We start from the raw sequence: 102,279 nt of genomic DNA, 5'->3' as shown, positions 1-102,279 counted from the left end.
TGAATGGCAGAGTAAATGTTCAGTGGTTGGAGGTGCATGGTCTCCCTACTATTCAGGACACCTGGTTGACAATGTGAATAAAGTAATTTCAAGCAGACTGATGGGCTGCCATCTTTATCGTATAGTTAGGAAGGACATCGTTGTATTTAGACGGAGACAATGACATTAAAACCTAGGGATTGCAGCTTTAATAATGTGGAACACAGAGATCTGGAAGGTTAACAGGGTCTTCTTTGGGGTTTGATATCATCCTCCACATTGAAGTTATGATCTCTAACACAGCTATTTGGAATGTGATCAGTGCAGCTGCCTCTCATTAGCATAAATCACCAGCATCCCCCCCGTTCCTCTCCTCCTCGTTCACTGAGGGTGAAGCCTGTTTGGACCATTGGGGGAACTGTTTCAAAGAGTTGGATGTGCGACATCACATCAGACCTACATCAACTTGAGGGAGGGAGATTCCTGTGGATTTATTGCAGCCCATGTCTTGAGTTTATCACATAAATGCTACTTTATCCATGGCAACCTAGGTGGCCTGTTGAAATAAACACAGGCAAATATCTTCATTATGTCTGTTTAGACAATCTACTGCCTACATTTGTGAACGGACTCTGAAGTCACCTCCTCAACGTTTGTTGGTGCCGTCTTCCCGTCTCTTGAAGTTTGATTTAGACGTGTACGTTCCTTTATGAACAATGCACAGCATGATGTCATGTATGATAAATGCCACTGGAGCACATTCAAAGGGCGGGTCATGCTGGCAGCCAATTAAGGCAAATAAGATTCTGCCATAACTTTCCCGAAAGTATACATTTTCCAGTGCAAAGAGGCCTTTCGTTCATTAGCCTGACTTGCCCTGAAACATTCAAATTCACATGGACTCATGACACCGCGTAAATCAGCAGAGAGCTGGCAGTAACTGGTAAATAAGGAGGCGTGGGGGGGAGGAGATGGTGCCCTCTGACTGCAACATGCCTTCTTGTGAAGTCTGAACACTTAATTTATGCTTCGTCGTATCACGGTGTCGCATAATGCCTAATATATGCTCTGTCATACGACATAGTATAAATCGGGCTTCGGTGACAGTCATCATGTTTTCATTGGCTGCAGCCTAAATGCTCACTGGAGGAAAGCCGGGGTGGGATGGATGAAAGCAAGTGATAAATGATCCCGGTCTTTTTTTCCCAGAGCGCTCTTCCTTGTCCCCACTTCTAGTACCCACACTGCACTCTTCCTCTTCCTCTCCCCTCCCTCCATTCTGCTCAGTCCCTGAGCTGCTGCTCTGCATGCTTACTCTAGAAAGGGACTGTGTAACTTAAGTCTTGGGTTGTAACTGTCTGGATGTGAGGAAGTTGCAGGGTAAATTGTGTTTATATATCATACTTTACGACATAACGTTTCACATTTGTGGCACGCCCCTATGGACAGAAGTGAAAGTGCTTTTGGGTGGGTGCTCTATAGAGGCCCACACACACACGCACGCACGCACGCACGCACGAACGCACGCACGCACGCAAAAATATAATCTCTCTCCCCCTCCCCCCTACACACACACATATAATCTCCGCCTCCAGGCTTTCCAACCTGGTGGTGGTGGGAAGTGGCCCTGGCCTACAGCATGTGCCGTGATATGGTCTCCTCTGTGCTACCTCTGGCTGTGACTTGGTTGCCTGCTCATATGAACCACAGCTCCTTGTCACAGTACGTCTCTTGTCTTGCTTGCACGTACTATGAACCACTTTCAAGTTGCTCGGCCCTTGTAGAATGTAGATTGATAATGTTTTGCGCGGCACGGCACGTCGAACGACAAAGTATAACATAGGGCTTAAGGGGCTAAGTGTGTTCTGTTGCTGTCCATTTGTCTGAGAGGGTGAGTCTGAGAGGTTGTCTGAGAGGGTGAGTCTTGGGCTTCACAACATCACTCTCCGTTCACGTTGTTCCATGGCGTCTCCATCAACCAACCGTGGAAAATCAGGGTCAAGCATTTTCCACATTAGCCGCTTTACAACCCAGGAGAATCAAAATGGATATTAACGTGCGCACGCACGCACGCACGCACGCACGCACGCACGCACGCACGCACGCACGCACGCACGCACACACACACACACACACACACACACACACACACACACACACACCCACACACACACACACACACTCTTATCTCCCAACAAAGCAGCGTCTGCTAATAGTAAACGCTGGCTTTATTCTGCATTGTTTCATAAACACTTTACTTCACAACTGTCAGCATGAATGACACAAACAACGAGGGATGGAATCCTTTAAAATGGGGGGGAAATGTGAGACAGACATTGTACAGTTCATGCCAACTGTGTGGCAGCGTAATTGAAAGGACTTTCCTTTAGTTTACGACGTTCTGGTGTGTGCATTGTCTAAACAAGCAACTATGTTAGTGAATGGCAAAAGGATGTAATTAAATTAGTTTTAAATCTGTTCTCCAGTGTTTTGTCATCAACCAAAACTATGCGCTCTTAATTCCATTCCTGGGGTTTGAGCTATTTTCCTCTTTTTTCCATTTTTAAGAATGTCAGGCAGACCAAAAGAGATCTTATGCTAGGCAGTGAGTTATATTCTCTTCATTTAATTACTTGATCATCTCCAGAAGGGCCCTCTATATGGCCCTCTATATTTCACGCAGCCCTCCTTATGGAAGAGAAAACATGGATGTCAAAGTGTTGTAAACAACCCCCCTGGAATCTCAACATACTATCTATAACACTGTCGGCCATAAATCACCCCTATGGAAGCATTGTTTTATTGGAACCCTCTGTAATAATTTCTTGGTTTCGAGAACAAACAGTTGTGGCGCTGTGGCAAAAAAGGCACAAACACAAATTATAGTTTACTCTTCCGACTCGGACCCCGGCTGTCAGCAATTCTGTCAGTAATTGTGATCTACTGAGGCTGAAAACATGTGCTTTATAATCAATCATAGTCTGTTCGTTCCCGCTGCTCTTTTCACTCTCTCAGGCCTAATTTATCCTCTGTCGTTAGTGTCGTATGGTGGTACCAGTTGCCTTGCCTGAGCCTGACTGAGAGTGTAGTGTACAGGCCTCTGGACATGGGAAAAGGGGAGGGGGCGGGGAGGGGATTTGCCAAAAATGTCAGTTGTTTTGATATTAGACTGCAGCCGGCTGAGTAATGCACGTTAAGGTCTGTTTACCTTTGCTGCTGGGAATGGATGAGGCACAAACCACATATGGGTGGTTGACTCATTGATGACAAGTGCCTTCCTCACAGCCTCCGACAGCACATCAATTAGGTATGGTGTTGGGGCCTGGTCATGCTAACTAGTAGCTCTGTTTTTACAACAGCGTTCTCTCCACTCACGCCGTTAATCTTTCATGTAGTGATCGTGTTTGATGCATCATTTGCCAATGATTTAAAAGAGGCTGCACAGCATGTTTTCCATGTTATTTTTTATATGCACTTGATGTTTCTATTGGACGAGCATCATGCTTGGTCAGCTGGGTTTAGATAATCACGGGCTCTCTTCAGTAACAATTATGTCAATGAGAAATCTTCTTCACTGCCTCCAATTAACAATGAAGGTCAAGTGCCAAAAAGGTATGATACGATTCAGCCCCCCTGCATGAGGTCTATTTCAACTGAATAGTTTCCTATTAAGCATGATAAATTTGTTATTTTTCCTTTTCATAGCCCATTTAGTCAGAGCTAGCTGTTGACCCGCTGTACCTAAGTTCAGAGCTTTTTAGCCGGGCAAAATGGGATGACAAAACAATTAGCCAAGATAACATCAAAGTGTTTTCTGTCACAAGCCCCCAGTAATTATCAGTCAGCAGAGCAGCAGAAGGGCTGACCCCTCTAGCATTGAGGTCAATAGGGTGAACATCAACGACGGCATCACAAAGGCAGAGCCTCTGTCGAGTGTTGACGACAATCAATGAAACGTTGTTCTGGTGGAGGTCCATAGAGTAGACCGCCATAGAAGTAAAAGAATGGATGTATGAGGGCTGGGGAGGAAGCCTCACTTGCTGGGATGACCTGAACGCACAGAGGCCCCGCGGGCAGACAGACGACAAGACCTCCAACAGATGTCAGAGAGAGAGAAAAAAGAAAAAACGTTCCATTCATGATGGCACATTTATGGAATCTCTTTGAACCTCATCCCAGTCTACAGTCTGATGCTACAGGCTTTTAAGATGTTGAGAAGACCCCACAATGTTGTTTACAGCTCGCCCTGACATTGCGTGTTGTATGTCAAGGTAAATAAAACGAATGATGTGCGATTTCTGTGATGGAAGTGACAAAGTCCTCTAGGGACTTCTGTGTCAGCTAAATGGACTTACCTTCCAGTTCAGTGTGGTTTGATTTGTTAATTTTACTGGACGTTCTGGAACTGCAACAACAGTTAAACACATAAACAATGTATTATTAGGACACGTTTCTGTCCAGCCTGCATCATTCACAATTCAGGATGTATTGGCTTCCTCGTTGACTGACAGACAAATACTATAACTGGATATAAACAGGATAATAACATATCACATAAACACAAATTCCTTTTATACAAAATAACAAAAATACATGACACTAAATAGTTCTGTTGGTTCTAATAGTACTATTACAGTGGGTTGGGATTATTCCATTAATAACGTCATAGAGTCACACAGTAAGACCTGGGGCCTCTGCAGTCACTATTAGCTTTAGCTGCTAAGCTAAACTGCGAAGCTATTGCATTACTACACCAAAACAAACATTGTGGAGACAAACGGACAACCTTTCCACCATCAAAATACCCCCTGGTTATATGCTACATCATGTTGTCTAAGTTTACCCACTTTATGATATCTCACCTGCAACAAGACAATTAAACACAAACAACAATGTATTAGGACACTCTCTGCATCATTCACAATACAGGTACAGGATGACTTGGCTTCCTTACTGACAGAATCCTGTAACACTCACTGTGTAATGAGTGTAATGCCCCCTTCTGGCGCAGTGGCGCTATAGCTCTAGTATGTGTTGTCTTTGGCAGGCAAGGAACACAGCAATTTTAGTAGAAAAAACTAACATTACATAGAACAAATAATATGATAAAATTTAATTTGTCTTTTTAAAGGAGCATTCAGTGATTTGCTGGATTTGGAAACCCCCCTGGTCCGCCCCGGTAACAAGATGTGCACATGCATGCACTACAGTGGGGGGGACACGCGACAGGCCAACAGTACGCAGTACACACCTAGGCCCGCCCCCGCTCCATCATGATTGGCGGAATGCCCTTCTCTGTCCTGATTGGATGAAGGCTGGGCCACCTAGCCAAAAACGAAACCTATGGGTTTTTTTACCCCAGGGGCTAACTGGGGACAGGGAGGAACTCCTTATGGTCAGCACACTCTATGGTAGGGAGGATTATCACAACAAAACAAAAAAATAAGTGATATTTGAATTAAGTGAAATCACTGAATATACCTTTAACTATTTAACTATTGTAATCACATGAATTCTACTATGAACTTCAGTAGAAATGAATTATAATGAAATAATATATTTCATTATATCCTGTCATGTACGTGTGCGCACGCACGCACGCACACACGCACACACACACACACACACACACACACACACACACACACACACACACACACACACACACACACACACACACACACACACACACACACACACACACACACAGCCTGAGTCTGTGTACATCCAATGGGCTGAAGTCATGGCATCAGGAATCTTGTGAGCCCATTAGGGAGTTGTCCCTCCCATTCTCCCCGGGACACAGCAGTGAGGGATTAAATCATAATTCGAGGGAAAGGAAATGTGGATGACAATGACAAACCACAAATAAAAACACCCCCTCGACCCATTACAACTTTCCTGTTTCCATCAGCTCACAGATTTCTCTATAAAAGAAAGCCGACCGCAATATTTACACTGTGGACGTCTTGTTAACATTCCAGTTGACCGTGATGTAAAAGCATTCATATGACTCTGACCGGCCTCCGCCTTGTACAGCTACAGTTGTGTACTCCAGCGCGCCGTAGGGAGCAGGAAGAGGGGCCCCCATGCGCCCAGGGCCCGTCTCCTGTGCAGCACCGAACACTCAGCAGGCTTCAAGGGCGAACGGTCATTAGAGAGTCGAGTTTTAATAAGCCTGCAGACTGACATGCCGCTACGCCGCCCTCAAGTGCCAAAAGATGTGAGTTTACTTATGCCACTGATGCAGCATGACATCACATCATGAGTGAAAGACGCCACACGGCCCCTCGGTCACCCAAACTAAAGTAGCAGATCTCTGAGGTCAAGGAATAGAGTTGTTTCCCTAAAATACTTCATCAATGACTATGGTGTCATCACATTTATGGATGGACCCCAGTGGTCATGTGATTAGTAGATTCCAGGTGGTGGGGTGGGGGAAGGGGATCTAATGGAGCCTTTGCACTGCAGCTCAAACCAATACTTGCCTTTTTTGTTTTGGGGAACAGTACCTACCTTTTTGTATCACCTCTGTTAAAAATTCAAGTAAGTTGTGGCAATACTGCAGACTATTGATTGGTCAGAGTCTCAGAGAGAACTAGAAAAAGTGCCTTTCTGGGCACAGGTCTCCACCAGGAGGATAGGAGTGTGTGTGATGTTTGGCCAAATGTTTAGGAGTAATATAAACATGTTTTGTGTGTGTGTGTGTGTGTGTGTGTGTGTGTGTGTGTGTGTGTGACGCGACTTGGTCTGTTGTAGCGCCACCATGAGGCTGATTTGAACTGTCAAGTGGCATTTCTTCCTCAGCCTAGAGGGAATATGCATGCAGTTTCACCGCAATCGGACGCTGCATTGAGGAGTTGTGGCGATTTGTCCAGCACGGGTACAAAGCGGGCTACTACTGAAAAGTTTATAAGCCAATCGTAGCCAATCAGGATGGATTATGAGAAATCCAACAAACATGTCTTGATCACATGACTATGGAGAGCATGTGTACCGATTTGCGTGAAATTTGGATAAAATCTGAAGGAGTAATATTAGAAAATGTGTTTTACATATGTCGGCCTCCTGGTAGCGCTATAAAGAGCAGATGTGATAAATTCCAGGCAGAGGTGTTTCCTTGGCCTCTAGGGAGTTGGCATACAAAGTTTTACACAGATCGTGCAGTTAGAGGTAAAAACAGTAATCGGCCAGTTATAGCGCCACCATGAGGCTGAGTTGAAAATGTTCAAGTGGCATTTCTTCCTCAGCCTAGTGGGAATGTGCGTGCACAATTTCACGGAAATCACATGTGTTCATGATTTGTGGCATTTTGTGTGAAACTGAGCACTCCTTCGAACTTTGGAAGCCAATCTTAGCCAATCAGGATGGAGTCTGAAAAATCTGAAAGACCCATTTCGTTGAATGGCTCTGTGTACCAATTTGCGTGATGTTTGAAGAAAATCTGTAGGTGTACTGTCCAAATTTGTTTTTTTGCACAAAGCGGCTTCCTGGTGGCGCTATAAGAGGCCAATGTGAAAACCTTGGGGCAGAGGTTCAGCTGTGGCATTCAGGGGGTGTGTGCAGAGTATGACTGCGATCAAGCCAACGGTGCCGGAGATTAGCTGTCCACACACACACACACACACACACACACACACACACACACACACACACACACACACACACACACACACGGAGTGCAAAACATACTCTCTCCCCATGCCTTCGGCCTGGTGAAGACAATAATTATGTATTGCATTCCAAGGGACTCCCTTATATACTATACTGCATGCACAGTCTGCGAGCTACTATTATTGTAAATGTGAAATGAATCAATATTGAGCAACTGCATGGACCATTTCGCTGATAATATATAATCAAAAACAGTTTTGTTGGACTGTAGAGGTGAAATAGATAATGTTTTCTGAAAGCATTTATCTTTGGCATTGATTAGGTCTCTAGGGCTGGACATCGCTATGACGAAGTTAAGCGAGTAGAGTCGAGTAGAGTCAAGCTGGTATCAATACCATGCAGTCGAAAAGGGACGTAAATAGAGAAGTACCTTTACCCCGTCTCACACATTCACACCAGATGTGTCCCTGCACCATAACCTCCACCCTACTGAAGGAATACTTTGAATAGCTTTGAAAACTGTACAACACATTATGCTATGGGGGAATGAATGCTGTATATATTCAAGCAATTTCATCATGCAATACAGTGTAATGTATGACTGCTTGCTACTGTTGCTGACATGAAACTGTAGTTTTGTTGCATTTCCAATCTTGAACTTCCATTGCTATTTTTAACCATGAATCTTCTATATATCATGCACCTTTTATATATTTTATACTGCTCATATTGACATATCTGACCTGTTTTTCTGTTGTTTTTTCCTCTATTAACAGTAATGTGTTTATGTGACGTGTGACGTGACAATAAAGTTCAATTGAGTTGAATTATTGATTGTAAGTTACAAAGTCTGTGAAACGATCCACTCAAATCACAATGGAGGTTATACTAGGAACTTTAGGAATGTTAACAATTTTACTTTACTTGGATACTGAAACTTATGGCTGCCGGTGTGCATGTCCTATAGTGTGGTGACATGTCTACCCCTCATTTGGCCTACGGGAATAGGGGTCTTTATAAATACTTATCCAATAACAGTTTCACAAGAATATTGTTGGTGTAACTAAGAAATGCTTAATATGTTCCAGACCATTTCTTTTCTTTTTTTACATTTTTTAAACTATGACCCAACTTTCCAGATCAAACGTTTGACTTTCACTTCACCAGGCCGGAGGTGCTTCTGTTTCACGACATCATGCACAGCAGCATTAACTGTGATATTGAGTGGACAGACATTAAGTACATACAGTACACATAAAATACAGACAAACCCCATTCTAGACAACTTGGTCTGCAGCCACGCCATGAAAATCTACTCAATGGGCGAGTACCCAGCTTCAGTCTCTTCAGTGTCTTCACGTTTTGCACAGTCTGGGTCATTGTTTTCATTCGTAAGGGAAGATAAAAACAGGCAGACAGCCAAGGAGCAAAACATGATGATGGACACAACAAATACCAAGAGCTGCAGCCAAAGAGAAAAGGAGATTGTCATAAGATCTTGAAACATCTTTCAACATTTTGGACTAGAAACATGACCAGTGAGGGCACTGAGGGGAATCAATCACGCTTGTTTATTAAGACCACCTTCCCCTGATATGATAGACCTTGAGATTTACCCATTCTGCACCGCCTGTAAACTGTATAGATTTCAGAACAGTGTCCAAATTTGGCTCAAACTTACATTCCATTCTGTAGCAGGCTTTTGTGTGGCTGAATGCCTTGTTTGGACACTGACTATAACTGGATCTGATTTCATATTGAATGAATGGATGGAACATGGTCACTATTCACAAACAAAACAGTCTCTGTTTGTTTACCACCGTAGATTGATCCAGGATAGTCTAAGCCTCCCATCTGAAAATAAACACAGACTCTGTGGCGTTTGGAACTGTGACAGTACACAGTCTAACAACACAGACAGATACAATGTGCAGATAAAACATAGTGCAGATCAAAACATACTGGAGAATGTGGGTGATATTATCCATAAGGCCTGTATACGTTTGAGGCTGAAGCTGTCATAGTTGTATTAGCCCTACTACCTACTACCGTTTCCCACCGCCTTATTGTTTTCATTAATCATTGATTTATCAGATACGAGAGGCCAGCTATAATCATCGGCTGTGATTGTTTCGCACGGGGCCCGACCATCTGTCCACCATATAGGATGAGCAATAGCTCCGTGTTTCAGCAAGGAGTCTGGTCCACTCCACTCCACATCTTAGTAGTAGAGCCAGAGCGATATAGGTTTTGCAAACATATTGGCCATTATTTGACTTTTTGCCAACATCTATCGGCCTATTGGCAATTTTACTTCCTATGTTTCCCGACCTGATTCATTATAGGTGAGATGTTTTCAATAATGTGCAATGTGAGTTTGTAGATCAGCTATTTTTGAGACAGGGCTTACAGTAAGTGGATTGATAAAATAATGTAAATCACATTTATTTTTTAGGTATTTAAGTTTTTAAGTTTATTTAAGTTAAATGTTCGAACTCTCCGGAATCTGAACTCAGGATTGGACGCAAAACTCTACTTGTTAACCCGCAGTGTGATTGAATGTGATGATAGATATTTATGACCACTATTTTATCAGTGAATTGATCAGGAATTTATTCGTGGCACATCTCAGACCAGACCACATCTGGAGACAACCTGGGAGCAGTTAAATCCAAACTGAAAATAGTTCAATAGCCATGACAGAAACATCCAGGAACTGCATACGTTGCATAACCGTTCTTATTTTGTCATTTTCAATCTCACAAATAACGGATAATGTACAATAAAATCATATTTTGGTAATAAACATCCCTGTGACTGTGAATAGTGAGTGACTTGCACGTTTCCTCTTGGAAGTTTATTTCCATGAAAAACCCTCATTGGGGAAGTCTTCCTGGTCAAATACTTTGCTGACATAATGTTTGCTTTGCCACAAAAAGGTCTACGATTGCCAGAGTTCTATAATGACAGATTAGAGATTGATGCAGGAGATGGAAAATAGCTAAACCCTGATCCAGGGACAATGTAACATACAGTATCTGACTAAATTGTTGTGCATTTGGTCTGTCATACCAGCACTTCCCAAACCTTTCCATGCCTAGGACCTACAAATTCCCATAGCCTCTGGCTGGCAAAATGCCTTAAAAAATGAAACCGAAAACAGCCGATCTTCAAGCTCACACAACTCATCATGGCACATAGGTCTATTATTTTTGAAAATGTTTATAAAGACATAGTCTCCAGCTTTTGGCTGGAGACAAACTTAAGAGTTGGGAACGCTAGTTATGTCATCAAAATTTGAATGGCCCAACAGACTGATTACGATGATAGGGTAATGGTAGAGTGCACTCTGAATATCACAAATGTGTTGGCCTGGTGTGCATTTGAGCATCTGTTCAGTGTGTGTGTGTGTGTGTGTGTGTGTGTGTGTGTGTGTGTGTGTGTGTGTGTGTGTGTGTGTGCATTAGGGCTCCAACTATCTACTATCTTCTTAGCAATAATTCTAACGATTAGTTTTTCCATTAATCGATATATTTTTAAATATCAATGAATCAAACGTTAAACATGTGAATTTGTCGTACAATGGTGTGTCACGCAAAAATAGCATCTGTAATATATTTTTCTGAAGCCTTATTCATACTTCGCTGTACGGCCATGTCATTTGCCGGAAAAACAAAACAAAATGGGCCCAATAATTCACTAAGCTGTTTACACCCATGCACCCGAGCAGACTTGAGAAAGAGCGTCCCTCCGCAAAATTCACATACAAAAATAGATTACTGAATCAGACTACTAACGTGGGAAGTTTGGAAAATTCCTTTTCACCCAAAATATGGGTGTAAACAGCTTAGTGAATCGGGCCCAAAAATGAATTTCAAGCGAAATACACAATGTATAGAGTTTTACAGTATCACCGGTGGGCCTCCTTCCCTTTTCTTCAGTCTTGTCCAAACGAAACAAACAAATAAGAGTCATGTCAGCCTTTCCTCTGTCCATCAGCCCAGAGCAGGAATATGTTTTTAAATTGCATGACCTCATGCAGACATTTCACGAGCACACAGCCATGTCAAGGCAACATGTCTTTCGCTTTTGGACTTCACAATCAGGGTTACCTTTCACTGCTCTCGTGTGTTCTTCTCCTCACTTTGATGTCTCTCCGACTGCTAATTATTCCGTAAAAATACATCTATCTTAAGTTAAGTCATCCCCAGATGGTTCATATCTTGGCGGTCTGGTTCGTTTACAGTACAGCTTCAAATCAAACAAAATGCATCAAACGTCGTCCACCTTTCTGTGTAAAAACACAGTCGACTCTTTCCTTTGAAATTGCTCACGGAGTCTGTCACCTCTAGTTGTTATCCAAATGAGACTGAGAAGTGGTCATATGTTCAAAGACTTTGAAGCAAGCCACAAGGTCACTTGACTGACTGCTAGTTAAAAAAGACAAATTTCTTTGCATGTTTCCGTCCGATATTCCAGCGTGATGAACCCTCTGCAGAGTTCCCCCGGTGAGCCTCGATCACACTGAGTCGCTGTAAAAGTTGTATAAATATACAACCATGTCCCTGCATGGCCGACACCCAGAACAAAGTCAACACTCTCTGCCATGTCCATGGCCCTTCTCATGTCTTCACATGTATCTGGTCTTTAATGTCCTCCCTGGAGTGCCCTGGATGTTATACTCATCATCCCGTTGGGTGGTTGACACTCTTGAGCAGGAAAGGACTGCTGCCATGACCCACAACACTAACACAGAAAGCAGAGAGAACCCTGGATGTGTTGCATCATATCCTATTCAAGCTGTCCTGCACCTGGGCCCTGATAATAACTTTATGACGAAGGGGACCTGTGGCATCGCTGTATTGGGAGACACAGTGGCTCTTTGGGGTGATAAATCTGTGACGGGAATGAATTTCGCGAAATGCTGGACTTTCTCAAATGAACCAGGTTAAGCTGCCAAGTGGACCCATGTCAATCCATTATTTGCGAAGACGTGGCCGAAGCCATCGTAAATCAGACAACTGTACACACATACACACACGAGCGCTCTTGTTTTTAACAGGTAAGGCTGCCATCTTCTGCACCTAGTGGTGGGCACGGGTGGAAGCAGCAGCTACTAGGATGCGGTCGATCATCCTGTCATTCTGTCAGAACCTCACCCAGTTCCCCTCTCTTGCACTGGGGTGGTCCTCACTGTGCCTACTGTCTATCTGCGGGTGTTAAGAGATAGCTTGGCAGTGGATGCCACGCCAGACAGGAAAACACTTGCCCTCAATCAGCAGTTTCCAGCAGGTGTGCTGTATGCCTTCCCTTTTCCCCCCGTCTCTGGGGCTCCTTCATGCAGTTCTCCAATTCTCTCGTCTCCTAGCAAAGGCATATCCCACTGTTCCTCTTGTGTAGGTCTACTGGCAAGATGCCAGTGCAGACACACGCACTGGCATCCCTGGGCCCAGTTAAACGCCAGGCGAGCCAGTATCCTTATTTGGCTCAGTTTCAAATCTGGTATTTTACTCTACTGTACAGTGGAGACTGGCGGAGGCTATATGTGGCTCTCAGTACACTGAAAACATACAGTAAAACTAGTCACTCACTGCCGACCTTCACACAAAGACGAGGTGCTACATGTGGCCACCAGATGTTACTACTATTGTTGTGGTTGTTCAGTTGTGGTCACTGCTACCCATTTAAAACCTCATCCCATAATTGGAGAAAGTAGAATGAATGAATTACCCACTGACTGAGTAAACTTTATAATAACTATTATCCCAACAGAGGCATGCAAGCTGCAAAAGCAACCGTGCCTCGGGACATTAGCCCAATAGGCCATACTATGGTACATCACAGTAGGGTGCGTTATTCACAGACGCTGAGCTTCAGACTCTGTGGTCTGGTGCTGTGGAGTACTTAAGGACCAGCCACTTCATGAGGAACAGGAGGAGTGACATAACCCAGGCAGAAACTAGGCTGTTACAAGACTAAATGTATAACTTGTAAATGTATGTGAGTAGACAGCATTTCACATGGCTTTGAATTTCAGTCAAATTCAAGTTTCTGTTTGAGCCAGTATTCAGTGGCATCTATTGTTTTGCTGCATTATAAGGGATTTACTGAACATTCTAAAAAACTCATAAATTAAGCAGTGTGTCACTAGTGGGACTACACAGACGTTGTAAATTTACTACTGCACCACAATATAGTATGTGGTCTCTCCCGAGAGACAAACGGCTGAATGCAACCACTCCAATGGGACAGTGTGTGCGCAGGCAGGCAGACCATGTCCTGGTGGTGATGAGGAACAGCGCTCAGGGGTTCAGCCCAATCTGAGTCTGGATCTCTCCACAGACAGGCCCTCTGTAGCTGTGGTTGGAAAGGGGGCCAATGCCAAGCTCATTTCTGGGCAGTGCCAAGCAGACACTGGCACACGTCAGAGCTCTCAGCGTGTTAAGCATCCCGTCAAGTCTCGTTCTACTTTCCATCCCGTGAGTTTTGCAATACCGTACCAGACAGGCTCTCATTGTGTAGTCTGGATTCACGAGATTGACTTTGACACTGACCTCGACTGCGACCCCATTTCAGAGCCGTGCGGCCGGGTCCCCTGTCGAACACGCACAGAGCCGGAGCGTGTCGTAAACTGCTCCTTGTCCTCCTACACGAGTCAGGACCTGTATGAAGTGTTTTTACATGCGTTTGCAGTTAAAGGGACGACTTGACCCGGGTGATGTTTACGAGCAGGCAGGTGAAAAAACAGTGCTGCACTGCATTGTTTGTTTTATGTACTTTTACTGTATGTAGGGTCCAATTGATGAAGAGCAGAACAGGCTCTGCTCACGTTAAAGCTCATTCATGCTCTGACATCGGGGGAGACCCTACTGACATACCATACTGACAACACAAGTGGAAGTGTGTGGAGGAGTGTTTGTCAAACAACTGAAGGGTCCGTATCAGAGGCACGCTCCGTGCCGAGGAAATATAAGGTCTGTACTGTAAATGTTTCCCGACACGCAGAAAATAATACGACTGCTGCACATCCCTCCAGGACAGCTAACCCCATGAATCAATTTGCCTCTCTCCAACATCATATATAACACAGACAGCCGTCGGCTGGGGGACACTTCATCTCCACGCAAACAGCTTTTCAAGGCCATTCTCTCTGCTTTTCTCCCCCTTTTACAGGGGGCGAAAGCTTCTGCTTGTGTCTGACCTCACCCCCCAAACTGTACAAGTTTGGAAGTTTTATAAAATAGTTCACAACATGCTGGGAGTCGGATGGGGGGGACCGCACACCTCTTCATCTGTGCATGGCCGACTTGTGATTCTCCGCTGTGTGCCGTAAACATGGGCCCACAGGTCCAGCAAGAACAGGCGCCGAGTTTTAAACGCAGTTTCCCAACATGGGTGATGAGCTCCAGGTCTTAGCACTTATATCACAGAGATTTAATAGGCGCAGCAGTGATACTGAGAAATAACAAGAGAGAAGAGGGGGTGGGTGGGGGAATCTCTTTAATCAGCAGCATCATCTCCTCCACACATTCCTTTACAGCCATGGCTTGCCAGATAGTTGTCATCACCAGGGTACACATCTCCCTCGTGCGTGACAGTCATTTCCCTCTTAATCCCCTGCAACGTCAATTGCAGAACCACACTGTCACCATGACAGAGAGGAGGCCAGTGATGGCCCTGAGGAACTGCGAGCGACAGAAACCACCAATAAAGAAAATCCACTTATAAACCATGACCATGCTCTCTCTGTCGTCGTCGACAGTCACGACAGTCAAAGCTGTCGAGGTGACACGGTGTTTGGGCGTGAGCGGAAGCGTTTATTCCTGAAGGGGGACGCTCCATGCATTCACACGCAGAGGAGCTGATGTTCGCCAGAGTTTGGACACGGGCCTAAGGGATTGGTCGCACGTAACATGAAGTCAGTCCTCGATACTGTGAGGAGAACGCGTCCGGGGGAGAAATGTCTCGCCAACGTGGCTCCTGGTGAGCCGCTGTCCTGTCCTTCAACAACCCTGATTGAGATTGGCCTCTAAATCGTCCCAATCAGCACAGATGATGAATACCTGCAGCCAATCCAGTTGGCAGTTAATCAGCAGCGTCCAATCAGGTAATGAGGAGCCGCATGTTGGAATGTGAATCGGGGAGCCCCGAGGCCATTAAAGCAGGAAGGGAGATCAGTCATCTACAGACACTACGAGGTCTGCCACACTTGTGTTCTCTTACCCTGTAAAGAGCACTGTCTGCGGACAATTATCTTGGATCGGGGGAGGAAGGCCAAGCTGATAGACATCTCCTCGGAGGCAGGGTGGCTGACTAAGAGGGGGGAAACGAGGCCCTGCACATTGAAGGAAATTCACTGGTCGAGAAGAACCGCCCATGAATTGACATCCTAAGAACTTGGCAATCACGCCCCCCAAAAAAATCCAAAATGCAGTCATGTCTGGAGATGTTTATGAAATAGTACATGGAAAATTAGTCAGAGAAACATGTTTTCCCAGGGAATTACTATCATCAGATGGATATACAAAAATGCACAATATTGTTGCTGAGAGATCCCCCGCTGTATCTCGTGGGAGGGGGAAAACAATCCAACATGGTACAGTGCTCTATGTTAGCGCCAGAGGATGACTTTCTGATTTGTGGTCCCTCTTTAGCAAGCATTCCTAAGGGAAATTTGAGAGAGACCATTATGCAAATCCACAGGTGCATGCCAAGACCGAATAACTACTCCAACGGCCTCCAAGTACTTCAAGATGCCGTCCTGCCTGCTTCTGATAGTGTTCAGACCACAGAATGAGGAGACAAAGCCAGGAACGTGTGTGTGTGTGTGTGTGTGTGTGGATGCGATGGAGAGGCTACGGAGGTACACCATGTCCACAACTAGCCATCAACGAAAATGATTAAAGAAGGGTCCTGGAGTTAAATTCGTAGAAACTTATCAGATATGACACAGAAACACAAGCATCTAGCCCTCGGAGAGTGTGTTCAGTCACATCACATCACACCCACCGTTAACTTAATAACTAACAAATAACTAAATAAGGCTGATTTATAATTTGTGAGCTTGTAGATATGATTTTCAGTGTGCGACACCGTCGTACAACAAAGCATCCACCACCACATGTTGAGAGGGTAGAGGCCACATTGTTGTTTTCCATTGCACTTTCAACAGTTACGTATTATGGCATTCCAGTGCACCAACAGTAGAATAACCAAATGGCTGATTTCATTAAACCTTTAGCTGACATGAAAGCAGCATGTTTGAATGAAACATTTATTTTGAGACGCTAATGAGGTGAAGAGGGGGGTTCACAGAAACATCTGAACTGACAAGGTCAATAAATCAGTCCAGAGATATATCTGTATTGGATTGATCCCCTTTTGGCCTGTTTTCTCACTCCAGATTTGTGTGGAAGGGGAGGGTAGATGTGAGGTGTGGTGGTTCAGCTGGAGACAGGAAACCCCCCTCATCAGTCACTGCTGATGAACTGTCCCAGAGCAAGACTACAAGCTGACAGCAAGCTAATGTCACACGCAGAGGCACTGCCCCCTTGTGCTGTAAATGGAGAAGTGTTTTAGATGAGATGAGGACAACAGTTTATCAAGATTTGAGAGAATTCAATTGAAAATAAATAATTATTGTAATTTACGGTCTCAAAATGACCAAGGGTTGTTAAAAGTCAACGGTTTCACTGCAGACTGAGTGAGCCATGAGATCCAACCATGCTCACACAGACACACAGCAGCATGTGGCATGCAGCAGCATCTGGTTAGACTGCTCATGTAATGTTAATGGCATGCTAATCATGTTATACATGTCGGCCTTTCCATTTCAGCACCTGGGAAGTACCGAGTACTGAGTGGCTGTCCAGTCCTGTCTGTCCCAGTTCGGAAGCAGAAAGGATAATTGAGACCAGGCTGCAGTCAGACAGACAGACATTCCTTTCCCATCCCTTTGATGGTGGGATGTCACCTCAGATAATAATCGTAGACAGAGCAAGCTCTTGTTCTTCAGCAATCCTGTCAGGTCCTCGGCTTGTGCAACATTCTGGTCTGCAGAGGAGGAAGATGTGGTCAATGGGCAAGATTCTTTGTGCTATTAGTGTGAATGCTGCGTACCGTTCCCCAGAGCGGATCACCCAACCATTCCCGGGACCGCATGGAGGTAGTGTCGGGATCGATTGAAGTGTACTCGGATACGTATCAATGCAATGTGAAAGCATTGAATACAAATGAAGTGTACTCGGGTGCGGAAGAATCAAGGCCAATTTGAATCACGGCCAGTGGGGACCAGGCAATTGTATTCGGGAACAGTTTGAATCAAATAGACTCAGTGTGATTCTGCCCTAAAGCCAAAGCTAAGCCAAGCAAGCCTTGTCCTTGCTATAGTTAATTGTTAATTAAAAACAGCACCCCCTGTTGGTACTCTAAAGATAGGGATATTAGGGACATAGGGACATAGCTGTTCCTTGGAGTGGTTGCACCACTCAAAAAGGTCCTTGTCACTAGGACTGCAATTATTTGCTAACCTGTGAATAGTGTGTAAACATGTCCTTACACCAATATCGATATTAGTGGTGCTAGCTTTTGTCAAGGGTAAATCAATAGTAATATATTATTATAATACTTAAGTAATAAGTCGTCATTTCACTTTCCTCCAATTAAGCTCCTAGCAACAGAAAGAAGACAATCATGCATTATGCCTATATTTATGCTCATCTCTACTGAACAACCAAAGGTTGTACTAAATTCAACATAGCCTTTCAGTGGTTTTTAAACTTTTGTGCCCAAGACACAAATCAAAATCTCAAGGCACACCTGTATGATATCCATGCAAAATAGCCTCTATAACACGTGTTATAACTCTTTCACTCTGTGAAAGTTATTTACTATTGCCAAATTTGTGTGTGTGTGTGTGTATATATATATATATATATATATATATATATATATATAAATATATGTGTGTGTGTGTGAGACAAAACCCAGAGGCATACCTGGATGTGTGCCTCTGCAAACTGCTGCTATAAATAATGACGCAAAAACATATGAATTTGAACTCAGTCCTTTACTTTTTTATTCCCATAAACAACAAAAGGATCTGCAATGCAGAGAATTCCAGACATTCTTCAGCAATGGCAACAGACAGCTTGCCATTTCACAAATTAAAAAAACACCCGACCTTTAAAGTCATATGCAGCTATTTAACAATATTTACACTGGTAAAAAATAATTGCAAATCAAACCCAGACGGCTCTAATTCAGAAACCATCTCAGCATGAACCACTGAGAGCAGTAGGACGCTCATGAAAAGTGAAACACTACCAAAACAGACACTTAAAACATGAGACGGAGGCCACGGAGCTCTCTTATACGACCAAATCTATTCCATTTCAACTAATGCATGTCAATCTTCTGTTCCCATTAATACATATTTGCCATTGATATTTGTGCTTGAAAGACACTTTCCACAAAACATTGTTCCACGACCCCACCCAATAAGACTTTACACATTCTCTTTGTATATCCAGTCAACATTGCACAACCCTAATACCATTACGCTCCATAAACCATATTACAAATACCATTTTGGACACTGAAAGAGGTAACCTGACATAAACACCGGTGACAGAAATAAGATCACCCCATCTTAACCGCTTTATACCTATTTTGGGCATATCACTGTAGGCAAAGAATGTCACCTTCAACTATAATGATTTTCACCTCCAACATGCCCAAAATAGCGTTAGTTGTTAAGAGATCTATGCAAGTGAATGGTGAGCTCCAAGAACTTAATCTCACCTGCAGTGACAAGACACCAAATGTTATATATTTAGTAACTAGTAACATATTTTGTGTCTTGTTCAATTAATGAGTTCCTGTTGTGATGAATCTCTTTGTGGCTGTGGCTCCTTTTTACTGCAAACTGTGTGAATGTTGTGAGTAAAAAGGACTTGCATTCAGAGTACTCTGTCAGGACTGTCCAAATATTAAGCACAGCCTTGCATAACAATGTTTGATTTATGGTGTTTTTTAAGTTATATAGGGGCTTTTCCTAAAATGCTCTATGCATATTGTGACTGGCAGAACAAAACAGTACATGGATGAATGAGTTTTTGAAGTCTACACTGGTATTTCGGAATGGCTAGGCTACATAACTGTACAAAAATGAGTTGTGCTGGGTTAGAATACTGTCATTACTAACAAAGATGGTCTTTAAAATAAATACTTTAACATGAATACAAAGACAAAATAGTATATTCTCCGCTGACATCCTGTTTTTAGCATAAAGCATCATCAAGATGGGACATGATTACGGTGTGGAGAAAGGGTAGGATGGAGCGTGCACACCTTGTTGGGACATGATTACGGTGTGGAGAAAGGGTAGGATGGAGCGTGCACACCTTGTACTACTATTATGCTATGAAGTCGACTAGGCCATTCACTCCAGAAACAATCAGAGGCAAAGGGTGTGAATAAGGCAGGTTATAAAAACAGAACATAAATGTCTACCACTCTGGACAACACAACACCAGCAGTATGGGTCAACATAAACCTTAAAGACACAATAAGTTAAAACTCACATAAACAATAGGGAATCACTTGGCTCCTTTTAAAACCCACCCGTCAGTCAAAAATAAACAAAGAAGAGGAAAAAGAAGTTTGTAGTTCTTAGAAATTAGAATATAAACTCACAGTCCGTCAAGAGTGTAACAGTGAAGAAATCCAAAATTCCCTTCTCTTTAAATATCAAATCAAAAAACTCAATGAAAATGTATATACACAATTATGTACAAGTAGTGAAATAAAAGAAAGATATATTTACATACATCAGTCCCTGATCGATTAAGGCGAAAGTGCTATATGTGTGCAGCTTGTGCACATTACATGTAGGCTGCTTTTGCACTTGAATATTCCTCAGCTTGCAAAATGCAAAAAAAGAAAAGAAAAAAGCTGTTATACACAAACACTCAAGGCCCCTGCACTCACTGGCGTAGCGGAAACCCCTGTGTTGCACTATGATAGGCTGCTACATGGTGATAGTCAATGCCCCCCTGTAGTAAAATACCGCACTACGATTTTGCTCACTATTGAAATAGTGATTGATGATGTTTAATTATCAGTATCTCGGTTCATGTAGGGTTGAAGCAGCTGCTTGACGATGTCTACGTGTTCGATGGAGATGCTAATAATGGCACCGGTGTGCAGAGACTCTCCTCGCACTAGAGATGGACAGGCAGGGTTCAGAGCCACTGGACGTAGAGGAGACGAAACGGGCATATTATAGACAGGACTGATATCGATATCGAGACCTGGATTTATACTTAGTTGCGTGTGGTATAGCACACCGAATAGATCTACATGTCTACATGTCGATACCATAACTTAACACCAGAGAAGTGAGCAGCGAGCAGATCTAGATCTCTACAGATCCAGCTACTAGTTATTTTTTGGTTTCTTGTTGTTGCAGGTAGTTGCTGTGGTAGATTCATATAAGACAGACTATGATAAAAATGGGTGCCATCTTGTACATATGATGTGGATAGTGGATACGACTATTCTTCCAAAGCAAATAGCTCACAATAGTAAGCTATTGTGTGAACAAATCGTGTGTGCAAGTTGTGTGAATCACTCATCTGTGTGTGGGTGTACTGTGTGATGGCAAAGAAGTTGATAGTAGTGGTGTGTATTGTGCACATATAGGGGGCGGGACCTGCCGAATTGCACTATGCCAGTGCTTGCACTACTGTCCTTTTGTATTCTAACATAAAACTAAGACGTTTTAGCATCTAGAATAAAACTAGCCTTTTATTAAGCAATTTCTCGCTTTTGTTTGTTTTTGTCTTTTGTTTTAAATATATAAAAGCAAGTGTAGTATATACATAGTAGTAGAGCTCCTCTGAGCCTGTCCAAAACCTAAATGACGTGGCATCGTACGACGGGAAAGGCAGACCTACAAGTTCACGATGCGTTGCCTCCGCGATATGTTGTCAGCTTGTAGGTCGGCTATTTGCGGCGTGCAACCATGTATGGGCTTATGCTTCTTCAAAAGCCCTCCTGGGACTTTCTGTAATGCCCGCTTACCCCGAACGTGGATTTAGGGTAGTCTCTCAGGTGCCCAGTGTCCAGACCAGATGCCAGGTCACCAGACCAGACCAGTGTGACGGTAAGAGTGGAACCACAGTGTTTCAGAACTCAGAGCATGCCAAAGCCCTCGCTGCCCTCACTGATGGCCAGCTTCAGCATCTTGTGCAGTTCTTCATAGGAGTCGTAGGTAGGGAGGCACAGCTGGTTAAAACTACAAAGAAATAAGAATATAACAGACTGGTTAAAACTACAAAGAAATTGGAAGACAACAGACACTATGGACATTTAATTTACAATTATCCATTGTGACTTACAAAGTGCAAAGATAGTTCAAATACACTCCCGTTAGTATGACTTCTTCACCATTTCGCAACATTGCACATGCAAAGTATGTAATTACGAGATATTGGGTGCCATTTGGATCTGAAGAGAAGATGTGATAAAGTCAGCCTACATGTAAGATGGATTTGTAGACCAATATTGGTCTAGCTTGTTTTTCTTTATTGCATTTCACGACCCTGTGTACAATCTGGTAACAAATAAACTCACTCCCAGGGCAGGCTGAAGTAACCTTTACCCTCATAATTTATGCGTTGGACTCTGAGCTGCGAGCTCGTACATCTGCTATTGAACATTTTTGAAAAATCTTTTTTGAATTATCTTTATTTTACACAAATCTTTTATTCTGGGGAGGGGGGGGGGGGGGTCCCTGGCACAACATTTTCAGATGGGGGGGGGGGGGGGGGGTGTAGGCTATCATTTTGGAGGTCATTGGCATGAAAAGGTTTGAGAACTATTGATTTACAGTAGAAGGCATAGAATCGGCCACATGTCTTAATGGGTTAATGTCATTTGAGCTGTGTATCAATTAATCTTACTGCACAAACTATGTGAGATAACCTCGCCCGCAGTGAGCTTGCTTATGCATCCCAGCTCACCAGGTGTGTGCGGTGGGCAAGGTGCTGTGTGTGGGGGCGGCGATGATTTGGAAGGAGGGGCAGAGGGTGTTGAAGCCCCCCGGGGGGAGCTGGGAAGAGCCTGTGGTGAACTGCAGCAGACGAGCCAGCTCCTCCTGTGTGAAGCTGGACACCACGGCCCAGAACCACTTCATCACCTGCGACAAGACAACAACACACTTTAGTACTCACACACCCATACGAACTGGGATGCACGATTTAAATTGGTCATATCATCAGTATCAGGAAATACCGGCAATACTGGAGTTGAAAGTGATATCAAACTTAACTATGGTAATGTTTATGTTTGAATGTGATGCTGAAAAAGATTTGTGTGATGGTGAAGGCTGCAGATTCAGGGCAGTATTATGCGTGTCTTAAGTACCAGGTCTTATTACTTAACTTAAGACCTGGAGGCGTGATCAAGGCCATTTGGCTATTCTGAGTGGCCAAACAGCATTGACCACGCCTCCAGGTCTTAAGTTAAGTAATAAGACCTGGTACTTAAGACACGCATAATACTGCCCTCAGTGTTTTCTGGAGAAGCTTTAAAAAGGGTCAACAAGTTGGAAAAATTGTTAATCAAAAACACTACATTATAGTTGTTTGAACCAATGTGTGCATTGGTAGGCCTAATAAATGAGGTAATAAGAATGCACAGGTTTTTTTATAAGTCAGCATCTGCACATGGAATCACAGTTAATGTACAACATGTGCAAGTACATCAATTGCAATATCCGTATTAGTCAGTTTGACCATGCAATTAATCAATAGTGCTTCCATGGATATGAGATCATGGCAGAGGAGACATTTGTAAAACCCCATTTAAAAAAATAATTCATAGTGGTTTAGCAAAGGATTATATTGAAAAAGAGTACAGAACATGTTCTAGACACTGGAAGGCAAACCGGAGCTGGAACTTTGATGTAATGCATTCAAGAAATTCAGAGTAATAAACAAGCTTATTTTGTAATTATTGCCAGTTGCCACCATGGTCAAATAATGGGTTCAGGAAAATAAAAGAAGACATGTGGTTTTATGATCTCGTTTTTCAATCTGCAAACTATATAATTGTATTTAGATACTAAAAGGGTACAGTTGACTGTGTATACTCTCTTCTTCACCCATACTTCCCAGGCAGAAACTTCTACCACCATAAAATGATAGTGTACTGTGTGAATCTTGAAAAACAAAAACAAAAATAATAGTGCTTGTATTTTCGTGAACTTATTTGAACTGATAATTCAAAGATAGTGTTTCTGCATAGGTTTGTCAACCAGGAACTTGGTCTTCAATGCAATCAATCAAACGTTCAGCTGTAGTTTGCCTCCAGTGCTTTGGATATGACTATGACTGATCTGAGCGCCTCTTCAATAAATTCCTTGATTTTAACCAGGAAATGAAAAGATTTTACCTTCTCTCTGAAGTGCCATGATCCTCCTACAATTACAGCATGAGCTTTGAAGTCCTGTACATTGATGTCTCCAGTGCCACACATCAACAGCTAGAGACAGAGACAGTACAGTAACTTAGGATATCCTCACCATATAGTGTTTGAGAGTAAAATGACTTTCACTGACAATCATCAGACATGAAACCTACCTCCAACTCATTTTCATCAAATATGGCTAGAAGATTTTCCGGCACCAGTTCATTCAAGCCTGCAATTGACCAGGAGGTTAGTCTAGTAAGGTCATTCCAAGACATCTTAACCACCTTAGATCTGGTGTCCCTATTTTGGGTATGTCATTATAGGTGTAAATTGTCAAAAACTTGCGAAAATAGCATTTGTGACACACTGTGAGCTTGTATACCGTTGGGTGCCACCGATATTGTCCCTTATCATTTGACCCATTTAGGCCTGACCTCAAAATTTTAAAAAATACTTCTAAATCCTCCAGTTTTCTGAAATAAATATTTTCACGATTTTTCAAAAATAGCAGACCTACAAGCTCGTAGCGCGCCACTCGGTGGCGCGCTATGAGCTTGTAGATCTGCTATATTTCAATAGCTAAATTATAACAATGTTTAAAACACCAAAAGGGGTTCCCGCCCAAAATGGGTTAATCACGCAAACCTCAGCAAAAAGAAAAGGACAATATCGATGGCCTCCAACTGTATAGGCTGTTTTTGCTGCGTAACACCATCATGCGACAAATAATAAAATACAAATAGTGCTTAAAGCTGCTATAAGCAATAATGTCAACATTTTAATGACCTTTTATTTTTTGGGTATTCAGACAGCCAGCAATGAGTAAAACGCTCCCCAAAAATGTCTTCTCTGAGACACATATAAGGGCCACAATCTGCATTCAAAGATGTTCTAGAAGCTTTGTCATTGGTCGAAAAGTAGACAGGCAAATCGACCAATCGACAAAGTTTCTAGGAAAATCTTTGAATGCAGATTGCGGCCCCTAGATGTGTCACAGAGACTACTTTTTTTTGGGAGCGCTTTACCCATTGCTGGCTGTCTGAATACAAAAAATAAAAATAAAGGTCATTACAATTTTGACATAATTATTGCTTATAGCAGCTTTAAGTGGTTACATTAAAACACAGGGTTAACAGCTGTACCTTACCTTTTAGGAAGTGTTCCACCTCATCTCTCACTTGGCTAGCTAGTCTGTACTGGGCCAGCAGGTTCAGATAATGCATCTTGTTTTCGTTGGTGACGGGGATCTGGGCTCCTCCTGATATCAACTCCACAACCTACGGTTAAAGATGACTTTGGTTACGACTGACAATGGAAAGCTACATACCATATCATACCAGAGAAAAAGGCACCATCAGCATTAAGTTATTGAAAAGACTTTTAGCTACATTTCAGAGCCGATACATTTCAGAGTTTAAATAAAAGCACAGCATGGGGACATACTACCTGAACTAGGTGGATTTAGATAGGACTGTAGCCTAAAAATGAAGCCCTGCATTTCCTTAAACTCAAACATGAAATCTCATAGATGTGTGGTCTACTTATCATAGATCTATGGTGCATAGATGTGTGGTCTCTTCAACAAACAGTAGATGTGTGGCTTGCCAGATAAGCAATATAATTACACTGATTTGTTTGGTTTGTTGGGTCTATTATCTCTGCTCTTGGGAGGGGTGGGGGGGGTCATTTGTGGGGGATTCCGTCACCTTCTCCAGCTGTCCTGACTTGCTGTACTTCTCCTCAGCAAACACCAGGTCCATTTCACTCACGTCATTGTTTAGGATGAAGCAGACTTTAGTTTTGTAAAACTCCTGGTCGTCCGTCTCAAAGTACTGCGCATGGAAAATGAAATGAAAACATGGCAAAATGACGTTTTCCAAATAAACACGACGTTCCTTCTTCTCCGCGGAACAATAAAAAGATGATTTAGGCGGCTTTAGAGCTCATCTTTGAAATATTAGTGTGCTTGGATGCACGGCAAAACATATTGGCGAGGTCTCCCGTGAAATAAACAATGCCAAGAAACCTGATTTGTTTCTTGGCATTGTGGAGAATATTGCTATACTGATGATACACACCAGCTGACACCACAAGGTAAACAGTGGAAGAAAGACGCCTCATTCCATCCGTGGAGGATGCACTGGATTCTGTACCTTGTAGTTCATCCTGAGGCCAATGATCTGGGCCAGAAATGAGCGGGTAAATCGTGCCCGGACCAGCTGCTTGTAGGACCCACCCAGGGCAGACTCGTAGAGACACTTCCCAACGACACGGCCAGCGAACTCGTACATTTTCAGACGCTGGTGGGGTGGCCGGTCAGCGTTTGGGTGAACCTGGAGAAATGGGATGTGACATTATAGTAAGTAGCCTTGCCGAGCCATGAGGCCCATAGGGCAGGAGCCTATCTCCTGTTTCTGTAGCGTGAGGCAGCTTGATGTACAAGTACACCCCCTGGTGACATTATCCATCCCATTAACCACTTTCAACTTGGCACCGGTATTTTGGGCATGCCATTATAGGCGTAATTTGTCAAAACATTTCCAATATAGGGAAAAAGAAATTACTACAATCTCAATACACCGCATTGTGGCATGTTGTGATGCTCTATTTTTGCTATTTAGCGTTCAACAAAGTATATAGGGCTTGCAGGACAATTGGAGATCAACCATTAATTCAAGTTATTTTAATGATGTTAAGAGGATTAACTTACCAGACCCTGGTTGTTGTCGCTGAAGCGTGTGAACAGCTGGTTGGTGGTGTCAAACAGGGTTTTACAGATGAGTTCGAACCACTCCCTACGAGGACCACCCCAGTCAAGAGCTATGGAGGAATGCCACAGGATTGAACCATTTGGGTGTAGTTGTTCAGTTAATACCGTATAATCCACAAAACTTGGCTGTGCTGTGATGTTTACTAACCTTCCTCATCCTGAAACACCACCTCAAAATTCTTACTCCAGTCGGACACAGAGAAGTTCCTGGTAGCCTTCAGGGACTGAACCGAGAATTGTATTTGATAAGAAAATGGAAATGGTGAAGGTATAAAAAGTAAGGGACAAGTGATGACATTAGGAGGCATGTAAACAATTTGTAGTTTAACAGAAGGAAAAGCTTCATTGTAATGCTGAATTCACACAGACAGCAGCATTCCGTGTTCTAAGAAAGCAGCGAGGTTCAATGCACTGTCTATGACGAAGAGCAACTGCCACTTTCACCGCTGCAGCAGGAGGCAGCAAAAAGCAGAGCAGCAAAGTTGAGAAAAGTTCTAAATTTTCAGCCCTGCAATGCAGCCAAACAGTGTCAGCCAACCGTGCTGTGGTCTGAAATAGGTATGGAGTAGGTGTTACACAGACTACAGCATGGAAAGTACCAAAAGCAGCCTGGAGGGTGTCACTCAAACCTCAGATACATCCATTTAGCAGAATTCTGCACTGTGTAAATTGAATTTACACAGTGCAGAATTCTGCTAAATGGATAATTCACTTGCTGGTGTGTGAATTCAGTTTAACCAAGCAGTGCTGTTCAAAATGGGAAGAACCGACTTACCGAATCCAGAATGGAGTGGCGTGTGATCTTCAGGCAGGTCTTGGTGCGAGGTCTCTTCGAGTGGATGTGCCTGAGTTCACGCTGGAAAAAGTTCACCTTGTCCTGGAAAGTTTCAGAGCCACCTACGGATGACATCATCAAAACACTGTTACATTCTCCGGTACAGTGAAGCAACCTTTACAGCGACTCAGGGAAGCTGAATTCATTAAGAGTGACACAAACCAATGTTCTTGTGCAGGAAGCGGATGAAGGTAGCAGCCATGATGTTCCTGTCTTTGCAGCTGAGCTCCACTGGAGGCTGAATCCCATCATCCACCACAAGGGTCAGGTACTTATGAATGGGGTCAGGACCATGGTAAGTGAACTGAGAAGAGAGCAGATGACTTATCAAGCGATGACTATTTAAATACTTTCTGTCTTCTGTAACACTCACTCTGTGCTCTGTTGCGGCGACGCTCTCATCCAACTAATCCATTTGCCGTTTTTGTTTCTCTAAAAGAGTCACTATTCTCATGTCGAAGCTTCCCTAGCTCCGTTAACAATTCAGACTCTGCATCACCACCACTAGCCATAGCTTGCGACATACAGTATCAGTTAGCCTTTAGATGCTTTGGACCCGATCCTGTCTCTTCAGTCTTTTCTCAATTTCTGAGATTTCCCCAATCTTTTAAAAACTTTTTCATTTGATAGATGCGATTTGTTTTCGGGCTATTTTGATTATGGGTCTAGTCTAACAGAGCTAGTTGCTCAAGCATCTGACTTGGCCATGACGTAGCTGGAAGTCCTATTGACATCTTTTAGGAAGTTGTTGCTGTAGTTGTGGTTAGTAGTGGTAGACAGAAAACTGATTGCAGAGAAGGGGAATGGCACGTTGAAATTACATGAAATTACATACTATGCTCTTACTTTTTATTTTATTTTTCTTCCCATTATAACAAGAACCACCACTGAAGAGGAGGTGGGGGGGATCTCATGGAAAAAATGGAGAAGAGCAGATCTACAAACCCAGAAGGCATTGCGAGCTTGAACATAACATTTGGGATTAAGTGGTTCAAAATGTTGTTGTGTTGCACTGGTTCCAGTGTCGTCCTGTCAGCAGCCCTTGCTCCTCCCATGAGCTCCCAGAACTAACAGGTAAGTAGTACTAGGGCCCAAATTAGGTTCTAAGAACTTCATGTGTAAAACTGAGCCGTAGCAGATGGAAGCAAATACTGAACCTGTGAAATACATTACAGGGTATGGCCCAGTTCACGTAGTTCTTGTAGTCAAAAAGAGCCACTATTGATCCACTAATTATATGCAGGGTTTTACTTCAGAGCTGCTCTACTCACCTTGGTCCCTGGACACACTCGAAAGGTGAAAAGGCGCCATGGAATAATTTTCAGGTAGAACTCCTTCACGGATAGTTGCTGTGTGACAGATATGGATTAGTCAGTACCATATGCTTTTAAATAGAACTGAATTCAATGTACAGTAGTTGTGTTTTCCGTGCAAACAGATCTCTGACTTTCCTCAAAAAACGTAGGGTACCAATTGTACCCTACTGGCTCACCTGCCAGTGGTAACACAGAAATGTGTGGGGAGGGTTAATTGGCATACAGACTAAATTGGGAGAAAAAAGGGGCAAAGATATTGGCTACTCTAAAATTAGAAAAGAAAAAAAGAAACGTACAAAGTCACATATTGCACCTACCTTTGGTGATATGTAGCAATAGACCTTTTTTGGTTTCTTGACCTTCTCGGGCTGTCCCTCCACAGGGGAGTCGTGCTCCTCCTCCTCGTCCGCCATGGAGGGCCTCCTCTGGGGGGCCAGCAGGGCGGAGGCAGGTGGTTCCCAGGAGGAGCTGCTGTAGTTCCCACTGCTGTAGAGGTATGCTTCAAAGTAGATGCTGATGCCTGGAGTGGACACGTTCTTCTCCACACAGTTCTTCTCATTCTCTGTCAACAGTGTTATACAGCGCATACAGGATTAAGTGGACATACTTAGTCTGGGTCAAAGTCTTTAACTATTATGTATTTTATATTTAACTCAGAAGTCGCCTCAGACCCATTTTGGCATTTTCAGTATGAGGATAACATATTTATTTTAAAGATTATTAATTCAAGTGTTTGGGTAACTGACACTACCAAGGATCGCAACCATCCGTCCAGTTACACAAAGTACACTGCAGCATCACATAATCATTAAGGCAACATTATTCACAGACTTTGAACCATATTGATCATTACCGATTAAGTGGGACATAGAACAATAGTGGAGTATGCCTTTAACCAAACTCAAAAATGGCCTGCATCTCAACCCTTGGGCTGCTCACCACTGAGAACGATGATGTCAAACTCTCCATTGCTCAGTGGTTGGTCCTGGTAGGAGATGCGGGCCCTGAAACAGCCCCTCTTCCTCAGGGTCAGTTTCAGCAGAACCTGACACTGCGGTTTGTTGGAGGAAACAGCCTTGCTGTAGTACTCCTCCACGCTGTCATCATCCACTGTGCCCAGCTGGAAGTAACAAGTTTAATTGAGAACATCATGGAAAACGAAGGGAGCTTGGAACAAATACAAAGAAATAACACTGATTTCCACCAAATTAAAGTTAATCTATACTTCATTGATACCCCCACAGCTTTTTCCCCTGGTTTATTCCCCCATTTTTTTTCTTTTCACTGTATGTAAAGCACTTGGTGAGATCTCTCTGTGAGAGGTGCTATATAAATAAAATGCTTAATTCATCCTCTGCATTTGACCGTTCCTAACTATGTGGAGCAGTGTGGAACCACTGAGCAGTGCTTGGGGACAGGAGTAACCTAATAACCTACTTGTTTTATAACCTTATTACCTACTTATATTATAACCCAATTACCAACTTGTATTATAACCATATTACCCAACTGTAATACCTTGTTTTGTTTTGATTATTTTGAGCAGAATCTGGTGGAGTCTGCCAATGCCACACCAACTTTCCACTGAACAAGTGAACATACTGTAGTACTTGTACGAGTATGCAGAAACTAAACATTAAGATTACGTGCCTGACACGCATGTTGTTTTGGTGTGGGAGGAATTCTTAAATACTGTAAGAAGCCAGCGTTCAATCATGCAACTATGTAATCTCTCAAGAACAGATTCCGAGCTATGCTGCTGAATCTGTCAGCAGGGCCATTCAGAATGTGTATACATTGTTCATAGTGGGAATGAAAACACAGGCGCCCCACAGGAAGTGGAGCGCTGAGGGCGGGCCAAACGAGCCTGTTGGGGCCTGCCCCCAGAGGCAAATTCAAGGAAACAGCAGAGGGCACCGTTTTTCCTTCTACGTTCAGAGCTCGTTGGGTCAGCCTTTTCTTTTGGGTCCCAGCTCATGTAATGACATCCAGCTTTTTTGAAAATGTAAAAAAAACATTTTGAAAATGTATGTTCTGCCTTAATTTGTATTTTAGTTAAAGTTGGACGGGAAAGAAAATAAATCAACCAGGTGCTCAGTGGAGGTTTTAATCTGTCTGTGCGTTTCTATGTGCAGGGTGTTGCTGAAAATGAGCACTCGTGCTCATCTACTACCCTGGATAAAGTAAAAATAAAATAAAAAAGTTTTGTTTTATACATTTGTTTTATCTTTCATTAAAAACAAATATATTTAAATTGTTCCGTTATCTATGATGATGCTAATTTGTGTTTTTATGTGTCTCATGTGAATTTTAGTCTACTATTTTCAAGTTTAAATAAAGGTTTGAACTGCAGTACGGTGGTCAAGTATGGGAAGACAAAGCCCTAGGTTTCTTACAGAGTGTACATGGACGCTGTAGTTGGCCTCGTCTGCCAGAGACATGGAGTTACTGGTGGGGTTTCCATACTCGTCCCTGGGCTCAATCTGCAAGGTGTGCTGCTGCCCATTGGTCAGGACCAGTGTGGAGAAGTGATACGCTATCTTTGTCTTGGATGGAACCACTGTACCTGAGATGGGTAAAGTCAAATACATTACATCAAATCAGTTTGTATCTTCTATCATGAGCTTTTAATGTTTTAATTACATTTTAAGAATGAAGACAGAATAGTGATAGAAAGTGATGAGAATAGTGATAGGAGTCCCTATTTTGGGTATGCCATTATAGGCAGAACATGACAATGTTTTTTAAATAGCCGATTTACAAGCTCACATCATGTCATGTTTGCAACACGTTGAGCTTGTAGATCGGCTATATTCTCTATTCGTTGTACAATGAAGAACATACTGTAGAGCTTAAGTGGTTAACTGATCAAATTTGTGAATGTGATACAAATTAATCATATACAATTAAAAACACAATAACTTTCCTCAAACATTCCTCAAGTATTGGGCAAGCCTAGCAAACAATGCCATTCACAAGTAACCACTAGCAAATGTATAACTAATCAGCAAGGGAAACAGCCAAATGACAATATGAGTAATAAAAATCAATGATTAGAGAGACTGCCCATATTGAGAGATACGGGCTTGGATTGGATAGAAAAATACATTCACCATGCAAATATACCTGGCTGAAATATCTTGTAGTAGGGGCTGTATGCCACGTTGAGTCCGCCCAGTTTGACCGCTACTTCATAGCGTCCAGCCTTGCGTACAGTAAATGCCACTTTGACTATGTTGGACTCTGGGTCTTGAAGAACCTCCTGGGTGACGGGGATATCCAAAGCTAGCTCGATATGGGTGATGTTGACCCTCAGTCCCACTGGCCGATGTGCAGGGAAGGGCTGGCCATTCTTATAGAACAGCTGGAAGGACAGAGGCAGAAAAAGTTGGATGTAAAAATTACAATACAGTACACTTTAACATTATTATTTAGACATAAATGTCCTTTGTGACACACGCCAAGTTATTGGAAAAGGCTGTCACCTGTACTCTGAAGCTCATAGTCTGGCCCACTTCCTGTGGGTCCTTCCAATCCCATGACACCTTGCATGAACGTGGGTCGAGGTAGTTGCCCCGGACATAGTCGTAGATGCTGCGGTCGCCACGTCTCCCTGGGTCCTCATTCTGAAGGAAGCTGACCACCCGCGCTGCAAGCTCACAGAGGAACTTGATGGTAAAGACGAATGCTATGATGGAAACAGTAATTCCACCTGCCAAAGAGAGAGAGAGAACTAGAGTGTCCTTATTTTAGCAATCACTGCATCCAGTTACATACATAAATTCATTGATGAGGGATAGTGCGATAATGTTCAATCAAAGAAAATACTGAATTGGACAAATTTGTACCAAAGTTCAAATCTGTAAAACCAATTGTGCCTTTGCTCAACAGAGGTAATGCCTGCAGGGAGAGTGATTATTATTCTTGACACACCCTGATCAGACTTATCCCTGTATCCAAACAGCAATCCACAAACTAACTTACCAATCACGTAAAACATCAGGTCCCTTATCAAGAAGCACAGCGCCACAGTACAGCCAAATATTAGAGCTCCCGCTGAAAGACATGTGCGACATGCAAATGAGTCATGAGAATACAGCAGGTTTTACTTCAAACAAACTATTTGTCACTCTTCCTTGTCTGAGGCTGCAGTTCTTTTGCGTTTCCACTTTTGTTCTTACGACATTTCAACTATGATGCAAAACACGCTGCAGCAAACTACTGTATGCTATTGCTATCTTGACAAAGGGAACTGTGACAAGGTGTGGCCCATGGTGCTTCAGTTACTTGTAAATGTTGATAGGCTGTCTTTCTAACGTGGGTGTGTAAGTGACGTGGAATCAGAAAAGAGAAAAAAGGAAGCTTAAGAAAAGCACACTCATGCTCAATACATTTTATTGACAACGATTTCAAGCTGGGCTCTTCGTCAGGTCAAACTCCTGTCAATAAAACGTATTGGAGCATGCAAATGTTCTATTCTTCTTCCTGATCCAATCTTAATACCCAGCAAGTGATGTTCTGATTCTGAGTGATACCGATTCTATCAGCTTTTTATAGGAATGTGGCAATGCAAGAACTTAATGCGAAAAAGACAAAGAACACGCACATCCCATAAGCCGCTAGACTGGGTGCTGGAACATACAGTAACTTGACACAGTAGAAAAATAAAATCTGCACACCAGTAGTTATGCTCCCATGTTGTGAAAGTTTCAAGCTGGGAGGCTCTTCCTCAGACCTTACACTTTTATACAGAGATCCGCTATAACAAAGAGGCTAAGAGCCACCATTATTAATGCAGCTTCCCATTTTACAGTTACAGAATTAAAGAAAGCAGTGTGTGCTTTTACATAGCATATCAGCATGAAATGTAACACAACAGTGTCAGCATCTAGTCTTATAATGCTGTTTAAAATAATGGCTGATGATATCAGTAGAATCTAATCAATCTATACATATACAACTATAGCCTGGCCATCATGGCCTATTATTCATTATTTCACAAAATACCAACATAAAATGATGATGAAGCCGACATGGAAGCTCTGGTAATGAAGCATTGAGTTGTAAAAAGATAATAATAACTGTCTCTCTCCCTTTATTTCATTCGTTCACTCACTCTTTTTCTTACACACACGTCGGTAGACTTTAGGCTATATCCTACATTTATGGCATTAGCCAAAGACTGAAAAGATGTATGTATTTGTATTGATTTTAGGGTAACTGATATCAATCTGTTGTTGCCACTGACTGTACAGCCAGGACTGACTCGTGTTTCCCACATTTTAAGCTTTGTATTCTTCCATCGAAAATTTGTCTTTAATGAATGACAGTGGGTCAGATTGTGAAAATATATGTACTGATTACTGAAGCTGTGTGATCTCACACACACACACACACACACACACACACACACACACACACACACACACACACACACACACACACACACACACACACACACACACACACACACACACACACACACACACACACACACACACACACACACACGTAGGATAAATCCGATAGAAGTAGGGAGCGGTTCAATGCAGAAAGGTGCCGTGCCCGTGGACTTTAGACATGATCACATCCGATCTCAGTCCCGCCCTGCCGACTGTCACCTATACACAAATGTCGATTCAGCTCTGTGACTCTCTCCGCTGCTGGCTCAAAGAGGCGACACAACAATGAGACCCCCCCATTCTGTGTCTATACCCTTTATGTAGAACAGCGAGGCAGAATGATCCTGTGACATGGCCTCAGGCCTGAGTTGATCGGTCTATGTAAAAGTGGCTATTTTGTGAGCAGGCAAACTACATTTAGTATTTCCACCAAAAGAAAGACAATACTCTAAGTGCAAGAGAGTCAAAGTCAATATTATAAAAGGAAGGGAGGAAGCAATAGTCAACTTATCCATTAGAACCCTGGGGTGGTTTGAAGGAAAATGCTCCTTTTTCAGCAGCAACATTTGTGGCAAGCAGATAATCATCATTTGGGATACATACATAGTATAATTTCCATTTAATTTACTATGCAAATCCCTTGATTATATGAAAATGCAGCCCTGCCAAATATCTACTAACCAAGTAGGGAAAATGATCACAGACTCACCAATCGTCCACTTCTCATTCAGACGCCTCTCAGCGAGGCTGTGCACCAGCTGGATTTCGTAGTCCTGGTCACGGCTCCCCCTGGAGGCCTGGAGGACCTTAACACCAGTGGACAACTTGATGTAATCTTCGTAGTAATAGCCCCACGCTGCCAGTGACAGCTGCAGCTGACTGTCAAACTGGGCTAGATCATCCAAATTCACGCAACCCAGGGTGTTCAGTCTGCATTGGATATACCGAGGAGAAAAAGTATAGAACAAGTACTTATCTGAATGGCATTGAAATCGACCTATCTAACGTACAGCCCAATAACTGACTGTGAGACAAATGCTCCACATGAGCAAGGCAGCTTGCTTTAACTGGGCGGTGGTCTACTGCATACAATGGACTGTCCCATAGGCATGCATGCATGGCTGCACAAACATTAACACACACAATGCAAACATTAGTTTTTCACTAACTGTGAACACTAGTAACCTTGATGTTATCAGTTTAACACAGAGGCTATGTCAACAGCAAGCAGAAGAATGAGATTGTGTGACCCGTTGCACTAACCTCTATTAAAATGACATACGATTAAGCCTGTGTGCCGCTTGACAGTGATTATGTAAGCAGGTCTAAGTAAGCTACTGGCATGATGAATACAATGTCAAGGTTTAATGGTTGTGACTAGTATAAACACAACCATAACCTACTATTCAATTTAGCAAAAGCTGAACATTTAAGCACAACACAGGTGTAGAATAAAGACAATGGCGCTTGTGGTATTCTGAATCTGTCAGACGGGGGAATGCTGTTACTGAACACTACACTACTGATTGAATGAATCAATGATTGCTATAAGAATATAAAGCTTTAACAAAAGACTTGTTTTAACCAAAGACCTCAACGTGTATGAAAATAAGCTTTCACATGAATATTTACTAAGATTATCAAAGTTGCTGCTTTCTGCCTAAAAATACACATATGTGTGTGTGAAATCTAATTTGAAATAAAACATGAAGTTAGTCATGAAATGGTGACACTGTCCTTCCAGGATCTTTGAGATTTTACTTAAAATACAGTAATTTGTTTTAATACTGTTTACCTACAGCAGCAGCAGCAGTAATACACAGAAGAGACAACTCTGACCTTTAGAAACTTCCGTTTCCTTTTCTCAAAATTACTGAATGGGCAGTATTTCTATAAAGGGCTGACTCCTAGAGGGCATCCCCCACATCTGCAATGTTGCAGGGTGTCCACTGTGTAGCAGCCTGTGTATTATGAAAGGAATAGTCTTTACTGCAGTGACCCTCTGAAACACTGCAGCCTAGAGCTCAATGTCAGCAAGCTCATTCAGCTATCAATGGGGATGCTGCCCTCTAGTGGACAATTGTAAGCACATACAACATATTCTTGATGAGGCCATAACCAAACCAAATTATGGCAGGATAGCATCATGGTAGTTCCTTGTTAAGCAGCAGGTTTTACATCATAGTTGAAACGTCATAAGAGCAAAAATCATACTACCAAAATATTTCTGTAAAGTATGATGTTTGTGATTATGTTGTTTTTTTTTGTTAGCACCTTTGTCCATGAGAAACGACATTTCGTTCGGCCGTATACCTGTATGTGGATGAATGACAATAAACTTGAACCTTGATTTTGTTAAAAGAAATATAATAATAATTAAAACTGAGAGGAAGAAAATGCACACGACTGAATTATCAGTCTACAGTTTTCAATAATAATACAGTATTACTGTCATAAAGACAAATGCTTGACTATTTTATCCCTGGAATCCCAATTGAAAATAAAATGGAAAAAAGTTAAAACAAAATGTGTCAAGTGGTCTACTTACGTATGGTAGTAGTGCTCCAAGCTCTGGGAGCAGAGCCACTCCTGGAAGGCAAAGTCTCGGAGCAGATGGATGTGGGCCTCTGCGATTTCCTTCCAGCGTCGCTGTTCCTGCACCACCTCTTCTAGGCGACTCAGAACATTCAGGCTCAGCTCTTCCAATGTCTGTACATCTGGAGGACGCACACATACAGCCATCACTCAGGGAGACAGACACATATGCATCTGCATCTAGGGTTGTCACAATTATTACATAATCCCAATTATTTTGTTATAATTGTGTCCATGTTGAAAGAATTATAATTCCGCTATCTTATAAAGTATAACATTTATTTTAAAAAAAAATGCATGTAGGTGTAGATATTCGTGAATTGCTTCCAGGCAGGCAATAATCAGAGCTAACCCGGCTTGGCCATACTAATAGGCATGCCACCGGCAGATTCACGTCTGGCGGCTCTGGCCACTGCAAGGCTAATTCAGCACTAGCATATTGGTCTGAAATTGACAGGACAAACCCCAGTACCACAAATGAAGAGGTCTCATCAACTGACCTTCAAATAAATGCCTGTATTCAGAGAGGCGTTGTCCTTGGAGCCATTCCTCAATTTGACTGTCTTTGCCTTTCTTCCAACGCACCTCCCAGAAGAGGATCCACGAGACTGAGCAGAATAAGAAGGTCAACAAAAAACGGCGGTCCATCAGACCATCTTCTCAGCCTTCGATCAGACCCCTCCGTGCTCACATGAAATGTTGCCGTACAGAACGGCTTGGTGAGACTCCCAACGACCCCACCATAGAAGACAGTATTGTCTGGAAGGGAAACAAATGCAAAGTACAAGGAGAACAATTTACCACTCAAATCCCATTTTGGTAATCATGGCTCAATTCTAGTATATCGTCTATTATTGTGGGGAATGCTTCACGGCGTGAGCTTGTCGATCTGCTATATTGAGCAAAAGCACAATACGGATGCTTGGGTTTAAGTGTTTAAAAATGTTTTAGTCATAGATTTACTGAGGAAATCTAAACATGTCTTAGATAGTAGATAGGCAAAGTGAATGAGAAAGATCAGCAATTGGTCCAGGAATCTAAAATGAACTGATCTGCCAAGAAAGCATTAATATTTAAATTTTACTCGGGCAGAAGTGTTGGGTGAGAGAGGAGAATAACATTACCTGCAATCCATAGCAATGAAATATGCATGAATGAACTGCCAAAAAACCTCACACAACAGGCCAGACTATGAAAGACAAGCAAATAGTGTGTGTGTGTTTCTTTTTCTCTCTTGACAGGAAGGTGTGTGTGTGTGTGTACCCTAAGCTTTCCTCCAAAATAACAATGCCGGGTGATGTGCAGGTGTTGACAACATCAAAAGTAGCTAGACACACACACACACACACCGTTTTACTTAAAATAGCTTACGGCGTTGTTAGCCGAGGCTCGCTAGTTTTGCTGCAACCTGGCTTAGTATCAACGACAAAACGGAGACATTGGTGTGAAGTGAACTATGAGGCGACAAGATATCGGTGCTAGCATCACAGTCTCTGATTATAATTACACTGCAATGGTCGGTAGCCAGTGTTAGCACTGTGCTAACAATTAGCTCCATACATGGCTGTCAACAGTCAATGTCAGCATAATATAACATAGGGGCGGTGCACGCCACAGTGACATAATAATAACTATGTGCACGACTGAATATGCAGTGTGTATTACTGTGCACAACAGAACGTCGTCCTGTGAATGTCGAGAAATGATTTACATCAATGTTGTTAAATGTATTGCATCTTACCTTCGTACAAAAGCTTTAGCTTTTTACACCGGAAGTGATGACATGCATACGTAACGTGTCGCCTGTTGATGACGCCAGCGACAGCGTCTATGATGCGCCAGTGCTCGCATGGTTGCTTATTTGGGGCTTATTTTTCTGTAAAGTTGCGTGTAAATATTGGCAGTTTTTTGGGCTTTAAACCCATAGATATATAAACCAGTGTTTCATTTTCAATTGTATTTGTCTGCGGACCCCCATCTGAAAACATTCTGCCAAGAGACCACCATACAAATGTTGTTAAAATGTTTGAAAATATTCCACATTTTCCACAAATAGCCAATCTACAAACTCGTAGAGCGTGCTTCTCTGCAGATCGGCTATTTTCAAAAGGCCTACGTATGTAACTATGTATGTACGTGTTGGTAAAGGGCGAAGGGCTTGCTTTTTGGGGGGCTTGTTTTCATCAGAGCCATTGGAAAGCATCTGAGGCGAGGTTAGGTTTTCATATACCTGGTTGCTTGTTTCTCTCTCAAGACATGGCAACACTGATTAGTTGTCGCACGGCAGTGACGGCACTACTACAACCGTACAACTACTTGTTTGCTGCTAGCACGAGGTTCTGTATACATAGGTTGGAGCCATTTGTTTTGGATTAAAACATGGTAATGTGCTCTCTAAATATGTCATCTGTGTACTGTAAATGTCACTGTATGTGTTGGTTATGTGTTATTCAACGTTGGTGGTTGTTTTGGGACGTTTAACGTTTGGATGGGTCTGTGACTCGGTGTGTGCCGCTGCCCATACCAGCAGCCTAGCCTAGCATCGCTCACAGTGTGTCGCCTCCTGTGAGCTAGGCTTTAGTTTAAGTGATCTGTGTGAGTTACATTATATTTAAACAATGGTGGAACAAAGAATTAGCAATGTAGAAATGCTCTGTTACAGGTATACTTCCTGCATACAAAACTTCACGTGGTCTCAGTGAAAACTGTCTGTGGCTTGTACATTTATCAGATAATTAACTTTTGTATAAATCTATGTCTGGAATGTAACTGGTAGCTGTTTCTGTGGTGTGTGTGTGTGTGTGTGTGTGTGTGTGTGTATATATATATATATATATATATAGGGGATATGCGCATGCATAAAATGAATGAAACATTTAGTTTAATGTTGTTTAAAGCAATCAGATCACTCAGTAGGCGTTTCCGCATTACTTCCGGGGCGGGTAAGATGATGAGCTCACTACTCAAGTACTGTAAAAGTACCTAAAATTGTACTTGGTTTAGTTAACTTGACTACAGTTAAGTACTTACTACTTAGGTCGCATTCACACCAGCATGCTAGCCCCTTTCGGGACCCTCGGTTACCTTTTCTGTATTTGGGACGGCGGTATCCCATAGGGTCCCTTAAAAGTTAATCCACTCTCCAACAGACGCAGCTGTACCACTGGTCTGGTCACGGACACCTGCGGCGTCGCTTGAGTGTTGATGAGATGTTTCAAAGATACATAACATAGAGTAGCAGTAGGAGACAGCGGAAACTTGTGCAAAGCTGCGTTAAACTGCGTTTCCGTTTATTTACTTTTTATATATATTTTTGTTTTGCTTTTTGTCTCCACCAGGCCGAAGGCATGGGGAGAGAGTATGTTTTGCAGTCCGTCCGTCCGTGTGTGTGTGTGTGTGTGTCCGTCCGTCCTTCCGTCTGTGAACAGCTAATCTCTGGCACCGTTAACCCGGTCGATGCCAAATTTTGCACACACACTCCCTGGATGCCAACGATGAACCTCTGCCCCAAAATTTCCAGAACGGCCTGTTATAGCACCACCAGGAGGCCGCTTTGTGCAAAACAAGTTTTTGGACAGTACACCTACAGATTTTGTCCAAACATCACGCAAATTGGTACACAGTCTCTCTAGAGCCATTCAACGAAACGGGTCTTTCAGATTTCTCTGACTCCATCCTGATTGGCTAAGATTGGATTCCAAAGTTCGCAGGAGTGCTCAGTTTCAAACAAAATGCTGCAAATCATGAACACATTGTGTGATTTCCGTTAAATTGTGCACGCACATTCCCACTAGGCCGAGGAAGAAATGCCACATGAACATTTTCAACTCAGCCTCATGGTGGCGCTATAACTGGCCGAAAAGTGTTTTTACCTCCAACTGCACGGATCTGTGGATAACTTTGTATGCCAACTCCCTAGAGGCCAAGGAAAAACCTTTGCCTGGAATTTTTCACATCTGCTCTTTATAGCGCCACCAGGAGGCCGACCTATGTAAAACACATTTTCTAATATTACCCCTTCAGATTTTATCCTAATTTCACGCAAATCGGTACGCTCTTCATAGTCAAGACGGGTTTGTTTGATTTCTCATAATCCACCCTCATTGGCTACGATTGGCTTCTAAACTTTTCAGGAGTAGCCCGCTTTGTACCCGCTTTGTACAAATCGCCACAACTACTCAACGCAGCGTCCGATTGTGGTGAAACTGTGCATGCATATTCCCACTAGGCTTTGGAAGAAATGCCACTTGACAGTTTTCAAATCAGCCTCATGGTGGCGCTACAACAGGCCAAGCCGCGTCACACACACACACACACTCACGTTTATATTGCTCCTAAACATTTTGCCAAACATCACACACACACTCCCATCCTCCTGGTGGAGACCTGTGCCCAGAAGGGCACTTTTTCCTAGTTTGCCCTTTTTTTGCCTTATTTGACAGGTAACAGTAGGTAGATACTAGGAAAGGGGGAGAGAGATGCGGGGAGGACACACAGCAAAGTTCGTCGGGATCGTGACTCGAACCCGCGACACGCTGTAAAGCTGGCTTACCAGCCAAGGTGCCTGGACCGCTGAGCCACGGCACAGGCCTGCTGTTTATTTTTTAATCTATTTTTGAAGTTTTGGCTTCTCTGAAAATCTCTTCCTCACTTCCCATGTCCCGCCTCCCGCACCGCGATTGGCTAGCTGCATGTTCATGCTGGGCTCAGATATTTTAGACACAGTTTTAAAAAGGAAACATGTCTTCTTATTTTCAAATTAACCAAAGCTAAGATTGGGCCATAACAGGAGTTAGAATTAATTAGACCCATGACAGAACAGCATTAAAAACATCCAGCATGTGTACGCGGTCAGCCAATCAGAAGCAGTAACTAGGACGTGCAGCTAGCCAGTCGCTGTGCGGGAGGCGGGACATTGGGAAGTGAGGAAGAGAGAATTTCAGAGAAGCCAAAACTTCTAAAATAGATTTAAAAAAATAGTTAATGGCAACGCAGATTAACGCAGCTCACACAAGTTTCCGCGGTCTCCTACTGCTACTCTATGCGTCTCAACAACTCAAGCGACGCCACAGGTGTCTGTGACCAGACAGTGGTAGTCTATTGGAGAGTAGCCTTGGAAACCCAGACGTTTTTATTTAATTTAAATTAATTATTAACTTTCAAGGGACCCTAGGGTACTGCCGTCAAAAATACAGAAAAGGTAACCGAAAGGGGCTAACCATGAATCCTGTGCTGCGTATTGTCGGAAAGTGCACTTCGTTTGGCAGGTGTGAAGGCTCATTCGAAATCGAATCCTGATTTGCATCAAAGAAGCGCATTCTAGTACTAAAAACGTGGGTTTCACTTCGCTTCAAAGCGCAGCACACTGACCACAGGTGTGAATGCAATCGCATTAAATATAGGGGATGAATGTGTCATTGTGGGATGAAGAAGTTGGTATTTGGCACACGAGAAGGAAGGAGAAGGCATTATTACGCAGCGACGCGTAACTATGTCCCGTGGACAAACATGGTCTAATGAAGAGATGGAAGCACTTATTGCAATATGACCAGACGTTCATATGCCTATATCGAATATGCTGAAGGTTACACACAAGAACAATGCAGTGTACAGGTCAGGATATATAGCGAGAGAATGGAGGCGATTGGGTTCCATCGCACATTTGCACAATGTTGCATGTCGCATAAAGAGTTTGCACTCGTAGTACAGACCTGGACCGGGAATCTGGAGTCAGATAAAAGTGGTATGTGTGTTGGTGTAGAGTCTGCCCATTCGCATCGAGTATACCGAAGTAGAGGTGTGAATGCGACCTTAGTTACTTTTCAATTTGACTGTCACTAGATTAGACAAGACTTAACATGAAAGAACGATATATTGCTTTCTATCCTATGCAAGGTTTTTTTTTTTATTACAAAAGGGATTCAAGTTTGAAGTTAACTGATGTTTTTGCATGTGTACATTCCAGGGGAAGGGGAAGACAAAGCAGTTTGCTGCAATGAAAAGAATGATAAGTCTTAAAGACGGGAGAATGTGAGTATCGTTGTTATGGCAACTGTTTTATACCATTATTAAACCTTCAAAAGTACAATATATTCTCAATGACCATTAACTACAGTAGGCTGGTGGCTATAGAGCGTCGCAGTCCTGCCCCCTCGAGAGACCCGGAAAAGAAATCCCTGTTCATTTTCCTCATAGACTTTTCAGAAAGTATTTATTTGAAGACGTTTACACCGCGGACAAAGCCAACTCTTGTCGTGACAAATCATGACAATAAACACAATGTTTTGGGCCAAACAAAGGCAGGTTACAACATTTTTGTTGTTTTTCTTCTTTGTAATTATTTGTTTGGTCCAAAATATTGTGTTTGTTGTCATGATTTGTCACGACTCGAGTTGGCTTCGTACGACGCTTAAAAGGTCTTTAAATAAATACTTTTTGAAATGTCTATGGGAAAATTTCCTGGGCCTGGCGTCGTCATGAAAGGGGGCGGGACTGCAACGCTCTATAGTGCTCATGAATTATAGATATAATATAGATGTATGCAACGAAAATGTGTGGCCCACAAAACTATGAACACCCCTTTCTTTTTCTAGAAAAGAGAAGGACCGTGCCAAGGCAAAAGAAAAGAGGAAAAAGGATCCCTCAGAGCTCAAGCAGGTTGAAGTGTACGTACGTTGAGCAGAGCAGAACATGATTCAGGTAATGAAGTGTGGTCAATGGCCTTCACTGATTTTTGTCTACTCTCCATGCAGGCCAAAGTATCCCTCATGTCTCTTCTTCCAGTACAACACTCAGCTTGGTCCACCGTACCACGTTCTGGTTGATACAAATTTCATCAACTTCTCCATCAAGGCCAAATTAGACATTGTGCAGTCTATGATGGATTGCCTGTATGCCAAATGTGAGTACTTGCCAGTTGTTTGGGGAATAGAATGCAGAAGATTAACCAGAGCTTTGTAAGTGATACCATTTCCGTCTACTCTGTATGTGTCTGTCAGGAGGGTTGTGGAGTGTGGATAGTTTGTAAAATTGCCTACAAATTACAGCATTGGTAGGGATCCCAAGATAATGGAAACTACTGCCTTTATCTTCCTAGAAAGTTTATGCCAACCACTGATTAGGTTATTGGTATATGCAAAGTGTTACGCTCCACAATCCACCTCTGAAACACAGAGTATGTATAGAGGAATACTATGCTAAACATAGGTTTTCGCCTTCAACATGCCCAAAATAGGGACGCTAAGTTGAAAGTGATTAACTTAATGATTTGATACAATATGGCATTATTTCCCATCAAGGTATTCCATGCATCACAGACTGTGTTATGGCTGAGATTGAAAAGCTGGGAATGAAGTACAGAGTTGCACTCAGGTATATATTGGTTGAGTTAACCTAATGTGTGGACTTTCCACATTAACATTTTTAGGATTGTACCTAGATGATGGGGCCATGCTATCAATTTATTTGTTATTACAGGATTTCCAAGGATCCTCGGTTTGAGCGCCTGCCATGCACACACAAAGGAACATATGCTGATGACTGTTTAGTCCAAAGAGTGTCACAGGTAATATATTTTACTTTACAGATGCATTGTGAATGGAGTAACGGTACAAAATGAAAAGGTTCTACACACTTTTATCCATGCAAGTGTCTTTGTTAAAAAGGCACAGCTTGGAGTGCCTGGTTGTGCAGCCAGTTACCAACCACAGTATGCTTCTTGTGAGCAGTGTTTTCGTCAGGCATGATGACGGAATAAACAAAAAAGTTTCAGGACGAGACTGACGCTGACGAGCTAAACAGCTCAATTGGTTGACTAAAATATGACGAAGACGTGTGTGAGTTTTCGTGGTCGAGACTAGACGAACATTTTAGTGGTTTGACTAACAAAGTTGTGTGTGTGTGGTGTGTGCACTAATTAAATCTTTATGCAGAGATTAAATTTTGTATTGTAAACTAAACTTTTTTTTCTTTCTTTTTTCTGTTGACACATTCTAAGCCCTGGCCCCTCCCCTCTCTTCCCTGCAAGTGCTCTGATGCATGTGTGTGTGAGTGCATGCCATAGGGTGCATTCTTTTCCCTTGAGTATAATAATGATGAGGCATTTTTATTTTTCATTACTAATGAATGATGCATAGGCTAGTTGTATTATTATTATTATCCATAATTTGAATCTTCAAACTGAGATATACTTTATGATAATAGCCTACTGCAGTGGTTCCCAAACCTTTTCATGTCAGGGACCCCCAAATTGACACTCATCAGCCCCGTGGACCCCCATTTGAAAATATATGCCAGGGAAGATATTTTCGGTTCTAGCAGTGATTCCCAACCCATTGAATTTCAAGGACCCCCAGTTTGACATGAATTAGGCTATGGACCCCCATTTAATGGCATTTTATCTCTGAGACCCCATTGTATATTGTAAAATCAATAACTCCGAGTGTACAAATGGAACCAAATGGAAATGGTTCCATTTGTACACTCTCTGAGTTACAGACCCATAAGGGTCCATTTGGTTACAAACTATAATTTAGCTGGGGACCCCTGGGGATCCCCGGACCCCACTTTGGGAACCAATGGCCTACTGTTCAGTCATAAAATACAGCCATCATAAAATATATATTTTAAGATATGATTGTAATACGGACGGTCAAAAATTAAATACAATAAAACCTTTTAAGTTTTCGTTGACTAAAACTGACTAAAACCCTTAGGAGTTTTCGTCGACTAAAACTAGACTACAACTACCAAGGATAGAAATGACAAAATGTGACTAAGACTAATTAAGCATTTTGTCCAAATGACTAAGAGTGACTAAATCTAATAAGCATTTCGTCCAAAAGACTAAGACTGACTAAATCTAAAAAATGCCTGACAAAAACAACACTGGTCGTGAGGAGTCGAGACACAAATCTCTCGAGTCTGACTAGCTTCTGTTCTCGCTCCTTTCTGTGCCCTTGCTTTCTTGTCTATCTACAACACACATGTCTATCTACACACTCCGTAAGGAAAAGAAAAACAAACCAAAAAGCGTCTTGTGTCATACAGGGTGCATGGCAATATATACTCAGAAGTTCTGGCAGTGAGAGAAATCTTGGGCCATGTGACTGGTGGCACAATGATTGTCAATGCGAGACCATTGCATAACAGCTACTAACATGTTAAAAATAATAGTACGTTATTACTCGTGTTAACAGAAACTTCTACTTTTTACTAGAAAAACGACTGTGGCAAATGTACAGATTTCATGGCTTCAAGCGTGGGGAATCAGTTACCATCTGCTAGTCCACGATATGTGCAGATCGTTTTGTGTAAAATGTCTGGAGATGCATGCTACCAGTTCATTTAGGAGAAATATCAATTTTGCCCCTTTCAATGCATTGATGGCATCCGAATCCGCTAGTACATTTTGTCACTGAAGCATGAACATTAATAGTTTAAAAACTCTTCCACAGCACAAGTGTTACATCCTGGCCACTGTGGATCGAGACCTAAAACGAAGAGTCAGGAAGATTCCTGGAGTCCCCATCATGTACATCTCCAGCCACAGGTACATACAATCAAGTTTTCACTACTGAACATATATCTATAAATGCAAATGTCTCTGCATGTCTGTGTGTACGTCTGTAATCCACGCAACTCGAGAACCGTTCGCCCCACCGACTTCAAATTCGACACACGCGTTCCATACCCCCACAGGGAGTGCAGTGCCCGGTGTCGAGTTGGTCGGACCCACGGTTGTCCAGAACCAGAACCGCCACAAAAGGCCTCTGCGCGGGCTCTGGACAAGGCCCCTGCCCAGGGTCCATATACACATATGGAGCTGACCTGTTTTGACATCACAACACGCCATATTTGGTCATGCCTGATTAAAGGGACACAGAGAGAAAGATACAGAAATCTCCATATGGGCATAAAAGCGATACAGACAGATGGGTGGAACGGGTACTCTGACACGGGTATTGCATAGCCGGGTTCCAACTTCCATTGTTACCGACTCTGTGCTCTACAGCCGGGCACCGGTCTAGTAAAGATTATTAACCACTAGAGCCCTATATTACAGTTTACACTTTTATGTACGACATCAAAGTACATAAAAATCCTCCAGTTTTCTGAAATATTTTCACGATTTTTCAAAAATAGCAGACCTACAAGCTCGTAGTGCGCCACTTGGTGGCGCGCTATGAGCTTGTAGATCTGCTATTTTTCAATGGCTAAATTATAACATAATGCTTAAAACACCAAAAGGGGTTCCCGCCCAGAATGGGATAATGACCCAAAATGGAAACACTGTTAAGTGTTTTTTGTTAGATTTATACAAAATGGCTCTGTATTTAAGAATTCAGAATATATTCATGCGTTTACCACTGATTGTTTTGTTTTTCTGTTACAGATATAATATTGAAAGGATGCCTGATGACTACGGTGCTCCAAGAATGTAACATCCATTGAAGTTGTCTGTTTGTTTTTTTTTTTGTTTTTTTTGTATTATAAAATATCCGTACATTTTACCAGCTGCTTATGGCGGATGTAATACAATTGCAAATTGCTTTAAGTTTTCTTTAAAAAAAATAAAAATACATTTGTCATTTTGTATTTGCAAATTAATACATTCCCCACTTTGAAAACTGAATAAAATATTGCCGTGCAGGTTGTCTTGGTAAATTGTTCCATATACCATCAGCCATATTTAAATTACTGTACATGCAACAATGATTTTAGTTGGCTATTCAAAAATAGCAGATATACAAGTTTACATTGCGTCTCTTGGTGCCGGCGTGCTTGTACATGTACATCTATTTTTGAACATTGATAAATCTTGAAAGTGTACGAACTACTGATTTAGAAGGCAAGCTGTGTATTCACTTAGTAATTGCTTGTTCAGTATGTGTCTGTCTCCAATCCATCTCCTCAATAAACAGAAAATACATTTCAGGGGGGTTGCCAATTTCACCCAACTAGGAGAGAGTATATATCACTTAAATGTATAGTGTTACAGTTTCAAATTTGTCTGCTCATTTCTTTGTGTCGTCACTTACATTTTACTTAACATATCTTGTATGGGTTCTCTGTTCTCTCCTGATTGGATAACATTGGTATGATGGTATCCCAACCTAATGCATTTCTTTTTATATAAAGGGTTGGAGAGGGAAGATCCCTGTTACTGATCAAACTAGTAATGATTACAATCACAATATAGAGCTAATATAGATATATTTACTGAACTATAATATATATAGGCCTATGCGCACACACACCACGATTTTCTTCTTCCTGTGGTCGGTCTGTCTGGGAATCTGCATAGCTGCTTGCCAAAAGATCTTGTCTTTGGCAAGCGCCACCGTCGTACGACGGAGCATAAATCCGCTCAAAGAGCATGCGCAGTCCAAACGTTACAGCTGAGCTCTGGGAGTGTCTTTGGTTGGACCGGACCTGGGCTCAACCCAGTATCCAGTTCGGACTGAAGGAACCGGTCTACGTTAAGATGAACAATGGCTAGCTGTCCTAGAAGGATAGGATTTGGAAATAAAGGAGCATAAATGAATAATAGTCTTTAAAAAGAAAAGTGATTACATCCAACTTGATCGGACTGCTGGATGTATAGCCTGAATGACCTCTGGGATTATAACGGTACAGGTGATTTGTAATCCTCTTTTAGAGTCGTTATTAGACTATAAACATTTTTTTTCCTGTTGTGTTTTGATACTTTGATACAGGTTCACGCGGGAGGATATTTTCGCGTTATGTTTTAGAACAATAGGCTGTAGCTATCCGTGTACCATTCCACGCGTTTATCTTAAATCGCCTTAGTGTCTTCTTAGATTATCTGTTACAACTTGAATAGGATGAAACATATAATAGTTAAGTGCCATGCGACGTTCTGCAAGATTGTGCCTAATCACCTAATCAACATTACATGTTGAAAGAACGTTTTCAGCTGAAACGTCCCGTCGATTCACTACAAAAATCGTAGCCTTGTTCATGAAAGAATCCAACCAATTTGTATAAATAATAATCCTTTGGATAACCTCCTGGAGGTGATGAGTTGGTCATATGTCGTGGTGGGAGTCGTTTTAGCTGTAAACCTTCAATCAGATTAACAGTGAAAGGACACAAAGCACCTGCAGGAGGCATTTCTGTGCCAGGACTCCTGTTGGCATCCGGTGTGGCAGAGAGATGCTGAGGACCACGGTAGACTCGGTGGAGGAGAGAGATGACGAACAGGAGGATGAGGGCGAGGACGACTTGAGGGATGGAGAGGTGCCCTTCTTTGTGAACAGAGGAGGCCTACCGGTGGATGAAGAGACTTGGGAGAGGATGTGGCGCCATGTGGTCAGAATTCACCCCCACAGTGAGGCTTTGGCCAAAGGGATCCGTGGTGCCACTGATCTACCTAAGGTGAGGCATTGCCCCCTTGAGTATGTAACAATGTCCCAAGTTTTAGATTAAAAGTTAAGTTTATTGTTGGTCACCTATAAGGACAAGTCAAGTGCACAGAACCAATTATGTTGCATCCATCTGACTGATAAATGTAGGCCAATTAATACAAATAAAAACTGTCAATAGCCTGAATATAACCTATAAAATACTCTTGTGGAGTGAAAGCACATTTTGTGGACTTATGTGCAACTGTGCAGTGCATGTGACAAAAGAGCACTACATGAACTATCTTTAAGTATGGACATTTGTCACATCTCAGATGTTTGTGTGTGTGTGTGTGTGTGTGTGTGTGTGTGTGTGTGTGCGTGTGCGTGCACGCTTGTGCACGTGTCATCTCTGTGTTTCTGTTTGCCAGCATGAAGTTGACTACAGACATCCATCCATGCTGACACACTATTCCACCCACTATTAGCTGATTTTACCTATCAAAATGACTGCTATGAAAAGAGTCTATTGATTGACAGATATCAAATCACAGTATTAAATCTGCTTCAGGATTAATCAGCACCTGGTAAATGTCTCAGAAACTACACTTCACACTTGCAGAAGACATTAACGCCACAGTGTTCTGAGTCACACCATAGTGTTTTGGGTCATAGTTGAATTTAGTCAAGTCATTGGCACACAATTGCCATACAGACTAAGAGCCATCTGCATGTCACAATATGTGCAAAAGGCAGTGTACCTGATTCAATTTTTTTATTAAGTTTATTTGCTCTGCTGTCTGCTCTGTCTCGGAAACAAAAGATGCAATGACGTGCAAATCTGCAGCTTTTTAGACCACATGTATCAGCCAACATGCTCGTTCATACTATGTGTCATTAGTCATAGTGCAGTAATGTCTATGCCTGCCGGCGCCAGACAAGGAATCGTATCATAGATTCAGTGACTGCAACTCATGGGAGAGAGTTTCCACAGAGGAATTACGATTCTTGTCATTAATTACACAGAAGAGAATGGAGCCTGTAGACTGAACAAGAGGACATTCTCATGCTGTAGTGAATATAGGGATTGTATAATGTTAATGCAGTTGTTTGTGTCCTCTGCTCTGCAGATTCCAATGCCGAGTGTGCCTACATATCAACCTACCACCAGTATCCCACAGCGCCTGGAAGCCATACAGAAATACATCAGGGATTTGCAGTATCCTTTCATCGTCCGCATAGCCAAGTAGTGGTCACTGGTCAGCTTCAAAAAGCTGGGAGTGAAGCTTAAAAAATATATATATGTATGTATGTATGTATAATATTTTTATATATTTTTATATATTCTTTCAAATAAAGACAGACATAAAGGAATTAAAAAAGAAAAAGAAGAGAGCGTAAACAAAGACAAAAAAAGAAGAAAAAACAGGGCATGATTTCAGTCAGAACGAGTCATTACATTACAATAAGTTACACTGCTAGACAGTATATGAAAAGTGGAGGGTAAAACAAATTGTTAAAGAAAAATCAAAAAGCTGATTTTCATATGACAAAATATATAGAGCTTAAGTGGTTAATATGCATGTTACACGCTGCTGCTTCCACTGTAAATGAGACAAATTATCACAATTTCTGTCAGGATATTTCATATTTTATCCCATCAAAGTGCAGAGAGCGAGAGGATGTATTTCTGTTATATTTCTAAATCAGCTTGATTACACAGTCAGTATTGTGGAGTTAAGACCTAGTAAAATAATATGTACAATATCTACAAGACAAGGGCTGTAGACAAAGCACTCTCTGGAATTTGTCACAGCATTTGCAGAATTAGTTTCACTTCCCACTGGCCGTAGGCTCCAGACCTACAGTCTATAAGAAAAACAGAACTAAACAGTCCTTCATCCCCCTAGTTACTGTATAAACGAAACAAACTCAATGAAATTCCAGCTGGTATGTAATACTGCTATGCCATTTCCATGAAACAGCCTCTACGATGTACCGTATGTTATTGGATGTTTTGTTATTTTTTGCCTATTTCATTTTGTATTGTTCTAACAGTTTTATACCTCAAATGTGGTTCACTGCAAAATTCCCAATAGGAAAAATAAAGTTACAATACTATACTATATTAACTCCATAAAACGTGGTAATTCCTCCACTGAAAGAACCACAATGGAAATAAGCACTTAAATCAATCAATACTAACACAAATTATATTCATAGTTTTCCTATATAGATATCTTAGATATCTGAAAGTAAATTATTTAGCACTTTGCTATTAGCTAAGACAGCTTTTCTTTTATACTGTATGATTGTACATGCTTGGTAATACATAATACATAACTGATCTTAAACAAAAGGACATTTTACCACATAGCAGTAATTGAACAAAATAGCGTAGCAGAAAATACTACTCTATCCCTTCCTTTTACGCCCTGAGGGCGAGAAGCATGGTATATATAGGGCGGACGTCACAAAGTGGGTCACTCGCATGTGTATATGCTATAAAAAGAAAAGTCACAGGAACTCATTCATAATTAAGTCACAATATATGAATATCACAAACATTGTCTTTCCTCCCCAAAGTAATGTTGCTGCGTGTTCTACCAAATAACTCTAAACCACTTTTATTGCCTATTAACTTGGTCATGTGATTATTATGTTATGAACTTAACATTTTCCTACAGGTACAATCACACTGGGACACAATTTTTTGAAATCAAGAAGAGCCGGCCTCTTACTGCGTAAGAAACCATTGTTTTTACATCTTTGACTGACTGTCATTGGTTATTCTTAGCTTGTGATGTTTGTGGCCGGATGGCCTTGGAACAGTACAGTAGGAGTTTTGTAAATGTCAAACACAATTCCCAAGGGTTGTGGCAGACATAGGACATCAAATCAATCAGGATGATTTCCTCCGGTCTGGTTTGTGCTAGTGATGTCCAGTGATGACAGATGTTGAGAAGCAACAGTATATGTGTATGTGGATGAGCAATATTTCTAGTTACCCTCAGGGCATTTGAAACCAAACCACCAACTAGTGCTTATGCTTAACAGGACATGTCTTGCCAGCATGAGGCTCAGGGTGCATTTTTCAATGACCGCAGGTCATCTAATATGGACTCTTTAGAGGTTTGTGGAAAACATTTAACTTTAAAGCCCATTTTGGGCGCACACATGGCAACAAAAAAATCCAATTGGTCGAAACAGTGCACCTTACATTTATCAGGTGTCTGTATTTGTGTATGTATGGGTGCACCTAAATTATATGGTGGTGCACCAAAAAATAGGCACACCAGTTCAACCAACTAAAACGTTAATCAGTTTTAGTCTTGGACTCCACCTGGCTGTGCACTACTAACCACCATTAAAATGCCTGAAAATTATTATTTTTGCTCATCTGTATGAATTAAAATCATTAGCAAATGTGATCGTTTTAATTTAAGTGATTCATTTGTCATTGCACAAGATTATACAACCAGTGGCCGGCATATTATTCCTCACATACGACTAAGCCTTTCTCAAAGGTTGGATAACAAGGGCAATGACAAATGCTGGGTGATAATTTGTCTAATACAATCTAATACAATTAATCTAATACAATGTTTCTGTTCAGGTTGATGGACATTGCTAAGGAGATGACCCGAGAAGCTCTACCAATCAAGTGTCTGGAGGCAGTGGTCCTTGGAATGTATCTTTTCACGTGCATTACATATTGTCTATGACACTTAATATGCTGAGAAGGTTACAATTTGTAACTTGTCATCATCATTGCTTGTTATCATCTTGAAATCTTTGTCAAAATGTTGTCAGAATTCCTGCAGAAATGGCAAAAATGGGGTGAGAAATGTGTTTTATGTAGCCACTCTGTATTGGACTTCCAAACTGCTCTCAAGAAAATCATCCAGTGTAATCCGTGATAACATCACAGCCTCGTGGGTTGCTCATCACATCATGTGAAAAGATCCATATCTGTATGTCAACAATACTGGCATGATGGCCAACCACACATTCAGTGATTCAAGTCGATTCGTGTCAACAGTGTTGCAAACATAACAAGTGCTTGTTCTTTGCTCAGTACTCCCAAAACACATAATTGTTGCTCAAACATAATTTTTTGAAACACTTTTGATTTAAACGAGGATCACGCCTGGGTGAGTGCACTCGGCTCCTGTTTGAAACCCACGCAACAAAATCAAAAATTCAACACATCACGGCTGAAAGAGTAATTTCCTTGACCAAACATGTTGCAGTTACCTCACCAACAGCATGCCTGGTGTGGAGCGCTTCCCCCTCAGCTTTAAGACTCAGTTCTCAGGGAACCACTTCAACCACATTGTGCTAGGGGTGCACAGTGGGGGTCGCTTCGGGGCACTGGGCATCAGCCGGAGGGAGGACCTCATGTTCAAGCCCCTTGAGTTCCGAACGCTGGCAGACCTGGTGCATGAATTTGAGGGTGCCTACAGGGGCTACTGGCATACCCTGCGCAAGGTGAAGATTGGACAGTATGTATCCCACGACCTTCACAGCGTCGAGCAGATAGAGTGGAAACACTCCATTCTGGATGTAGATAAACTGTCCAAGGAGGAACTCAGGAGAGACCTGGAGCGACATACGCGAGACATGAGACTTAAGGTACAGTATATTACCATCTAGGGCCTGAGGTACTAGAAGTATTCACTTAGAATCAAAGTCCCAGTCTGTGCAGGCTGAAAACAGCACAAACTGCAAAAGCTTTTAACAGCATGAAATTGAAACAGCATGCATCTGACCCCCATTTTATATGAATCATGGGAGGGAGGATGGTGTTTGTAAAATACGATATGTCCTCAGCAGATGCAAAGTTCCTTTTTAATATAAGACCTTTATTGATCCCGCAATGGAAATTCAGTTGCCAAAGACAGCACAGCAGTCAAGATACAGATTAAAGGGCAAGAAAGAAAGTACTGTAGAATAGATACAACATGATAGAAAGACAAATCAATGCAACACCCACAATAATATTGGCAAACAAAATACAGTATACAACAATATACAACACTAGGAGTGCTTATCCAGTATCCATACTGTGCTGAACTGTTTCAGAGCGATTAGTCTATTGAACAAACCTCATAATTATATATCTTTTTGTTTTTATTCAGTTCTTAAGACGTTTGACTTCTTCTGAACCGCTGTGCCATCATGCATGGCAACATGACCCCGTTTGCAGAACTATCTTTCTCCTCTGATGATCTCTCATCGTCTATCGTCTCTCACAGTAATGAAAGCAGCCATGATGCTGAGCACTGTGTGCAATAAAACTAATGCAATGGCTCTGCTCTGCTTTATGCATGGCTGGCTCCATCCTTCAATGGGCGACAGTTTATAGAGACGCCTTGCCACTTTCCACTGACACAGTGAAGGATTTGACCATCTGCTTAACATTGTTTCCCCTATATCCATAGTTAAACTAACTCACCTTTGTGATGCATTTAAATAGTTGAAACCTAGATTAGGGTCTTGTTTTTGTTTTGTTTTAGTTCCTGATTAAATACCTGTGTGTATTTATATCACAAATGTGAATTCAGCCAAAGATTTTCCACTGAGAAGTTAATGTGAACCTACTGTATGTCTATTTTTTTTGAAGATCGGAAAGCCTGCTCCTCCCTCTCCCACCAAAGACAGAAGGAACAGCATGGGTTCCCCCCTTCGGGGGCAAGGAAGCCCCATGCGCAGGATCAGTCGCATAGAGAGACGGTAGGACACATGTGGGATCTACATCATCTCATTTTTGACAGAATATACAGTTGCTACTGTACCTAGTGACAAGTGTTTATGTTCAAGGGAAGAAATCTAGGATTTAGGAATATACCGTATTGTATATCCTAGTGTGATGTGTCCTGACATTATTCACAATTTCATTCTAGTATTAATTAAACAGTGTGTCTCATACTTGCTTATGTATGTTTGTTATAGGCCATCCGGAGAAAAGAAAGCTTTGGATCAGAAACCGCCCTCAGACATGAATGGATACCAAATTCGAGTGTGAAGAGGATTTCATGAGACTTAAGAATGCTACCTAAAACCTGTTTTAATTTTTGTATGGCTTCTGATTCACCATGACATTCAGGCCTAATTCAGTTTCACCACTTCCCATGACGCAGGCTAGCACATGAAGACCTTATGTCAAAGTGGTCATTCAGATTCCTTGTGGCTACTGGCTAGTTTGGTTAGTGATTGGTCCTGCCAATATTCCAAAATTCTAAAATGGAGAAAAACACATATTTAGGAATCTACTCATTTATACACATTTTTAAACAATTCTGAAGAATTTTAATATAAATATAATTTGGTTAATCTCCAAAGCTATACAAGACAAGACGACATGGAAAATCAGCTATTTTTGAACTTTTGAATAGGGCTTCAGTACTTTCCCCAAAACACATCTATATGGAGGCTTGTGTGCAGTTTGTCACATTTGTAATGTAGGTAATGCATTTTTTTTATTTTGACCTCTGCTGGACAGTAACTGCTTTTTGTAGTGACTAGTTGACAAACCACAACCCTTGTGCCTTATACAATCTTTCCAAGACGAGGCGAAAATGTTCTTCAGTTGTACAAGTTTCATGTCCAATTTATATCCAATGCCCACATAAATACAGTACAAGCTCTTCTCGCTCAAATAGCCATGAAATATGTATGAAACCTTTTTGTTATATCATACACATACGCCTTCCTGTTCACCATTGTTGTACTTGTCATCACACTACGGTGACCCATACTGGTGTGAGAGGCAGAGCTCAGATTTACCATTGCACTGCTCTCCTCTGGAACAGGTGCAAGAACTGCTCCTCCAAGTGGAGGCTGAATGTCAAGAAGACAGAGATTGTCACAGACAATACACCTACTGTAAGTATGCACCCCCGAAAACACTGGAAACTGGAGGAGCAGGACTGGATCTGAGCAGGACATCGAAATATGGAAGGTCAAAGCCGGGTTCTCAATGACCTGAATGTCTGGGGCTCCGCCATGACCAGAGTCTCCTTTTTTCATGCCACCATGGAGCTCCTGCTCTATGGCTGCGAGTCATGGACCCCCATCCCCACCCTTAAGAAGTCCCTTGTTGACTGGTACACTTGTATATTGCGCTTGGTATCTCCTGGGTAGAATATGTGAATAGAACCGTCCTTTGTGGTGAGCTCCCAAGGGTTGGTGACAAGATAGCAGCACGCAGAATGCAGCTGGGGTGCAGCTCAGGGCCCATCAAGTTCTCCTGTGGGACCCAACTCGTGGCAAGAAGAAACGCAACAGGCATAAGTGTGTCAGGGACCAGGGTACTGAAAAACGACATCGGAGTGGAGAAAACTAGCACGCTGGTCAGCCTCATGGCAGTGTGGAGCAACCTTTTGAAAGTCAGGCTGATGCTCACCAAGTAGTGTATATACACACATGGTTAGCATGCATTTAACAGGGCAATGTACAATATACGCAAGTATATTTTATGAGCATGAGAAGAGTTTTATAAGAAGCCGGATGCTTTTCATAGTTGACAGTGGAGCTAGTGACTGCATTGATTGGTAAAGTCCCTAAGCCATATAGGGCTTACTTTAAAGTCAGTTTTTTATATAATATAACCTTGTTTTGTACTTTTATTTGTAGCAACAACTATTCACTTTTCTGTAGCCTTAACCTTCCTTTTAAGTCAAAGTTCAAAGAATTTTGTTTACAGCATTTTGTATTTTTCAATGCTTTGATATTTTATATTGTATTCAGTGTTGATCACCAGTCGACCACGTATTATTCACCATGCGCTGTTCTTCTGAATATATTATCACAACATTTTCACTGTCAAATAGATGTGGTTTCCTTTCAATGTTATGAAGCTGTCTTGCACCAAACTACAGTATTATGCATTTATAGCATCACAATAAAACCACTATCTGGCAATAAAGTGTATCTGCTACATTATATTGTATGATCTTCATATATTTTGTATTTCACGTGACTGCTACAGTATGAGCTCTTTTATCCTAAGAATCCTAGAAAACGGCATGATGTAAAAATCAATAGAAGTTGTGTAATTAAATGTTCTGGCAACAGCCAGGGCACAGTGCCAGTCTACTTGCCACCCAAGTATTAAGACTGAGCCCAACGTGCACTGACCTGAGACAGCTGCTGGCTCACAGAAAACAGAGTAGTGGATCAGGACCATCTCCAAACATTGCTATGTGTATACAAAGTAACCTTAGCTCCAACAACACTATAAAAGGACACCAGCAGTGTGTGCTGCCACGAATCAAAAGTAAAACATTGAACATTGAAGTCAGAGAGGCAGATTGCAATGTATGGTCTTAAAATCAATTGTGTAAGAAACGTCATCTAACAATATCACTGAATGGAGTATAAATTAGAAAATACTATCAAATCTGTGTTACACCAAAGGTGAGCCTCGTCTTCTTGCACATATCACTCGGTTTTGTTGGTATGTCAGGACTTGCTGCAGTGGTACTTAATAAAATAGGAGGATTGGCAGGATTAACTGCATCAAAATGAATATATTTACCAGGCTGATGTCACTTTCAACAAAAAAAAAATATATATATATGCTACCTTTGGTCGTTTGAGAAACCTAGCCCGAATATGTGCAGTGAATCTGAAAAAGGTTACTTAACACTTAAATGACCCCACTCACTTGTGGTCCTTTTTTCCCTCAAATGAGTTGTTCTACAAGCTGACAACGCATTGCTATACAAAGCGTTATGAGCTTGTAGATCAGCGATTCTCACTGAACGTTCACCCCAGAATAGGGATGCTAGGGTTCATGAACATTTTTGTTAGAGGAGAGAGCAGGTTTCATTGCTTTGTATTGTATTGGCTGTGTAATACTAGAAACACTAGTATAGGCTAAAGAGACAGTCTACTGACCTATTTTGAAAACCTACTGACCTGAATTTTATACAGTACGTGCATGACTTTGGCACCACTGAGGGGATAAAGCTATACACAATTATATAGCTTGATTCTAACATCTGTGTTTATATTTTAATTATATCATCAGCTATGAAATGAAGAGGAAATGTTAATGCATGCTTAACTACCCACAACAAAAATACCACGTCTAGGTTCACTCCCAGTGAAATTAAATCCTCACTGAGGATGAATCTGTTTTGCCCGCATTATACTGTACTCTGTATTGTTCTCACAGTGATCCTTGCCTGAGCCCCATCATGCATGAACTGAAATGAATTATTAATTCATGGCTACTGTACCGTACACGCACATATATACACACACACACACACGCACACACACACACACACACCTTCCTGTCAACCTGCAGTGCAGTGAGGTGGGAGGGGTAGTGCCAGTAAGGAGGCTCACACAGCCAATCGTAATCGGGAAGTCTGATAGTAGTATTAAAATAAATTATCTGATACCATAGTGGTTCTAAAAAATAGCAGATATACAAGCTCACAGTGCATTAAAAATCTTGAAAATATGTTTGACATTTTTTAAATAAATGTACATTTGATGGATTTCTTTTACACAAATCTTCTCTTCTGGGGGTCCGTGGTACAAAACATTTTCACATGGGGGGGTCCGCAGCCAAATCCATACTATTTTGGGGGGTCCTATGCATGGACATTTGAGAACTACTGATATACAGTAGAAGGCATTTGTAGAATCAGCCGCTGGTCTTCTTAATGGTTTATACCATCTCCTGAGCTGAGATCTCATCACATAACGCACGCACGGACACGCGCGCACACACACACGCCTTCATGTACATGAGGCCGTGCCCCTCAATTGTACTCCCAGTATAAATAAAGGCTATGACGACGACTGGTGTGCACTGCTTCTGTAACCTCAGTTGGACTATCAGCTTTATGATAAACTGATGTTCATGATGATTATGTAACCATGGTACTATTGCAACAAGTGATCATTAGGAAAGTGTGTAAGGAGGATGATGTTCTCAAAATATGTACAGTATTTGTAATCAAGGCTGACGATTACATGATGTTGCAAGTTGGATGCTATAAATGTATGATGAGCCTGAGGACCGGTAGCTAATAGCCTAGGATCCTCCGGAGTTAACATCTCTGATTTGCCTGGCTGAATAAACTTAAGATCATTTACAACACTGGGCAGAACTTTACGCTACAGTTAGACTTGGAGGATTCATCCTGCAGCTTTTCTACATCAGCATGGAGAAGATCAGAGGTTTCACCCTCTTGCTTCTGTGTGGCTCTGCTCACTGTCTGCAATGTAAGAGATGATGATAATAACTGAGGTCTCCAAGGCTTCATGTTTCCCGCTAGAAACTGTTAATTGTAACTTGTTGATCATGTACTCATCACTCTTTTCTTTGACTGACGAAGGGCCAAAAGGACCAGGGACAGGCAGAGCCAAAAGGGGTCTGGCAGGGTAAGACATTTCAAATTAGTAGGACAAAGGTTCTAAACACAAAATGTGTGATTTGTTGGTGGTAGGTGTCAGGATTAACAAGTGAATGACAGCAATATTTCTATCTCTTTCTAGGTCATGTGTGGCATAGATGACGAGTGCAATGGAGGACAGTGCATTTGCCCCCCCTCCAAGAGATGCACGCTATTTATAGGCTTCGATACCTACGCATACATCTGCTTATAGATAGCAATAGTGGGTTGAGTTGTATATATATACACACAACCTAAGCTTTTACCACATAAGCCTCCAACCACACCAGATAGAGCTGCCTTTCCCCTCAGACCTGGAGTACTGCATGTTTTGAAGGTACCTACCCTAGGGGAGAACAAGCAAACTCCATACAGAACTACTTTTGCCAACCCAGGGTAGGATTTTAGTTTTTGATTAGGATTACCCTGAGGTAATTCACCCATGTCTGTTAAAATTAGCCTAAAAACTACTATATTGCCCATTAACCCATTAAGACCAACCCGAACAGTTTCGCTGCAATCAAGTAGTAGTCTTTGCCATGCCTGTCATCCTGGCGGAGACAATATGATGACTCAACCTGAGATTCTGACTCCCTTTTCTGTGGAATTTCTTGACCTCCGACTTTCCAGTAACTGACATTGACATGGGTCAATGTTCAGGTCACCAGGTCATTTAGTGCACTGTTCCGTGGAACAAGAAGAACCTGACATGCATGCTTTATCTTTGAAGGAGAAATTGTGGGAAAACAAAGCAATCACACTTTAACTGAAAAATATTTATTCTCCATTTTTCAAGGAGCAGGACGGAGAATTAATCTAAAAATCTTCAACCAAAATTTTACCATGCACTTTTTTTCTGGGCACTTTTTAACTAAAATAGTAAACTAAACCATTTAAAAACTGTACTTCTTATGAGTCCAAAGAAACTAGCAAATATAACTATACCTAAACAGTGTCCAGGGCAAGGCCAGCATCAAACAAACATAATTATGCATATCTTCTGACTTCAGTGTATTGAGACCTCCCAGTCCACACACAGTCTTTTCCGTTAAGCAGGGAGTAACTCCATCTGGAATTTAGCCAGAAGACTAAGATGGTCAGAAGGGAATACTTCATTGGGTAGACCTTTCATTGACCAGAGAACATCCTCTGATAGGAGGGGGAGATAACCAATCATATCCAGACCTGCACCGGTCAGGTGGCTGTCACCTGAGGAAAACAAAAACATACAAACAGTGATATCAAATTTAATCAGGCTCTTCACATTTGAAAGGGGAAATCAGACCAAACCTGACTGTACCTCATTATCTACTTCTGAATATTTCAAATAGCCACAATTTTATTTAGAGAGCACATTTACATTTTGTTTATTGGTATGCCAATAGAAAAGTGGACAGAAGTACTTTGTCCTCCATTGATTTGAAATGTTGGATGTGCTACCTTTTTGGGATTTATTTAAAATTCCTACTTTGATATGTACTGTATACTGGATTTTGGGTCTAGCACTCCACTGAGAAAACCCATTGTTGATTCGCAACCTGTTTTTCTTCTTATTTAGAGCACATTTACTGTTTGGACTGTTGTTTGTTAGGTAAATTACACAATGCATTTGAGGGGTAAAAATCATTACGGGTGAGATAAAGTAAGTAACAGTAACTCTTTCCCAGTTGTGTTATGTCTCGCAACAGCCTTTGTCTCTACCTCCCTCTTCCATCCTCTGACATGATCAAGGCAGATGGCCTCCCAACCTAGAGCCTGGTTCTGCTCAAGGCTTCTTCTTATTAAAAGGGGAGATTTTCCTTGGCACTGTGGCCAAATGCTCGCTCAGATGGGAATATAGCGGGTCTCTGCTCTATACGTATGTAAAAGTGTCTTGAGACAACGCAGTTTAATTGAGGCCTATAATACAAAGAATGATTCCTGTCCTTTGGCCTGATTTGTTTGGTAATATGTCCAACCAAGAGCAATATACTGTAGGCTTATATCAGGATAGCGAATGGGGTCATAAGGGTGTGAACAGATGTCGGCTGCATAGCTGTGCAAAGACCTCATTCTGAGAAATGCTTAATTTATGGTCCGTCGTACGATGGCGTCCCGCACCGGAAATAGCAAAGCATAGAAACTCATAACACGTCGCAGGTTGAGAGCTTGTAGATCGGCCATTTTCAGCATGCAGTACAACAAAGAATAAATCAGGCTTAAGGCTTTGTGCACTACTGTGTTTGTTGTTCAAGAATCAAGGTGTATTTTCCACTACTCATACAGGTACAAGCAGTGAAATACTAGTGTGGCAAGTAGCCTGACCACCTGAATTTTCCAACCCTGGATAATACAATTTAGATGACTAAAAACCCATAATGTTTTATACGTGTGACGTGACTTGCATACCTGTGTGACCACCAGCAGTGTCAGTGCATTTAGGACTGTAGAAGATATAGTCGACTGTATCTCCCACGTCAGAGTGCAGGGTGGTGATCTCAGGCCGACCAGAACCAGGGAGAATGTGTTTGTAGGCTGAGTGGAGGTTCAGCCCATGATAGATACTGTGTCCCAATCTGTGACAAAGAAAAGTAATAAATATAACGCATCGCAATTCCCCATTTTATAGAGCGAGATATATATATATATATATATATATATATCGTCCATTTGGACCCCTGGTGCTCCCTGAACGCAACGTTGAGAAACAACTATACAGTATTGTCAGACAACAAGATAACAGGCAATATGTGATTGTGACCCTTTAACAGGTAAGGAAACATAAAAAGGCAATATTTGAACTGACCTCTCAATGCAAACACATTGTTGTTGATTTTCCCTGGAAGCATCTGTCAAAAGCAAGGATGGAAAGAGGAAAATCATGATTCTAGAACCAGCAATAATAGAGGAGGCTGTTTAATGTGAATGACCAGAACATGAGCCGTTACTGTACTGTACCGAGTGCGTTGTCCGTCACACAGTCGATCAGATCCAGATCCAGGGGTCGAACACAAGCAGCTGCACAGAAGCGCAGCTGCAGGAGGAAGTCATGGTCGTACCGGAGTTTCCCTACATAGGGAGGATAAATATAAAAATGAGAAAATGGGCTAGCAGTTATTATGACATCACAGACCTTCTTTCTGCAATGTGACACAGTGCCAGCCAAAATGAGTAGCCAGCCTTCTGCCCAGAGGAGACACACATACCAAGACCCCAAGTTCACTGATGGCACACACAACTCTTTTGCTTTGAGTAGGCATGCATCACTCTTTCAGTTCGAGTAGGCATGAATCACTCTTTCAGTTCGAGTAGGCATGAATCACTCTTTCAGTTTGAGTAGGCATGCATCACTCTTTCAGTTCGAGTAGGCATGAATCACTCTTTCAGTTTGAGTAGGCATGCATCACTCTTTCAGTTCGAGTAGGCATGAATCACTCTTTCAGTTTGAGTAGGCATGCATCACTCTTTCAGTTTGAGTAGGTACGCATCACTCTTTCAGTTTGAGTAGGTACGCATCACTCTTTCAGTTTGAGTAGGTACGCATCACTCTTTCAGTTTGAGTAGGTACGCATCACTCTTTCAGTTTGAGTAGGTACACATCACTCTTTGACTTTGAGTAGACAATAGACAAGCGTCACTTAGTACACACGTATCAGTATGTTACTTTGGGTTATCTTTTTCAGAGGATTTCACTAAATTAAGCATTAAAGAAGAGTCTGAGCGGCACCAAAGAGACCCAAAATGATTTCAGAAAGAAAGAAAAATCACACTGTAAATACACAGCACAGCACTGACCCGATTCCTGAGTTCCCCTTTTAAACTTGTCTTTGTCTGTTGTGTACTGACAGTTGTCTGTGATTCCCAGCGAGCTGGGCAACAGGGGTGCGAACACTCTGTGTGTTTGGGCTCTGTAGGACAGGTCCTCTTGGCCCGATATCTGACATAAACAAAAGGATAGACAGAAAATTACTGCAAACATGGTGGCTTCTTGAAACAACTCAGTTTGTAGTTGTAATCCATGTTTGGTAGAAGACGCTTCTGTAAGTGTCAGTCAGTTAACCTACTCAGTATAATGGTTCATGATGGAAAAAAGGGGTTTCAATTCATGTATAAGTGTTATGGTTAATATAAGCCTAAGAGTGTGTGATTGAAAAGTTTCTAAAAAACATTTCTGAACATTATCTTGTTGAACTTACAACTTAGAATATCATAAGCCTTTGTTTGCTACAGAGGTTATTTTCTTGACCATTTTCAACTTGGTTTCCCTATTTTGGGCATGTCATTATAATACATTATATCGGAATCTGGAGTAGGGATTCATAATTGACATTAACTTATTTATTGATCAATACGGATACAAGTTACCAGTTGCGTTTACCTTATACAGTTAACGGTAATTATGTCTGCAACAGTGACACTACACTCTGTTTCCAAGTGCTTTCACCACTGAAGATGAGCACAACCTTTATTTGAACAGATAGACCCTTTTGAAAGCTGAATGATAGATTATCGTGCATCCCTTTCAAGTACTTCAACGAGTCAACATCGAGTAACTACAAGTTTTCATTACGGAGTGCCAAGCATTGATAATGGACAGTTTGTCTCACCATCCAGGAGGGTAACCCGTGGTAGAAGAGCTGGCCGTTGGTGATCAGCTGGTACAGAGGCGTATGTGGAACAGAGTTAAAATCGCCGCACAAGATGACGTTGCAGTGGTCCCCTCTGTCCTTGCAGAACTTGACCACACGACTGATCTCTGCCAATACTATGGCCAACTGGGTCAGCTTTACATCGCCTCTCCTGGGGTTGAACAGCAAGTGGGTGTTTGCCACACAAAGCAGCGGGCCCTTTGCCTTGACCTCCGACCCACGAGTGCTGCTGGCCACTGGCTGCAGCAGCAGAACAATGCCCACGTTGTCCTGGTTCAGAAGTCCTGTCTCAGGCCTGTAGAATTCCAGCAGCTTCACTGACAGCTCGGAGAACATATTGCCACGGTAACAAGTTGCACAGCCGTCTGTCTTGGTTCCTGTTCTCCGTTTGTACATACAGCTATAGCCTAGCATCAAAAAGCCAGAATTCAAACTTAAATAAATAAATAGTTCCTTAAGTAAGATATTAAACTGCATTAAACAATACCGGTATTCATACTGACTACTACTTGAGCCAGCTTACCCATCTGTGAGAGGAAGGGATGCAACTGCTCCTTATAGTGGTCCTCCTGCACCTCTTGAAGGCACAGAATCTACACATGGGAGATATGCACAGCTCATTAAACCTGTCAGCATGAACAAAAACAGCTGTACTCACCATAGATAGTTAAAATGCCCACTATGAAAAATGATATACTGGTATGAAATATATAAATAACCTTTTTTTTTACTCACATCTGGTGCCCATTTCTGGATGTCCTCTGTGAGGTGGTGGTAACGGTAGCTCCACTGCAGCACCTCCAGGGGGCAGTGGGAGTACAGCTTCTGGTTGGCTTCCAGCAGGTCCTGGGCCAGGATATTGTAAGACATGACAGTGAAGTCCAACACATCCTGGGAGGCTGAGAGCTTGTGTACAGACTCCGTTACCTCCTCCCACGCCCTCCAGACCACTGAAAAGGAGGCTTTGCTAAATTATCACAGATATTAGGCATTTTTTTCTCAAGAGAACATGCTTCTTTTACTGTACTTTATTGTGCTTCTTTCACTCCATTTGTCTATCCCACCAGCAGAGTGAAACATCAAATGACAATTAATTTATTGATGAAACATATGCCAAATGCAGATTTATTTACCCTTCTCTTGTGTTTTACCAGAGAGGTGAGTTTATGATAAAAAGGAGTGAGTGAGTTACTTGTTACAACCTATTTGAGGCAGGTAACGTACAGTAGCAGTGATGTAAATAGGTTTTCAATGTAATGGGTCTGGGGTGGTCTTTTAGATGGGGTACATTTTGAGTTCAAACTTTTTTTTGTTACTTCCATAACTGAAAATTGGAAATTGTTAAAAGGGCTAGGTGAAAAATAAGGCTTAACTAGTCTCACCTTCATAGGGAGTACTAGTTGTCTGCTGTAATGTGGGGTAGTAGCTCATCGAAGGGAACTCCACTGATACGTAATGCCCTGCTTCTGCAAAGCCAGGGTTGTGCCATCCAGGTTGTGGAACATGATGCCGTGTCTTCCTTGGTTGCGTTTGGAGTTCAGAGAGAAGAGAGACTAGGTCCAGCGGAGGACAAATTGTGTCATAATTTATTTCACCAGTGCCAGTGATGTATTCATCCCAGCATTCTTTTCCAGCAGTCGCTGCTTTTCCACCAGACAGTGACTCTTCCAGGCTGGGTATGGGGATTTTCTCCAGCATTGGGCAGATTTCTTCCACTCTAATGTTTTCAGATGACCGATTCTGTAGTTGTGTCAATGGGCTGATCATCTCACCAAGTGCAACAGTTTCTTCCTCCACCTGTTCCTTCATATTCCTCTCCTCACGGTGGACACAGTCCGCATGGTGCTCCTGCTGGGCAGCCTCCACCTCGTCTTTTAGGTTTTCACTACTCATCTTCTCCTCCTCCTCTTCTGGTACCACTCTGCTTTGTACCCCAGCATTGTTCAACACCAGCTCATTTTGTGTTTTGTCACCCGCAGCAACCGTCAGCAGTTCTCCATCCGTCTCAGACCTCTCATCTTCTTCTAGAACTTGCTCTTTCAACACAGGCACGTTCACTTGTTCTCCATCTTCCTCAGGCTTTGGAATATCATCCTCCGGGACTTGCTGCTTCATCACAGCCAATTTCAGCTGTTCTCCTTCTGCCTCAGGCCTTGTATCTTCTTCTGCGACTCGTCGTTGCAACACTTCAACTTTCAGCTGTTCTCCCTCTACTTCAGGCCTTATATTTTCTTCTGAAACGGTTTGCTTCCACACATCAACATTTAGTTGTTCATCATACACGTCAGGCCGTATGATGTCTTGTTGTGGGACCTGTCGGTTGAACCCTTCCCCTGTGCTCTCTACTTTGGCATTCCTCAACACTAGCTCGTATTTATTTGTCTCACACACAGCAACTACCTTCAGTTGTTCTTCGTCCATCTCAGGCCTTGTCGCGTCTTTATCAGGGACTTTCTGTTTCAACCATTCCCCCGTTTGTCCACATGTCCCACCATTAGGTTGAAGCCGCTGATCCCGCAATGCTGTCTGACACTTGGTGAACTCCCTGGTTGAGACATAAACAAGATCCAGCTCCTTGCCATTGACAAGTGCAGGAGGGAGATTCTTCTTCTTTGAGGCCTCTGTGTAGGAGAAATACAAGTAATTGGAGTGAGAAGATAGATGTGCATTTATTTTTAAGGCTAAAAGTAATTTATGAGGCAGGTATTTTTGAGGCAGTGAGATAAATAGTTTACGTTTTGGCATAAAAAAAAGACTTCGACACTACACTACTATCATTTCTGGACTATATTACACACCAAAACATTAGCACATGGTTTTGTCTGTCTGACGTCATCAGCAGCAGCTGAGGGCTTGGGCTACAAATGATGCAATGCATGCACATTGCACAGGCCAAAGGGCTGCTATAAAATGCTATAATTCGGTCAATGAAATGAATGAATGTGCAGACTAGTCCACAAGAGGAGAATGTTTTGTCCAGACGGTGAAACTATCAGCAACAAATCACAGCATAAGTCATGTTCTGCGGAGCGCTCTGTCAGCGGCTAACATTAGCCTCGCTCTCCACCACCACCACCACACACAGCTGTTCAGAGGAGTTCTTTCAACGAACCAAACGCTGCACAACAACAAAGTCAACTTTTTTGGACTGGCGGAGTTGTTATCTACCTGCTGCCGAGGCTCTCTTGCTGAAGTACCGTGTCAGCGGGTAGAGCCCGTAAAACAACAGGCTGCCAATCATGGTTGTTTGTTTGCTCTCAAGATCGCATGCGCGTTTTAAAAGAGTGACTGCGCGAGGTCTGATCTGGACGCACTGTTCCCCAAACAGTGGGTCGGCACCCATTAATTTGTCGCGGACAACTTTTTATGGGTCTCGAGTAAAAATCAAATTTTCTACATTTACATTTTTATAAGTATTCCTTTAACATACACTGTGCATTATTATTATTTGGCATTTATATCTCATTGTCATTTTCATATTTTAAATTGTGCATAAATAAACTTTGATTTGACACTGGTCTTGATCAATTTTAATGCACATATTTGACATTATTGTACATTATATTTATGACATTTGGAATCATAATTTACAGAGCTATAAAACTATCTAGAACAATTCTGCACCTCGACAGGAGGTGGCGGTGATACACCACAAATGTAGCAAGGAAGACGGCGTAAGCATAGAGGAGGAGAGCGACCCTGTCCTCTCTGTTGCCGAGTTACAGAAAAGCGTCGCCAGCCTCAGTCATATGTTAGCTTGTTAGCAAAGCTACTTTTAGTTTTTACTGTGCACCACGGCCAACGCAATGGAAGTGACAATGGATCCTTTATTTCTTGCATGGAGCTATTTTAGAAGACGGAAGTTCCAACGCTGTTCTGATATCTGTACAAAGATATTAGAGGACAGTCCATATGACCAGGTACTAGCATAGCATGCTAGAGATTATAGCACCTGTGTAATCCTGTTTAACGTTAGTGCAGTCCTTACAACATTCAGCATACCGGTAGTCACATACACATAATCTCATATAGTTTTGTTTAATCGCACTTTTAGCAGATATCTTCTCTGACCCAATCTTCTTTTCATTTTAGTTTCATCCACTTTATTTCCATAGACTTATTCACTTAATGTTTCCATGTCTTCTTGTCTTTATTTCTTCCTTACTGTCTTCATGTTTTCCTTTCATCTTCAACTCATCTTCACTCTCAACACTGATAAGGACAGAGACTCACTACATATCTCTGAGGTAACCTTTAATGCACTGAAAAATGAAAAATCCATAGTGGTCATATTTTTAACTGTATAGTGTATACATGTAACGGATGGATAATACAATTATTAATTACAATTATTAATTTAAATACAGTACACTACCATAGTTAAGTGACCAGTGAGAATTCTATCGTGTGATGACCATGCTTTCTGAAATGTTGTCCTTTCTGCAATTTGTGGTCCAAAAATTGTGTGTGTGTGTGTGTGTGTGTGTGTGTGTGTGTGTGTGTGTGTGTGTGTGCGCGCGTGCGCGTGTGTGTGTGTGTGAGATAGGCTGCATGGAGTCTGAAGACACGTGCTCTGACAGAGATGGTATACATAGATGAAGTTGAGGTGGATCAGGAGGGCATTGCTGAAATGATGCTCGACGAGAGTTCTATTGCTCAAGTAGCACGTAAGTCTCAACTGTTTGTCTCTCTGTGTGTTCCCTGTACTTTTACAGTTCATTCAGTGCTCTCTTTTTTTTTTCTTCTCAACCGAATAAAAACGGATTGTACGGTACTTGCCTCACCTCTAGGCCCAGGAACATCGCTGAGACACGTTGTAACAAGTCATGGTGGTGGGCCCACACCTGCCGTCAGGTACTGAATCACACTTCTCCGTTAGCTCAATAAAGGCCTGGAACCTGGGTGCCCGTTTTGCTGAGTGGTTAGGGTGCATACATCCTGATACCTGACAGTGAGTTAAATTCCTGGGACAGCCAGAACATTTGCTGAATGTCACTCGCCGACTCCATCTTCCCGTTTCCTGACTTTATCGATTGAGCTGTCAGTAAAGGCAAAACAATTGAATGAATAATGCTCATGTAATATTGGCTCATGGGATTTAAGCCTAGAAAAACAATTTAATGAATAATGCTCAATGTAATATTGGCTCATGGGATTTCCTGTGGCTCACAAAATAATAAAGCAGAATTTTGTTTGTTTCTCTGTAAATGTAAGGCCTGTGACTCAATCGGGACGTCCGATCACAGGATTTGTGAGACCCAGCACACAGTCAGGGAGACCTGGAACGATGGAACAGGCCATTAAAACTCCTCGAACGGCCAGCACAGCTCGTCCTGTCACCAGTGCTTCTGGAAGATTTGTCCGCCTGGGAACAGTGAGTGTTGTATTCTCATTGCAAGGCATGCAAGTCCTGATGTGTAAATGGTGCTTGAACCACATAAACCTTAATCTATTGGACAAATAGCTCAAATAGAATGGCTGATCTACAACATCGTTTGCATTCCCACTGCGCTTTATCAAACGTGCATCAATGTGTTCAATTCATAAACTATACAGTGAAATCTATGGTGTTAAAATTATACTTTGAGTAATAGTTAGCTGTGTGTGTGTGTGTGTGTGTGTGTGCGTGCGTGCGTGCGTGCGTGCGTGCGTGCGTGCGTGCGTGCGTGCGTGCGTGCGTGCGTGCGTGCGTGCGTGCGTGCGTGCGTGCGTGCGTGCGTGCGTGCGTGCGCCAAATACCAACTTCTTCATCCCACAATGGCACATTCATCCCCTATATTAAATGCGATTGCATTCACACCTGCGGTGATCCACACTATGCTGCCCTTTGAAGCAAAACCACCGTTTTTTGGGGGATTAGAATTCGTTCATTTGATGGAATTCGATTGAGCCTTCACACCTACCAACGAAGCGCACTTTCCGACAATACGCAGCAGGATTCATTGTAATCACAGTATAGCATGCTGGTGTGAATGCCACTGCTATGTGACTGTTTTCATATCTAGTTGTTTCATTCATGATTTTTAATGCCTGTACTTTAACTATCACATAGTGTACATTCATATCGTCACTGTTGGGTGGAAATCTTGTTTGTCCAAAACTGTTACTTTTCAGGAAATGTTGCAGACAACATTTCCTGAAAAGACAATAACACCTCATGTTGTGTGACACTATAGTATGATGAAGTAGAGCATTCGTTTACAGGGGGAAAAGACATAAAAAGTTTAAATCTGGTGATACAAGGTTTTTTGCCAAACAGCGACAATATGTAACTTAGCTTTAAAAAGTGCTATACAAATAAGTTTGATAGGTGTTGTAACTTTGTCATATTTGATCTTCCTTCTACACAGGCCTCTATGTTGACCAACCCAGATGGGCCGTTCATAAACCTCTCAAGACTAAATTTAGCCAAGTATTCTCAGAAGCCCAATTTATCCAAGGTGAGACTTTAATTTGTTGAAAAAATAACATCCTTGTTCCTGTAGGCCTGTCATATGTATTATATAATCGCCTAATCACAATTATTTTGCCTAATCGTCAATCCTTTCCAGTTCATCATACATTTAAACGGGTCTGTTCCAATGTTGAAAGCAAAAATAAAACATTGATTTGCTCTTGTTCTCCATTAACTATTATTTCCCCCCTCAGACATTGTTTGAGTACATCTTCCACCATGAAAATGACGTGAAAAATGTAAGTTGCAGCATTTTGTTGTAAGTTACATGAAGCATATGTTTAAGTTTAAGACAATTTTCCAAGCAGAAGGTTTTTTCTTGTGTGTGCACAGGCTTTAGATTTGGCCGCTCAAGCCACTGAGCATGCTCAGTTCAAAGACTGGTGGTGGAAGGTACAGCTGGGGAAATGCTACTATAGGTGAGCGACCCACAAATAATAACTACGTTATTTGAGTTCAACTGTTTAAATGTAATTTGATGCTGATTCCATCAAATCTGTTTCATATAATTCTCTCATGCATCTCCTATAAATGAATAATTTTTCATTTACATGTCTTTACAGACTTGGTCTATATAGAGAAGCTGAAAAACAATTCAGATCAGCTCTCAACCATCAGGAGGTGGTCGATACGTACCTCTACCTTGCTAAGGTATTAACATAAGTATAATAGCAAACACACCACATTGCAGTGTAAAAGTTTTTACACAATGTATAATCTAGGACTGTTCCCTCATAGTTCATTGAGTCATGGTTGTTATTGTTCTATTTTTCCACTTGACAAGGTTTACCAGCGTATGGATCAACCAATAACGGCCCTGAACTTATTCAAGCAAGGCCTGGACCACTTCCCCGGGGAGGTTACTCTTCTAACAGGAATCGCCCGAATCCACGAGGTAGGTTGCCTTGGTCCTCGTTCCTTGAGACTACTTTAGATTATAGTTCATTGCACTACAGAGTATTAATTAAGCTTAAACATTTACCTTTTGATCTCATTGATGTGATTCCTTTACTGCAATGTTTTGTGTTTATTTTTCCACAGGAGATGAACAACATCACTTCAGCCACGGAGTACTACAAAGATGTCCTGAAACAGGACAACACCCATGTGGAAGCTATCGCCTGCATCGGCAGCAATCACTTCTACACCGACCAGCCCGAGATTGCATTGCGCTTCTACAGGTCCAAAGTGTTCAAGAAAATACTAGAATGCCTCAGTTCTGTATATGTTCTCATTGGTTGCTTTTGCAGTTTCTTTTTTACTGCATTAATGGATAATTATGCAAAATGTTTTCCTATGTGTTAGACGTCTGCTTCAGATGGGTGTGTACAACTGCCAACTGTACAACAATCTTGGACTGTGCTGCTTCTACGCCCAGCAGTACGACATGACTCTGTCCTCATTCGAGAGGGCCCTAGCCCTCGTGGACAATGATGAGGAGCAGGCTGATGTCTGGTACAACATAGGACATGTGGCTGTGGTGAGTTGCCGTTCTCAGAAATTGGTCTAATAATGTATGTATGTGTGGCCTCAATGTTTATCCTCAAATATTTGTACAACAAATCGATCCCTGTAGCTCAGTACAAAGTGCAGATTCTTGTGTTTTGCAGGGCATAGGTGATATGACGCTCGCCTATCAGTGTTTTAAGCTGGCTTTGGCCTTTAATAATGACCATGCAGAGGCCTACAATAACCTGGCTGTTCTCGAGCTCCGCAAAGGTCGTATTGAACAGGTCAATGTCATTTTTTAATTATTAAATTGTAATACGAGTCAATATCCAATACAGGTTTAATGTATAGTGGACATTAATCATTATGTAATATCTTTGTTGCTTCCAGTCTAAAGCATTCTTGCAGACGGCTGCCTCACTAGCCCCTCACATGTATGAACCACACTTTAACCTCGCCAATCTCTCTGAAAAGGTAATACATCATCATTACATTCATAGTAATAAGTAAACAATACAAATCTGTATATTTTATAAGCACAAATAACCATAACAACCCAAAAAAAACGCCTGTCTGACATATGCTGAATTAAAGTTTTCTTTCTTCTTGTGCATCCAGATTGGAGATATTCAGAGCAGCTACACTGCTGCCCAGAGGTCTGAAGATGCTTTCCCAGAACATGTGGACACCCAGCAGCTTCTCAAGCAACTGCGGCAGCACTTTGCTCTGTTGTGATTTCTCAAAACACCTGACCAGCAATGGCTATAGTGTGAATCATCTTGCCACCTGGTGTTTACAGTGACACTAAAGCCACAGCGCTGACATTACATAACAGTGGACAGCATTAGATTACATGCGTGAAGGCTATCAGAATCTCGAAGCTTTGACACGGTAATGAATGTAAAAATGAATGAACCACTTAAGTACTTTATCATACGACAATTAGCAAAAACAACCAATCTACAACCTCAAAACGTGATGGGTTGTGAGCTTGTAGATCTGATATTTTACATATTTCTGAAACGTTTTGGATAACGTTTGAAAAACAGGGACGGCAGGTTGAAAGTGGTTAATAAAGAAACAAAGACAATAACACCTCATGCTGAAGGTTTATGGACTTCCAGTAGAAACTGTAAATAGGTACAAAACATGACTGCCTGGTGTCACTCAGGCACTGATGCTAGTTTATCTATTAGACATGGCTTTACTTATTTAATTTACAGAATTGTATAGTGATATGTACAAAGTGATATAGTGAATAGTGATATGTACAAAGTAAATTGCCAATATTGAATGGGTATATTTCTACTATAGTGAACTTAATGCCACTGTTTAATGCATTCCATGTCAGATGTTTTGGGGGTATTCCAGCTAAAACTTAGACTGGGTGAACCCCTCCCCCCTCGCCAGATTTTGGCAGAAATTAAAATGTCCAGTGGTTTACCATGCTAGCTAAAACTGGCATGACAATAAAAAAGAAATCAATCCATGGGATTTTCTACAGTCTTGAAGAAACAGTTTATTCTTCCTTCCGACAGGCCAGGCCGGTGGTAAAAGAAACAGAGTTCAGCTCATAGATCTCGGCAGCATTTCACAAATCCATTTGAGTGGATGTCCACATGGGGCATCATTCCAGGAATGGAAGGGGTTGTCTCGAGGATAGACGGCTGCACAGTCTTCATTGGTGTCGTCATTGGGCTCACCCTCATTCCAATACCTGCACAGTAAAATGCTCTGTTCATTTAACCCAGTCTAAAATGTATCCATTATGGGTATCGTACTCCTAAATGAACACTTTTATTTTTTACTTTTACTTCCCACTCTTATTTTAACAAACAAAAAATTATAATCACTTAAAGGACCATATGATCCTGAAGCTTAGAGTTTACTGCAAGTACAAGAGCAATGTCTTTCAAGGACTTGTCATTGCATTCTAAACATGAATGAATAGTAAAGTCCTCTGAGAGTGTACAATAAAGGGTCAATTTGGTTCTGTTATTGCACCCACAGAGTTAAATGAACTCTCAAGATTTGACAGTGTACACTAAAGTGAAAAATGTAAGCCTTACGCCTCAACCAAACTTGTCCCATCTCGCCACTTCCAATGTCCTTCCTCTTCGTCATCTCTGAGCCCAATCCAGAAGCCACTCTGGTGCGTTGGTCTCGACCCGAAGCTACGTGACCCAAAGCCACTCGTCCCGAAGCCACTCTGCTGCATTGATCTCGACCCGAAGCCACTCTGCTGCATTGGTCTCGACCCGAAGCCACTCTGCTGCACTGGTCTCGACCCGAAGCCACTCTGCTGCACTGGTCTCGTCCCGAAGCCACTCTGCTGCACTGGTCTCGACCCAAAGCCACTCGTCCCGAAGCCACTCTGGTGCATTGGTCTCGACCCATCTTTATTGTCATTGATTATCTTACTCAATAATAACTGATAAAAAAAAACAATACAGAAATACAAATGTGTTGCTCTTTCAATTATTACACTAAGGGATTCCAAGCCCCGGTTAACTCTCAGTGAAATAAAATAAACTACCGTAAACTTTAGTCCTGTATGGGTTCCCAAACTTTATCAGGCTGCGACACCCTCCCCAAAATAATCAGAACTGGGGACCCCCATCCTGCACTTATCCCACACTTGGCAGTGTAGGCATTACCTTTAGTTTGACTTAGTTCCACAGATAAATATTGTGAAAATAGCCAAATTACCAGCTCACAATGCCTTGCACTTTGAGGCGTTGTGAGCTTTAGATCAACAATTTTTTTACAATTACAATTACAGTTTGCCTCTTTCGGTCTTTCTTACATAAATATATATCTTTCAGTTTAGGAACCACTGCTGTAGTGCACTGGTTCTTAACGTGGGCTCAAGGAACCCCCAGGGAACCTTGGGTGAGGGGCTCACTCAGCACTGAGGATTTTACATTGTACAGTAGATTGGTGTCTCAGAGATTTAAAAAAGAATCTCTAATGTGGGCCTAATGCATATCAAACTGGGGTTCCTTGAAATTAAAAAGATCAAGAAGTGAAATGCAATTGTAAGAGACGAGTAGTAATGAGATTCACGACTGTAGTGTGTCGTTCTTATAGTTGTGTTGAATGAAGTGTTTTATTTTTTTCTACCTGCTTCTCCCTGCTATTCAGAATGGCCAGGTCAGCTCCTTGTCTCCTGCATTGAGTTCTGGCGTCTTGCCAGGACCTCCGGTTGATGGAATCAGACAGCGGTAAGAAGTAACACATGGTGTTCAGAAGCATCCACCCTGGTAAGCAATGTTTGCAGCCGTCCTCTGTTACGAAATGAAATGGAAACCTTCAGTGTGACATGATCGCATTTGTGGTGGAAAGTCACTAAGTACGTTTTTTCAAGTACTGTACTATACTTTAGTACAATTTTGAGGTACTTCAACTCTACTCAATGTTTCTACCAGGGATTTCCAAACTGGTGCATGCTGGCTCTAGGGTGTGTATGACATTAATAGTGTAAGGGTGTTGCTGGTGTTATAATTTAAAAAATATTATCATAGCATATACATTTCTCTGAACATTGACTTTTGGTCACATTTTACTGCACCAAGTTGACTAAATCTCACTTCATAATCATACACAACTCAACACATGTACATTATATGCTGTCATGGTTGTAAAGTTACCAATTAGAGGGAGGTTGGCCCTTATTGCTGCATTTGCTCCCTGAATCTTTAAGATCTGGGCATTGTAGTCTTGGGTCCTTCTCTTCTGGTGCTCCAGATCCCAATGTAGGATGTCTCGTTGATTTTTCTGTTTTGCCAACATTGTCTTGGCCTCATCTCGGCTCTGTATTGCAAACATGTAATCATCTTGGAGCTGCGACAGTTCTTTTCTGATGTAGGATACATCATTAAGACGAAGGTATCTGTCTCTCACGTTGCTGTCTGTCAGTGATGAAGACACATACTGTATAGTCACTGTATATAAGGAAATCATGAACTCAACTTTTTATAAATGTATATCAATAAAGTGTAGGCCTACTTCAGATTTACGATAGTCACAAAAATAATTTCCCATAATCATGTTAACAAAATGAAGAAGGTTATCATTTTGCCTCTGCAGTGTTGATGTCTTTTAAGGTAGATTTAATTTGAGTGCATTTGCACATTCACGCCCATCGGTCCACACACACACACACACACACACACACACACACACACACACACACACACACACACACACACACACACACACACACACACACACACACACAGCCCGGCTTTGGGCCAAACATACTGTGGATTCACTGGTATTTGTCTGGCCCAAAGCCTGCAGGCTAACGCGCACACACACACACACACACACACACACACACACACACACACACACACACACACACGGACGGACGGACGGACGGACGGACGGACGGACGGACAGGGGTGAAGACATAACGGACAAAAAGCAATCAATCTCTGTTGAGGCTGCTTCTTCATTTGTTTTATACACTTGAGTGTAGGCTGAAGTAGTCATGCACAACTAAATGCCTTGTTTGTAATTGTACATTGTAAAACAATATTCTAGTTTGGTAGTTTTCTACACATCCATCAAAGGTGCCAGACACTATATGTTTTGACATTGACTTACAGTAGATGCTTAAGCTCACATCAACCAGCAGTAAAAGCACACCCAGCAGCCCCAGACACACTGATGTCAATTTGTAATGTTTCAACTCAGGTCTGGGCACAGACATGGACACTGGACACAGAGAGGTCAAGGATTAGCGAAAACAACAGAAAAACGATTAAATCCTCAAAAGGATTAGGAAGTATTAATTACAGTATGTCAATGACTTGAGATATTGGTGAGCAATTGAAAGCTATGTATTGCTGGTGTCTAGCATGTACAATGGAAGAACTTTTAACTAACTAATTAAACAAAACAGGATCTTATAATAAGCAGTGTTTATAATCTTAGTACATTGTAGTCTCATATTTGTATTAAAGTAATAACTTTCCAAAGTAATTGATCAAACAAACAATACCATCTTTTGGTTTTCTGAATTACAGTATATGTTTATAATTATTTTATTGCTCACTATACCTTGAAGGCCATCTTCAGTATCAGAGAAAAAATGGTCATCTGTGCTGTCCTGATCAAACAATTTGTAAGAGCCATCGAAACCACTGTCTGAGGTCCCTGGGTTCTCCATTATGACTGGCAAGATCACAGCAATGACTTCAGAGTGAACAGCTCTGACATAACACGTCCATATGTGTTCTGTGTGTGTTCAGAGTTTTGTGTAGGAGATATGGAATGGCTGGCAGATATTTTCCAGTGCCTCCCCACAACATCAGAAAAGTTTTCCCCTTAACCATTTCCAATCTTTGGCCCTCTCATTTTTTACCTTTGCTGAAAATCTACAAGTTTGAATGTTTACCTGCTATATGTTCTTCATATGTTTGCCTATTGTGACATGCACAGAATTGGGACGCTTGGGTTCATGTGGTTAAACAATCAATCAAGCCTAATGTGACCGCCAAAGCCACAGCAGTGGACAGCATTACATTACATGGGTGAAGGCTATCAGAATCTCAAAGGTTTGACAGTAATTTATGTAAATTGTAATTAACCACATAAGCCATATGTATTTCATCATACGACAAATAGCAAAAACCAACGGTCTACAAGTTGAGAACGATTTGCATTGTGACACGTGAGCTTGTTAATCTGCTATTTTTGCCTATTTCTGAATCATTTTGGAGTTTGAAAAATAGGGACACCAAGTTGAAAGTGGTTAAATAAACAAAGACAATAACGCCTCATGCTGATGGTTTGTGGACTTCAGTAGAGATGGTAATCTGTATGTGACATACATTCATAATAAAAACATTGGCAATGACTGCCTGGTGTCACTCAGGCACTTTGGTGTTAGTATCATATCTATTAGACTTGGCTTTATTTATAGGTTTATATTTGTCTCTTTACAGAATTGTATATCAGTGATTGATTTGTACAAAGTAAATTGCCAACAGTGAATGGATATATTTCTACTAGTGAACTTAATGACAATGTTTAATGCATTCCATGTCAGATGTTGTGGGGGTGATTCCAGCTAACACTCATGACAATAAAAATGAAAAATCAATCCATCAGATTGTCTACAGTCGTGAAGTCGGTCTCCTTTCGACAGGCCAAAAGCGCTGTGGCAAAAAAAAAAGAAAGAAACAGAGTTCAGCTCCTCGATCTTGGCCGCATTTCACAAATCCATTTGAGTGGATGTCTGCATGGGGCATCCTTCCAGGCATGGAAGGGGTTGTCTCGAGGATAGGTCGCTGCACAACTAACTACATGCAGCGACTCATCATTGGGCTCACCTTCATTCCAATACCTGCACAGTAAAGTTCTCTGTTTTAATTGATCAACACCTTTTTTTTCTTTTACTTCTACTAGCTATTTAACACTTATATTAACAAACTTAAAAACAATAATGATCACTTTCACCCCCTTTAATCATCAAAGGACCTTATGATCGTGAAGCTTAGATTTTATGTGTGTGTGCAAGAGCAATAATGTGTTCCAAGGACTCATTGCATTCTTAACAAGTTAAATGAACACTGTAAGACTTTACAGTGTAAAGTGCAAAATGTAAGCCCTACCCCTCAACCAGACTTGTCCCATCTCGCCACTTCCAATGTCCTTCCTCTTCGTCATCTCTGAGCCCAATCCAGAAGCCACTCTGGTACATTTGTCTCGACCCATCCTGCTGGGCATTGATTTGCCTACTCAATGATAACTGATTAAAAAAAAAACAGAAATACAAATGTTTATGTATCTGCTGCTGCTGCTGATACATAAATACATGCATATCAAACTAAATTAGGTCTATAAGCAAGAAGTCAACTCAATTCAATTTGATTTATAAAGCACATTTAAAAACAGCCAACGGCCGACCAAAGTGCTGTACACCAAGAGAAAAAACAATATCTACACATTGCACAATATATCGGAGCCCCAAAGTGGCCATGGTAAGATATAAAGTCATTGTATGATAGACCCGAAACCCTGTTGACCTCAGGATACATCACTGAGGTTACATCCCAGGTGCATCCATGCAATGTATTTTTTTGTTATAGTTATTCTATTTATAGTAACTCATAGGAATAGACTATGTGACAACCAGGTATAGTCTGGTGACCACCAGAGAGACGGGTGACAGCCGGAATGTAGACGTCACCCGGGTGAGCAGTATGGGTTAGCTGTGTCCTCCGTGAGGAGGAAGCCCAACAAACTCCGTGAGGCCTTTAGGAGGGCCATTATAATCCACCACTCCTGAATGAAGTGTCTGGTGCAACGCACAGGTCCTGGGCCTGGTGAGAGCAGGAGTGGACCTGGTAAGACGTAGGAGGGGCCCGGACAGGAGTCAACTCACAGAGCCTAGTCCAGCTTCCACTCGCCAGAATTTGGTTCTCCCAGTCCTGGCAGAGTAGTTCCGGAGCAACGGATTGTGTGGCCTTGCTCATTCCCTGATGGACTGATCGAGAGTAGCTACTGGGACGTAAGTCAGGATTTGATCAACCCCGGGTGGGTCGCCTGAGTGAGGGGTATGATGTTGGTAGACCCGAAACCCCGTTGACCTCAGGATACATCACTGAGGATACGTCCCAGGTGTATATTTTTTAGTTATTGTGCAAAAACATCACATATTACACAACACATCAAGGTTAAAAAACATCAAAAAACACAAAATAAAGGGCAGCAAATACAATCAAATAAGGGCTTCAAATACAATAAAATAAGGCATCAGGTAAACCATTAAACAGTGTCCAACCAATTCTACGGGTAAGTTTCAAAAGGCCTGGGAGAACAGGTGTCTTTTCAGTCTGCTTTTAAATGTGTCCAATGAGGGTGCAGACCTAATAGTTAAGGGTAGGTTGTTCCACAGATTTGGAGCAGCGACCGAAAAGGCTCGGACACCTTTTAACTTTAGCTTGGTACGTGGAACCTTGAGGAGCCCCTGGTCTCTTGACCTAATTAAGGCCTAGGATTATCCGGGAGAGGAAGCAGTTCATAAATGTAGGGTGGTGCCAGCCCGCATGGTGGGCTTTATAAACAAATAATAACATTTTAAAATTGATTCTGAATTTGACTGGGAGCCAGTGAAGGGAGGCCAGGATGGTCTCAGTCAGGAGTCTAGCTGCAGCGTTCTGAACAAGCTGCAGTCTAGAGAGAGAAGCACTCAAAATGCCGGAGTATAGTGAATTACAATAATGTAAGCGGAAGAGATGAGGCCATGAATTACTTTTTCCATGTCATGGGAAATACATTTTATAAATTTACATTATTTTGTTTATTTTACAGGTACTGCACAAGAAGTGAAATGCAATGTTGTGATACATACTGGGGGACGTAGTGTGTAGTTCTGATAGTTGTCTTGAATGTTTATTTGTTTTCTACCTGCTTCTCCCTGCTATTCAGAATGGCCAGGTCAGCTCCTTGTCTCCTGCATTGAGTTCTGGCGTCATACCAGGACCTCCGGTTGATGGAATCAGACAGCGGTAAGAAGTAACACATGGTGTTCAGAAGCATCCACCCTGGTAAGCAATGTTTGCAGCCGTCCTCTGTTACGAAATGAAATGGAAACCTTCAGTGTGACATGATCGCATTTGTGGTGGAAAGTCACTAAGTTACGTTTATTCAAATAGCCTACTACTATACTTGAGTACAAATTTGAGGTAGTTTTAAGATGGAGTGCCGTGATTTATTATTATTTAATTATGTTTTAAGTTTTACATTTATTTTTACATTTTATGAGGTGACAGTACTTCATTAGACCCCTTGGTCTGGTTGTTATGTGCAATGTGAAGCAATGATGTCTTCCCTTTGTATTTAAGGTTTCTTCCTAGAGGCTGAAACCTTGACAGTCAAACGTGCCAATGAAAACAACTGATATTGTGACATCACAATATCATCCCCTCCCCTAACCCCTCCCCCTTTATCATACAACCACCCACCAGGCAAACCAGAGATACTTAATGAACTGGTGGGCGTGTCCCACCAAATTCTTCCTCCTTATAATAATAATACCTGATGATCATGGTTTATGGTGGAGAAAAATCACGGCACTCCATCTTTAACTACTAGTAGAGAGGTCTGAAAAAAAGAGTTCTAGGAAACACAGAATGGGGGGACTTTTTATTTTTATTATTTCCACACAACAGCTCTAAGGTATATTAATGACATAGTAAAATGTTGAAAATGGGTGGTTTTCCCCTTTAAGGGTGTTGCTAGTGTTATTTTTAAAAGTATTATCATAGCATATACATTTCTCTGAACATTGATCTTTGGTGACATTTGACTGCACCATGTTGGATAAATCTCACTACACAACTCAACACAGGTACATTAGAAGCTGTCATGGTTGTAAAGTTCTCACCAATTAGAGGGAGGTTTGCCCTTATTGCTGCATTTGCTCCATGAATCTTTAAGATCTGGGCATTGTAGTCTCGGGTCCTTCTCTTCTGGTGCTCCAGATCCCAATTTACGATCTCCCGTTGATTGATCTGTCTTGTCAACATTGTCTTGGCCTCATCCCGACTCTGTATTGTAGTCATGTAATCATCTTGGAGCTGCGACAGTTCATTTTTGATGTAGGATACATCATTTAGTCGAAGGTATCTGTCTCTCACTTTGCTGTCTGTCAGTGATGAAGACACATATAGCGTATATAGTCACTGTATTTAAGAAAATCATGAACTCAAGTTTTTATAAATGTCAAAACATTTAAGTACTTTGAGTACTTCAGATTTACAAGAAGCACAACAATAATGTCCCATAATCATGGTAACAAATCATGGTAAAAAAAAAGAAGGTAATCATTTTGCCTATTTATCTGTGTTGATGTCAACGTCAATTCTGATATGATATCTGTGTTACAGTATCAATCTTATATAGAAACTAGAGGCCCAGATGGTTAGCTTAACCGTCTGGGCACCTAGGCTGCTGGGCCGGCCTGGTGGTGTGCCGCAGGTTCGACTCCCAATCCTGACAGCTTTTTGATGTTTGGTGTTTTGAAGAAAATGCAAAATGACGGAAAATGACGGCCTATTGTGAGTGTGCATGCAAAGTTTCACAGCAATCAGGAGCTGTATTCTTGATTTGTGGCATTTTGTGCAAAACGTGTGTGTGTGAACTTGCCTTCCAAATGCCTTGTTTGTAATTATACAATGTAAAACATTATTCTAGTTTTCATGGACTTCTACACTTAATTCCTTCAAAGGTGCCATAACTTTTTGTGTTTTTTACATTGACTTACAGTAGATGCTTAAGCTCACATCAACCAGCAGTAAAAGCACACCCAGCAGCCCCAGACACACTGATGTCAATTTGTAATGTTTCAACTCAGGTCTGGGCACAGACACGGACACTGGACACAGAGAGGTCAAGGATTAGCGAAAACATCAGAAAAACTAATTTTCAAAATATTAAACACATTATCTTATAATATGCATAATAATATAATATAATAATATAATATAACCATATTGTAGTCACATATTTGTATTTAACGAATTACCGTACTTTCCAAAGTAATTGATCAAACACAATCCATCTTTTAGTTTTTAGAATTACAGTCAGTATATGTTTATCATTATTTTATGCTCACTATACCTTGATGGTCAGAGACAAAATGATCATCTGCGCTGTCCTGATCAAACCCTTTGTAAGAGGCATCGAAACCACTGTCTGAAGTCCCTGTGTTCTCCATTATGACTGGCAAGATCACAGCAATCACAGAGTGAAGAGCTGTTTTGTAAGGTTATTGCACTGTCAACCAAAATAACATTGGTGGAGAGTGTGTGTGTGCGTGCTGTGTTTTCAGTGCAATGAGCAAGAACAATGATAATAGACAAGAGGTTGAATACAATGTAGATACTTTCATTAAAACCAAATTATTTTGTTATTATACAACTTGTAAATTGTATAATAACAAAATATTTTGAGTCTTAATTCATTAAAGATGGCTGTGGGTGCGGCTTCAGTTCAGATGAATCACCACCCACCAGGCAAACCAGGCATAGTCAAATACTGTACACTTTTTTGAAAAGATGATCATGTTTTACGGTGGAAAGAAATAATGGCACTCCACTAAAACAGTGTATTTCCAGAGTTAATCAATAGTCATTGTGAATTAAAGTTTAATACACATTTTGAGAATAGAATATATAACTCAATTCAATGACATATAGTAGAAGCTGAGTAGTTCTTACAACAGCAACAACCTTTGGATATGACACATTAATAATAATAATTTGCAATGTATTCATTTTCATCTTTCATCTTTAATATACTGTACAGTATTGTCAGCCAACGCAGCCAACGCAGGGAAGCTGGAGGTACCTTCACTAAAAACGCCGGGACAACGCTCCACACGTCCCAAACTCTTCTCCCTTCTGGCTCCAAAACTATGGAATGCACTTCCCATCACAGTCAGAACTGCAGCCTCACTCCCAATCTTCCGCCGTAGTCTGAAAACCCACCTCTTCAGACTCCACCATGGCCCGTAGCACTTGCCCTAGCCTAGCCCCTTAGATAGCACATTATGTAGACTTAGATAGTATTTTAAACAGACTTATAGCTTGTTACGTAGACAGCTCTAGAATTGCACTTTATGTAGTCATAGCACTTTATAGTACACATGTATAATATATTATATAGTATAGTATGTATAGTTTACATAGATACTCCACTGTTACGTTCTTAGTCTACGCATGATTCATGATAACTACTTTTTATATATGTGATGTATGCCATGCTTTTGTTATTGCTTAATGTAAATCGCTCTGGATTAAGAGCGTCTGCTAAATGCCTAAATTGTAAATTGTAAATTGTATATTATATCATATATCTTCTGGTGCTCCAGATCCCAATGTAGGATGTCTCGTTGATTGATCTGTTTTGCCAACATTGTCTTGGCCTCATCTCGGCTCTGCATTGCAAACATGTAATCATCTTGGAGCTGCGACAGTTCTTTTCTGATGTAGGATACATCATTAAGACGAAGGTATCTGTCTCTCACGTTGCTGTCTGTCAGTGATGAAGACACATACTGTATAGTCACTGTATTTAAGGAAATCATGAACTCAACTTTTTATAAATGTATATAAACTAGAATTTCGCGGGCCTTCGGCCCGCTCATCCTAACGCGATGCGTCGCAAATGGGAAGAAGGCAATGGCAACCCATGATGTTTTCATTTATGCATTTGCTTGGAAAGCGCAAAGTTGCCAAGCTGGCTGAGTGGCCCTGTTTGGTTGTGTGTATGTGCGTATGAAAGCGAGCATGGCAAGGCGCAGGAACAGTATACTGTACTGTACTGTACTGTAAGTCTTTGTACTGTACTGTAGTCATGTGTACTGTACTGTACTGTTCTCTGTACTGTTGTATTAGTGTTTTTTATTATTATTATTATTACATGGATTAATATTCTGATGTACTGTACTGTACTGTTCTCTGTACTGTTGATATTATAGTTAGTAGTGTTGTGTTATTATTTATTATTATTATTATTATTATTATTACATGGATTAATATTCTGATGTGAGCTTTCTTTCTGTACTGTACTGTACTCATGTGTACTGTAGTGTTCGCTGTATTGTTGATATTATTGTTGTTATTAGTGTAGTGTTGTTATTTATTATTATTATTATGATTGAAAGAGAGCATGGCAAGGCGCAGGAACAGTATACTGTACTGTACTGTACTCATGTGTACTGTACTGTTCTCTGTACTGTTATTAGTGTTGTGTGCTTATTTATTGTTATTATTATTATTACATGGATTAATATTCTGATGTACTGTACTGTTCTCTGTACTGTTGATATTATAGTTATTAGTGTTGTGTTATTATGTTTTATTATTATTATTATTATTACATGGATTAATATTTTGATGTGAGCTTTCTTTCTGTACTGTACTCATGTGTACTGTACTGTTCTGTACTGTTGTTATGATTAGTGTAGTGTTCTAATTGTGTATTATTATTATTATTATTAGCGTTTTGTGGCGTGTGTGTGTGTGTGTGTGCCATTTCAGCTGCATCGCGAGGCGATCCAAAATACCCCCCCCCCCGCGCACGCACGCACGCACACACCACACACACACACGTGTCTGCAGTGACACTGCGTTGTACACAGCTGTTCTATTTCATCCTTACTGACTGCCAGAGGCAGTGCTTAACACTGGACGCCAATCATCCAGTGTTAAGCAGTCATCCAGGATTCATAGAACCATAGTTACATACGTGACTTACGTGTTGTGTTGCAGCGCGTTGTTGCAGCGTGTGCGTGTAGTGTTGTTGTTGTTATCCATATATGCGCCTCGGTTCGTCCCGATTGTACCACGCCAGGTGTCGACGCGGTCGTGTTTGCATGATTGTAAGTGTGTATGTAATCGCGGCGCTCTCCATCCAAGTTAGAATCAGTGTAGGACCTGTGTTGTTGTTCTTCGTCTTCTTCTACTTTTGGTTTCCGGCAGGCTGTACACTGTGTGTGTGTGTGTGTGTGTGTGTGTGTGTGTGCGCGCGCGCACGCACGTGTGTGTGTGTGTGTGTGTGTGTGTGTGTGCGTGTGTGTGTGTGTGTGTGTACCGTGTAACTTCCGGTAGTGTTTCCGGAAGTGTGAAAGGTAACACGAAACACACGTGGGTCACGTGGTGGGGTTTTGAGCCATTGGGAAGGGGTGATGTAGTGTTGCCAGGGCCACGTATTGTAAGCGAGTGGTAGTGTGTGAAAGTATAGGCTGTAGGCTGTAGGAAGTCAGGGTTTGCGGCCTTGTTTACATAGACGTGGCAACAATGTTTGACAATGTTGGCGGCGCAGCCAATGAAAAGAGTGGAATCACGGGATGCAGTGTTGCCAGGTCTGCGAATTGTAAGCGAGTTGTAAGTAGCGTGTTGAATGGCATTTTTTCTGTGCTTGTTTTCATAGACGTGGCAACAAATTAGGCGGGGGTGTCGGTGCTTGTGGCGTGTTTGTGTTTATTATTGATATTGCTGTTGTTTGTGAGTGTGGACGGGAGGCGGCTGTAGTGGCAGTGCAATGACAGTTTTTACGCGGGTGTTGTTGAGTGTGGCCGTGCGGCGCGACATGAGGAGATAGCCGTGGATCGACGCGGAGGGTAAGACTGTGTCGTGTTAGTGTGTTGGTGCAGTGTGTGTTGCAGCGTGTTGCAGTGTGTCAGTGACGTAGTAGCTGGTGCCTTTTGTTCCTGTGCGTGCGCTTGGGCACATGTTTTCAAATGTATAATAGATAAAGTGTAGGCCTACTTCAGATTTACGATAGTCACAAAAATAATTTCCCATAATCATGTTAACAAAATGAAGAAGGTTATCATTTTGCCTCTTCATCTGACTGCAGGGTTGATGTCTTTTGAGGTAGATTTAATTTGAGTGCATTTGCACATTCACGCCCGGTCCCCCCCCCCCCCCCCCCCCCCCCACACACACACACACACACACACACACACACACACACACACACACACACACACACACACACACACACACACACACACACACACACACACAGCCCGGCTTTGGGCCAAACATACTGTGGATTCACTGGTATGTGTCTGGCCCAAAGCCTGCAGGCTAACGCGCGCACACACACACACACACACACACACACACAGACATATGGATGGACAGGGGTGAAAACATAACGGACAAAAAGCAATCAATCTCTGTTGAGGCTGCTTCTTCATTTGTTTTATACACTTGAGTGTAGGCTGAAGTAGTCATGCACAACTAAATGCCTTGTTTGTAATTGTACATTGTAAAACAATATTCTAGTTTGGTAGTTTTCTACACATCCATCAAAGGTGCCAGACACTATATGTTTTGACATTAACTTACAGTAGATGCTTAAGCTCACATCAACCAGCAGTAAAAGCACACCCAGCAGCCCCAGACACACTGATGTCAATTTGTAATGTTTCAACTCAGGTCTGGGCACAGACACGGACACTGGACACAGAGAGGTCAAGGATTAGCGAAAACAACAGAAAAACGATTAAATCCTCAAAAGGATTAGGAAGTATTAATTACAGTATGTCAATGACTTGAGATCTTGGTGAGCAATTGAAAGCTATGTATTTCTGGTGTCTAGCATGTACAATGGAAGAACTTTGAACTAACTAATTAAACAAAACAGGATATACTTATAATAAGCAGTGTTTATAATCTTAGTACATTGTAGTCTCATATTTGTATTAAAGTAATAACTTTCCAAAGTAATTGATCAAACAAAAAATACCATCTTTTGGTTTTCTGAATTACAGTATATGTTTATAATTATTTTATTGCTCACTATACCTTGAAGGTCATCTTCAGTATCAGAGAAAAAATGGTCATCTGTGCTGTCCTGATCAAACAATTTGTAAGAGCCATCGAAACCACTGTCTGAGGTCCCGGTGTTCTCCATTATGACTGGCAAGATCACAGCAATGACTTCAGAGTGAACAGCTCTGACATAACCCGTCCATATGTGTTCTGTGTGTGTTCAGAGTTTTGTGTAGGAGATATGGATTGGCTGGCAGATATGTTCCAGTGCCTCCCCACAACATCAGAAAAGTTTTCCCCTTAACCATTTCCAATCTTTGGCCCTCTCATTTTTTTACCTTTGCTGAAAATAGCATATCTACAAGTTTGAATGTTTACCTGCTATATGTTCTTCATATGTTTGCCTATTGTGACATGCACAGAATAGGGACGCTTGGGTTCATGTGGTTAAACAATCAATCAAGCCTAATGTGACAAAGCCACAGCAGTGGACAGCATTACATTACATGGGTGAAGGCTATCAGAATCTCAAAGGTTTGACACAGTAATTTATGTAAATTGTAATTAACCACATAAGCCATATGTATTTCATCATACGACAAATAGCAAAAACCAACGGTCTACAAGTTGAGAACGATTTGCATTGTGACACGTGAGCTTGTTAATCTGCTATTTTTGCCTATTTCTGAATCATTTTGGAGTTTGAAAAATAGGGACACCAAGTTGAAAGTGGTTAAATAAACAAAGACAATAACGCCTCATGCTGATGGTTTGTGGACTTCAGTAGAGATGGTAATCTGTATGTGACATACATTCATAATAAAAACATTGGCAATGACTGCCTGGTGTCACTCAGGCACTTTGGTGTTAGTATAATATCTATCAGACTGGCTTTATTTATAGGTTTATATTTGTCTCTTTACAGAATTGTATATCAGTGATTGATTTGTACAAAGTAAATTGCCAACAGTGAATGGATATATTTCTACTAGTGAACTTAATGACAATGTTTAATGCATTCCATGTCAGATGTTGTGGGGGTGATTCCAGCTAACACTCATGACAATAAAAATGAAAAATCAATCCATCAGATTGTCTACAGTCGTGAAGTCGGTCTCCTTTCGACAGGCCAAAAGCGTTGTGGCAAAAAAAAAGAAAGAAACAGAGTTCAGCTCCTCGATATTGGCCGCATTTCACAAATCCATTTGAGTGGATGTCCGCATGGGGCATCATTCCAGGCATGGAAGGGGTTGTCTCGAGGATAGGTCGCTGCACAGTCTTCACCTAACTCATCATTGGGCTCACCTTCATTCCAATACCTGCACAGTAAAGTTCTCTGTTTTAATTGAACAAAAAATGTATCCATGAGTCTTTTTCTATACTTGAATTAACACCTTTTTTTTCTTTTACTTCTACTAGCTATTTAACACTTATTTTAACAAACTTAAAAACAATAATGATCACTTTCACCCCTTTAATCATCAAAGGACCTTATGATCGTGAAGCTTATATTGTATGTGTGTGTGCAAGAGCAATAATGTGTTCCAAGGACTTGTCATTGCATTCTTAACAAGTTAAATGAACACTGTAAGATTTTACAGTGTAAAGTGCAAAATGTAAGCCCTACCCCTCAACCAGACTTGTCCCATCTCGCCACTTCCAATGTCCTTCCTCTTCGTCATCTCTGAGCCCAATCCAGAAGCCACTCTGGTACATTTGTCTCGACCCATCGTGCTGGGCACTGATTTGCCTACTCAATGATAACTGATTAAAAACAAAAAACAGAAATACAAATGTTTATGTATCTGCTGCTGCTGATACATAAATACATGCATATCAAACTAAATTAGGTCAATAAGCAAGAAGTCAACTCAATTCAATTTGATTTATAAAGCACATTTAAAAACAGCCAACGGCCGACCAAAGTGCTGTACACCAAGAGAAAAAACTATCTACACATTGCACAATATATCGGAGCCCCAAAGTGGCCATGGTAAGATATAAAGTCATTGTATGATGTTGGTAGACCCGAAACCCTGTTGACCTCAGGATACATCACTGAGGATACGTGCATCCATGCAATGTATTTTTTTGTTATAGTTATTCTATTTATAGTGACTCATAGGAATAGACAATGTGACAACCAGGTATAGTCTGGTGACCACCAGAGAGATGGGTGACAGCCGGAATGTAGACGTCACCCGGGTGAGCAGTATGGGTTAGCTGTGTCCTCCGTGAGGAGGAAGCCCAACAAACTCTGTGAGGCCTTTAGGAGGGCCATTATAATCCACCACTCCTGAATGAGTGCCTGGTGCTGGGAGTCTGGTGCAACGCACAGGTCCTGGGCCTGGTGAGAGCAGGAGTGGACCTGGTGAGACGTCGGAGGGTCCCGGACAGGAGTCAACTCACAAAGCCTAGTCCAGCTTCCACGCGCCAGAATTTGGTTCTCCCAGTCCTGGCAGAGTAGTTCCGGAGCAACGGATTGTGTGGCCTTGCTCATTCCCTGATGGACTGATCGAGGGTAGCTACTGGGACGTAAGTCGGGATTTGATCAACCCCGGCTGGGTCGCCTGATTGAGGGGTATGATGTTGGTAGTCCCGAAACCCCATTGACCTCAGGATACATCAATGAGGATACGTCCCAGGTGCATCCATGTCCATGTGATGTATATTTTTTAGTTATTGTGCAAAAACATCACATATTACACAACACATCAAGGTTAAAAAACACAAAATAAAGGGCAGCAAATACAATCAAATAAGGGCTTCAAATACAAAGGTAAACCATTAAACAGTGTCCAACCAATTCTACGGGTAAGTTTTAAAAGGCCTGGCCGGGAGAACAGGTGTCTTTTCAGTCTGCTTTTAAATGTGTCCAATGAGGGTGCAGTGCAGACCTAATAGTTAAGGGTAGGTTGTTCTACAGATTTGGAGCAGCGACCGAAAAGGCTCGGTCACCTTTTAACTTTAGCTTGGTACGTGGAACCTTGAGGAGCCCCTGATCTCTTGACCTAATTAAGGCCTAGGATTATCCGGGGGAGGAAGCAGCTCATAAATGTAGGGTGGTGCCAGCCCATGGTGGGCTTTATAAACAAATAATAACATTTTAAAATTGATTTATGAATTTGACTGGGAGTCAGTGAAGGGAGGCCAGGATGGGAGTAATGTACTCCCACCTGGTCTCAGTCAGGAGTCTAGCTGCAGCGTTCTGAACAAGCTGCAGTCTAGAGAGAGTAATGTACTCCCACCTGGTCTCAGTCAGGAGTCTAGCTGCAGCGTTCTGAACAAGCTGCAGTCTAGAGAGAGAAGCACTCAAAATTCCGGAGTATAGTGAATTACAATAATGTAAGCGGAAGAGATGAGGCCATGAATTACTTTTTCCATGTCATGGGAAATACATTTTATAAATTTACATTTATTTGTTTATTTGCACAAGAAGTGAAATGCAATGTTGTGATACATACTGGGGGACGTAGTGTGTAGTTCTGATAGTTGTCTTGAATGCAGTGTTTAATTTGTTTCTACCTGCTTCTCCCTGCTATTCAGAATGGCCAGGTCAGCTCCTTGTCTCCTGCATTGAGTCCTGGCATCTTGCCAGGACCTCCGGTTGATGGAGTCAGACAGCGGTAAGAAGTAACACATGGTGTTCAGAAGCATCCACCCTGGTAAGCAATGTTTGCAGCCGTCCTCTGTTACGAAATGAAATGGAAACCTTCAGTGTGACATGATCGCATTTGTGGTGGAAAGTCACTAAGTTACGTTTATTCAAATAGGGCTACTACTATACTTGAGTACAAATTTGAGGTAGTTTTAAGATGGAGTGCCGTGTTTTTTTATTATTTAATTATGTTTTAAGTTTTACATTTATTTTTACATTTTATGAGGTGACAGTACTTCATTAGACCCCTTGGTCTGGTTGTTATGTGCAATGTGAAGCAATGATGTCTTCCCTTTGTATTTAAGGTTTCTTCCTAGAGGCTGAAACCTTGACAGTCAAACGTGCCAATGAAAACAACTGATATTGTGACATCACAATATCATCCCCTTCCCTAACCCCTCCGCCTTTATCATACAACCACCCACCAGGCAAACCAGAGATACTTAATGAACTGGTGGGCGTGTCCCACCAAATTCTTCCTCCTTATAATAATAATACCTGATGATCATGGTTTATGGTGGAGAAAAATCACGGCACTCCATCTTTAACTAGTAGAGAGGTCTGAAAAAAAGACTTTTTTCAGACCTCTAGTTCTAGGAGACACAGAATGGGGGGACTTTTTTATTATTTCCACAGCTCTAAGGTATATTAATGACATAGTAAAATGTTGAAAATGGGTGGTTTTCCCCTTTAAGGGTGTTGCTAGTGTTATATTTAAAAGTATGTATATGCTATTATCATAGCATATACATTTCTCTGAACATTGATCTTTGGTGACATTTTACTGCACCATGTTGGATAAATCTCACTACACAACTCAACACAGGTACATTAGAAGCTGTCATGGTTGTAAAGTTCTCACCAATTAGAGGGAGGTTTGCCCTAATTGCTGCATTTGCTCCCTGAATCTTTAAGATCTGGGCATTGTAGTCTCGGGTCCTTCTCTTCTGGTGCTCCAGATCCCAATTTATGATCTCCCGTTGTTTGATCTGTCTTGTCAACATTGTCTTGGCCTCATCCCGACTCTGTATTGTAGTCATGTAATCATCTTGGAGCTGCGACAGTTCATTTTTGATGTAGGATACATCATTTAGTCGAAGGTATCTGTCTCTCACTTTGCTGTCTGTCAGTGATGAAGACACATATAGCGTATATAGTCACTGTATTTAAGAAAATCATGAACTCAAGTTTTTATAAATGTCAAAAAATGTAAGTACAGAGTACTTCGGATTTACAAGAAGCACAAAAATAATGTCCCATAATCATGGTAACAAATCATGGTAAAAAAAAGAAGGTAATCATTTTGCCTATTTATCTGTGTTGATGTCAACGTCAATTCTGATATGATATCTGTGTTACAGTATCAATCTTATATAGAAACTAGAGGCCCGGATGGTTAGCTTAACCGTCTGGGCACCTAGGCTGCTGGGCCGGCCTGGTGGTGTGCCGCAGGTTCGACTCTCAATCCTGACAGCTTTTTGATGTTTGGTGTTTTGAAGAAAATGCAAAATGACGGAAAATGACAGCCTATTATGAGTGTGCATGCAAAGTTTCACAGCAATCAGGAGCTGTATTCTTGATTTGTGGCATTTTGTGCAAAACGAGCCAGTCCTGCAAAGTTTGGAAGGCAATCAAAGCCAAGTGGAATGGAATATGAGATATCTGACAGATACTTTTGTTCAAAATCTGTGGAGTAATTAAAAAAAAATCTATTTAGCAAAAATCGGCCTCATGGTGGTGCCAATGTGAACCATTTGGGGCAGAGGTTCTGCCCTCACCTCCAGTGTGTGTGTGTGTGTGTGTGTGTGTGTGTGTGTGTGTGTGTGTGTGTGTGTGTGTGTGTGTGTGTGTGTGTGTGTGTGTGTGTGTGTGTGTGTGTGTGTGTGTGTGTGTGTGTGTGTGTGTGTGTGTGTGTGTGTGTGTGTGTGTGTGTGTGTGTGTGTGTGTGTTTGTGTGTGTGTTCACAATTTCACCCGATCAATCCAATGGAGATTAAACAAACGGACAGTCTGGACACACACACACACACACACACACACACACACACACACACACACACACACACACACACACACACACACACACACACACACACACACACACACACACACACACATTGTAATTATACAATGTAAAACATTATTCTAGTTTTCATGGACTTCTACACTTAATTCCTTCAAAGGTGCCATAACGTTTTGTGTTTTTTACATTGACTTACAGTAGATGCTTAAGCTCACATCAACCAGCAGTAAAAGCACACCCAGCAGCCCCAGACACACTGATGTCAATTTGTAATGTTTCAACTCAGGTCTGGGCACAGACACGGACACTGGACACAGAGAGGTCAAGGATTAGCGAAAACATCAGAAAAACAAATTTTCAAAATATTAAAATGCATTATCTTATAATATGTATAATAATATAATATAATAATATAATATAACCATATTGTAGTCACATATTTGTATTTAACGAATTACCGTACTTTCCAAAGTAATTGATCAAACACAATCCATCTTTTAGTTTTTAGAATTACAGTCAGTATATGTTTATAATTATTTTATGCTCACTATACCTTGATGGTCAGAGACAAAATGATCATCTGCGCTGTCCTGATCAAACCCTTTGTAAGAGGCATCGAAACCACTGTCTGAAGTCCCTGTGTTCTCCATTATGACTGGCAAGATCACAGCAATCACAGAGTGAAGAGCTGTTTTGTAAGGTTATTGCACTGTCAACCCTTGCAAAATAACATTGGTGGAGAGTGTGTGTGTGTGTGTGTGTGTGTGCGCGTGCGTGCATGCGTGCGTGCTGTGTTTTCAGTGCAATGAGCAAGAGCAATGATAATAGACAAGAGGTTGAATACAATGTAGATACTTTCATTAAAACCAAATTATTTTGTTATTATACAACTTGTAAATTGTATAATAACAAAATATTTTGAGTCTTAATTCAGATGGCTGTGGGTGCGGCTTCAGTTCAGATGAATCACCACCCATCACCACCCACCAGGCAAACCAGGCATAGTCAAATACTGTACACTTTTTTGAAAAGATGATCATGTTATGGTGGAAAGAAATAATGGCACTCTATCTTTAAAGATTATCTCTACTAATTTTGCCATTCTATTGATATTATCAGTATGGTTTACTCACTAAAACAGTGTATTTCCAGAGTTAATCAATAGTCATTGTGAATTAAAGTTTAATACACATTTTGAGAATAGAATATATAACTCAATTCAATGACATATAGTAGAAGCTGAGTAGTTCTTACAACAGCAACAACCTTTGGATATGACACATTAATAATAATAATTTGCAATGTATTCATTTTCATCTTTCATCTTTAATATACTGTACAGTATATTATATCAAAAACCATCATCATACAGCAAACTCTTCATCAGTGAGTGAGTGGTTCCATTTCACACATCCATCTGTTGGGATGGCCACAGGGGGCATCATTCCAGCTCTTCAGTGGATTCGGTCTGGCATAAGTGGCTCCACAATTCTCATTGGCCGAATTGGGTTCTCCCGGCATCCAGAACCTAAACAAAGCAAGGGGTCTGTATTGGGTCCACAATTCTTTATTTTGTACATAAATGATATGTGTGAAGTTTCCAAATTGTAAGGTTTGTGCTATTTGCAGATGACACAAATATGTTTTGCTCATAGGATGGGGGAGGGGGTGGGGGGGGTTCTGTTTGTGGGTGTTCATGAAATAAGTGTATGTAGGGGTGGGGGCGGGGGGGGGGGGGGGGTTCTGTTTGTGGGTGTGCATGAAATAAGTGTATGTATGTGTAGAAATGTAATATTTTTTTATATATGTACAAATATCACAGATTTAGTTATATAAGTATTTGGAATAGATTATTGACTGATATTTAGTATTGATGGAGAAGGGGTGGGAGCTATAAGCCATGCTTCTTTCCACTTATTATTGAATATGCTTTTTTAATTTCTATTTTTGTACTGTTGTTATTATGAATTATTTGCTTATATTTGTTTTAAAATAAATACTTTATATTCAAAATAAATATTCCAAATCAATCAATCAAAGCCAACTGTTTGACTCAAGACAATGCATATAGCTTTGACACATTAAACTTGATTTATACTTAGTTGCACTCCAGGTCATCTTGAGCTTGTAGATCGTCTATTTTTGTTTTGCCATCCAAGTATAAATCATGCATTAGTTCTCACCTGTTAGTGAGTGGGGTCCCATCGTGCCATCTCCATGTTCCTTGTTCTTTTGTCAGACCAATCCAGAACCCACTCCACGAAACAGATCTGGAATTTACCTGCTCCTCATTTATCACCTTACTTATTGACAACTGAAAACATGAAAACATTTAAGAAAGTCTGAATGAGTTCTTTCAAATCCATTACTTCTTGTGGCATTGATTTTTACATTTCCTGACTGAGCAATCGGATACATTGCAGAGAATGGTTATTGATGGCGTGCTGAATATTGAATATTCCCACCTGCTCTTCTATACTATCTATGATGGCCAGGTCAGCTCCGTGGGTTCTACAGTGTGCCCTGGCCTCACGCCAAGATCTCTGCGTCATTGTGCTCGAGAAAGGGAAGTAGTAACACTTTGAGTTCAGATGAATCCACCCTGTCATGCAGCGTTTACAGCTTTCATCTGTCACAAAACAAAATGGCCACATTAATAAGATAATCCTGGGGTGATCTGTTTTTGCTACACATAATCATAGTCAGAAACAGTCCATCTGTAAGCCCTATCTGGTTTGGAAGTTGTTCCAAGGTCAGAAATATTGACTGTGCTCCCAAGACCTGTCCTAGACAGTGAATTTGGTAATTTATTTAAAACGACTTGGTCTAATAATGGTGTGGTTTTCATGTAACAACACACAGAAAGACAAACAGACCCTCTTCTAGGTGATTCGGCCCTAGGAGCCACGCTGTAAAAAGTCAGTCATGTAACTTCGGCATACTAGTCTCACATGCAGTACATACCCAATATTACATTTATTTAATTTGCCGCAGATGTGTTTACCCTATGACAAATCTGTGAAAAGGTTCCATTATCAGTATTCTATGGTTGGAAGATGTCCAATTGTTGCTTCACTGGCACACCTGTTCAGAGTGTGAGGGGAACTGGGAAGAATAACAGGTGAAAAGAAGAGTCTGGTCACAGTGGGGGGAATTGGGTGTGAAAGGGAGTGCAGGCAGTAGCCGCAGTACACATGGCCCATGGGGTAAATGACTAAACAATTACTAAACTGGGGGGAATGACATACCAGCAATAATGATCAGTGATTGTAGAGCTGCCTTCTCACTGTTAATGGCTTCAAGCAGCTGGTTATAATCATTAGTTCTCCTCTTCTGGTGCTCCAGGTCCCACTTGCTGACCTTGTGCTGGTTGAGCTCTCCTGTTAACCGTCTGCTGGCCTCATCTCTGGTTCGTAGTGCGGTCATGTAAGTATCTCTGCATTTGGCCAGCTCAGTGCTGATCTGAGTTATGTTGTCTTGGAGGGGAAGGTGATCATCTCTAAGTTTGTTATCTGTAAGTATTAAAAATCAATGTTGACATTTGACTATTTCCGAATCTCTTGAATATTAATAGTTTGTGGATATAGTTAATACTGGACTCACAATGAACCACCAGGCTGATGTCAACAGCTATCAGAACAACACTAAGCAGACTCAGGCACACTGCTACCAATTTGTTGTGTCTCCAAGTTTCAGCTCGCACTGAGGACATTGACACTAAACAGAGAAGCTTATCATTATCATAACAAGAACAATATTTTGATTTAATTGATAACCCCCCCCCCCACACACACACACACACACACACACACACACACACACACACACACACACACACACACACACACACACACACACACACACACATACATATGCAGGCAACCAACCCCTGTTGCAGGTGTGGACGTGCACGATAGTGAACTTTGACTCGAAAGTGTGTGTTTATCAGTACATTTTCAAGGTAATTCACTTAATTAGTTGATGGAGTTTTTTTTAATTATTTTTATTCCATTAAACATTTCACAATTTCCGAGAAATATCTATCACAATGCCCAGTCATTGTGATTTGTACGAAAATTAATAATATTCTGTATAGTATAATTACATTATACTTTTACTTTTATATAATCTAATGCAATCATACCTTCAATCTGTTCTTCAGTACAATCATCCGGATTAATCAATTCACTGAATCCTTTGAAAGTGTTTTCTGCATTCTCAAAAATCTCCATTTTTTCGTCTCTCTAGAGGAGAGGAATGGCTGAGAGTGGAATGACCAGGTATTTGTCAAGCGATTGTCTTGTGTCAACATTTGCCAAAAGAACATTCTTGCCAGCTGTATTTTGGTCTATGTCATGCAGGTAGGTTACAGTTTGACAGTTCAAGTGAATTCAATACTCCTTTTGTATAGTATACAGTTGGGTGCCACCGATATTGTCCCTTATCATTTGACCCATTTAGGCCTGACCTCAAAATTTAAAAAAAATCCTTCTAAATCCTCCAGTTTTCTGAAATAAATATTTTCACGATTTTTCAAAAATAGCAGACCTACAAGCTCGTAGCGCGCCACTCGGTGGCGCGCTATGAGCTTGTAGGTCTGCTATTTTTCAATAGCTAAATTATAACATAATGTTTAAAACACCGAAAGGGGTTTTGCGCAGATCACGCAAACCTCAGCAAAAAGAAAAGGACAATATCGATGGCCTCCAACTGTATGTACAACAGATAAAGATTACAAATATCTAGGTAATAAGGTACAGGTATGATAGAATTATGAGGATAAAATTATTATTTAACACTTAAAAGAACTCGGCTCAGGCTGATATTATTTACAGTACGAAAGAACTAGCCAGTGCAAAGATAAAAAAAATTGTTTTATTTTGAAGAAAATTTGTATTGGATTGATTAATAATAAAGCATGAATGCGTTCTTCACTTTAATATTGCTGCTGAAGGTGGGGCTGATTTTTATTACTTTATTGCTGCTGGGTAGCTTAACAATTAACCTATATAATACTTTTACTTACAATTTATCAGTCAATATGTTTTGTAATAATTATCTAAATCTGAAAAGTAACTGCTAACTAAAGCTGTCAAATAATATAGTGGAGTAAAAAGTACAATATCTGTCTCTGAGATGAAGTGTAGACCCAGCTGGATACTTTGTTGACCAGTGTTCCCCAGGGGTCTATACTAGGCCCCTGCACCTTTTCACTCTCTACACCAAATATCTTTGCTGAAAATAACTAATACAAGCTCACAATGTGTTGCAATGCCAAATGTTCACCTCAGAATATACGGACGCTAGGGTACATAACATGTGGTTAAAGTATCAAGAAAATTGGAAAAGTAAAGTAAAATTCAGAATTGTACTCAAGTAAAAGTGTGAGGCCCACATGCAAGAATACTATACCTGTTGTGCTCATTTGTGTAATAAAAACATACATTGTTGTAGTTCGATCTTCCTCAGTCAAGACATATCGTCCACATTTTGTATGAGATCAATTACCACCCCCCTGTCCTGCCAAAATGTTGCTAGCCCAATCCTGGCGCAACTACTGGTGTGGGCGTTCTGGCACTCCTTATTGGCACTTCACAGATCCAGTGATATTTATGATGGTTGCATTTGCCGTCATACCATGTCTTCCTTACGTCACCTCCTACGCTGTAATATGTAGCTGCACAGTTCTCCCCCTGTTCTCCATGGGGTTCCCAGTCTGCCCAGTAGCTATACAGGATAAAACAAAATGCGTTAGAGAAAAATGCAAATTGTAAAAACAATGTAGCAGATCTGTTAGGTATATTCTCTTACAATGGTGCAAGCTGGGTCACATTGTTCACCCAGACCCATGTGCCCTCTACAGCTATGTCAGTAAGGCCAATCCAGAATCCATTTGCCGACCAAGGCCCAGTTGAACCTGTTTTTGGTAAGCTGTAACTCAGAAGTTGCTGTGTAAAAAATACAAACAAGTTGATTATCAAAATGGTGAAGCAACTGAATTGTTCCTAGAATATAGATTGTTGCACTAGTGCTACGAGATTGGTTTGTTGTAGAATTTCCATCTAAACTTCATGGATTCAACTGACCTGCTCCTGCCAGTCATCAATCACAACCAGGTCAGCCCCACGATTTATGCAATCTGATCTACTCTCCGGCCACGACTTCCCGTCGCTGCCAGACTCAGAGTAAGAAAAGAAATAGCAGGACGAGTTTAATAGAAGGAATCCAGATGGGCATCCGCCACAGCTTTCCTCTGTTGGCAAGGACAATGGAAAAAGCAAATGACTGTTACAGTTCTCACTGTGTAGTCCAAGGAACCCCAGGGGTCTTTAAGGGGGTTCTAGGGAGTCCTAAATGATTGACTCCTAATCGTCACCATTATGTACAAGTAAATACAATTTGTAATACTAGACCGGTGCCCGGCTGTAGAGCATCAAGTCGGAAACGATGGACGTTGGATATCCATGCCCCACTCGGCTATGCAATACCCGTTGTACCCTTTCCACCCATCTGTGTCCCTTTTATGCCCATATATGGAGATTTCTGTATCTGTCTCTCTGTGTCCCTTTATTCCTATATATGGAGTTCTGTGTCGGGCATACCCAGATATGAAGTGTGTTGCCTAATCTCAATGTGATGTCATGGAATCTACAGGTGGGGGGGCTTAAGCTCATTAGGTCCACTGGCAGAGCCTGACCAGAGCCTTTTGTGGTGGTTCTGGTCAACCGTGTATCCGACCGACTTGACACCGGACACTGCACTCCCTGCGGTGGTGTGGAACGTGTGTATCAAATTTGAAGTCGCTGGGGAGAACGGTGCTCCAGTTACGTTGATTACAGACGTACAGAGACGTGGCACATTTATAGATACTGGGTGTGGAAGTGTGTTGAATATGAAGTCGGTGGGCCGAACGATTCCCAAGTTATGTGCATTACAGAAGTACACAATACGTACAGACAGATGTGGTGCATTTATAGATAGATAGATACAAGAATGGAAGTTTCACTGTTATCTATCTATAAATGCAGGTCTCTATGTCTGTACATGTATTGCACTTAACTCGAGAACCGTTCGCCCCAACGACTTCAAATGTGACACACGCGTTCCACACCATCACAGGGAGTGCAGTGCCCAGTGTCGAGTCGGTCGGACCCATGGTTGTCCAGAACCGCCACAAAAGGCCTCTGCCCGAACTCTGGACAGGGCCCCTGCCCAGTGTCCATATACAGTATGGAGCTGGCCTGTTCTGACATCACAATATTCCATATTTGAGCATGCCTGACACAGAACTCCATATATAGGAATAATGGGACGAGACAGATACAGAAATCTCCATATATGGGCATAAAAGGGACACAGTCACAGACAGATGGGTGGAACAGGTACTCTGACACGGCTACAATGGTATTGCATATCCAGGTGAGGCATGGATTTCCAACTTCCATCATTACCGACTCTGTGCTCTACAGCCGGGCATCAGTGGTCTAGTGTCTTAAATTCCAGAAGGCTACATAGGCAGTAAAGGCATTCTGGACTAAATATGACAGACATACAGTATCAGATGAAATAATCTCTAACAAGAAAATGTTCTGCTTTTATGGTCCCAGCTTGAAATTACTGAAATGAGAAAAGTAATTAAGTTACAAAGCATTTCGTTTCCCTCACCGAGGGCAGTTTTATTGGCCTCCAATTTTGATTTGTCAGCTCGTAATGTTTCAATTTGGAGCTGAAGCACGTCATTTTGTGTCTTCTCCTTTTCCACGTTTTTCTGCAGTATCGTTTGGTCGTTGAGCTCTCTCATCAATGCCTTCTGAGCCCCCTCTTTAGCTTTGAGGAGCTCACTGTGGTTGTTTTTAAGATGATGCAGCTCAATGACGAAGGGTGTTGCAGCTGAATGTTGAGTTGGACTCGCAACACTGAGTGTGCTACCTGTGAGAAAAGAAGATCACATTCACATTGAAAATCATCCAGTTCATCTGGTCTATTTCACAGGTGATCAGATTTTTCCAGAAGTGGTTTGTCTCAAAGTTACTTTGAAATTCCTTTTTTTGGCATTCAGAACATATAGATCAGCATGCATAGATCATGCTGTGGATAGAATTACTCACAGTAAACCCCGATAATGATAGCAGCCAGCAAGAGAACAAAGTCCAGCAATGCGAGACACAGGATAATGAGTCGGTACTGTGGAAAACTTAGCCCACCTTTTATTGCAAAAAGAGACCCTGAAAGTAGAGCACAGTACATTATAGAGTCTCAAGTATGAATCAGATTATTGTAACTCTCAAGAGTGTAGAAATGTAACCAAATCGACTCTTGCGAGTCCAAATGACTTGTACACTCAGAGTGTACAAATAGAACCAAAAGGAACCTTGCGAGTCTATTTGAGTACATATTTAACCAAATGGAGCCTTGAATTGCAAATCAATTTGGGTACATTTATACACTCTCAGTTAAACGATTTTACTGTGTACTGTAACAGAAACACTGGCTCAATAAAGGAAATCATTTGAATAATTTGCAACTTCGGGATGCCTGCACAAGGTCCCTGACTAAAATGTTGCGAGTAACTAAAGTTATTTTCTTGAGGCAACTAAAAACAGTGTGTGGGTGTTTTTATTCTTTGATCTGTATATAATGTGCATAATAACGTACGTAATGCTCCACCAGTGCACCTGTCGCATTGATTCCATTCAAGTGTGCAAAAGACTGTGTATTGACTGCACTGTAATACAATGTTATTGTTGTCGCTACCTTGTCCACCGGTCTGCTTCTGAGCATGGGAATATCCATCCTTGTAATCATCATCTTGAGAAATCTGTCCGGTGAATATTCTTCTCTCCGCTTTCTGCATGGCTCTGTCCAAGATGTGTCTATTGATCTGTTTGTCTGCTCTCTGCTCTCTGCTCTGTGCCCCAGGCTCTGATGTACTGTGTACATGACATGTGAGGTTTGTTACAAACTGTAGGCTACACAGGCTCCCATCCACCTCCTCC

General features: G+C 41.6%; 7 protein-coding genes across 10 annotated transcripts; 3 read left to right on the top strand and 4 right to left on the bottom strand.

Annotated features, from left to right (window-relative positions):
- Positions 1-18,646: 18,646 nt before the first annotated feature.
- Positions 18,647-37,635, bottom strand: arel1 (apoptosis resistant E3 ubiquitin protein ligase 1; the record flags this gene model as incomplete). 2 transcript variants are annotated; one of them, XR_013792291.1, is made up of 22 exons in its annotated part: positions 18,647-19,944; positions 19,998-21,892; positions 22,620-22,795; positions 24,052-24,141; positions 24,240-24,298; positions 25,217-25,346; positions 25,776-25,901; positions 26,223-26,402; positions 26,780-26,889; positions 26,988-27,063; positions 27,615-27,736; positions 27,837-27,978; positions 28,946-29,023; positions 29,308-29,552; positions 29,930-30,110; positions 31,387-31,556; positions 32,117-32,354; positions 32,476-32,702; positions 32,975-33,046; positions 35,102-35,322; positions 36,941-37,109; positions 37,488-37,635. XR_013792291.1 is itself a non-coding variant. In XM_079528305.1 (21 exons), 21 exons carry the CDS (start codon positions 37,633-37,635, stop codon positions 21,790-21,792), a joined length of 3,063 nt encoding a protein of 1,020 aa, XP_079384431.1. In that variant the 3' UTR covers positions 18,647-21,789. The 2 variants fall into 2 exon arrangements, 1 of the variants encoding a protein (XP_079384431.1); XM_079528305.1 differs by having other exon boundaries at positions 18,647-21,892.
- Positions 37,630-47,637, top strand: fcf1 (FCF1 rRNA-processing protein). 2 transcript variants are annotated; one of them, XM_079528307.1, is made up of 8 exons: positions 37,630-37,706; positions 42,953-43,017; positions 43,581-43,652; positions 43,740-43,888; positions 44,286-44,358; positions 44,464-44,551; positions 46,443-46,537; positions 47,381-47,637. In XM_079528307.1, exons 2-8 carry the CDS (start codon positions 42,983-42,985, stop codon positions 47,427-47,429), a joined length of 561 nt encoding a protein of 186 aa, XP_079384433.1. In that variant the 5' UTR covers positions 37,630-37,706; positions 42,953-42,982; the 3' UTR covers positions 47,430-47,637. The 2 variants fall into 2 exon arrangements, with proteins under 2 accessions (XP_079384433.1, XP_079384432.1); XM_079528306.1 differs by lacking the exon at positions 37,630-37,706 and adding an exon at positions 39,246-39,369.
- A 783-nt stretch (positions 47,638-48,420) lies between these two features.
- On the top strand, positions 48,421-57,299 carry vash1 (vasohibin 1). Its single transcript, XM_079527782.1, has 8 exons — positions 48,421-48,618; positions 49,084-49,386; positions 50,483-50,571; positions 52,040-52,096; positions 52,969-53,043; positions 53,606-53,987; positions 54,979-55,088; positions 55,308-57,299. Exons 1-8 carry the CDS (start codon positions 48,598-48,600, stop codon positions 55,378-55,380), a joined length of 1,110 nt encoding a protein of 369 aa, XP_079383908.1. The 5' UTR covers positions 48,421-48,597; the 3' UTR covers positions 55,381-57,299.
- Positions 57,300-60,525: 3,226 nt separating this feature from the next.
- Positions 60,526-67,718, bottom strand: angel1 (angel homolog 1). The gene is made up of 10 exons (XM_079527847.1): positions 67,567-67,718; positions 65,781-67,019; positions 65,134-65,348; positions 64,922-64,991; positions 64,357-64,805; positions 63,545-63,686; positions 62,708-62,818; positions 62,556-62,598; positions 62,159-62,325; positions 60,526-60,979 (listed from the first exon to the last, which is right to left on the bottom strand). Exons 1-10 carry the CDS (start codon positions 67,637-67,639, stop codon positions 60,819-60,821), a joined length of 2,670 nt encoding a protein of 889 aa, XP_079383973.1. The 5' UTR covers positions 67,640-67,718; the 3' UTR covers positions 60,526-60,818.
- A 329-nt stretch (positions 67,719-68,047) lies between these two features.
- ttc8 (tetratricopeptide repeat domain 8) lies at positions 68,048-73,975 on the top strand. 2 transcript variants are annotated; one of them, XR_013792197.1, is made up of 15 exons: positions 68,048-68,318; positions 68,945-69,065; positions 69,189-69,252; positions 69,613-69,772; positions 70,749-70,838; positions 71,047-71,091; positions 71,186-71,271; positions 71,416-71,503; positions 71,637-71,747; positions 71,894-72,033; positions 72,158-72,332; positions 72,463-72,585; positions 72,692-72,775; positions 72,920-73,192; positions 73,840-73,975. XR_013792197.1 is itself a non-coding variant. In XM_079527267.1 (14 exons), exons 1-14 carry the CDS (start codon positions 68,205-68,207, stop codon positions 73,034-73,036), a joined length of 1,518 nt encoding a protein of 505 aa, XP_079383393.1. In that variant the 5' UTR covers positions 68,048-68,204; the 3' UTR covers positions 73,037-73,778. The 2 variants fall into 2 exon arrangements, 1 of the variants encoding a protein (XP_079383393.1); XM_079527267.1 differs by lacking the exon at positions 73,840-73,975 and having other exon boundaries at positions 72,920-73,778.
- Positions 73,976-78,499: 4,524 nt separating this feature from the next.
- LOC306941857 (uncharacterized protein) lies at positions 78,500-87,745 on the bottom strand (the record flags this gene model as incomplete). Its single annotated transcript, XM_079527494.1, has 8 exons — positions 78,500-78,656; positions 78,925-79,061; positions 80,723-80,886; positions 81,702-81,962; positions 82,581-82,691; positions 82,937-83,071; positions 87,178-87,288; positions 87,637-87,745. The coding sequence occupies 8 exons, from the start codon at positions 87,743-87,745 to the stop codon at positions 78,500-78,502; spliced, it is 1,185 nt and encodes a 394-aa protein (XP_079383620.1).
- A 972-nt stretch (positions 87,746-88,717) lies between these two features.
- On the bottom strand, positions 88,718-93,968 carry LOC306942004 (C-type lectin domain family 4 member A-like). The gene is made up of 5 exons (XM_079527655.1): positions 93,837-93,968; positions 92,124-92,384; positions 91,129-91,292; positions 89,231-89,367; positions 88,718-88,922 (listed from the first exon to the last, which is right to left on the bottom strand). The coding sequence occupies exons 1-5, from the start codon at positions 93,931-93,933 to the stop codon at positions 88,772-88,774; spliced, it is 810 nt and encodes a 269-aa protein (XP_079383781.1). The 5' UTR covers positions 93,934-93,968; the 3' UTR covers positions 88,718-88,771.
- Between the last annotated feature and the right edge of the window lie 8,311 nt (positions 93,969-102,279).

Source organism: Electrona antarctica (assembly GCF_951216825.1).
Source record: "Electrona antarctica genome assembly, chromosome: 18".
In the NCBI taxonomy this organism is placed as follows: domain Eukaryota; kingdom Metazoa; phylum Chordata; class Actinopteri; order Myctophiformes; family Myctophidae; genus Electrona; species Electrona antarctica.
This window is presented reverse-complemented; position numbering and strand designations above follow the sequence as displayed.

Excerpts from the sequence above, each read along its gene's own strand:
- vash1 (XM_079527782.1), top strand. The coding sequence starts at position 48,598 with ATGACCTCTGGGATTATAACG. Across the intron at positions 50,572-52,039 it reads AAATACATCAGGGATTTGCA|GTACAATCACACTGGGACAC; the intron begins GTATCCTTTCAT and ends ATTTTCCTACAG. Across the intron at positions 53,988-54,978 it reads CGCGAGACATGAGACTTAAG|ATCGGAAAGCCTGCTCCTCC; the intron begins GTACAGTATATT and ends TTTTTTTTGAAG.
- angel1 (XM_079527847.1), bottom strand. The coding sequence starts at position 67,639 with ATGATTGGCAGCCTGTTGTTTTACGGGCTCTACCCGCTGACACGGTAC. Across the intron at positions 62,819-63,544 it reads AAGGGGAACTCAGGAATCGG|GGAAACTCCGGTACGACCAT; the intron begins GTCAGTGCTGTG and ends CTCCCTATGTAG. Across the intron at positions 60,980-62,158 it reads CACTGCTGGTGGTCACACAG|GTGACAGCCACCTGACCGGT; the intron begins GTATGCAAGTCA and ends TGTTTTCCTCAG.
- LOC306942004 (XM_079527655.1), bottom strand. The coding sequence starts at position 93,933 with ATGGAGAACACAGGGACTTCAGACAGTGGTTTCGATGCCTCTTACAAA. Across the intron at positions 92,385-93,836 it reads TTTTGTCTCTGACCATCAAG|ACAGCAAAGTGAGAGACAGA; the intron begins GTATAGTGAGCA and ends CATCACTGACAG. Across the intron at positions 88,923-89,230 it reads GGGACAAGTCTGGTTGAGGG|GTATTGGAATGAAGGTGAGC; the intron begins GTAGGGCTTACA and ends TTTACTGTGCAG.
- ttc8 (XM_079527267.1), top strand. The coding sequence starts at position 68,205 with ATGGAAGTGACAATGGATCCTTTATTTCTTGCATGGAGCTATTTTAGA. Across the intron at positions 72,034-72,157 it reads ATTGCATTGCGCTTCTACAG|ACGTCTGCTTCAGATGGGTG; the intron begins GTCCAAAGTGTT and ends CCTATGTGTTAG. Across the intron at positions 72,586-72,691 it reads GCAAAGGTCGTATTGAACAG|TCTAAAGCATTCTTGCAGAC; the intron begins GTCAATGTCATT and ends TGTTGCTTCCAG.
- fcf1 (XM_079528306.1), top strand. Across the intron at positions 43,653-43,739 it reads GAGCTCAAGCAGGTTGAAGT|GCCAAAGTATCCCTCATGTC; the intron begins GTACGTACGTTG and ends CTCTCCATGCAG. Across the intron at positions 44,552-46,442 it reads TAGTCCAAAGAGTGTCACAG|CACAAGTGTTACATCCTGGC; the intron begins GTAATATATTTT and ends ACTCTTCCACAG.